We start from the raw sequence: 144,179 nt of genomic DNA, 5'->3' as shown, positions 1-144,179 counted from the left end.
ATGAATGCATGGAAATTATATGTCAAGAGGAAGTCTCGATAAAGCTTGCACCACGATATTTGTGAATAAAGATATCTTAACGAAGTCAGTTCCAACATAAAACGAAAAAAGAAATAAATAAATAGACGAATAAATAAAATTCGACGTCACCTTACTGTCATGCAGGAACCTTGTTAAGTGAATGTCCCATGTTAAAAGACACTATATGTCAAAAATTTTGACCAACCGACCAACAGACAGGGGGACAATAGAACTGCGCTTGCCGCTGCTAAAACAAGTTTCAACAGCAATTAGACTCAATTTAAAGTGTTTACGTTTTATTACCAGACAGGAGGTTATATATACGCAAAGTGTCCCCGTGCACTCCGCGCCATGACAACGTTTTGAAGTGACTCCGGCAGGCGAGGTAAATGGCAGGTGGCAAACTCGTGCGAGCTCGAGAAGTACAACACACATGCAATAACTTCTGAATTCATTCTGGTGAAAATGGGTTTTAGATAAAGTGCCAGACAAGAGATATGTGCCAAGTGCAAAATCACCTCATTTTATACTTAGCTATAGGCCTAGCCTTAGACTTCAGCCTTTGTTAAGTATTCTTTAGAAGCACACACTCGTATATATTTTTCAATGAATAGAACGTTAAGATATACCCACCCGGATTTAAAGACGAGAGAAGTAAGTATATATGCCTATAGTTCAGAGGAGCTCGTGTATGATCACTGAATTAATTACAACCTGCAGATAAAAGCTCCTATACATATAGTAAAAAAACAATACTTGAGTTTAATTATAAATTTTAACAACTTGTGGCACAGATATTCTAAAGCAAATGGTGAATTGCTACAATGTTTTTGTATATATTAAACAGATATTTTCTGCTTAAAGGAATATATACATGTATCTAAATGTTATAGAACGATAAATTAATTATAAATATTTATATATTTACATATATATATATTTTTTTTTTTCTGATCACTGTTTTCACGGTAATTTTCATCATGATATCTCCAGCTGGAGTTTTATTAATATCTATTTTGACAAATGTCACATATCAGCCTGAATTCCTTTTTTGAGACAGTTTTCCTATCTCCCGATATTTTACAACCACATAGTCATCGGTCTATATCAAATGTACACGTATGTAATTTACCTACGTCCATATAGAAAGTAACTTTAAAATACAGTTAGATCATAACATTTTATATACTTTTGTACTTTTGAAAAAATATTAACGGCATGTTTATCACGTTAGATTAAGTTTATCATAGGTTATATTCAAATGTGTTGTCGATAGTACATTGGGAATTAAGGACTGTCCTCAGCTAAAATTTCCTTGTGAAAATATAAATTCAACATCTATGGAATCAACAGAAAAATCTTTAATGGTGTTGAATTTAACCATAAAGGATATACCTGTGAGATAAGATCGTAAGCCACCACTACTGTCCTTTGCCAGAGTCAGAGTCACAACACCATTGATTGCAGATGAACATTCTAAACTACTGTAAATAATAAACGCATAATTTATATTATTTTTTTGTTGTCATATTTTATGATGTGAAGGTTGGTTAAGTGTATCGTTACCCACGAAATAACCAGCTTTCTGAAATATATGTCTTATCATATTTAACCATAACAGTCGGATTATTAACTCTGATAAACAGCGGATTATTACTCTCTGCAGATCTGTATATTTTTCAGGCAACTTACCTGTCCATGACGACGTTACCACTCAGTACAGCCTTGCCTTATTACACTCTCGGTACTATGGCATGCACGAACCGTACATATATGATGTGTGTGTATAGTACACGAACACTTCTCGTCTTGTCGTCCCCATCAAAGTGGTCTTCACGCGAAAAACCCCTAAATTCATTGTATGCTCTCACATATTCAGCGGGAGCAAATATTTCACGTGGAATATTTATACAAAGAAAGCTGGTCAGTGTTTTCAACTCGCTTCTATGTGTTTCATCGTAGTAGCGTCCATGCCTCAAACAATGAATGGAAGCCCTGAGTCCAAATATATACCTGCCAATACTAGTATGTGCACGTACATATACCGTACAGCCATAGAGTAGGATACACTCCCAGTGCTCATCTTGGCTGGGGTCGTATATTACAGAAGACACTGTCCCGCTCCTCCGGGCAAAGTCGTGGCGGTATAGTGCACTCAGCTACTTATATTTTGCTATAGTGTTATATAAGCAGTAAAATTTGATGATGTTCTACTGGCTCACGGTAACGTCCAGTTATCCCGCGTGACGAAGTCAACTTGTCCTTGTGCAATCGCACTGCCATTTCATTACAAAGTCACCTCCATTTCGCAAGAAAAGCCACGCCCACTTCATCTTCATCAAAGGGAAAAATCAGATGGAAGCAGACAAGATTGCAGCCATGACAAATGCTGCGAGAACCCTTATCATAATCATCGCACAAGACAATTTGTCAATCGTTGCGTTTTGATTGGTCGGTATAAGTGCCCTTGGTCACGTGCTCAGATAGACCAAGGGTTTCTCGTATTGGATGGAAATGACACGTATCTCACAGGCACGAGCTGCATGGATAACGGCAGGTTTTGGAACCAGAAAATCGTAGCAAGCTACACACTGTGAACTATATAAACCATCTTGAAGAAAAGAGAGGTTATATTTATTGATAAGAAGAGTAAACCTTTATATCAAACAAAATCTCGCATCTGATCTCCTACATGTAAGATCTGTAACACCAAGTTCTTATTTTCAACCTTGTTTTCCATATAGAATGACTTAAATTTGCCCATAGAGATCGGAGTTTAGCTTGGCCTGTAATGTGTAGGGTAATTGGAACGACGGGCTGGGCAGAATACTTGTGTATACCCTAGGGAATAGAGATTCGGAGAGGGTCGTTGCAAACCCTTCGGTGTTCAACACATTGGTATGATCCGACACGAATCGTCTTGGAAGAAAACCCCCTTTTCCTCGAACTCAGCAGTGGCTGTAGTTCTTAAAGTTATTTGCTCAAACTTCAACGGCAAATTTGAATATTGGTACAGAGCCATTTTGAATAATGCATTCTGGATGAAAAACAAACAGACTCCAACGATTGAATTCCCACCACATGTTTAACGTAAACGGGATAGGATCACACGGGTGACACGGTCAGGTTAATTCTTAATGCGTGTCATACTGATGCTGCTTGCGAAATATATACTACTCACTTATTCTTGAGCACGAGAATAAACTCCTCTACAAAACTCACATCTATTCAATTTATATTTAGAGCACAAATATACATATACACCACAAGTCTTAACGGTGGTTACAATGCGTTCTTCATTAACATTGCTTCACTGTTTTGCTTGCCATTGCCAGGGCAGGTTTAGATTTAAATATTTACACCAGCAATGGTTAACATTCTATAAAGTAATATAATCTAAAATTTCTTCAGTGAGCATAAAAACCTAAGCTTTCTTGTCAACATGACTATTTTATGTACCGGTATAAATCGCTTATCACAACAAAAGTTAAATACTTCGCATCAACTCAAAAGTGTAACAATTGATGCACCTGACGATTTTTGTACTTGGAAATATCCGTATTCTCTTATAATTGCGGTGCTGTACTCAGTCCTCGCAAATAAGGTCGGAATCCTTTCCTCAGACCTTGATGTAGAAGTATTTGGTGGAGGGAAGGGACGGGGAGTTGGGTTGTGCTGGAAAAATGCCTGTTTTCTTCAAAATGTGACAGCTTTGACATTTTTCGGAAAAAAAATATTCAATATATAGTCCACGATATGCAATTCCATTATTCGAATAGGATTAAAAAGAAGATATCTTAAATACAACTGGTGACGATATTTTTCTTGTTGTTGTTGTTGGTTTTTGCTTTAAACCAAAAGGTATATTTAGACTGTTGCGTAATCTATACGCTATATAATGGGAAAGCATTCCACCTACATAATCGTAGTAGCATAAAAAATCAGATAAATCATAATACAAGAATGTCTTTCAGAGTCCAAAATTCCCAGTTTTATTTGCTTGTCAGTGATTACAAAAGACTTTAACTGAGTGAAGTATCCGCTAATTAACCAACCTACAGAATGACTAACAATTCAAATGTGCCCAAGAATCAAGCATTTCTAAAGAATAATATAAAAATAATGCCGTCATATGACGCACTTGCTTTTCATATAGAACTGAAGATTAACAATGCCTTGTCAACTATCATGCATGCATGACGGTGTCAAAAAGCTATACTGGCCACCTCTACCCCTCAAGGTAGTCTAACATGAAGTTCGTACATGCATGAGAAATCCTTTTTCTTCCACCAATAAGTATTATGTTTCGCATAAGTATATATTTTGAGTTCAGTTAGCGGGTGGAAATGCAGGTTGAGTATGTCATTAAAACCTGGTAAAAAAATAAACAAACATATAACTCATAAGCTATTAATAAAAAGGTGCTCGCTCTACAGCTTTAATAATACAGGTGTAATACACAAACTGCATTACTACGTGTACGTACAGAATCAATGCTCGCCCCAGTGAAAGCATGCAACCTCAAACAAGGAAACTGCTATTCTTTGAGCATGACTGCAGTGAATAAGTATCATTTTGTTAGCTCTTTCTGATAGCTTAAATATCATTGTAAATTATGATTTGTTGTTAATGCATAGAGTCATTTTAAAAGAACTCTCAGAATGGCAAATAGATGCACATGGAATTCATCAGACCGCTTTCTAATCCACTTAAAATAGTTACTATAGTACAAAACTCTGGGTATGTTATATATTTTCCATAATATTCAGATAAACTTATTCAAGATATTTGTAATTTCCTTCAAAGCTAGCCAAGCGCAAAAATCAAATCATATCCACCATAGGTTAAGCACAGAAATCGTCGGGAGGACTAGAATCATTCATTCAAATCCTATTAACCCGTCACAAACTTCAAGTGCCTCTCACGTCTCTACCCAAGAGGTTTTTCTCGAGAAACCCTGGGGAAACTCACCTGTATTGTATGGTTGTCTGTTGGCTTGTACTCGATTGGAAACGGCGTAAATGACGATCCACAGATAAATCATATTCTTTGACATTCAAGAATCGACCTCTTCTACTGTATTTTTGCTGGACTATTGAAAACAACAAAGCCTTTTATCCAGTTTGAATTTTGAAAGCCTGGTCTGTGATGAGTTTCACGCTTAACAATAGCCTTTATATTATTATAGGCGTTAGACGTTTGAAAGCCCACTTCAATGTGCATTCAGAGTTGAGGACAAGGAGAGAAGAAATGAAACTATATTCCTTGTATAGCGAAATGAAACTATATTCCTTATATAGGGCTGTACACTTGCATGTTAATAAGTTACAGAAAGAGAAAGTCTGCGCGTTACTTTGGCAAAACCATAGAAATTCAACTTGAAACTGTAACCGTGTGATACTAAGGCAAAGTCAGAGAAAGTCAACGTGACACTGTACAAGTTTATTATTTAGGTAAAGACAGAGAAAGTCAACATGAAACTGTAACCCTGCCTAATTAAGGTAAATACAAAGAAAGACAACGTGAAACTGTAAACCTGTGTTACTACGGTAAAGAAAGAGAAAGTCAACATGGAACTGTAGGCTGTGTTACTAAGGTAAAGACATAGAAAGACAACGTGAAACCGTAACCTTTTGTTACTACGGTAAAAAACAGAGAAAGTCAGCGTGAATTTTTTCCCGTGTGTTACTAAGGTGGAGACAGAGAAAGTCAACGTGAAACCGTAAACCTGAGAAAAATAATGTAAAGACAGATAATGTCAGCGTAAACCTGTACCCGTGTGTTACTAAGGTGAAGACAGAGAAAGCCAACGTGAAACTGTCAACCTGTGAAACTAATGTAAAGACAAATAAAGTCAGCGTGAATCTTTTCCGTGTGTTACCAAGGTGGAGACCAGGACAGTCAAGCGAAACTGGACCTGAGTGTTTACTAAGTGTTTTTCCATTTTTCAGTCATATGATGACGAGTAGTCATTAGGTACGTGTGTGTACGTATATTGTATCTTCTTGTGACAGGGCGAGTCCCTGTTATCAAAGTGCTGCCCCCACTGAAATATCATGCCGAAGACACCAAGCATAACACCCGACCCAGTAACATTATACTGGCACCGGACCAAACAGTCCTCGTTCTAACCTCTAAGTCAGCGTGAAACGTGAAAGGTGGTGACAAAGAAAGTTAGCATGAAACTGGACAGGATAGGTGTCATTATAAGATAAACACAGAGAAAGTCAACGTGGATTTGCATCCGTGTTTTAATGAGGTAAAGACAGACAAAGTCAGCATGGAACAATATGCGTGTGTCATTATAAGATAAAGACAGAGAAAGTCACTGTGGAATTGCATCCGTGTTTTAATATTATATAAAGACAAAGTTAATGTGAAACTGTACCAGTGTGTTACTAAGGTGGAAAAAGAGAAATTCAGCGTGAGTATACATTTGTTAATATAAGGTAAATGTGGAACTGTACAAGAGTGTTAATAAGGAGAATCTAGGCGTCAAAAATTAGTATAACAGCCGTCGTTCAGAACAAACAACCAAAGAACAAAGAAAGTATATATAATAAGAAATTAGGACGGATTAATGCAAAGAGAAGCAGTTTTCAATGATGAAAGAAGGACGAAATGAGAAAGTCAGAATACTAGTAAGATAGAGATAAAAAGTCAACTTGATATACCGGAGTGTTGATAACATGGTAACATAGGAAGTCAACGTCGAACTGAACTGCATTACTAATGTTAAGACACAGAACGCTACCCTTCAAATATACCGGACTATTAATATACTCAACGAGAACGGTATGGAAAAGAGAAATGCAGGCATCATAATGTTGAAATGCAATGGGATTACACATGTATCGAGTGGAAACTCCATCCCCCTTCACACTTAAAGTGATCTATGTATAGTGTATTGTTCATCAATGTCTTTGCCATGGCGCATTGTAGGCAGCGTTGTATGCAATCTGGTAAAGTACTATACACGAATTCCAAGAGAACAATGCATCGGGGCTTCAGCATGGACAAGGGGCACAATTGCGGGGGATAAGACAGTTCAAAGTAATAATCTTGTTATTTACCACTTAAAAAGTGAACGGGGAAAGGCAGACACTACATATGTGTGGAACTGTTTAGTGTGTTCCGTTTTAAAGGCCATCGAGCAAATCTTTGAGGCCATGATGTACAAAGTTTACACAAATGTAATCCCTGTATATATATTACAGGCGAAAGTAAAAAAAAAACATTCCATTCCAGAAGGGCAAGAAATTCTTCCATAAGAAACGAATAGTTTTTGTCGGGATAAGTTGTTATTTTAAAGACTTCATTGAACAGCACTTTTTTCAATCAAGTGTTGCAGTACTGACCATATAATAAAAAGTGTATGAAAGCCCAGTGGATGTGATAAACTACAGATTTAGTAATTTCCGGTACCCATACTGGCAACATTCGGATGCATCAAAAATTCTTTCGGTATTCGTAGTTAATATCAGAACAAGATCAAAATTCAAGTTAGCAGAATTGTGCACTCCTGCAAAGGTAAAACAGTACACCATTTAAAATAGAATTGTGCACTAACTAAAGCAATATTGTATTCTGATCAAATAAAGCAATAGTCCACGTACCTGTTAAAGCCAGGAAAGTGTAGATCACAGGGTTCATATTACCGAATGTATACACCTCCTCTTGCCAACTTGTGTTGTTACTCCTTCGCAAGCAATTCGGACGAAGGCTACATTTACACTAATATGGGGACTAAAACGCTGCCTTGGTGTAGGGTCCACGATTTAACTGCAAAGTGCATGGTCCGTCTGTGGCATTCAGTTAATGTAAGAAAATACAGGAGAGGGTAAAGGCCGACCTACAGAAAATCCTCACAAGAAAAACGATCCACTCTCTTGACCGCGTTGTGTGCGGCTTTTTACACCGATCCAGAGCACGTATGGACTCCTGAATTTAAATTAACCGTCTAACACACTTTCAATGGCCTTCTTATGAACCAACACAGGGGCTTATGAGAAGTATATTTATTCAACGCTATTGAGAGTTCCTCGATGTCTTCCCCGGCCTGTCATTGTCAACCGTCCGTCTCTGACGCTCCTCACTTCACCCGACCCAGATCTCACTCACCATAGAGCTGACCTATCCATTACACAAGCGGGACCATCGCTTGGAGTGAGGGTGCACGGCGGGCTTAATCCAGGCAATGAGTGACGTCCGGGAATTGACCACATTCTTATACCTGTCCTAGCTTCATACAGATCACCACAGCAGCGTTAATTTGTAGATGTTTGTACCATGTACATCTTATATACACAGGTAATGTGCATGCGCTACAGAACCTGGATTTCGCCAAAGAATTTATATCAGACCATCATAAAGGAGTTTGATAGGCCTATATTAGAGGGTGTGGCTATGGAAGAAGCCTTTATTTCTACGAAGCAAGTTTTGTTTGATTCCTTTTTTTTCACCCGTCCTTAAAACACATTTTTTCACATCAGGTACTATACATTAAAGACCCGCTCTATAAAAAAGACCCTGACAATTCTTCTGAAGAGTTACTCAAGACTAAAAGAAGCCCACCCTGATTCGTTTCAATATTTGTCCACCTTTTGTTATATCTGGGGAAAATGTTTAACCGCGGGACTATGATTTTGACCTTTTCCTCTCAGCCGCAGCAGACGAGAATTTTACTGGGGCTGAAAGCTCCATTTCAAATCTGCACGCGGCCTGGTGAAAACTCATATAACAGAACCCATGAGCTGCGGGTATATTGAAAACTGATGAATCTTTAAAACCACGGAACTTAGTATAAGTCGGTACCAAAAAAAAAAAGAACAACAAAAAATTAGGTGAAAACAAAAAACTCAGGTGCATAGTGCATAAACATAAAACTCAAGAACTTAGTACGTAATTAAGTGTTAGCAACTCATCACACTATATATACTTCAACATGTCAATCTATCAATCTGTTCTATTACAATGCAATATTTTGGGCACCGACTTTTACTTCGTTACTAGAGAGTATTGTAGAAGGTTGAGTGTAGAATGGAAAAACAAGAATCAGACATTTGATCAGACATTAAGTTTATCTTATTAAATGCCATGTTTATTGTCAAATTTCTTAACTTACACTTATTGGGAGATGTTTTCAACCGAACTGCTCCTCGAAATAAAAGGTGACTATGACCATTCGAAAACCTGACATAATTAATGAAGAACACAATTTAAACTCTTTAACCTTAGTGACAAAGGTTTTCCTCATAACGTTTGAGAAATCCTTTCTATAAATATGGATAATGCATGGGATTGCAAATGGAACCAGGCCATTTTTCTTTTGCTTCTCTAAAGCCATTTGTTTCGTAATAAATCTGCATATTCCATATTATTCGTCATCTGCAGCTACTTGTTCAAAAGACTGAATGCTCGGGATTTTACGTAGTCGTTCAAAAGAGTAGTCATCATATATAATAACAGAATTAATCCTCAGTCACTATGCAGGAATACGTGAATAACAGAGGGATTTTCAACACGAAAAGGGAAATCAGTGATAAAATATATACAGGCTAGAGCATGGTGTTGCAATGCCGAATTGTGACAAACCCTGACGAACTGCCAAACTTAAAGAAACTTCGGTAGTTTAAAAACGGAACAGTGTTGAAACTCTTGATTGGAATATCGTTTTTTTTTTATATGTCAGTATCGAATATGCATGTCCGATCGCGTACACTTAATTTTGCTAGAGTGGTATCTTAGTTTAGTACCGATGGGACAGGAGAGCTCCTATACATTTAGGTTATAAGACGTCACGCTATATAGCTAACGTTGCAAAATGGCGAAACCAAATAAGTGGCTAGTTTGTGACGATCATTTCCTATTTAATCTCTTGATTAGCCTTCTAATATTAATTTGTGGCTGATATTATTTTTACTTTAATATTCGTATTCGTTTCAAATAGAAATTAGAAAATTCCATGAAAACATGCATGACCATGTTTAAACATGGTCATGCATGCATTAAAGCAGTTAAATTAAAGCAGTTATCAGAATAGAGAGAAACCAGCAATAAATCAGATACATGCAATTCAGTAGCTATGCAAAAATTAAGCACAAAATTAATCTCGGAATACATTTCGACCATGAACGGAGGGCTTGCATATACTCATCGCAACTTGTGACTTTCCCGATTCTCTTAAGTGTCGTTTCCGAGATATAAGCAAATTGTACCCAGAGACGCACCGAAAAAGCTATCTTTTCAAGACGGGGTAGTAACAATAATGGTATTTGAGAAAGTTACATGCACATGTATTTCTTATTATCATACGTAGATAACGCCATATAAACTTCATTATTTCTTCATTACTTCAAGCACTTTTCATAGATGGGTATGTTTCAGGCCTCTGTCTGCATGGCTATCTTCATAATGATAAAGAACGGTATATTTTGCCAAGTTCCTCTTTATAAATATATGTATATATTTCTGATTGACGTTGAACAGCATATGTCACCACTATCTCGTTTATCAGTATAGTGAAATTTAGGTAGCATGTGGAAACTGCTGTCTTCTTTAAGGCCTGCCTTACCAGCGGTCACAATTCGATTTATGCCGTAAGTAAATCTATGCCTATTTGAAAATGTAAAATGACTAGAAGCTAAGGCTTTCTACAGGATCAGCTTTCTTTTGTTGCGTCATATGATCTTCGGTCGCAGTATCCCTGTCTTAGATCAGGTTCGGTCAGGGGTTTGGTCCTTTGCATAACAACAGGGGTACAGCTTTCCGCTGTTGATTAGGCTAATGCTTACATGGATAAATCCTCATCCTACATCGTGGTCAAATTTGGTTGTATAAGTAAAATCTCTTGAGCATGGTGATAAACAACAAATGAATCTCCCTACTATAGTGCGAAATATTCTGACTTATGCGGCAGATAAAATGACAGGCCTAGCTTCATGATTCAGCAAGGTATCAGAAATGTTTCAAAATATACTGAACCGTAGTAAAATTCACAGTTGGTTGGATCCTAGTGTAACCTGTTCACATTACATACTGAGATATGACCTATACACAATTAAGTGTTATTTGATAAAGAAGTGCAGAAGTAAAACGGGAGGATATGTGCGCCGGTGCTGTTGTTGTGCTTTACAAACGTCACAATCAGAACAAACGCAAAACAAATTTCACCTACTCCCAAAAAAAGCCTGTCAGATGATGTTTTGGGATATCTCTTTTGATGCCTCTCTCAGTAACAACGACGACGCGCGCCTGTCAGATGATGTTTTGGGATATCTCTTTTGATGCCTCTCTCAGTAACAACGACGACGCGCGTACCCGCCAGTTTTACGTCTGTGTCGGCTTTAATAAATATAAAATATTTTTAAAAAATCCATCATGAAGATAAGCCTGTCATTTTATTTCGCTCAGATAATTGAATTACTAATTCAGTGGACCTAAACAGTGAAATTTTGCGAAGCCTGGTCTGGCAGCTGATCAGCAAGCTGCTGAAATTTGTGTTCACTGACGGATGTCTGTGTTATCACACCTTAAGTAGAAACTACCTTTCACTCATAAACAGTTGTAATCACCACCCTGTTAGTTGCTTTGACTTAAATTTAAAAGAAAACAAAGGGGAAGGGACGTTATAATTTAGTCCCACCGCTCAGCGTGTTAAACGTTGACAATCAGAGGTTGACTCATTTGGTCTCGTGAAATCAGATACATCGGTACCACAAGCATTTCTATGCTCACAAAGCTTGCCTCTGCTGCTCACGATTAATACGCGTAGATCACATCAGCATTTCTTCCAAAATGGACTTACGTAGCAATGTGGCAGAGATCACTGGCCCGTATTCGTTCGAAGCATATGTACGAAACTTAACGAACTTGAAGGCTCCAGTACATGCTATACGCTGGGTTCATTCGGAGGGTTCATCCGTCGTAGTGAAATTTGTCTCAAAAAAGTAGATTGGGCCGAAAGAGTGTTCCTTTATTAACAACAATTACGCGAAAATTGGAAAACAAATGTCAAGAAGGCTTCGTTACCTTATCTTTTTAGACAGTACTCCTAGAGTTATAAAACACCACAATTCGCAAATCCGAAAACGGAAGACGTATATAACGGTTAGTTACCGCCCATCACATCTGCTCAGGTTCAGATTCTAAAAAGTAAAGGCATTGGGCCTATACAGCTTATACAAGAATTCTTACAGGATTCCGTGAACTTACATAACGTTCATATTAAGAGTATTCACAAACTCGTGAATCAGAATGTCTGCAGGGAAATGAAAAACGCCTAAACTTGTTTTTGTTCATGTTAATATTTATTTACAGGACAGTGTAATAGTGAAGAACGTACATTGAACTACAAAATACAGCCAATATATAAATGCATAAAGTTATATTGTGATAAATTAACGTCACAGTTATCGTTCCATGTTTGATAAAGACAGTAGTCGTATAATTATTTACTTGATTGTTTAATATCATACTCAGTAACTATACGAAAGTCCTAAGGTAATAATAGGTAAAATATAAAAGTATAATAATATATTAATTTATCACAGGTATAAAAATACAGTTTGTGAAAATAAATCGTGTAATTATATATTAGTATTAAAATATCTGAAAAGACTGTGAAACAATAATAAAAAATGCCCATTAAAAAACTTCAGAAATATATACCATGTAATGACATATTGGTATCAGAAGAAAAAGAAGAAATATAAATCATACCAAGGACAGACTCTGTGAGACAATAAGAAATCTAATTTATGTAATGGTTTTTCAGCATTATAATGTCTCAAGACTGAAAAAATAGCAATATCAATTGTGTAATGTATATTAACATATTAATGTCTGAATAGACAATACCGTTTGTTACCATAATAATGATACGTAACTGTAATGTATACACATGTATAATGAAAATAAATGACTACGTTTACATTCTACGGCATAGAATAAATAAAAGAAAAGACATTTAGTACAGTCACTGTTTGTACCTATCCACCCAAAAGCCTGGAAAAGCGACAAAACTGAAAATGTAACTCAACTTGGTAACATTGTCTATCTATTTTTTGTCTTGTATTACAAAGGGTATTTTAAATTGGTAATGACAGCATCAGCTCTGTATCCCAGGGGTAGTCTATCTTAACAGATACATGTAGCCGTATGTGGGGGGCTTAATTCTAGAAACTCAGTTAATTTATGTACAGCAACTGTTTTTCGTACCACGAAGAGGCAAGTATCCGGTTTGTCACATGCTTTTACCTTATGCTACCATCTGTATTGGGAGACTTGGGATCAGTTGGGTGCTGTGCAGCTTAAAAGACTGAAATCCATTATTGCAAATTTCTATTCACTTAAATGGTGTGTCTTTTTGAGTAATTTGCATATCCTTTGACAAACTCCATGCAGTAGAGGGAAAAGATGCCTTTGTTTTTGCATCAGCTTTTGTACAGCCTGAAAACCATATTTTGAAATGATTTAACCTATGTATGTTTAACCTTATATTGCATTTCTTCTAACACTATTTACTTGGTAACGTGGCAGTACAGTCTAGAGGCAGTACAGTCTAGAAGTAGTGCGGTTTAGAGGCAGTGCGGTCAACAGCACGTTGGAAAGACCAACCAGAAACTACATCTACGGACATTGCCATCGTAAAGAAAAACGTGCTAAAAAAAGCAAATAATTTTCAGCCTCCTACCACAAGTGGGATCACTTCAACATAAGAATAATCTGATTCTTCAAATGAATCAGATGCAGATTTTGAACGCAAAATCGTTGACTTTGAACGGATGTTGGTGCTTACTTTAGTCTTCCGATGTGGTTTTGAATAACACTGTCATGGAAATGGGCATAGTAACATCTATAGCCAGTCACATAATTACAACACAATTCATTTATTCAAATATCATGAATGTAGGCCTCACAGTCATGGTAGGAAGATGTTCAATAAAAACATGATCCACAACCACAGAACTGTTATAGCAACTTAGCGTGATTGCTCTACAGACGCCTTCGTCTCCTGCACCAGTTTGTCTCTTGCCAACACTCAGTGTATACAAGTGTATATCATCCCAAGTGGCAATTCACAAGCTTTATAAAAAGTGTGCATGTGTGGAGAAATTCATGCTGTCTTGGTTGTTTCAACCAAATCTACAGAATTGAATGTTTTCAATTCTTTTTCAAACCGAGCTAGGTTTGCAGCATTTTGTTTGCATATAGTTTCCAGTAACATTTTCACATACCCATTCAGTTCAACTGGAGCTTGACCAATGTCAACAAGAAATGCAATACAACTGAACATGTGGAAGGTGTTGGAAAATATTATGGTTACTGTACTTACCGTGTCTTGATTGATGCTTTAACAATAAAATTTGTTTTGAAGTGTTGGAACAGACTACTTGGCTTGTAGCTCTGTAGTGTGTCTACACCTGTCTTATTCCTCAGCCATCAGTAGCACATATAATGAAGTTAAATGACGTCTTCGATAGTCCGTATAACTTGTATCGATATTTATTTACCGGGCCGGGTGTGAGGAGGGTTCTTTCGCCAAACTGTCACCAAATCCGGGACAGGTTGCGCGGTATCATATTGTGTCTAACTAGCGACGCTCATTAACACTGTTAGTTGATCAGTAATTGTAATGTTGTGTACTTAGAGCATTCGATAATTCAATGACATACAAATATTAGGAGCAAAATAGTGCACTTCGTAAACCTGACATAAGAATGGTAGTAAATTACTTTTTTAAAGATATTCCTATCATGCAGGCAATTACTGTAATAACCTTTATTGGCCGTGACGCAAATCAATCGATGCGTCAAAACAGACATTCCTGTATGAGCCGTCAACCAAAATGGACGTTACAGGTGAATAATCCCAAGGCCAATTTTCAAAAAGACGTTAACGCAAAACAACAAAGAACTAAGTCAGTATAAACTACGAAATTAGGATGGAGTCGAGCAGAGAGAGGCAGTGAACATGTTCGTGCCATTTCCTTACTTGTGATCTAGAAGTCTGAAAACTACAATGTCAGAGGCAAAAATGATCAGACTTTCCATCAATAACACTGGTAAATGAAAGTTCCGCTAAATACTATTCCGCAATGCTCTTTGGAAAGTGTAAATGTCTATTTTGAAGTTAGACAAATGAAAAAAAAACCTATAACAAAGTGTATGTCACATGAAATATTTTTTCTCAAATTTTGAAACCTAGTAAATTGCCTTCAAAACAATGGATACTTGAGTAACCTTTTCTGACCATATTGCGAACAGTGACGTCAAATAATGTTTTTGCCACTTGATAAATGCAGTCCGCTAAACTACTACATTAAAACACACAAACATACATGTATAGAGCCATAAATGCATTAACTGAATAGACCCTAAAGCAATAATTTTTTTCTTAATGGATACATCATTCATTCACGAAGACACTACTATGTAAATGGAGCAGAGACGCGTCATTCATTATTTTGATGACTGTGAATCCTTGATACTGAGAGAAGATTAGGTTCATGATCCATTCTAGAACTTCAGGCAATAAGGCTTGAACAGAGACAAATTTCAAAAATGTAACATGACTGCTAGTTCAGTAATATTTTAACAATGGTAAAGACTTGACTGTGTGTACTGTCCAAGGGTGCTTGTGATTAACCTCTAAGGAACACTTCTAGATTTCCTAGGGGTACGCCAACTACTTCCAGAGCGTCCCTACGAAAACGTTGTTTGATAGATCTCAAGATATTCGCTCTTTAGAAATGAAATTGTGCAGGTACTCTCTGCAAGCAGTAAAGCGCACAAAGATGTTTCAAGCATTGTCATGCAGATGCAGTTGTTCTCTAATGGTCGAAAACAAGCGAGCCTCCTATCCAGTTTGCATAGCTTAGTGCAGATGACAACAGCAGTCCAAAAACTTGACCAAAGAATCTTTGCCCTACACAAGACGGATATCGATGCTGCAGTCGTACATTAGAAGCTCTAGATTGTACACAAACATGAACGTTCTCCTTCCATATCGAAAGTGCTATCATATCAAAACATGAAGTAAAGACATGTACCAACTTAAAAATAGCAAGAAGATTTGGCCACCCTGGTTGGTACCAATATGTGAAATGTTGGGCCTTGGCCTAAGTATATACGTTGTCGACAATCAAAGTATGTATCATGAAGCAGAGCGCCATAGATTCTGGTCGCTACTAACAAGAGAATTCTATTGGTTGTAAAACTTGAGAAAATTAGAGGGAAGGCGTTTGATGGAATAAGCTTGACACACCAGTTCTGGTAATACAGGCAGCAAATATGCCAAAACAGAGGGAATATTCAAGTACACAAAAGTCTCGTTGCACAAAATTTTAATATGCACGCCTTCCATTCGGAGCCAGAGAGTGTCAGTCTCAATTACACGCGAATCCAAGACTGTGTATTGACATTCTAAGGTTTGTAAGGCGATGGAAATATAAACATAACTGATCATTTGTACATTTTCACCGGTAAAAAAAACACCGGTCAGTGACAGGAAGGCGTGGAAATTTTGAACCCACCATCTATACACCAGAATAAAATGAACGACAGGACCGTCTATCGACTAAATACTTCGGCATAGTATACGAAAGCTGCCAATTTACCATCACAATTCTCACCCGTGAAACCCCTCATGCTACCATATTTGATTTAATTATTCATCTCCCTCATGCATATTAATAAATGGTTGCATACACGCAATGGTAGATCCTACTCCTTATTAAACCGAATAGAACTGAGTGTAAATGCCGTAATTACAATGTCACTGCTTTGTAACTACTAAAAATACAAATATGGTTTATCTCATGTCTTTCATGGTTCAAAGAAACATTCACCTTTGCAGAGCTTTCCTTCTCTTTCTCTCTTAATGATATCCTAATATCCTAAGCAAGAATACATACATATTCGCGTGTATAACAAACAAGTACAAAACAAATGCACAAAAGCCTTGACAAGAATATAATAAACATAGGCCTGGAGCCCAGTCACTGTACATACTGTGTATAAATTTCTGATATAAAACCTGAATAAAATGATAACGGACCAAACAACAATTAATCAATAACAATGGTAATCCAAATTATAATTAAATATATAGTGATACTTTTTATGATGATATATATACATGTGTAGGGCTGCATGTATATTATTATTTAATATATATATATATTTCTTCATATAAATTGAAAAGTTGAAGTCTGTGGGAATCACTCATTTGCACATGTATATGAAGAATCAAAAATGTGAAACAAATCCCAGTATCAATAATGTCAAATACAGCACCAATAAGAAAAATCAAATTCAACATACCCAACAGTGTAAAAATTGCTCTTCTCCACACACAGCCCTCTACACACACATACCTAATTGACCTCAAAATCTGACCCCAAAAGAGCATTTTTGGAGGCAAATGAATGCCATGAGACATAACTCCTGGTGCTAAAATTTACATTTTTCCAGTAGGATATCATCCTACCTTCCAAATGCCTCTCAAAGCACTTTTCTAAAATCAGTAAAACCCACAGAATGTGGAAAAATGAGCGACTTAGTCATGGACGAAATTTTAGGTCGTTCAGGGTACATGTACATTTTGTAGATCTTGTATAAAATGCCAAAAAACATCACAAAGGTATCTGTGATCACTGCAGTCAAAGAGATGAATTCGTAATCAGACAGCTACAGAACATATCTGTCATAAGTGGGCACAAAGTCACTTGTGATGGACCATTCTGGACTTGTAAGGTATCTGCCATGAAGATAATGCCCCGAAAATGCCACATCCACAATAGACCAGCTTTTCTTATGCCCCTCAGGAACCTACACGAAAAATAAAATCAAATCTTAGTAGCTTTAACAACTTTACCCAAATGGATTTATTTCACTGATATTATATTCTTCACTTCAGAGGACTCCATTACTTGACAACTAATTTCCCACGGGACAAAATGTTAGCAGATTATACAATTTGCAAGTTGCAGTGGTTTCTGATTTTCTGAAAGAAAGTTCTTTCCCAATGATCTGCATAAAACTGACAACCATCATAAAAGTGAAAATTTCTTAACAAAACCTATAAATTCCACAAATACAGTAACCTTTTGCTCATCTCTCTTCAATAATGGGTAGTGGTTTAGTTGGTTCTTTCATTAAGTTCAAATAAAACAAGTTTTAAAGAAGTTCATGTATCACTAATAGACACATTCTTCAGTTTAACTCTTTTATCCTCTAATTAATTTTACAATTCTAAACAAAGAAGGAATTTATTGCTTATGACCAAAATCCTATTAAGTGTTTTTCATTGGTGTTCCACTAAATGCATAGTGTAAAACAACAGAATATTGTGCTCATGTATTTGTGGCGGAAACAGTGAAGGCCATACCAAAACAACAATGTACTTTTTATGCACAGAGGAAACTTTGAAGGGCCAAAATAACATTTAATTTACAATTACTGATATCAATAAATATTTATCAATATTGTTAATTCATTGAAACTATTTACCGATATAGATAAATGATTTATTGATATCAATAATTCTTGATTAAATGTTAATTTAACCCCTCCTAGGACACAGGTAGGAGTGTACAAAAACTGTAATGTAGTGTACATGTACATTTGGTGTGAAGAATGTCCAACAATAATGTTCTTAATGTATTTATAGTGAGAACAAGTACTAAAACAACTATGGGGTTTTCATATATTTTTGGTCTGAATAAGGAAGAGTGTAATGAAACATAGTGTTAATGTATCTGTGGTGTAAACAGGGAAGAGTCTACTGAAACAACAATAATGTGGTGTTAATGTATCTGTGATGTAAACAGGGAAGAATGTATTGAAACAACAATAATGTGGCATTAATCTATTTGTGGTGTAAACAGAGAACAGTGTACTGAAATAACAAAGATCTGGGGTGAATGTATATATGGTGTTAGCCAGGAAGAGTGAACTAAAAAAAACAATAATGTGGGGTAAATGCAATTACATTGTATGTGTGAGCAAGGAAGAGCAGGGTACAATAATAATGTGGTGTCAATGTACTTTTAGTGTAAACAGGGAAGAACTTTAATGTAGGATTCATGGAATTTTGGCGTAAACAAGGAAGAAAGTGTAACCATAATGTGGCGTTCATGGAATTTTGGTGTCAACAAAGAAAAATTTGTAACCATAATGTGGCGTTCATGGACTTTTGATGTAAACAAGGAAGAAAGTGTAACCATAATGTGGTGTTCATGGGCTTTTGGTGTAAACAAGGAAGAATGTGGAACCATAATGTGGTGTTCATGGGCTTTTGGTGTAAACAAGGAAGAATGTGTGACTATAATGTGGTGTTCTTGTACTTTTGGTGTAACAGGGAAGAATGTGCAACCATAATGTGGCGTTCATGGACTATCATTCCTAAGCTGACATGCAAAGAATTAAACAAGATAGAATATTTTGTTCAGAAGCTGTATTATACATCATCATCATACTGAAAGTATATCTTCACCATTTTTCAAAGTTTTTATTCCCTTCAATCATTCTGGATGGAACAGCCAATGTAATCCAAGACTGGCTTCCCGGGCTTACCTTGGGTCAATAAATGGGGCCAATGGGATATAGTAGGGCAGTGCACAATAAGGGCCTTCACACAGTACAGGCCTTCTAATTTTTATCTTGGGAACAAACTTCTCATTCATGAACCACAATGATAAAACAGCATATAAATAATACAAGAATCCGCCTTGGTGACTTCCTCTGTAGAATTATGGAATGCCCTCACAGTGTGCTGTGAAATGATAAATGATAAAACAGCGGTAAGGGCTACATGACCTCATTGGTCAAGGGCCCAATAGAGTGTCAGTGCTTTAACCACAAGTGTCAGTTTCGGAGAATTGAAATAACCAAATCATAATAGAAAGGTACAAATAATAGTAATCTGCGTTAACTGGACGTTTTGAACACCGGCACTCAAACCAAACATTAGGAATCAAGCATGAGGAAGAAAAAACTGTGCATGGGACCGGTAGGAATGTTGAACAGTGCATGAACCAGGTAGGAATGCTGTAACACATTGGAATGAACCAGGTAGGAATGTTGTACTATGCATGAGACAGGTAGAAATGTTGTACTGTGCAAGAGGCAGGTAGATTGGTTGTACTGTGCATGAGACAGGTAGAAATGTTGTACTGTGCATGAGACAGGTAAGAATGTTGTACTGTGCATGAGACAGGTAGATTGATTGTACTGTGCATGAGACAGGTAGAAATGTTGTACTGTGCATAAGACAGGTAAGAATGTTGTACTGTGCACAAGACAGGTAGAAATGTTGTACTGTGCATGAGACAGGTAGAAATGTTGTACTGTGCATGAGACAGACAGAAATGTTGTACTGTGCATAAGACAGGTAAGAATGTTGTACTGTGCACGAGACAGGTAGAAATGTTGTACTGTGCGTGAGACAGGTGCATAGGTTGTACTGTGCATGAGACAGACAGAAATGTTGTACTGTGCATGAGACAGGTAGAAATGTTATACTGTGCATGAGACAGGTAGATAGGTTGTACAATACACGAGACAGATAAGAATGCTTTACTGTGCATGAGACAGGTAAGAATGTAGTACTGTGCATGAGACAGGTAAGAATGTTATACTGTACATGAGACAGGTAGAAATATTGTACTGTACATGACATAGGTAAGAATGCTGTACTGTACATGAGACAGGTAAGAATGTTGTACTGTGCATGAGACAGGTAGGAATGTTATACTGTGCATGAGACAGGTTGAAATGTTGTACTGTGCATGAGACAGGTTGGAATACTATATTGTGCATGAGACAGATCAGATAACAACTCTGTACTGAGTATGGGCCTTGAAGGAGTACTAAGCTGTGCATGAGCCTGGTAGGAATGTTGTATTGTGCATGGGTCAGACAAAAATTTTCTAGTGTGTACGGGTCTAGGAGGAATAATGAACTGTACATGAGCCATGAAGAACCACCTATTATGGAAAAAAATATTTGCAATGGGATAATGGTGCTCAGTCTTATTGATGAACCGTGATAAAATTATATACTCACAACAAAAATATGCCTCTGGCAAGTTGGGTTCTCCTGAGAGTAATGGCATGGGAAACCACGAGGAGTTGCTATGATCATTACCATGCCGACACATATCAGAGCAGACAGGATTCTCAAAACTTTTTCCACACTAGCGGATACAGGAACAAGTTCATCCTGAAAATCAAATAGAAGTCAAATCAAACTCTTCCTCCAGAAAAAGACTGGGGTAGCAAATAAAATGTACAGCAGATATATCTGGGCAAGGTCAAAATGGCTTAGGTTTGTGCCAAGGGGGTATATAAGGTAACTGCAATGAATCATGAATTTTTTAATGTACTCCACCAATAAGTCTGACCGTCAGCCATCATTATGTAAAAAAATTATTGAGTATGGACTTAAAATAAATCAAATAAATAAATAAATACAAAAATCAAAAAAATGCCAAGAATGGATCTTATCACATATATACTTGTAGTTGATTAAGATGCTAAATTCCACAGATTATCTAAATTGCCTGGCCACAGAAGGGCCCATAGGGTGCTATCACAGACATGTAGCCTGTTTGTCAATCTCACTAGCAGGTGGAGCTAGAGTTACTAAATATACTTTTAATATGGAACGCCAGCACTGTATTGTGTATGGGAGGGGAAAAGAATCTGAAGATACATGTAGATGAACTATTATTTGACAAGCTTTGATTTATTTATTTATTCGTTTAATTAGAGTACTCAACAATGCTTCACATATATGACAGCGGCCAGCATAATGGTGGGAGGAAACTGGGTAGAGCCAAGACCAATGACCAATGTTCAAGGTTGTGATGAAGCATACTGCACATTTTGGCACATATTAAGTTATCAGATCTCCTCCATATTTTGGAACTTTGTACTTTAACTATCTGAAGAAATACATGATATGTAAATTGAAACATATTTACTGAGGATCATATTCAGCAAAGTGTAGGGGCCGAACAAACCCAGTCAAATAGAGGCAAGTGTTCAGGGGTTGCCTAGGTCCTGGAAGCTCTGAGATTCCTGACGTCTGGAGTCAGCTTCTAAATTTCATGATTGCTTTGCCCAAGATACCTAAAATTATCTGACCAATAAAATTACAGTGTGTTAATCTGACTAAAGAAATTACTAAAGACTAAAGAAATGTTTTACTAACATCCAATTCAAAACAGTGAAGAAAGGACTGAACATTCACTATGGTTTATTTTTTTATATATATTGTTGGGTGGAAAAGGGGAAGGAGGCCCCATAACATACATGTCTCTCGGTAATAAGGGTTGTAATGTGTACATATTTCTAACACCTAATTTGTACAGACCTTTTACAGCATGACAAACTGACATTTTTCATTAACTGTGTACCAAAATGCGAAAATGTTTCCGAAATAATGAAGAAATGATACCCATGTGATTACCACCATCAGATTTTTTCTTCATCACAATTCAATGAACAGGTGAGAAACACAATCTCAAGTGATGGATATTTTTCCAGTATCTATGGAGTTAGGAGGGCACGTGTCACCCAATAACAACACTTGTTATAAATAATGAACAAGTCAATAACTCCATGTCCTTGCCTCCATTTTCAAAAGAGTTCTATTGATTCAGGTGCTAACAACATGGGGAAAAACTTCTCCTAACACCTTTTTGAGACAATTATACATAGCAAATACTGGCAAATTGAATTGGAAATGACTGTTCTGGCAGTTCACAAAAGGCAATTATTTTTTCTCAACTCAGCCAATTTCCCAAGCTAGGCCCTGTACTCTTCTCTTCCTGTAGACGATTTCAGCCGAATAGTGTACGTTAGCTGAGGTACAGGTATTAATTCAGTGAACCAGTGAACATCATATCCTCCAGAATCAGAAAAATAATTTTAATTTACTGTTTCACATGAATACAATTTTTAAAAAAATCCCTTCAGTATTAGCATTTCTGATTGCAAAATGGCTGAAGTGATCAATGTATTCAGGGAAGATAATTTACAATTCACAGCAAAGTAGCCTCCCCTGCCAGAAATTGATTAAGGGAATAGTTATTTCGAATCTCCCTCTGTTTCCAGTAAAGCTTTGATTATAATCTGCAGTGGCTGTCAAAGTCATTCTACAATATTCCACTCCAATGTAGATTCAAAAGCAGTTTTAGCCTACATGCTTGATGTAAAATGGCTAGATCAAAGAAATTTTTGGTTTTGTAAACTGTCAGCTCTCAGTGTTTATTAGACATGAATTAGACAAGTCACAAAGTCACATATAAAGGGAGCATCAAAAAACTTTCTTATATATGTGTAAGATTAAAAATTTATTAAAATTGAATGCATACTGACATCAAAAACATAAAATAAAGAAATATTGGATCATTCCCTTCATAGAGTAAAAAAGGAAGTATTCATTGTTTTTGGAAGAGGCCGCGCCGAGTTCTAAAACAACAGACATTTTCTTTTTTACTGCAGTTATCACATACAAAGTGATTATGAAATAAACCATACTAACTTAACCAACAACCTTAGTTACTTCACACCTGATTTCCCTGTCAGGTATGCTGTGTCTATGTGCAGGTATCACAGTTCAGAATGTGACTGACAATGGTAAATGAAATTCCACTAAATTGTCTATGCACAGACAATATACCAGGAACATCTTACTTTTCTGATTCCAAAGCATGGAGACCAACCATGGTATGCATGACAGTGGTTAACAAATGTTGGAAGTTTAGGAACAGCTTAAATGTGACATTGTAGTTCAGTAAACCTGTTCTTACTTTTTCACTTCTCAACTTTCACTTCTCAACTTAAGTTACTAAACCCTGTTTGTTTTGTTTTCAATCTGTTTGAACTATTGCATAATATCTCCAAAATTGTTTTTGCATGGTAAATGCATAACAGATAAATTTATAGCAATTTATGGTGTAGTTTTAGATAATCTTCAACATGGTAGCCTTTCTGTCCCACCCCCATGCACACCTTGGTTGGCCCTTCGGTTCACAAAGATTGTCGTAAAGATAGTTATTCTCCATAAAACATTGTTAATGTGACATTAACCAAAAATTGTTATTTCATTGAACTTTAGAATGTAAAAGGGAGTTCATTGTTACCTGTCCTTTTTAGAACCACCTGGAGGAATTTTAATCTGGGAGTGTCATACTCTGTGTGGTACACAAAGCCATTTGAGGTATAAGCCAGAACAAGTCCTGCAAATATACACAACCATTTGAGATATAAGCCAGATTAAGTTTTGCAATTATACACATAGAAATCTGAGATACCTGAGTAAATCACTTCAAGTTGTGCAGTTTATACACAGTGTCTGTTTGAGATAGTGCATGTCAACATTTTAACCCACCCTGATCAGTAACTAGCAACAGAGAATCACAGATAATGTAGGCATAAAAAGACAGTAACATGCCTACAAATGCCAGAGAAAGAAAATGCCTGATGATCTTTCTTTACGTTGCTAGATTTATTTATTTGTGTATTTCACTGGCATTTTAGGGCCTTGCTCAAGAATATTTCATTCATACGACGGTGGCCAGCATTATGGTAGGAGGAAATCCGGCAGAGCAACGACTATCCGCAGCATAAACAGTAAATTACTGTACTGGTGAGAGGCTGGTTGACCGTGTCAAGCCAGCGTGCGAATCACCTTGGCCATGGAGGCCCCTGTTGCTAAATTTAAATTTAAACAATGTATCAAAGTTTTTCATATCATTTCATCAGGAGCATACATGCAAGCCTTACTGGGGCCCAGTGTAGCATGGGCCCCAGTAACGCTGTTGGATAACAGCTTTAACAGTATTGGTAGTCCTACCCAATGTGGTAGTCTAAGGCAACTATATGAGTCAATAAAATTCCTATTTATGTAAGTCATAAATTCGTTGCAATAAACTGTTTATGAAGTCAGACTTGAGTCTAGAGTGTTCCTGGTCTTGGATTTTGTTTAGGACATATTTTAGGCACCTATCAGTCAATTACAAACCTACCACTTAAAATGGAAAAAAGAGTGTCAACAAGTGTTTATGACAATAACTTACCTGATTGGAACAAAAGCTCCCTTTCTCCTGACCCTGCAGATTATAGGTTAAGAAAAACTTCAATTCCCTTTGCCCATTCATGTTGTGTAATACATCCATAGCTGGATAAAGCAAGGAAACAAGCATTCTTGAAGTATTACAAAAGAATACATGTGCTCTACCAGTTTGATCCATCAGAATAACAGCTATTTCATAGTTTTCAAAAAATCCATAACACTTTGCTACAGATCAACTCTCATACACAGTCCACTAAGTCAAGGATTCAATAATTTACGGTATTTAATATGCACATATCCAATCAATGATGGAATATCTCTCTCATGTTACTGTGCTCTACATGTGTGCAAACTCTGAGCTCTACACCTGCAGTACTTTTTAAGATACTGTGTAGCCCTAACATTTCTGCAAATGAAGATTGGCATATTATGGTGGGCTGTTTGGGCAATGCAAAATATTATGTTTAAAACAAAGTAATGACCTTTTTATCGAGCAAATATTTCTCTCTGGTTGCTCCAATTGTACATAAATCAGAGATATTTATGTGAAACTAAAGTTTAGCAGCTAAAAAAAGTACTATGATATCAATGTGTTTACCATGTTCAATATGGTCCATAAAACTAGGAATTCCGAGATCTACTTAATTCCCTTTAAATCAAAAAATCATGACTAATATTCTTAGAATCGGCACAAAATGATCTTTAAGTTTGCATATACATGTACTTAAACTGAAGGTAGAAGTAAAAATCAATGATGCATCAAAAGAAGTGCATTCAAAACTGTTGTTTCATAAGGGTTATTATGTAAATAATGATCAATAAAATTGAGCATCCACAAGTTGATATAATAGGGAATTCTAACTTTTATGGAAATCAGTGCAGTACTTTAAGAGGAGTTGCATACACACTGCATTTCATAAATCTGAAAGCATTGAGAAGCAGTATTATGATAAGTCCCTTGTCATTAAACTAAGGCATGCATAAGTTTAGATGACGGACAAGATGTATGATTTTCATCAAAATCAGTTAGTACTTAGGGAGGAGTAGCAGTCTACAGACAGACACATTATACTCTACCCCCAAACACTTTGTTACTGGGAGTATAAAAACCCTACCAAATTGATGTTCCACCATGTATTACTTGAAAAGGTGATCAATTTGTCCTCCATCTTCTTGGTAGTTATTTTTTTCCAGCAGTCCTTGGTGCGTGTCACAAAGGTGCAGCGCGCACTCTACTCACGACACCTGACAGGTGATTCAATCTGGTTCACCGGAACGTGCATTTTTGAGGCAATGTTTTCATTTTAACCCTGTGTACAGACTACTCAAGCTATGACCTTGAAAATTGGTCAGCGTATTAACAAAACCATGCCATTTGGATGTCTAAAGTCTGAAACGGTTTGAACAAAGGATAATGGCGCAATGCAGCACCAAAGTACGGCCCATTTTTTTATGATGAAGACCTAATTACTAGTAGGCCAACCTGAAAGAAGCTCTCTTCTCCACCTTTGAAAATGAAAATGATGTTTCATTTGAAAGTAGCTGAGGAGCGAGATAAACCTCTGAAGGTTTCGAGCATTACACAACAGCTGACTGCATCATCACTGGCTCCTGTAACAATCAACAAACCATAATTACTGTCATAAATGTACTCTTAGCATAAACCAGATGTATTTTATGGCGGGTCTGTCATCATCACCTCAGCAAAAAATATTTACATTTAGTATTTATATAATGGTGAAATATCAAGATTTCCTTAACTGACAAAAGTGACATTTCGCAGAAAATGTACATAGCTCACTCCACTCATAGTAGGCCCCCGCCCCGACCCCCACCCACGTTAGAGTAAAAAGCCTAAATATCAATAACTAGAATTCCTTTCATTCTTAAGAGTACTCTGTTCTTGCTCAAGTAAGCTGAATGTAGTGGACACATTTCAAGAAACACATCTCCACATGTTTGCAAATTTAACTGCTTTTTTCATGCTATTCTCATGAGTAGACAATATATAACATAAAAACCTCAACTAACATAAAGTATGACTGATTCCCTGGATTCCCTACATTAGTACATATCTGGGGCCATCAGGTTAACAGGTGGCTTAGTGCTGCAATCTATACAATTCCGTCTGGTATCATATGTGTCACAAATATAAATATAGCCTACTATGCATGCTGACAGGCGACTGTAAAGTGCAAATCATCATAGCAAGCCAGGTCATATAAGAGAAATATGAATTTGAATTTCCATACCTAAATTATGTCGTCTTTCTGCACATACAGTGCACATATGTGATATAGTAGTATGGAAGAGCCTGGTTGATCGACACGAGGGAATGTGCTTCCTACTACAAACCTGCACTGCGAATAGTTGTGTCATAGTGACAGTTCACCAACAAACAGTGGTTCGCACCAACTGCTGCGCAGAAACTTCACCACGACATTTCTGATGTTGTCGTAATTAAGCCTGCCCCATACCGTTCCAGTAGCAAATGTCCCACTGACATTTATATGTGCTTGAATTTCTCTGGCTTTATCAAGAATCAATGCCTTGGACAGGTTCTAAGTGCTGTGACTTCCGACTACACGATTCCCCCCCCCCCCCCCCCCCCCCCAGATCCAGTGAATTACGAGCCTTAGCTTCTGCGAATTCAGTCAGTGGAGTAGAATGTTTTTTGGCTGCCGGAAACAAAGTTGATCCACGCAAAACACAGAGGTAGGCCCTACAAGGCGGTGAAACCGTGAAATACCAGTATAACAAGCCACAGCGGCGCTGCCGGTAGATCTGGCACTTTACTGTACTCGTCGTCAGAGTAAATAGAGGGCATTTGTCTTCTCTGATTCAGCAATGAACTTACGGTTGTGTGTGGTCATCGTTTGTCGTGAGGGTGCATCAGGCGCCTAACTGCAGGTCGAAAACAGAATCCTTGTATGAGATAAGCAAGTGTCTTTACCAGGTAGGCGTAGTTAAGGCAACTAAATGGCAACTCTTATACGAAAATGAGTCTTGGACGCCAGATTTGCAAGACTTTAAAAAATGAACCTATTGAATAATGCACACATCGTATACCTCCAGGTATGCGCCCGCTAGGGTGTGACGCTCGAGTTGACAGGTGGGCCTAGCTTTAGCTTATATACATTACAAACGAATGTTGACGAGTGTTTCTCCTAGTTCTGGCCTAGTCCGAGACCTGGGTCTAAGAGTGGCTTATATAGACTGATACGCGAGGGACCCCTATAGCCACCCTTACGCCTAACCCCATATTAAAAGATTATAGCCGAGATCCTTGGCTAGTTCTGGCCGAGCTGTGACAGCTGAGACTGTGAACAGGCAAACCGATCCGATAATATCAGTGTTAGACTATTACGCATTGTATGTATCTCCCACCACTCAGAAGACAGCCCTGGAATCTATTTATAAGATGGCGGTCAGCATACTAGTACGGCAGCAGAGCTTTATAGCTGGGACCCGTACAACGTACGATAACGTTATAGATCTATCGTACATAGTGTCCCAGTCAGCTCTGTAGGGCTGTGATTACGTATGCTATCACATCCCATGCTTTATTCAGTAAGCTTACGTGTACCTTGAAAACCTAACTATAGCTCTGTGGCCTGCTGTCATCAGATTTCTGTACAAACTATGCGTAGCGGTAAAGATGTCAGTCATGTAAAGTTAGCTAGACTAGAAACTTTGTTATCTCCCTTGCATGCGTTGTGCGGAGTTTGCTTCAGACATAACGGTTGGAGCTGGAATTCGTCAAATTTCCACCAGTTTCATGCTTCTGTTCATTTACTTGTGATGGGTGACACTTAGGGGCTATACCTACCTCGAACTAATAGCTGAGACATTTTTTTTGCGGCCAGCATTATAGCGTATTGAAGATAACTCGGGGAGTACAGAGGCGTTAAAGGTAAACTTATGGAAGAAGACGGGGTTGTGCTAGTAGCTAGGCCCTATACGTAGTCGTACGGCGATCAAATTTTGACGGCGATCAAATCTCTTTTACGTCACCAAAAAGATACCAGATTTATAGGAAATGATCTGTTCAACCAGCTAGACCTTAAGTCTCCATAACGACAACGTCATTCAGACCCTGGACATTACGTCCCAATTTTCTGACGTGTTCACCTGTTCGGGCAACTAAACATGCATAACTATTGACCTGTCTGTTCGACCTGTGTCACGGAAACTGAGACGACATCCCTTGACTGTGCTTCCAGAGGTTTCAGCAGAACTCAAACGTTTAGAGTACTCCGGAATCATGGAGAAGATTGATTCATCGCCCTAGATTTCCAAGCTGACACGTCCAAAAAAACAAGATTACGACTAATTGTTGACCAATCAACTGTCTGTAAAGCTCTAATACTATACAAATACCCATTACCGACCATAGAGACACTCTGCAAATTCCCTTGGCTAAGGATAGTAGACACCTGACAGGATTTAGCTCGCATGACACTATATTTCCAGAAGATTTTGTGGTCTATTCTGTCGGCGTGTAACGGAGGTATGCATCTATTGTCAATGATGATGTCAAAGATCATGGAAAGGATCATGCGGATAATGACGAAAAAATGGAAAAATTCTTGAAGCGTATTTTGGACAACGACTTGGCATTGAACTTCGAAAAGTGCGTGTCTTCACAGGACTCTATTGAATTTGCCAGTTACAAAATTTCAGCCAAAGGAGTCGTGTTCCTTGAATAAATTGTGAAAGCTATTCATAATCGCCCACAAACACAATGGAACTTCAATCAGTCCTTGGTACAACAAATTTTTACCTCAAATTTGCACCAAACTACGTAATTGCAGAACAGTACTGTAGCAAATTTTGGATGGCGATGAACACCCTGCGGCTTTTGCTTCCAATACTCTCTCACCTACAGAGCAGAAATATTCCACTATATAATGAACGGGAGGCTCTTGCGTGCATATGTGCGTGTCAGTACTGGCATATGTATCTCTACGGTCGAAAATTTACGTTCGCAAATAATGAAGCGCTGAGAGCATTACTGTCAACATCTGGTTTAGGACACAAACCTTTGAGAAGCGACAGATGGGTTGATAGATTATTTTAGAATATTTCATTGGTAACAAGAATGAAGTAACATATGCATGCTCAGTAGACTCATTCCTGAAGAAACGGCTTGGGTGACAGAGGATGCTGACATTCTTGGTATTGATCTCAAGCAACTGCGAGCCAGTTCCCAGACAGGTCCACAAATATTTTTAAATGGATGGCCTCATCATGTTTTAACAGAACTGAGAGCCTCCAATATGAGTTATCGGTTTGAACTGATTCATATATTATTGCCCGTAGTTCTTGATCAGTAATACGGGACAGTTTTCAAGAAAGTGTTCTCAACATGACTTATACTGCCCATCCAGGTATCGTTCGCATGAAGCAGAGATGTCGCGAAGCCATCTGGTTCCATGAACATAAATATAGATGATTTCGTGAAAAACTGAATCAGGATAAACGATTTCTTTTGGTTGTACATATCTCCACTCCAGGTGGACTGAAGATGCCCCGACCAACAGAATAACTTCAGATGTAGTTATTTGTATCTTGGAAGCTCTCTTCGCTCGTTGGGGATTAGCTGATTTGTTATTTCGAATAGAGGCGCCCAGTTCGATCCAGACACGGAATCCAACACCGTCCGACATTGCTCTACAATCCTCAAAGCAATAGTCCACTTAAGAGATTCAACACACTTTTGTAGGAAGGACTGAGATCCAACCTCCGATAGAGGAAAAGCTTTGCACAAAGTATCCGCCTTCTTCTGGAAAACTACCGTGTAACGCCTTAGGCACTTAATAAGAAATCATAAGCAGAACTGATGATCAACCGGAACTTAGATTGCTGTTGGACATGCTTAAGCCACCGAATAAGGACATATCTGAGTCATCATCTGACCTAAAGCAAATCGCAAAGCATTTTGCAAAGATACAAGACAAGGTTATATGCTACATAGATGTAAAGCGAAATGCAAAACAGTTACGGTTTAAATCTGTTGACTGGATTCAGTTCACAACAAGGCCACAAATTGAAAACAAATTTGTCTAGACTTCCCCACATATGGAAGAGTACTGGTCTGACATCTTTCCAGTTAGATGATGGATCAACATGGAATGGCAGACGTTGCATCCTGTCTCGTCAAAAGCACAACCCAGAGAACAATATTTACAAGTGGAAAATCTAACTTAGAATCCACAAGGAACTATGCCCCAAATCCACAAAATAACCCTGTCGTAACTACTAGACGCTCGATCCCTTGAAATCGTTGAAACCAGGCAAAACACTAATTATGATAGTTATTTATTTGATTTGTGTCATACGCCATACTCTAGAATATTTCACTAATACAAGGGCGGTCAGCATTATGGTGAGAGGAAACCGGGCACAGCCCAAGGAAAACCAACGACCATCCGCAGGTTGCTTAATTATGATAGTGTAAGTGCCTTGGTGAATGCACCTGGAGGCCTTGATCAGGTAAGGCCTGTATGTGTAGGCTATCTGTATTTCTACCACCAGGGCCGCTTGAAGAAACAGACTGTAGCTATAGCCGATTGTGTACCTTAAAACTGAATTTATAACTGATTGCAAAAATAAGTTGTACCGCTTGCACAAAGAAATTGAAAGGCGATTGTAAAGGTAGTCTATAAAAATTAATGCACAACCTGCCGATTAATAAATTTTCTTGCCTTTATTTTTAAAGGAGTTCTACATCATAACGATTCAGCAACTAACAACCACAACATGTGAAAAATTGCTCGTAACATCTTTTTAAGACAATTACATTGCACATATTTGCAAAGGGAGTTGAAAAGTACTAACTCACAGAATACCTGAGGCAAGTATTTCCAGAAACCTAATCATTTCATGCAGTGAATCTAACAAACACTGCACTGTCATTTAGATGTGCACGACATATACAGGTCCTTTTGCTACATTGGTATGCAAGTATAAGAATGGTTAATGTCAAAACAGAAACTATCCTTATCGTAAAGTCGGCGGGAGATGAAAACATCCATCCGACACACACGTGCTCCTCCAAGATAGACCATTCCCATCTATCGACCCCAATGGCTTTCTTATACGAGTGGAAAGTGTCGTAATCCGCATTAGCCAATGAACGCTTACGTTTTACGATGTTACGATCGTTTCCACTTGTCATCATGGATTGTGGTAATTAGCCTTTTGTTGTCTAAATAGGTTTGATTTGTACGTGCAGTATTACTGAATGAACAGCATGGTATATCTACAGGGATGACTTTCACAGTGCGGCGTACGACATTTTTTATCGTACATTTGCCGTACGATATTTTGTACGTTACTGGTGTAACGTACGGTTGTCCTATATGCGCGATATCATACGACATCTTTGTGAAAGTGAACCCAGGAACCTTTGTTTGTCAAAATGTCCTTTTTTGTCTCTTGGATATAGTGAAGTGATGTATTAGAAAGGCATGCAATTTTAAACTTCATGCGAGGAAGATGGTTTGATTGTTGATGGGCTTTATTCCCCAAATCATACTTTTCACGGGGGTTGGGTAACTCTTGTATGATACAAGCAAGTTCATCACTAACTTGTCTAAGGCCTGTGGTTTAGTTTGGGCACTCCAGTTTCCACAATCATAAATCTAACCGCCATCGTAAACAGACACATTCTTGATCGTGATATTAAATAACAATCAGAGACTCATGAACACATTAAGCACATGTCTGTGAATACGCAGTGGCTGCGGGATTAGTCTTAGGGTTTCGTGTGAATTATCTACAAGCTAGTTGTCTACATGCATATGCCACTAGCTTTGCCTTCAGATATTTATATGTTTAATTTAATAAACACTTGAATTTAACATAATTATTCGATTGTATAATATGTTTCGATAGACATTTACAAATTTCGAAGATAAATTGGTTTTCTATTCAATATGGTGTATACTATATGCCACCGATGTAAATGAACTAATCAAGTACGCATCTAACCATGAACTAAATTGCTAAATATGTACATCCATTTGTTGTCGTTCGACTTTGTACGAGTCACTGGTGGCCTGAATAAGTATGCATTTATCAAATGTAGCGGAAGAACAAGCCCTCCCAAGAATAATATGTACATATGTGTTTATGAGATGTGTAATAATTTGGATTACAAGAGGAATCTAATTTAGAACAACCTTTCGTGGTGCTCTTGTAATATTCGGAAGGTTATGACAAGTGAGTTATGTTTAAACACCGACCTGTTCATATCATTTTCATCAAGCTACTTCATTTAAACTTACACGAACAGAGAAATCTTACAGAGGTCAGAGTCTTATAACTCGGCAGAAGTGCCATAGGTCACGAATACAGCATCACTGCACCCTCTGCAGCATCACAAGTGGTCTATAACAAAATGTGTTTTCTTTCCTGCACAATACTTCGACAATTTACGACATCCTATTAGCCTATTTTGTACAGACAACACACGTAAGTTCATGGCCGTCCCTATAGGGTGGACAAGGCAGAGAGCCGCACGCCACTTCGGTGAAATACAATAGGGCTCCATTCATATTGGCAGAACCGTTCTCCAGGACTTCTGGCGCAGGATCCACGCACACCCATTCCGTCCGCTTGTGTTCGTAGTGAGATGACATGAGGTAGCCGAAATACTCTCGGACCCAACCGTAAGGACACTCGGTTTTTGCTGGAATCATCACGTGACTTGTTCGGCCAGTTGACTGGCAAACTGCACATGGGACGTCTTGTTCGTAAATTGAACTTGTGTCGGCATTTTCATTGGAGAAAAGATGGTCATTCTCGGCACAGGATTGGTACTCAGCTCCGAACATCAGACCCACGCAATCTTGACGACCGTCAATGGTTTTTGCCCACTGAGGGTCCTTGGGAAGGCACATATAATTGGCTCCTCCGCCTCCATATGTTACAAAAGAACCTCCTGCAAACCCTGTTGCAAACAAATTGATTGATGGATTAGTGAATTGGTTTCATAGTCGGTATACCTGTGTTTGGCGTATTCCTGGAGCAGAACAAGTGGACATAATAGAAAATAAGGAAGTGTTCAGTAATTCATTGCAAGAAATTTTAGCAGCCTTCGTTTGTGGAAGTGTAACAGACAAATTTAATGAACTGAAGCAAAGGCAGAAAAAGCGATAGTTCAATTAGAAATCGAATCGTTTGGTCAAGGCGAAGGACCTGCCGTCTAGAGCGATAAAGGAGATCTGGACTTCTGCACTATTCCTCTGACTGACTTAGTAGCTGTCAGACACCGTTATACTGGATTAGTAGCGTATCAACCACCTTTGTAATGGGTTGGTAGCCTCCACAATTTATATGTAGCCAACGATCTAACATAAGGCTCGGTTTTCTAAATCCATAAACATGACTGCCGTCATGAAAAAGAAACATAAGAGAACAGCGTTGAACATCAATGAAATAAATAAAAAAATATCAAACAGAGAGAAGTATATTAAAGCGAATGTTCAGGCTATAGAAAATCCTTATTCGGTTGGTTAATACAATATAGGAATTGATTAACTGTTTTTTTCTAGTCAGACAGTACGCGAGTCAAATTGGGAATACCAATAAGAAAACTTTTCCTAAACCCCTATGGTGCATATTTTCGCAATGTTTGTACTGGGACAACTATGAACTTGTGTTCTGTTATACTGATTGGACAGAAAAACTTTTTAGAAGTAACAAGTTTTGACACGGTGGCTATTTGTCACTAAAACAATATTTTGATTTCACGATAAACACGGTTTGAATAATATAATATATACTGTATTAACATAATACCATCATATAGAAGGAAGCTGTCCCGAGGACACCGCGTCCTGCCCCACCGGGTGTACACTGCACCAGAACTCCTAGGCCCACTTCCTACAAAACATGAAACAATATTATGTAGACACTTTGTAAACTTTTGTAAACACGTCAGTGGTATATAAGAAGAAGAGTAGACTGAACTTCATCCTATTTATCTCAGAAGTACACACAAGGCGTCACCATGCATTGATACACTTTTATAGAATCTCAGTTAAAAGTATACATATGCTAACTTAATAGGCGTTTTCTGTTCCTGTAGCGTTATTTCCAGGTAAATTTGGAAAGGAGAAAATTGATACGTATTGTGATCACTTACATACAAACCTGCGTACACGTATAAATATTTATATTTTCTGCGAAATGGGCTTGTTAACTTAATGTCAGTTCATTGCGAGCGACAAATCCGACCGCCCAGAACACGTCAAGCTGTAATCAGGTGCACCCTTGCTGGAGAAAATCTTGCAACAGATAATCGACATTTTTGCTTTGTTTGCTCGTTTCTTTCTTGCATGTATGCTTGGCTTTAACGTCGTACTTAACAATTTTTCAGTCATATTACGAGGAGGAGTCATTAGGTGTGTGTACACATAGTGTGTCTTTTGTGGCAGGGCGAGTCCATGTCGCCAAAATGCTACCTCCACTGAAGATTCATGGAAAATACACCAGACATGACACCCCATCCAGTCATATTATACTGACACCGGCTGAAACAGTCATGCTTCCTTGCTCTAACCTCTTTGTGCTTAGCGCCAAACGAGGCAGCAGCAAGTACCATTTTAAAAGTCTTTGGTATTACCCTACCCGACTCATTTAATCGTTCATTCAACAACTGCATTCTAAATCTCACATACAGAATGTACATGTTATATTGCTGCATGCGTATTGTCTTTGAACTGTTGATCTCTCAGAACTGGTTTGAAATGGTCCCCATTCACGCACTGGCCAATTTAATTGACAATGATATATATTCTCCGTCAGAAGTTGACATCGATTTATTTTTGGTATATTTTTTGTACCTATACATGTCAACTATTATACATGGTTGATTAAATGTATAGTGGATGATACGACTTTATCTAATCTAGCAATTGTTTAATCTAAACCCCATACACATGTAGGTCATACAACTCGTCATAAACTACATTTGTACGCAAGCCCAAATATGCCATGCCAAGAATTTTGGTATAAAGGAAGGAGATTATTCTCATATCCGCATTTCTATTCACAATAAATAATTTGAGAAAACAAAAGGAAAGTACTGTTAAGAAAAATGTCAGATGTGTGTCATTGCTAGCCTACACATTTAATATACCCGTACCTAAAAGCTTTAAGCTGTATATAGTGAGTACGTATTTTGTTTTCTGTCATAGAACGTCCACGCATGTGTAGTTCACCTCCACGCACGTCCACGCATGTAATACCCAGCTATGTTCGCCCCATAATTGAATCGTACATACGTTGCATCAAAATTAATGTAACATGCAGTCATACATGTTTATTAAACCTTGTAACCAACCTAGGCTTAAGACAGACCAGCACATGGCGCAAGTTCTGGTTTATATCTTTTCCTTCCATTTATGGCCAGGAATGTATATTGTGTTCAATACATATGTATTAAAGCGCGGAACCTTCAGCTGGACAAAACAGCTTCGCTACAAAGACGATGAATCAAAAACAGTGCCAAAATCTAAATATTTGTGTCACAAATTTCTGTTTCAGTTTTGTTTAATTCTGAAATTAATAGATGCATGGAAATATATGCTATTTGTATATGTCCCCTGGGTGGCTGGGTAAATTCGCCGTGATGCCATATTGCGTATCAGGGAGTGGTTTGGTTTGAAAAGTGTATACTATTGACTCTGGATGTGGCATGCATACCGACAAAATTTGCCCAATGCAGTTTTCCTTGGATGAATTACCATGCATTTTTTATATCAATTTTTGAAATGTAATCATTGATTCTTTTAAAAACGCCTTTTGGATCGGGCAAAATGACGTATAATTTAATATATCACTTCCGACGCTGGGTGTCTGGACGCTGGATACATATTATTTTAATAAAATCTGGGCTGATGAGACCCTCATTGGATGTTTCTTGCCTCGTGGATCGTCGAGTTGAGCTTTCACAGCTTTCATATCAGAATCCACTTTGTTCGTCTTCACCTCCAAATCCTTCAGTCGTCCGAGAACATCTACAAACAGGATAGTATAGCTTCAAAGGACCAAAAAAAAAAGAATAAGAACTTTTAACTGGAATAGGCACAATGGTCACAAATGAGGACAAGTTGTTACAGCATAATTAACTATCCGCGCTAGATAATTGCAGCTAGTTCCTCTACAAATTCTTTGGAAAGTCAACTCCGAAAAGATGATATCACAAGTAGATTGCTATAGTTTTGAAACATATGATTTTGGTCGAGTGTTTCACGATTGTTTCGAATTCAAGAATTTTTCACTTGTATGAACTGGTTCATATTTTTAGGTCAAGGAAACCGGAGATCGTTAGGTACTTGAGTGAGGCTTTATGCCGCGGCTGGGCTAGGACAACCTGGATTCCAAACTCATGGCTGTGTACTCTCGGTAGAAGCCATCAGTCATGTCCGTATGCTCTGCCAGTGAGGGCCGTTCTACATTGATAAAATTTTTCTGTGAATTACCAATTAACATACACGACTGTGGCTACTGAAGACTATAGAGAAAGGTTAATTATGCTAATTATTAGTTGCCCTATCACTGCTTTTTAAGTTTTTGGCAAATGGCGTAGGCCTATGCCAGACAGTTTGATACATGACGCCATAACGTCATAAAGTAAGGGAAAAGAATGTATATTTTACCTTTGCGTCGACGCAGCTGATCTTGTAGGGCTTGAATCTGGCGCTTCAGGAACTGGACTTCTGCACTTTTGTCTTCCAGGGCTTTTATTACTGAGCAGGTGTCGCCCTGATTGACATAGTCAACAGCGTGAAGCCCTCGCCATAGCAGGCATCCGATGACTGTGGCGGTGGTTATCATCATCCTGGCTTAGTATCGGCGGTCACTGTCACGCTATCGTCATATACACCACACTGTGACCGCTGAACAACCTTTTGTTGTATTCCAGTCCACGTGACTGTTATCAGTGTTAGTCAGCGATGCAGTATGTATGTCTAACATTTAAAGCAGAGTGTAGGCCAACAGCGAGCACAGATTAACCGTATACTGTGTAGATACCAAATCGTCAATGGGTTGGCTCTTATCAGATCAGAACAGTGGGATTTTTAGGCTTCAGATATGTAATGACTTTGTTGAGAAACGAAGCGAAATAAGTCTGGAGAGTGGTCAGGTACTCTAATACATACATAGCAAGCCGTTTCAGTCCATTGGTGATATCTTTAAAAAAAAAACAATTCAGATACACATTTCAAAATCATTTTCAGATCTCCAAAATAATAACACGTATTTGATGATAAGTGAACCATATTTTTTACATATTTAAAAGTCATTTCCGAAAACAAATCTTGAAAAAACGATTTACGGTACTATAATAATAAAGGAGCTATTCATATCTATTACTGTTCCTTGTGAAAGTATTTGTACTCGTTGGCCCTATGCCTGAAAACCACGATCCACAAAACAGGTAACATCTGTAGGAAGTATACATACATCTACGTGGAGAGCAGTAATTTTATATGGCCTTCGTGGCTAGGCCTTCATTTGGCATGTGAATAGCTGACTCTTCTTTTTTACTTATGTACAGTATTCATGTGACCAACAACTCAAAACTCAAGAATATACCTCACTTAGTTTAAATTTATGTATATTTACCTTTGCGTCGACGCAGCGGTGGAGGAAAGCGGGTAGAGTTCAAGAAAACCACTGCACTTCTCCACGTGCCTTACAAACCTCTATACTTAAAGCAATAGTTTTAAGTATGTAAAGCGAGAGCTAGAGATGAACTTGAGAGATTTGTTATATAACAAATCTCTCAAGTTCATCTCCAGCTATCGGAGTAGTCGCCGGGATTCCACCAGACATTGATATAAATATATGGCTGGTGGACTCCGATGGGCAGTTTAGCCCAAAGCTAAGCTTCGGCCATATGGACTTCACTAAAAAACCGACTCGAATCCTACCTTATTTTTGCTATCCACAATACTGAAACGCCCGTAATGTCAAAACCAGCATTGGTAAACCATCTTCAACGGTAATCGAGCCGTTTAAACTTTAGAATCAGCCAACTCAAATCAACGTCTATCATGTTTGGACTTTTTCTTTTTTCAACTTCGGTCAAGGTGATAGGCCGCGAAACTTTTATCCTACCCAACGTTCTATACATACAACATTCAACTATACATGGAAGAATGGCCACCTTTCCATTTAGCCGAAATTGTCAGATACGGTGGAAAAAACTGTAGAACAGATCACTCCGGAGATGCACCATATCCGTGGTGCTTCACCTGAAAAGGGTGTAAGTTCAGATATTGATGTTACAGGTTATCAGAAAAGAAGTATGACTCAAAGTCTCACTTATATTCGTGGCTTTCCTAGCCTGTCCTCATCCTGTGGATATCCGGTTGTTGTTGTTTTTTTTTTTGTTTTTTTTTTCGGCATCACTGTGAAAGATAAAGGACTAATTTCCTCGGGAGAGGAAAGAGTACGCATGTCTGTGAAGACTATGGCATTCACAATGACATCTCATTTCTATTTGCACAGACAGTTAAAGATATACTTAGTAAGGCTAAATAATGAGTGAGTGACTGCTTGGGGTTTAACGCCATACTTAACATTTTTTTCAGTCATATGACTACGAAGGAATCTCTAGAGTGCATGTAATGTGCTTCTTTGTTGCAGGACAGATTTCCACCGCTCTTTTATCTAATGCTTCTTCACTAAGACGCCTTACCGAAGGCAAGTAAGGCGCCCCGCCCGAGTCATTATACTGACAAGGGTAAAACAGTCATTGCACTATCCCCTTCATGCTGAACGCCCGTCGAGGAAGTTACAACTTCCTCTTTTAAGGTCTTAGGTGTGACTCGAACCACTATTGACCTAGGGCTCTACCAACTGTGCTATCGGGGTCGGTAAGCTGAATAATGTTTTCAACCATATTTCCCCCTATCACAATACATACCACACAATTTTGAATTGTTATAGGCCTATCAAATAACACTTTCATTAAGGAAAATTGGCAGAAGAATCATTTGCTGACATAATAGATACACATACATTTTCTGAAATCTCTCTAGTTCATAAACGCATAAACAACCTATGTGCTAATTTTCTGGTGAACCTCCTGTTTATCAAATCATATGAGAAGGTGTGGAGAAAGGCCGAGTAGCTGTGCTTTCCTGGATAAGAAAGTACCAGGCGCGAAGCGATTGTATTAGTATTACATAATAAACGATTTCTGTGTTTAGCGGTGGGAGTAGTGATACAAAGTGCGTAGATAGTACGGGGGCTATGTTTTAGCTCTGGTTCTTTTATGTATGGCGACATGGCCAAAACTTTTCCTTGACCGCTAGGTCAATACAAGTGACCTGGTCGATCATGTGTTTGCCAAAGCTTGTATCATGTATGATTCGGAGAGTAATAGTATCTTTATAACCCAGTTCAGAATAGTTGAAAGGCCTTCAGATGAAGACGGTTCGGATTCGAGTCATTTGGAAGAATTCAAGGTACAAATGGACGAGTCTGCGAATACACAGTCAGACGAGGAAATTTCTCAAGCCGCTAGTTTTATGGAAGCCGCTACTTGACCCACGTTTCCGTTTTCCCAAAAGCGATTCGAATATGGTGGAGTACAGTACCCGCAGGTATATAATATACTATACACTGTACGATAAAATTCAACTCCCTGATGACTACAGTGTTGCTTCGATGTTTTGAAACCAAGTTACCTCTCTACTATACTTAGCTATGAAAATTTATGTGCAACTTTAAATCTGCAAGTACAACTTTGGCTGGGGAAAATAAAGAAGTCCGTCCTATCTGTTTTGATGTAGGGAATGCTGAAAGTATTTTCATATAATTCTGTTTCCCATCTGTTCCGTGTTATGATAAAATCCGTCCAGGTTCAATCCGGGATTGGCTGGTCGTCTGTAGATAAGACGAAATGAATTCTTGGATTTCTGAATTGTGACGAAATGTAAGGTCCATATCGTCCTCAGTTGGCCGATATTCTTATGATCGCACTAATAGAACGCACTTTGAACTCGGGTATTCTAACCTGGGTTATAGTTATAGAACTAGTGCCACTGGTCCATTTTCATTTCTAATAAAAAATATGGTACATATTTGGTCTCTAACGAGGGAGGTGTTCCCAACTGTGTTTAGCAGGCCTACCTCGGTCCCAAGTCCCGAGTTAAAGTCCCAGCCGAGTTACGTTGATACGGTTTTGTGAAGTTTCAAATATATTACTGTCACGTTAGAAGTATATAACACACAAGTATATCGTATATCACGGCTGTTTTTGTTTACTCGACATGAACCAAGTCCCACAAAAGGATGGTATTACAATCCACGTCAATGACACTTGGCTATTAATGCACGAATGGTTTTGTGTAAGAGATAATCTGTTTTTTCTCTTCAGTTTAGCTTCTTTATTTAACCTTATCGCCAGAATGGGCAGAACAATCGGCATTATACACCCCATACTGAGCGAATGACAAAAGATGAAATTTGCAAAATTTGTTTAAAGGCAAATAAAGAATCGAAATGAAATTTCATTCTTAATATTAAACTTTATTACCTGTCACATCAACTAGAACAGATACATGTACATGGAGGTCAGATAAATGTATTCCCTCATTTTGCAATAGCATGTTGTCTTCACACAGCACAGTTTTTCAAAAACACTAAAATACTCAAGATATTAAAGTTTGAGTATACAATTGCAGTGGTAGTGGCAAATGTGAATTTGAGCTGTCTTCCTGGTCGAACTGTTGTTAGCCCTACCCTGCATGGCCGACACTCATGCAAGTGTATCACATGTTGAGATCACCTTGACTAGGATCAAGGCTTACACTTTAAGCCTCTACGAATCAGGAAGTTTCTTCGTAGCATAAAGATTAACAGTGCTTCCTGTGAGACAGAGTTGAATCCCAACGAGGGAGTGCGCGGCTGTGTTGGATCCTCATAAGACTTGTCTTAGCTGTCGTGTTTTACATTACCAGTGTTATCAGGTAAGTCAACGGGGATGTATATATCCTCGCCAGAAACAAAACCAGTCTCTCCAACAAGATGGATGTGAATTAACCGGTAATATTTTATTATTTTTTTTGTTTGATTTGTGTTTAACACACTACAGAAGAACCTGTGCATATTAACTGGGGGGAGACTTATGCGGTGTGCTCATGGCAAATCGTAAACTGCATTTCAACCATGCCGATATACGTGGCCCTTCACTCAGAAGGGCCAACTCAGAGCCGTTGCAATTTAACAAGAATGAAAATGCATAATTATCCGCTGGTTGCTGACAGACCTTCCCACGTACGGTCGGAGAGGATGCCAGCATGAGCTGCACTTGGTCAGAGGCCCCTGGGTCTTTGCGTATGCCTTTTAAATAACAAATGGTGTAATTTTTCAGTAAAATTTTCCATCTGTTTAGCATACATTGCTTTTCTGTACACAAACTGCTCCCTTCTGAACGTAAATTCACATAATTCACATATTTGTATATAACAAATTCTTCGGGTGGACATTTTCCCAGGCGTAGGCGTTTTCATATATGTGAGTGATAAATATATACCATCTAAAACTGATCAATGTTTTCAAAACTGCATTATTAACTTTAAACCACACATTTGAAATGCTCAGGCACAAGAAAATTACAATATACATTCAGTAGACCTAATTTAGTGCCCAAATAGCAAACTGTCCAAATAATCCTTCTTTTACAGTATAAGTGCTAACAAAACATTGATCAATTTTAAATAAATATAGAATAACTTACGAAAATGTTCACCTGGGAAACTGTTTGCCCGGGGCAGTTTCCCTGCGATAATGGCCCCGGGTTATAGTCGTTCCCCACTATCACCTGTCGAGGGTTTTCTAGATCTCAGTAAATATTTCTTTACTTCCTGGTTAGGTCTAGATTGCTGGTAAACATCTCTTAAAGGAGTTTTAAGAGACATACACGCGGACATAAATACATATACTGGGCTTATATCAGCCATGAAATGCTATTTTTAGTGGTAAATTAGTTTCCATTTAACCTATTTAGAAGAAGTTATCGAGCTTTTTCTGTGTGGGCTTTCTGTCATTTAAGCATAGAGGTGTGATCTTTGAGATAAAAAACACATATTAAGTTTTTGTAAATTGAAGCAAGACTCAAGACCTGACGACAGATGAAGGCAATCATCTTGTCAAGGAATATTTCGGTAATTGGATTATTTAATAAAAGAAATCTACATCGAATCGGACAAAATGGGTTAATGAAATAATTTTAGATCCAACACAAGGGGCTTACATTCATTTGCATATGCCAGTTTTTCTACCGTTGACGTTAACTCAGTAACCATTCGTATTTACAGACAAAAAAAATGACTGTTTACGGTCTTGCTGGGTTGCTCTTTATAATCGGATGTTTGGCGGCCATGGACCCTTCCGCCGCTACCAACGCCACTGAGGGTAAGACTTAATTAGGCTTCCAAGTTTGGAAAACTATTGTTCTTGCTCAGATTATTTTTCTTCTCTGACAACTTTTCTCTCTCGTTTCTCTGCGTATCACAGGTGTTAACTTTCTATACACATGTTTATTACCAAATCGCTTGGGCTACCTGCTGGAGTATGAAACTTTACCCACCTGTGACCCACTATTCGGCCATATTGGAGCAGTGTGGAAATTTAAAATAAAATCTTCTTCTCCAGAACCGCAGATCCGATTACTTTGGGAACTGATAAGCATGTACAAGATTACTGGGGTTATCAGGATTGACAATTTTATGCAAATCGCTCCAGAAATGTAGTATCTTGATATTGTTCGTTTTAGTCAGTTGATGAACTGTGGATGAATTTTGAAAAAACAAGGAAGCAATTAGATGTAGTTTGCCCTGCTGAATACAGCCTTGGTTCTATTTTTTTCCTACGATGTATTGTTTTTCTTTAAATTGCTATTATAGCTCATTTCAGTGTCATTTTTCAAATGTCACGTGACCGGACACCGTGATAGCTATGGAGCTGAAAATTGGTCAGTAGATAGATCAACCACAGATCTTCATTTTAGGACCGCACAGCTACTGATAGTTCTGTCATTAAAATGCGTTTAAAAATTGTTATTTTTGTTCTCAGTCAACTCGTAAAATTGCATTACCTCCAAAACCGGTAGGCCCCTATATGTAGAAAAAACAAACTTGGAATTTTTAATAGCCGACATATGAAGCAACTTTTGACGTTTTGTGCTGTTTGGCCAATCACGTGATATAGCAGCCATTTTGAATTTTATTGATTAGGTTAAACCATGTTTTTCTGTAAATCGGCTAATGATCATGGATAAAATTTCACTTTTAGTTGGATTGCCGAACCTATATTGACAAAAAATTTTTGTTTGGTATGCAAGTTGTGCTATAACTGACCAATGAAGTTAGCTTAAAAGTAGGTCAAATCTAAAATCACTGTCTAGTACCGCTTGACGTCCGGATTATAAATCTGTAATAATCTGTATTTTGTATAGTTTTCAGGTTATGACAACAAAACCCCCCCCCCCAAAAATACAGCTGCAGTGAGGCCGGGGTATTGCCGGCCTATGCAGTGTCACTTTGCAGTGGCAGCTTTACAGCCACAACAGTTTTCTGTCACGTGACCTCTAAATATGGTGGAAATTCCTTATTTTCGCAATCTGATCGCAATTTGCGGCAAAACTATGCGTCACAGGAAAGAAATAAGTCTAGATTCATGATCAGAACGCCAAACTACGTCGGGTCCTGCTGTAATTTGGTCAAGCCGGGGAAAATTTAGCCGGCACACCCATCACTCTCTCTCTCTATATATAAATATATCATTAAGTCCGAAAGGTAGTCGCAATTTTCACTTGAAATTTCCTAACACATTTTCATTGGTCGAAAATCAGTACATAACCATATACATGTACATGCTTTGAATCTTTCCATGCCACCTTACACTGTTCATCACTGAGGCCGTTGGCCGGTCATTTGCATTCTGGCGAACAGATCGGTGAGCTTGATGCGGCTGCGATATGCTCAGTGAGAAACAGCGATCCCTTCTCAGATTTCGCATGCCTTTATTACGAAATAATGCCAAAAACTTGGCCCGTGTGACAGCAAGTTTATACTTCCACGACCTAATCCACGACCGGCCATGCACAGACTGACTGCTTTACGAATAGCTCATCCGTCAAAAAGCGAACACTTGCACCAGGTCACATGATCTGTCAATCTCCGGGGCCTGCTTAGCGTCTAGTAAAGAAGACAAAGGTTTGCGCAAAACATGGCTTACTTTTAGAAATACATGCACAACACTGGGGCGCAATGGCACTGGGTGACCCAATCGCAACTGCAGTGCAAACCAGATAATTAAGAGAACATATACGTGATACATATTCTTCGTAGCCACCCATACACTGTATTACACTATATAGAATGTTAAATGTAAATGTGCCAAATGTGGTAAATCTGCCCTTGTATATTATTCAAAGCGTTCATGTTCTGTGTTTTTTGACACAGGTCAGCGATTTTCACTCTACATACGGTACATGTATAGCCCTTTATATACATCGATTTTCAGGTTTGCAGCTGCAACAGTTTTCTATCACCTGACATGCACAAATGGGGGGGGGGGGGGACATTTGAACGATCTGTGGTGGAGAAAGCGGAAAGGTTTAGAGAGTAGACGCTAAAAGATGTGTGTACAGACCTCTTGGAAGCCGTCTAACCGTTATACAGTTCTAGTTAAGTCCTACTTAAGAAATTGTTAACTGTGATTTTAAAATATATAACTCTTGTGCTGTCGTTACATTGGACCAATGCCATCGGACCCAAGCAACAAAAAGACAGAGGCAAAACAGCCTTAAAGGACGTAAGAGCCAGTACACATATAATATTTCTTATTTGTGCAAACGCATATTTAATTAAATATTATTAATGTAGAAGTGTGTTATTTTTCATAAAAATGTAACCTAAATAACCACTGAGACATCACATTACTGGGAAAAGCACAAACATTGTAAGCAAGTTATAGGCGGAGGACGACTTAATGACTGAACTGATGACTTTTCCTAGGAACAGTGCATGTTGAGGTGAAAGAGAACAATTACTAGTGAAAGGAAACTCTGTCAAAGACAAAGACGTTTATCTTTTCATCTGCCTTCACTCAAGCCTTTATATAAATGAAATGGATACAGTTTAAAACATGAATACCAAGTAAATACAGCTATACCGCTAAATATTACCTGTTGAATCATAAGTAATATACACGTCTAACTTAAATATATTTATTGTGCGTTTTTCATGTATAGTCTGTCCATGTGTGAAAAAGATTTCCTTCAAGATTTAAAGATGTTAAATATCAATATCTCGCAAACCATGCAATCAGTATTTTTTATGAGAAAAAGTCAGTTTACTCACAATTTTGTGCTTTTTTTTTTATCACGTAGTGGCAGGTGTGGCAGCTCTATACGCCCACCACATACAAACGAAATACACATTATATACTATAGTATATAGAGTAATAATTAACAGAAAAATATTTTCCGTCTTCATAAAATAGTTTGTATTCTTACTTGTGACATTTAATTAAACTGAAATACACTGTATTCTGCATGTAGGTGGCGATAACTCCACGGCTACCGATAGCGGATCCGGTGCAGTAAACGTCGAGAGAATATTCGTCTTGGCATTAACAGCGGCTACTGGGATGTACCAGATGCTGCTGTAGTAGTCTTCAATACCTGAGCAGTACATGGACGACCAACGGCTACTTTTCTGACGTCTCTATTGCTTTCTTTCTGATGTTACAGGATAAATTGCTTCTAAAATACTGTATGCCCATATCAATATATAGTTAGGCGATGAGTTAATAAAGCTCTGCCAAATAACGTCTGGAGAATATTTGTAAAACAATAAGTTCAGATAATTTTTCCCTTACACGGAAGCCTTGAAAATCCTCGAAAAGAAACATTATGGTTTAAGGAAAATGAAGAAAGTTATACATGTAAAATATCTCTTCCAATCTCTTTTGATTTTGTAGGGCAAATTATATATATATATATATATATATACCCATGTATCTATTTTCAGATGACGTTAAACGTATGTTGAGGTTAGCATTGGTCAATACTACCTTAAACTGCTGAAGAGGTACTCATTTAAAATATCTGTACCTGGTACCGCAAGGCAATTAACCTGAAGTATTTCACGCAGGCCTATATATATGTATATAGTTAAGCGGTTAAGTTCTGTGAAAATGATGACGTGTACATACATGAAAGCTTACACATATGTATATACACCGAGTTACTATCATAACTGACAGACATACATGATTTTCTTGTTAAGTTTCTAATTGAATTTCTAATAATCTTAGTGAGTCTGTGAAACAATGAGCAAGAGTTGATTTTCATATTATATTTTCTTCAGGCTGCATGTATCAACCGATTTATTAAAATTAAAATTATCATGGACTGCAATCAGCTGTACAGAGAGAGATCGTGTTGATTAAATACATGGACACATCTACCAATAAAACAGGTCACATATACAAGAACGTTATTTTTTTTTATTCTTATTAATAAATTAGTAAGTCTCAAATTAAATAGAGGCTCATTTTCACAAATTACACAAATCACCGCACTTTGACCTAAAACCATTATGGTTTCATTATCGGGTACATAATGTGTGGAGTTTTTCAGGGTCTTAAAATCAGAGCAATATATGCCTTGGTTTCTCCGTGCATGGTCAATGGAAAGGCCCGTATAGCTGCGAAGTTACATATCGCAGCTGCTGCTTCAGGTCTAAGTCAGAATAGCCTTTAGGTGCCCATACCGGAGAAAGTACGGTATCGTATAGATTAACTGGATGACAACACTCAAGTGTTTAGATACTATGTCAGTCAATCTATTATGAACTTTTAAGTTACACTTAGTCACCTTTGAAGAAATCACCGGTACCGTGTATACTTTTCGGGGAAAACAAGATGGCCGTGTGCTGAATGTTTGGGTCTCGATCAGTTTAAAGGAAGGCATCATACTTGTGGAAGCATGTGTGTCTGTGCGTGTGTCTGTGCGTGCGTGCGTGTATGTAAAAGTAAGATTTTTCTGATCTGGAGAAATGATAGAATAAAAAACCAAAATGAGCCTTCTCCACTTTCTACATCTTTGTATACAGCATTTTTCGAACGTCTTGTTCTTATCAAGGAACATATATTGTTCTTTACTCATCCACACATCAAGATGCTTATATTTCTGCCTCGGTCTAGAGCAATTTTCCGGAACAGTAGGTTAGCCTTGTAAAGGCAAAGAAAACACTAAAATCTTCGATGAAACATCACTTAACAGAGCCAATGGTTCGTTTCCAGGTCCATTAGGTGAATGCATTTATAGCTCTACTTGAAACTATTAGGAGGCAATTAATTTCTGCTACCACACTGCTATAACCAAAAACCTCTGCAAAATGAAATAAAAATAAAAAACAAAAACATCCGAAAAAAAAACAAAAAAAACAATAATCATTCGGTGATTATTTTTATTTTTAGTTTTACCTCAGAAATGCTTTCATATGACTATGTTCATTTCGCTTCCACACCCCAAATATAATAAACCAAACTAGTACTTCCGTTGATCTCATCTTCTTCCTGTATTATTATTGCAAAGAAGGAAAGCTTACACCCAATCTGACACCCAATCTGTATGTCAGAAGGTGTCCAGAATAGTACTGTTTTGCACATTTGGGCAACTTAAATCTTGGTCCTTCTTAATAGGCTTTTGTTCATTATTTCTCTCCAGCATTATTGTTCTCATTTGCTGTGCATGTTTCTCTAGGAACAGCTGGTTGTGAAAACATCCACTGTTCTTCAGTGAGATATTTGATGCCTTTCGGATCGTTTTCAGGCTTTGTACACATGTATCAATCTGAACGTCAATGTAAGTCTTCTCCTATGTCAGATTTGCAGCACCTCTGATGTATTCCTTGGCCTTCTCATAGTCAGTGTGGTTACGCAATTTCCAGCATAGCTCATTGGACTCCTCTGGTCAAATGTTCAGACCAATGCAGTACTTAAATTATTACGACCAATGCAGTATTTAAATCACACAACTAATGTTAAGAATTTCATATAATTTCTTACAAAAATTAAGAATTTAGACCAGTATACATGTATCTTGGCCTTTTGCAAATGTTAAAACAATTTTCTGGTAAAAATGTGCCGGTAACTATGATGATGGTTCATACTATGGCAAGTATTTGGCCGTTTGCTGTCGACTCCTTATCTGGATTTCTTGACGAGGTATCCATCCAATGCTTACAAACCTGGATATGGTCAATCCCCTCTGATCCCAGGTGTATGAAAGGTTAATGACATGGAATGAGCCATAGGATGGTGGTGCTGAGGCCATGTAAAGACTCTCACCTATCGCTTGTTCTGGGCAAGGCAGCCCTTTGAAGGAGTTCAACCGGACATCAATTTCTCCCTCTTCTAACTGCAATGAAAATAAAAGAAAACTTTACAATAGTTAGAGCTATTCCTATATCAAAACTTTATGTGAATAAAATGAGTAATTGTCTCTGTGTGAGTGGGTTATCATCTTCCAGGTAACTCAAACAGGACACAGCCAACATTAGTTCTGGACGATACATTTGATATGTTTATCAGATTGGAGTTTTACGTCATACTCACGAATATTTCTATTTTACATGTATATGAAATCAGCCAGCATTTTGGAGGGAAGAGACGGGCAGTCCACAGGTTCCTTGCCGGCCTATGTACAACCGCAGAAAAAGCCAACATGGGCTGGACTTGAACTCACAGTGATCACATTAGTGAGAAGGCTCCTGTATTATTCTTCTGCACTCACACACTAACCTGCAGGCCATGCAGGTCCCAGGATAACTGATTTGTTTTTAATGCTGACTGCTGACTGTAAACCAATGACCTTTGACAGCTCATGAATGCAAAAGGTTTTTTACTTAAATCTTTACTTTAACAAGGATTCTACTGCATAAAAGAGATGTGAAGTCATTAATTGCACACAAGCAGATTTCAATGCTGGAACATCTCAGGCACGCTTTACATGTATGAAAAACCTGAGCTCAGTACATCTAGTATTTTTTAAGATACCAGCATTATCGAATATTTACCTTAGCATTGCTTTTATAGCTATTGTATGCTGATGTTAACAAGGCATTCAGAAAATGCCAGTAGCGTGCCATATGGATCAGTTCGTAAAACAGCATAACAGTCCGGTGATATGTTCAAACACTGACCTCTAAACCAAAATAAAGTAGAATGACATGTCATACACATATATGTTAGATATTATTCCCAGATATTATCCATGTGAAATATAGAACTTTGAGTACAATATCTCAACAGTGAAATGTGTTCAGCTGGCCCATTTGACTATGCATGACAAGCATTGTTATGTTACAAGTATGTACCTGAATGGTGGTAACTTTGAAACTAAAAATAAATATAGCTGCTGAAGCAGCAATGCTGGGGTTCAAGCCAGTATGCCGGCTTATCCGGTGTCACTTTCGGTTACCTTAATGGTGTCCACGTATAGATACATAACCAACTTAAGTAGAAAACCTACATTCTTTGTAGTTGTAAGTGCACTGTAAGTGCACTGTATATCATACTTATGTAGATGTGCCAATCGAAGTAGATGTGCCAATCGAAGTAAATTGACCTTTCAGCAATATTTGAAGGCGTTCACATCTCCTCTCTTTTCACACAGTTCAACAATTTTCAGCATAGAAAGAGTACATATATAGCACTTTGCACTCAGGGATTTTCAGCTTTACAGCTTCAATGAAACCTCCAAATTTTGTGGAAAATGTGCTTTTTCATAATTTGATTGCAATTTGCAATAAAACTGTGTGACGCAGGAAAGAAATAAAACCAGATTCATGATCAAGACGTCAAACTACGTCGGAAAGCATGCTTACAATATTCGTAGGTTCATCATCGACATAAATGCATTTAAAATGCATCAAATAACACAGGGACGCCAAAGTGCCAATTTATAGTAATTCGGCCTTTGGATAATTTTTCAACCACTGGAACTCTCGCATTCAATACGCAAATTCAACGATTTTTCCGTACACTAGCAGTACACATATAGCCCTTTGCACACACTTGCCATTTTCAGCTTTACAACTATAGTGGTTTTGTGTTAAGGGACCTCCAAATATGGGGGAAAATTGCACTTTAATGGCAATTCGTGACAAAACTGTGCATCTGAGAAAAGTAAGAAGACCAGATTAGTAATCAGAACATCAAACTATGCCAAGCAGCATACTTAAAACATTTAAATTCAGAAACATCAGACTAACCTTTTTCGCTAGAAACTCGGCACAGTTTTGCCGCAAATAATAATAATAATAATACCAAATAATCCTCACAGATACAATAGAGACTCAAGCCTGAACTGTCATTATTATTAAGCAATTAGATGCTCACATGATATAAAAGATGTACACAAAGTTTCAGAGAAATTGGCGCAATACATTAGCAGGAGTTGAATGGACAAAATCTGTGTACATGAAAATCCATTACTGCACCATCTATGTATCTGAATGGGAGTAATGATGAAAATAATTACCCAATTGTATTTAAATGTATGCATGCACAAGTTTAGGGTTGGAGTACAAATATTAAAACAATGTCATTTCTATTGCTGTAAAAAAAAAACCAAAAAAACTTCACCTTCAACCTATGTATGAAAGCCCAATATACAGAAAATAAAAAAAGGCCTAACCCAAGTATACACATTTACACACCATTCCTTAGATTAGGGAGCTAAAAAAAAAACAACTTAACCTTCAATCCAGGAATGAAAGCCAAATATACAAGAGCTCAACCTTCCATCCAAGTATGTACACCATACCTTAGACTTCGGAGCGAAAAAAAAAAAAAGCTTAACCTTCAATCCATATCAGAACCCAATATACAGGAGCTAAAGTACATTTGCACATCATACCTTAGACTAAGAAGCTAAACCAAAAAAAAGCTCAACCTGCAACCTATGAATGAGAGCTCATTATACAAAAGGAGGTAAGAAAAAAAAGCGTAACTGGACACCAACACCGACACTATGCTAAAAATGGGGCAATTTGATTGATCAACCTAAGCCGTCAGTAGATACATGGTCAAATCTTTCAAATCTGTATAAAGTTGTTATTTCCCAAAATATTGTGACAGATCATATGTACGTATATGTCTCTCTTTTCAAAGCGGATAATTTACAACATAAAAGTGGAATGTGTGAAGCAACATTTTAAGAAATTTTGATGGAAAGTTAATATTTTAAATTAACAAACAGATACAGGTGTATTTATTACATTTACATTACCAGCAAATTCAAGGGAACATAACCGAATGTGAATCAAAACACAAGGGTTGTCTCTCCCTGAGTGTTCACAAAGACTTTCCTGTTCTCTACCAAGATAAGACACCTGCTTCCAAATAAATCAAAACAGCACAGAGGGACTATGTATGAAACCTGCATCATGAATGATTTATGTTTCATTCCTGATTGCCAGCCAACAACTAAAGAGCTGATATCAAAACTGATATCATTGGAACAAAGTGCCGAAAAGTCAGAACCAGAAAGCCATCTTAAGAGACAAGGCAAGAGACGGTCCAATCCCAGGATTGACAGATGAAGCATCAATACAAATGACAAAGGCAATGGGAGCAAATGCATTTTTGTTATGCTCTATTCAAAAACAATATTTGATATGTCTGTGGGAAATTGGGGTTTCTTATGACCAATGATAAAGTTATAATCAATTTCTCTCCTTTTTTGTCTTTTTGAGGTAATTAATTTATCCAAATTTGAGACACCTCTTTAGATGGTAATGGTTCAAATGATGTATTATTTTCCGCTATATTATATCACCAACGATCTTTTCTCATCCATCATACAGATCAAATTCACTAATTCTTGTCCTAAGTATGTGTGCAGATCAAAGACATTTTATTTACCAGAAATCTTTGAAAGATCCAGTCAATTTGATCAGTAACATATCTTTTTCAATACCTGATTGCTGATTACATACTTTCCCCACAAAATAAATATAATAGTGCTGATCTCTTTTGTCAGTTGGTGATATATGTTTGTCTGATCTTGTAAACTTCAGGCTATTTTTTGCTCCATTCAGGTGCATGCTGAAGTAAATATGCATTCTAATTAATATTTATCTGTTTTTTTTTTGTTTTGTTTTTTTTGTCTTCAAAGCAAAATGCACAACTCTTTTTATATATACATGTATATACAAAAAATGCACAGATATATGTCCAGTACTAAAGATACCGTGGCTATCTTTAGCCCTTGTAATTCATTTAGAAATGCCATCTCACCTCATCTTGACCATACAGCTGTTGATAGCAGGTCTCGGACATACACTGGCGGACACACTTTGTGTGCTGCAGACCACTCAGCCCCTTACAGACATCTAATGTCTCATCACACTTCACCCGTCTACTCCTGTACAGTTTATCCTGAAGGAAACAACAATCCTCTTAATTCCAACGGACGTTGTATAAGATGTGTTTGCATTAGCTACACTCATTCACTTGAAACAAGTGAAAATCAAAAAATGACAAGTTGATCAAGGGATGTGCAAAGCTGTATGTCCTTCTAGGGAATCTAGTGAAAATCATTTTGTTCCTTACAAAATGAGTATGACAGGATAACCATGAAAGATGGATTAATAAACATGACCCTTTGTTGTTCACACTTGACCTAACTATTTCATACTTCTATTGTGTTTTTCCCAAAACAAAACCAAAGCTAACTTCCCAGATGTTTCTCAGCTTCATATGCCCACCCAAACTTTCCAGGTAAAACATTCTAAGCACAGGCCACATTCAAATATTAAAATGTTTTCCTGCAGTTACATGCACTTAATGCTAAAGGCTTTTGGTGACACCCATATGAGTGTTGTCAACTGTTGATTGCAATAATGGTACTGAGAACTATGGTGTAGGAAGGAGGATCTTGAAAATTCTCATTGAGGCTGGTATTTAACAGCATCTCACGAGTCCTTAATTCATGTTGAGGATAGAATTCAGAACATTATCAGACAGAAATACTAGTCTAAGAGTAATACACATGCCATTCTAATCAATGAATGATCACAGAGTCTCGTAACTACATCAGACCTGGTCACTACAGAATGTAGAGACACCCCAGTTATATGGTCTGGTCAGGGGTTTAGCTTTTCCAATACTGAAAATCTTACATCCTTTTTCTTTCTGAATGGATATCTTTTGTATTGATACTGTGTAGCCTCTGTATTCAGCACTTCCATGATGAGTAACATAGACAACCACACAGCAAGTCTGGCAACTAAGCGTGGCACTGGTCTATTATCCTCTCCCATCCTGAAGGGACTGGATAAATCTGAAACCATACAAAGTATGTTTGTATTTATTTATTTATTTATTTGATTGGTGTTTTTACGCCGTACTCAAGAATATTTCACTTATACGACGGCGGCCAGCATTATGGTGGGTGGAAACCGGAAACCGGGCACAGCCCGGGGGAAACCCACAACCATCCGCAGGTTGCTGTCAGACCTTCCAACTTACGGCCGGAGAGGAAGCCAGCATGAGCTGGACTTGAACTCACAGCGACCGAGTATGTCTGTAAGCTTTAGGTCTATACTACAGAAGGTAGAAATCCAAAACTTGTTTGTTTGGGTAACTGTACCCACTCACTAAAGAAAAAAACTCCAAAAAAAAAAAATAATAATAAATAAATAAAACATTATGATACAATCATCATTTTGTTGGGATATTTTTTTTTCTTTCTCATTTAAAACTTTCTGCCGCTGGGACAATATTCAACAAATGTGAAATGCTAAATCCAGGGAGGAAATCATTCATAATAATTTGTAGAATATAAATTTTCACATGTATACTTGTATAATCCAAATAAGGACTCCAGGTTAAAATAAAATAAATAATAATCAGACCTACCTACTGAGTACCCAGAATTCACACATTAACCATGTTACCCTAAACAGACCACTTTTTATTCCTGGTACATCATAGCATATAAGTGCAAATTATTTTCAATAATTCCTGATATTTACCTGCCTCAACTTTTAATTATTGAATTCAAAAACATGGTAGGTCCACTCTGCAAGGCCCTTTGCAGAATGAAGTGTGCTGGTAAATCCACTCTAAAACAGCAGCACACGCCAATTTCTGTGGAGGATAGGGGAGAATAAGTGGTAATAAAGTTCCTATACTCTATAATGCACACCAGAAATTGGAGGGTGCCGTCATTTTGAATTGGATCTTACGGCCCACTTCATTTTGCAAAGTACCTTGTTGAATTCAACAATTAAAGCTTAAATTAACAGGTAAATATCAGACACTGTTGAAAATACATCTCAACATTTAATTTAATTGAACTAATCCAATGTGTTGATCCTAGAAGAGCTAGGAGAACATATTCATAGTTTCGAGCCCTGGGGTTCCTCGCAAGGGTCAGGAGATGATAAATAACATGAAGCTTAACCGGTTCGAAATGCGGATTTTTGTAGATTCCTTAAGTTTAAGGTACTACTGGACACTATCTGGACACTGAATCTATCATATCTGAAGGCTAGGCACCATCTAATTATTTTTCCACACGGAATTTCTTACCTAAAAGCTATATTTCAAAAATAATATTTATGGTAAAATGTGACCGAAGAGTGTCCTGGTAATTGGGTGAGATCAGCTATGACATCACTTCAAAACTATGAATATGATGAAAAAAACAAGTGTCAAATGTTGTTGTTGTTGTTGTACACAAACTCAAGGCCAGCCGATGTTTCCTTGCCTTGCACTGCCCGAAAATACTTGCTTTTGTTAATGGTCCATTATGCGCCTTAAAAAATGTCACATCATTTCTCTCATTATGAAAGTAATGGATGTTACTCAGTGCAACTGTAAGTATATAAATATTTGTCGTTGCCCTGCTTCCTTTTTCGAAGAAAATTGCGAAATTAACCATGTGCGCAGAAGAGGTTTAGTACAAGGGGAATAACTTGTTTTTCCAATGTTTGTGAAAATGATGTATCTTGTCAATGCATTTTACATCACTGTTTAAGTATTTTAAAGTAAAGGTGTTTTTTCAACGAAATAATAAAAGAAGACATACATTTAAAATGAGATTTATTTAAACTGAATCACTCCAAAGCACCAGTAAATGACATACTTGTGCATATTTTTGATTCAAATTGTAAATTCCACACGTTGTAGAACTGGGGAACAATTCAATGGGGGCTGTGACAGAACAAATCAGTAACTTCAGAAGGTCTACTTAAGCAACTCTTCAATAAGGTATAGAATCTGAAGGAAATATGTCTAGGTCACATTTCACATTTGTGAAACCACCGAATCACATGAATTAATAATATTTTAACACTGTTATAAAATTGAACCATATGACAACTGATTTGTAATCCTACTATTCCTACTACCCCAAACCCCTAACCATTTAGAGCACCATTCCTTAACAAAATAACATCTGGTAATGTCTCCTATGCTTATCCGTCTAAAAACAAAATAATTATGTAAATAAATACATAAAACTTGGACAGGATTTTATATTTGGCATACCATTGTTGTCTTCCCCCCTACAAAATTTTTTTGTAGGCCTACACCTTTATTTAGGAATCGATGAAGTACCGGTAGTTTTAAACCGGATTACAGGAATACTGTTGGCCAACAAGTTGATCAGCATCAACAATCTTTTCAGCTATGGCAAAATCAATCAATCAGTGTGACTGTGTAGGGCCTTAAATTGTAAACCCTATTGCCCGAAATGCTAAGTGGAAATTCTTGCCTTCCCAACATCTAGATTTTAGGCACAAAAATTAGCTGCGCAGGTACATGGTTTTTACAAGGCAGGCCTAAGCAGTGTTACGTATATGACTAAATTTGATCTATTGATAAATTAGGTCTCAATGTCAGTGTTTTGAATGCAGTACTGGTATATGAATTCTCATAAACCATGCTTGTAGGGTTCCTGTCAGATCACCATATAAATGTGGAAATAACAAACATTCACATTTAAAGAAAGCAAAAGATAGGAATATGGATAATAAAAAAGGTCAAGACAAATACAACTGCATACACAGTTTATACCAGCTTCCTATCATTATAAGTTTCTCAAGCTATCTGAAAGGCCAAAGCTTCCAGAGTCTTAGTCCTTGTAGCTGTTCTCTTTTGATCACTTCAAAGCTTACAGTGTTTGCACACTTGAAAGCACAAAAACTGAATCTGATTTAAGGCATTGTTAGATTTGAATTAGTATAAAAAAACCTGTGCTTAAATCCTTAAAAATCGTGGAGATGGCAAATAGGAGACACAGAGGGAAGTAGATATAGGTCTGTGCTGGTTTCCACCAGGTGGTGAAAATATTTTATCTTCTTTTTTTTTTTCATGGTCAGAAATGGTTTTGTGGACTGAACCTGGACCATGTGTTGCATATCCTCTGAGCTTTTGTCCTTCACGTTTGTCTCTTTATGGGCCTTTTTCATGAATCCACTATCTGCTGCTCATAATGAATTTTCAATAATGAATTTTGTTAGCCTTGTCTGCGTCTCCAAGAACTGATCATCTGTTCTTTGGCACATGATGCAAGTTTCTGTCAACATTCAGCAAAATATTTTTTGTCTGTTAATTGCAGACAATGGATTGTGGGATAAAGAAAGTGAAAACAAGACCCCATTGGGAGCAATAATTAACAACAAAAAGGCAAGGTAAATTGTTTCTCATTTCAAGGAAAATATGTTTATTGATCATTATATAATGAGAATCACATATAGATGTCATGAAGAGAAGTCAATGGGATCTTCCATATATTTGCATCATAATTAAATATTACTAGATCTTTTTAAGTTATGAAATGTGGGGTTTGGCATGGAAATACAACAGTGACAGATAAAACACTCAAGTTTTCAACAACATGTAGCACAAGAGCACAAACTTGCACACGAAGACAACATTACACGTGTATACTTATACAAGGTACCAGTCAAATGGTTTCCCCTGCTGACTTGTACACAGCACTAAGCCTCACTCATGGACTTTTATGCATAAAGTTACTGAAGGTAATAAATATAAAGTCACATAAAACTTTAATCAGTGTGATCTTGTTTCAGATATCCATATTATTTAGTTTGTCTGGGTACAAAGAACCCAGAGAATATGCCTTCACACAATTCTTCAGTAATCTATTGCACTTCATTATTCCAGCATTTCGAGAGCTGGGTGTATTATACAATTGTGACAGTAGTCATTTTATAATGGGCTTGATCATGCAACCTGGTGACATCAATGAGTGAGGTACAACAGCACTAAATTAATACCAATTACCTGAAATAAAACAACAAATTAGTTGATGAATCTGGTAACAACATTAGAAAGAAAAAAACCCCAAAAAACAACAACTCCATAGATCAGTAGCCTATGCCTTAGTACTTTCCAACTGTATGATACATTTCTGAAATGATATACCTTACGCAGCTTTGTTTCCATCTGATAAGATTCCCAACACCAGACTCCATAAAACTGTAATATACAGGTACTTCAAACCTTTTCACAAAAACACATTCCACATCTGTTTACACAAAGAGTTGGTTTTAAATTATATAGGACATGTACTTTGTGTGTAATACAGAGTAGTTCAGCTAATTGACGGGTACTGACGATGTCCTGACAAAATTGGTCTAGTTTACAACCAGTGGTCAGAGGTCAAAAAGATCACACCAATTAACTAAAGCCTCAGATATTGTTTATTGGACGAAATTGGAGGTTTTTTTTACATAAGCAAACATTCATTGAGGTAGTTATGTTGGTTGAATGCATTTGGAAAACAATGTTATTATATGGTATGCCGTTTTTAAGACAATCTAGATACTCCAGTATCTCAGCCTGGAAGAGAGACGGTTAACCACAGATAGTATATTTCTTGGTTATTTACTGTTATGGGGTATTGTTTGGGTGGGGTTGGGTAAAAATGATGGGGATGGGTGGAGTGTTTTGCATGCGCAACTGGATGCATGAACTTCAATAAATTCTATCTGACAAAAGATTGAATACAAATCTGGAAATTTTAAGATTTCTTTTTTGACATCTTGAGAAAACAAACGAGGTATTATAAATTGTAAAAATAAGTTCTAATCAGGAAATGTAAAAAAAAAAGCATAAAATCTAGATATCAAAAAAGCTAAAGTACTGCTCAAAACTGACTCCTTGTTCAATTCCAGCAGAAACATAGCTGTGAACAAAATAACTAGCACAGCCTAAACAAAATTTTAAGATGTGAAACTGTGGACTCTTGCCAAGGAAAACAACTGGTGTGTAAGGTGGTGACTTTCATTTGGCTAATCAACCATTTTTTAACACCTTGGCATATAATAACATCAAGGCTCCATCAATTTACAATGGTATAAAGCTGCTGTTGCTATAACTTATTTTATGATTTTATCTTCACAATTACGATTACATGTTCCTTATTCATTAACTTGATTTTATTGCTCACACTTAGCGTCTAAAATTTGCACATCTAACTCCACAGATGAAATGTGGAAAGCACAGTTGCTTCCATTGGCAAGATCCTGTTCAATATAGCCCTGAAAAATGTTGGTCCAACAACAGACACGTTATGATGTAAGCTACTGCCTAGTCCGTAGTGTGGCCAGTCTTAAGAGACAGACTTGAAAGGAATAAAACATACAACAAAAAAAAAAAAAACAGACAGAAAAAAAAACACACACACACACACAACAAAATGCTAAACCAGTCACTACTAGGATTCTGTTGCTTTCCGATAATTCCTATTCCTCACATGAAACACACAATACATTCATACACATGTATCAACAGAATCCATATACAGCTATTAACAGCATCAACCCACACAGGTGTTGGATGGTGTGTAATGTTAACTAAGCCTTTATACCCAGAAAAGCTGCAAATGTAGCATGGAGGTCATGAATAAATCTACCATCACTTACATCTAAAAGCTCCTAATACTGTAATGTGTAGGCCTCCACCAAAACTACACATCTGTCAGTATATCAGTGGTGCACAGTTTTTACCATACCTTTGGTTACATTTACTTGTGAATGCCCAGTTTAGACAGACAATATTCGAGTGATCACTTTATAAACTATTGCTGTTTTCCTCTAAATATTTGGCTGAATACTGTACCTGTGTAACGATAAAAGATCTCCAACTGCACTTTCCGTAGGTGAATACTACTTGAATACTATGTTTTGCCAAAAAGACATCCTGAAATTTATTCTTGTTTTAGTTATGATGGTCCTCAGTTTTAAATAAGGATTGATCAATGACAACACATTACAGTGGACAATCAGTGGTCTACCTTCAGATGCTCACATTAAGTCAGATACCCACATTTAGCCAGTTTTACCTCCAGTCAAGTGTAGAATGGGTCTGGATCTTATGCTGCGCGTCATTCCTTCTTTGATCAAACATCTCAGTTTCATCATTTATTCAAGTGGACACTGATCTTTCAATACAACAGACCTTAACACCTTAAGGAAATAAATGTTTGATGCTATAAGGGGAGGATCACACAATTTTTCACCGAGTGACACCACTAGGGTAGCCAAACAATACTGCCAAATCACAAACACCAATGTATATTTAACACTAATGACACTGCTAGTTACGAGCAAGTATAAATTATACTGGGCTTACCAAAATCTGCTACTCTAGCTCCCTAAGCCAATCCAACAATCACAATTCCTTTCCAAATCCCAACATCAGTGTGCCTCCCATTTAAATCCATGATAAAAGCAAAAAAATAATCAAAATGATGAAATCAACTTCATAAATAAAAGAGGAGTAAAGAAAAAAAAAATTAATAAAATTAAATGAACATGAGCTCTAAAAGACCATCTGACATGCACTAATACGGAACAGGTTAAAGAAGTGAAAGTTGTCATCAAGTGAAAAACAGGCGCTATGATACACTTCCGCTACGATAAACATAAACAGGACTTAAATACTACACCAATAACACTAATTTTGTCTACAAGTATATATATATGTATATATAAATCACCTACATGTAAAACCATATAGAAACAATATCTGACAGAATCATGCGTCACATTCATGCTCTATTATTGGCGCACCTTAGGCAGCCAACTGAAAATTCACTATTCCAACTAATTCCTTTCTGTCAGGCTGTCAATATCTCATATATGTAAACTTTATACATATAAAGATACCATGTACGTGTAGAGTACATCTACATGTATAAATTTACCCGCATTCCTAATGGATTGCTTCTGAAGTACACTAATCCGTACAAATTACACAAGGAGAGTTAACTCCTTTGAAGAACATTAGTGATAATGCATGTCACATGCCACATTTCAAACTCACAGATTCATACCAGTTGCATGTAGCATTCATTCAACAAACTTTCCACCTTAATCTATCAGTCTTTTGCAAATTTCCCTAGATCTCCTGTTGTCAAAGACCAAATCTTTCTTTTATTAGGTGCATTAGTTTCTTCTTCCCCTTGTAGACCAGTTTCATATTTTCTATGAGCTGAGAGAACTGAATGTGGCCGTCATGAGCCAAAAGGAAGGTTTCTCTTGCCTTGCTCAAAAAGTCAATGAAATCCCCGTAATGTCGGGGGCTAATATGTGTGAGGCGCGAATGCGTCGTGTTGATGTAAGCACAAATGGCCGCCTCCATAAGCTGTCTTAAGGGCTGTTTGTCATATGACAACAATTTCATAGTCCGTCGTTTTCCATCTGGGGGACTGGCCATGCCTGGTGCCGTAAGTGTGCAACGGCGAAGGATGTCTGACAACACTGTAGCACACAGGACATTTTTCACCACAAGGGGAACAATGTTGGCCAGTTCAACCTTGCCTAAGGAATGACTAAGGGCACATGCCCAGTGGATGTCGTTGATGGCCGGGTGGGTGTCCTGGTTATAGGCCAAATGCAGGGTTTTCATGGCCAGCAAGGCTAACTTGTAGGCGCGGTGAGGGTAGCCCCGATGCTCCATGTATCGGGCTATGGTGAATAGCTGGGTGGAGTTCATGATGTGTGCAGCAGCATCCACCACGATTTGGTAAGCAGTCTCAAAGGCAATAGCGTCCTTCTCGCAAAGATGAAGCGCGCACAAGGCACAGTTTGGGGGGTCTTTGGTGGCACACTGGAGAGCAAGGGTCCGAGCACAACTGGCCAATTCTTCCTGCTGGTGGTAGTTCAGGTTCAACTGGATCATGGTGGCTGGGGACATGATAGTGCTGGCCACAGTACCTGATTACAACAACAGCAAAATCATACACTTACTTCATCTCATCACAGGTAAACAGGTGAAGTTATCTGCTGATTAAGATGACATTTAATGACAATAAGCATTCTGAAGGTATTGTCCAATGTCCGATATAGATTTCTCCCATCTGAATAATAATTACAGATATCTTAAGTCTGAAGCCATGTTTCAAGTTTCTAATCACACTACTGAGCCATGTTAAAATCAAAAACTATCGGTGTATAAACAAAAGACAACAAAAACTGCAATAATTTTATCCAAAATAGACAGCCCAACACTCCATCTGTAACTTGTCAACGTAAAGAATTTTGACCAAAATGGACGCAGATCTTGATTCTAAAACGTGATCTTAACTTGTCTTGGTGAAGACATGTGTCAAGTTTCCATCCCAAAGCAATTTGGCAAAGTAAAACACTGAGGACAGGACAGAAGGCTGAATAATTACACAGTAGATCTTATAAAATTATATTTGTACCTGTGGCCTCTATAGGAGCAAACAGTGTATACCAGTTCTGCATGATTGAGAGCAGGGCTTGTATGCCCACTTCTGTAGCACAGGTCACTAGCCATCTCACCATCTCACGACGGCGCCAATTCAGAGTCGAAAGAGTCATTCGCATAACCTAAAACATGACAAAAGTAAATTGTGACAGATATTACTGAGGGTGTGGATCACAATCATTGTTTCAACATTGCACTAGCAATTTTGCCTAAGTGGTTCACATTGTTTACTTAGATTTCTTTAATAATAATGTAATTGATAGGCTTAAATTTGAAGCAGTATTGAACTGTGACCTCTTCAATTTAGTCACAAAAATTGTGGCATAATTAATATTAATATATAATGCATCACATATTGCAAAAAAACCTGGTTTTAAATAAATACAATACTATTTTGCAAAACTGTCCAATTTAAGTTGCTAAGTATCATTTCCACACTAACCTGCAGACCCAGTTCAAAAGCTGCATTAAGAGCAGGAATTTGGCGAGGGACATCAGGTGGTGTTGCTATTTTAAAAGCATCCTGGGATAGCTTGAAGAGTTGTGAGGAGCTGCGTATATGCCTCTGTGCAGATTCCAACACTGTCTTCAGTCTCCGGATATCATCTGTAACCAAAGAGAGCAACCTCCAGTCACAAACAGCTCATGAACATAACTAAGACTCAATCATATACACCTCCCAAAGTCAATTCTTTTAGGGCAATGGTGTCATTAAGCTCATGTAGATGCTTAGTAGCTTTAACGTTTAATGAAGGCCACTTGTCTTCCACCAACACAGCCTGAAAATCTAGGAACCCACAGCTGGTAGGTGGTTTGCAGGTAGGTTTGCCTCAGGCACTCTGGATTCATCCACCCATGGAAATGATATGATTTCAGTATTTCAACCACATCATGGCAATGGAAATGGTATATGTCGTTCAACAACAATCAAATAAGTAGATTAATAATGTAAAAAATATTTGCTTAAATTTATCATACAATGAATATCTATTAATGTAAAACATATAGAGACATATTCCGAATCAATTTATTCATACAACTACAGAACCACCATTTAATGACACCAAGCACAATCTGGCCAAGGGGATGCTTTTTGCAAATTTGTTCAACCATCACTATATCTAATATTTCAACTTCCACCTCGCACATCACGTAAAGGTTGCAGAAATACAGTATACCAAAACAGCAGGACAGTCCGAATGTCATTAGTTCTAACTGAAAAAAAGGGATGATTTGTCATACAGTTAAACACACATCCTTTAATAGTCAAGCTAGAGGTGTATATAGTAACAATGACTGATACCAACAACCTGGCATGTTGAGATTAGCCATTTAAACTAAGTCTTACTTTTAGCTGCAGCAAGCATAGTGGAAGCCAGTTCACATTGCTGAGATTCGATGTGTCCAAGAACAAACCACCGTGGAAAGCGACTAAGAACCACAGAGCCAACGTTGTTGACAATATCCTCCGTCTCCTCTGTGTTCTCCAGAACAGGCAGTCTGAAAGAGGGTGGCAAAGAAAATCTATACAACAATTAGGAGGTAGAACTGTGCACATCCATTCATAATTAGTGATCAAGTTCTGAATTTATACCTCTCTTGTGAATTCTAAAGAGTAAGGTATGACCTTATCCAATATCCAACCCTGGCTACCTGCTTGTGAAACAGTTACTCTAACTTCAATTTGCAAGTGCAAGAACCGCCCCTCCCCACCTAAACACACGCACACATTCCTAACATACCACAATTAGAGCCTAACTGTAAAAATTTTAAAACTTATGCTGCTTTCAAATAGTAAAAGAATACGATTTCCACACTTCTTTTAGAAAGATAATCTTTCTAGTTGTCCCATTTTTCTTCAAATTATGCATTCCATGATACCGTATATATATGCTGTTTCTTCAGATATGTAAACATTACACCATACTAGTTGAGAAGAGAGTATCTTGGCTTGTGGCCAATACCAATCGAGGCAGTCCCTAAAACAAGGATCTTTTCACCAGATTATTCTGTCACTAAGGTGCCTTACCTCATCGCCCTGAGCCCCACCCTGTAGGCCAGGTCCTGGTCATAGGGCAGGAGACTAGTGAACAGGTAGCGTGCAAATGTATGCATTGGGTAGCTCTCCATGTGGATGCCAGCCCCCAGCCCACTGGACGGGCCACCTGCAAATACACATATATAAGCAATGTGACATACAGAAACTTCAAACTACATGTACTATTGTACAACATCTCTTGCATCACAAATAGAAAGTTTTAGCTTTTTAGATAATCACATTCATAGAAAACTTTAGATGATACTGACAGTTACAAGTGTCCTTTTCCTCACCTTCTATCAGCAAGGTGACCTGCTTTCTCAAGACATTGACCAGAGTGGAATCCAACTCGATCTCCTGTAATTTATTGATCAACTTCTCTTCCTGCTTACAGGTTTTGTCTTGAGCATAGAGGCCTGATGGCATCAACCGTTGCTGCCCTAAACCTACAACGCCCAGAAAAGAATGTCTTAGTATGAAAAATCAAATAAATATCATTCAAAAAACAATTCCATGTTTATATGCACCTAAAACAAATAGCTACATGGAATTGGATATGTAAGTTACATCCACCTTAAAGTAAACACCAGAGGATAATTGTGACAATATTTTGCAACTTTTTTAGCAGATGTAATAGTTGCAATTTGTATAATGCTCTACCTTATAGAATATTTCCAGTTCCAAGGCATATGTGTTTAAAAGTAGGGCTACCCTAATTCCTCAACCTTTTCACAAATGAATGAATGAATGATTATGGCTTAACGCCACATCGGCAGTATTTCAGCCATATCGTGGCGATTTTCACAAATGAAAGAGCCACTTTCAGCACAATTTATGCACATTTATAATTTGATTTTGAAGAAAAAACTACATTGGTTGGATCGGCCAATTTAAGGGCTTTACGAAAATATGTTTATCAGTCTACATGGAATCATGCCTTCAAAATATGCCTTGCCAACATGCGAAATGGTTGAAGAATTACAGTAAAATGACAAGCATCAAGATAATCATCTACAAGTGATGTATAGTAACTATGTGGTAATAATGCTTTTTACATCATAACTACCTGATTCAAAGTCAAATCAGGAATTTCTTAACATCCCAATCACTCACTCACTCACTCTTAACATCCCATAAGGCAAAGTTTACAGAAGTTTTTAGACTTTTTTTTCAGAAATGCTTCATTTATTCCTTATGAACTGCTGTTATACATGTACATCACAGATCTTTCATATAATTTTAATGATCTCTTGGCAGTGGAGTAGCTCCGAATGTACTTATCTCCATTTGACTTAACACTGGTGTGGCCTTTTGCATATGTTATTTTAATTCCCATGCATTTGCCCAAATATCCCAAATTGTCAGTGTTAATTTACCTATTAAAGCTACTTCTAGTGCTAAAGTGAGGTAGGAATCATGCTGTTCAGGGACAGGGACATGACGGTAACGGGGAGGTGTCATGTGATTAGTGTTGTCTCTGTGGTCCCGATCACGGTCTCTATGATCACGGTCCCGATCACGATCTCTGTGCTCTCGATCACGGTCTCGCTGGGAGGATCTGCTGCTTGATGCCTCTGGGAAAATCAGAGAAGAACAGTCGTATATAAATATATTGCACAATTTTTTGTGTTTTTTTTTTTCTTAATATATGGAAAAAATATAAATGTTACATCGAATTACTGTCAACATTACTGTCAATCTTTTCTTGGTAATTCTCAATAAAGAACACCATATTTCAAAATTTAGAAATTATGTTTGACCATGAACTCAAGACTTACATCACAGTCTTCATGTATTTACATGTACTATTAGTTTTATGACAACCTTCGCTGGGTATACGGGTAGATATTTGGCTGAGGTCGATAATATTAGAGGATGAAGCCAAATATCTATCCATATAACTCGGTGTTAACTACGCCAGGCTGACTGCTTACCCAGAGTTGTCTCCCTTTGCATTTTTTTTGTAGGAAATAAAACAAAATCTTTAAATCTTTCCATTCCATGTCGATATCGAAGTTCAGACCCTTCCAACGTAGACAGAAGGTTATAATCGATGTCATTTTCTGTTAATATTACTGTTCACTGAAAATATCTATTACAGTACACTATAGACAGTATCACTAACTATTAAACGTCGGAGCTGTCATATGTTTCTGTCAGTGGCAGCAGAGCTACGTCATCACAGTCACTAATCAGCTGATTTAGGTCAGTCAAGGTCAATATTAGTGCTAATCAACTGAAATACGCCAAGAAGATGAGGTCACAGAATATTGTGACGAATGTGATTCTGGCAATTTTAATTTTGAGAGAGACGATGTTGATTTGGGAAAAAAAAATGAACGGTAAAGTACTCAGTAGGGGAAGTCAATGATCAAAGGAGACAGCAAAAAGTTATTTTTGTTCAAGCAAAGTTGACTCCCGTTTGGTTTTCTTTCTGCATCTGTGCATCTCGCCTTGACTATATATCTATGTATGAGGCCTTCACTCCGGGAATATATGGAAAATGACCTAGCCCAAGGAGACCCTTCATATTCGGTCTTGTCTGTTTGACATTTCAATCAATCAAATCAATAAAATTTTCTCTCAATGGTGATCAATATATAAATATACTCATATATTTTTATGTGTGTGCTTAAACAGCAAAATCCATTCAAAGCTTTTGAGAACAAAATTCATATCATCAAATACCCTTACCAGAAGCTCTATGGGATGAGTTGTCTTCGGGACTTAAAGATGCCTCAGCCAGGGTGTCAAAGAGACAGCCTATTGGGTCAAAGGGATGTCCCACCCAGCCATCTGTCAGAGAGGCATGGCTGGACAGTCCAAGGTGCGTAATACCACTGCTTGTACTTGGCATGCACTCCCCTGCTGTAACATGGAAATGTATTTATTTATCTTTGTCATTAGTGTTTAACATTAAACTCAAGGGAGTATTTCATTTATTATAAGCCTAAGAACACAACATTTTTTTCTCACAACAGACAGGTCCCGCTAGCACAGTTGGTACAGCATCCGCTTCGGACTCAATCCTGGATCAAGTCACACCTAAGACTTTAAACGAGGAAGTTGCAGCTTCCTTGCTTGGCGTTCAGCATGAAGGGGTAACTACTGGTTGACCCGTATCAGTTTAATCGCATGGCAGCTTATTTGGCTTCGGTAAGTCTTCTAAGTGAATCTTGTTGCTACAGTGTGGGCCAGGTGAAATGTACACAGGTACTTCATGGTTTCTTCAGGCCAACTCAGCACCCCTTCCGTGCCACTACACCTGCACCCCCATTTGGCTGTCCCCCACAGAGTTCTTTTTAAACAGGGATCATCTTTAACATCATTGCTGCAAGCTACTTAATTTTTGGGCTTAAGAAAACTGTACTACGAAGCCATTTTTACCCCCCCAAAGTGAAAGCTGAAAAATTTGTTAGTTATGTTATATGTTATTACACATGATAATCTGCACATTAAGAAATAAAACTAAACCGTTTCATGTATCCTTTAAACAAATGGTCAAAGTTAGTAGCAGATAAAAATAAGGTGATTAGTATTTGAAGACAGAATGAATAAGACAAAGACAAAACTTCTATCACAGAAGCCAATCAACATTCACAAACTACATTATATGACAAACATTACTAAAACCCATTTTCAGTATAAAATTACCTGCTTCAAATCTATCCAATTTATATTTATCCTGATTTTTCCTCTGTAGCCTCTTCAAAGTTCTGACAATAGCCACAGCCAGACGCAGGGACTCTTTTAAGTAACCGTGTGAACGTAAAGCATCCACTCGTGCACAAGCAGTGGCCAAATGTTCTGAAAACACAACACAGTTGGAAGTGACAGACGAGAATGAACAGTAATTTATTCCAAATATTTTTATTAAGAAGAGTTGTAAAAAAGTATAAATCAAAAATAAATCATATCGCATAAAAGTTAACCTTAAATGTAATATTTTACAGAGATCACATTACATACATAAACTAGTTATTTCAGCATTTAATAAACTATTTCCAGAAATTGCATATTAAAATAGCTTTGGATTTAAACTTTCTCCAAAAATTGGACATGAAAACTATACCGTCAGTGTAATAACTGTTGATGAAGTGCAGTATTGACAGTCTTCTTGCACTATCTGCAAAACTTATTTCACTCTAATACCTGAACCCAATGTTTTGAGTCTGAAAACTACTGACACTTAATACTCATTAAATGTGGCAACATTACCCAATAAAATACAATTTTATCTGGAATGATTTCATATGTAAATAAAATTTACATGTTCCTGAACTCATATTCATCTTGAATTCTTTATCAAGTATGACATTATTATTCCTCAAGAATTTCTTGGCCATTGATTGTGATGTAAAATGAGAAAATGAATGCATTTGTAACATTGTTGTTTAATCAATACTATAGAAAAGCTAATATCTCATAAAAATTGGTAAAGTTCATGTTCCTATAGACATAAATGGTTAGTGACTCAAAATTTTACTGGAGAGGGAACAATACATTATTACACATCTGATGATTTGCAGACATCAATGTTTATTTACCACAAATATCTGTTTAGTTGTCTAATATCTGCTTTAAAGCACATTTTGGACAATTTAAATTAGCATTAATGTATGCAAAAAGACAGGAGTTATCTCGTTCTTTATTTTCCTGTAGAGCACCATGCAATAGTAATAGAGATGTAAACCTTATTTGACCAGTGACATGCAAAGTGTTGAAGAAATTTTAAAACACCTACAACTTCAATTTCCTTCAATTAGCCTAACATATGCACCAATCTTTCTATCTACACAAAGGTTTGATATGAAACTAGTGGAAGACTGGTGCACGCAAATTAGGCTTTGAGGAATAAGGCTTGATTTTTCACAAGCTGATGTTGATTGCTACCATTGACAAATCATCTTGGTATAAAGCTGCAGCTTAGACATATATAATGTGCCATGATGATGAAATAGTGATGCATTTAAATGACCTAATTCTTCAACCTTTTCAACCAGCTCTGTAACCAATATTTTGAAACATTCTGAGAGAACTATGGAGTGTAGAGAAATAATTTGCAGTGTTTCATGAATTTCACATCTTTACACACACAAACAAATCATTTTGTTGTCATTTTCATAACACATGTATTCATAAATTCCACTGAAAGAAGTGCTTTAGTGGTTGAAAAAGAAACTCATACCATGCCACAGCGGGAAGCCCTGAGAGTCATAAACATCAGACATGGAGTGTGTTTTGCAGCGGCGCCCATCCTCATGTAAAATGCGTTGTAGATGACGATCCTCCCAAGTCAGATGACCCGCCTCCAATGCTCTCTGGAATATTGTCCTGGGTTTCTGTCTCTGAGGCCACAATGATGAACCTGATGAACAAAACCAAATTCACAACCATGAGATGAGGGTTTTTCATATCATTACCAGTGTCAAAATTCAAATAATTTTCAGGTCCATTTTATCAGAAATATCTGAAGTTCATTTTGAACCTTTTCATGTACCGTAACAGTTCCATTTATACATTTACATAGTCATATTGGTGTTTTCAATAAATCATGGTTGTCGAATATATAATTTCAGGAGACCTCACCTGGTACTGGACAATATTCAAGATTGAACAAATTATATCACTGGTCAAGGACTAGTGGTATGACCTTTGGCAATCGACCACTCAGACAGCAAGGGCTCCAACACCAGTTACAGCTTGGTAAATCAGAACCCTAAGCTGGACAAATACCACAAGCTAAGACTTGAACACAAACATCCTCACACAGTCAAATGCGACCTCAAATCTGAAATATCAAAGTTACATGTAGGTAAAAACCTTAACCTTAAAACCTTAAAAAATGAGCCAGCCTCGAAGCCTCACCTGGAATCTGGCCTAGGAAGTTGTTGTTGCCAAGAGCAACATGAAGGTGATGGTCAGTGGAGTGTCTGCTATCCGCATCCTCCAGAGGACACACAGGGTTGTTTGACCACTCCTCAAGAGAACTGTGCCACTGCTGCTTCTCTGCCAATGAGCAGTTTGGGTTCAGCACAACACATACCCATAAGGCCCCTGTAACACACACCAAATTGTCATGATTGATAAGGTCATACTAACACCACTAACATCAAAGGGAGAAAAACGTTTCCACATATATGTACGGCAACCTATCAGCATTCCAACAGGCAAAAGCATACATGGGTAGCATGGCAGACATTTGATCACATATATATTTCAATTCCAAGTATATCGTTACCAAGAATGTCATTTTGTAATTCATGTGCATGACATTAAATATGTTTAAAAAATAATGTTTTGCATGTCTACCTTAATTACAGTGTAGGCATCATTTACTATTAAATGATATAAATAACACCAACAGGTTAATTGAAAAATTAATCAGCTAAACACAGCATATCTGACCACAACTTCCAATGTTTATGAAGAGAAAAGGGCTAAAAATTTCAGGGGGAAAAATTCTATGCACATTTTAACAAAATGTTTTGATTTAACTATAATGGCAATAATTGAGGCTGCATAGGCAAATGTATGATCTCACAAAAAAAACCTGCGGACAATCCACGTGTAGCTGTTTACAAATAAAAATAATAATTAGAGAATAATGTACACTGGTACATACAAGAGTTCTTACCTAATTCGTCCCAGAGAAGTCGACACTTATCAGTCATTGGTGTTCCCTGCGATTTCCATAGAAACAGCCGCGGGTCGGCAAGAAACTGTTCTGTGATCAAGGTCAACATTCTAGCACCATTAGAGTCCCGAGCTCGCAGCATCTCTCGCACCTGGTTAACATGAATAGGAGAAACATTAGCTTAAATGTACTTATAAGAATTAGAATATGGCAAGTATTTATCATCATTTTATTGGGGGGGGGGGGGCGTATCAGAAATGTCACATCAAATTATCACGCAGATTGAAATCAAGTGAAGAAATCAACTTGATAAAACTTAATTTGTGCCACATGAACCTGATATCAATAATAAGAACGGACAAAGGGAAAGAATACAATTCTTAGATACTTTTATACTTTTCAATTAAAATCATGTAGACAAACCAATAAGGACAGTGTGCTCGAAATTTGTGAACGGCTCAAGTCAAATGAACAAACATTTTACGACAACATTTTAACAATAGTAGTCCCTAAACATATTTTAATAAAAGATCGTTTCACTTTTCAATCTAAATTGGCATATAGCATTGTCAAATATTCTCACTGAACCTATACACAATGCTGTACTTGAATGTGGAACAGGGTTATACAGCTGTGTGCAATACTGACCTTGGCAAACATTGCATTCAGCTGATTGGAAGTGTTGTAGTAGCCTCCCTGAGATAGGTAAGATTTCACCTGTTCCTGAACCTGATCCTCATCAAGATGCCAGCTGTTGTCGTCCCCGATAGACGCACCCGCTGTTGGGTCAGGAGCACCTAACAACGAAAAAAAAAACTATTACTGAAAACGCACTTCTCCAAAGAACTTTTCCAAGTTTGGTGTTAACTGGCTTGGCACATGTGTAACATTTATAGGATTTAGAAATTAGTTGATGATTTTGCCATAAGATTTAGACTGGTGTCATGCGTCATATGTATATATGCCATATATATATATATATGTATATATATATATGGGTGAAGGGAACAGATGAATTATTGAAACCCCTGCAGTTAGGTAGATGACAAATCTCTAGATCTACAAAACAAGCACCTACATGTACCTAATTATCCACAGGTTACTAGCTTGAACTATGAGTGTCTTTACCAATAATCATGCAAGGGCCTTTAAAGACTTTAAAGATGTTATTAAGTTATAGGTTTCAGAAACTAGGTTGAATTTTTGTGTATAGCTTGTGTTACGATGCACACACTGTACCCTTTGTCCACTGAAACTAAGTGAAAGCTAAATAACTTTATACAACTTTCGGTATACCCTAATTCCTCTAAGTTTTGAGACAAATGGTCTGCTCTTTTTATCCAAAAATCATGTAATTGTGACAGGAATACTTATTTGCTTTTTTTTCCCCATGTGGTTAGTCTATCTCATGCACAACATTCATATCTTTACTTTTCCAAAAACTTGGAGAGATATGTAATTCTTTGTTCTCAGCCCCACTACAATCTGTCCTAAAACTTCAAAATATTAGGGTATTAAGACTTCAAATACATAAGAATTTCAAATGTGACAAAAGAAAATAACACTATTCATGAAAACTGGTCTTAAATGATGTGTAAAACGTTGAGGCAAATCTTTGTTTATGTTTAGATATGCCAAAAACATACACACATCAAATAAAGATGGCAGTTTACTTTCATAAAATACAAGCCCATGCATACAAGTTATGACTTAAGAAAAACAATGATAAAAAGATTGATGTCTCCAGCTAACAAATATAAGTTTGTTATAAGCGTGGTATAAGTCCAATTAATAAACAAAATGAAAAGCTTAAAAAAAAAAAAATGCTGTCAATTGTAAACGTAAGCTGTCAAGCTGAGCTCACAGGCTTACACTGTTACTTCCGTTTTAACTCTTATCCTCCTGGCAAATTCATCTGTCACCTATCACATTCATGAAACCATTTAAGCTACCCTATCTGTGTCTTCACCGCCACATATACACAGTGTAGGATTTAGTTTATACCCAAACAGCAGGGTTTTAAACCACATGAAAGTGACAAATCCATAGGTATGAAGTCTGTCTGTGAGCTCATTGCAACTGACGTCAGCAGGTGACAAAAACTCATTGTCACCTAGCATTTCCTTGTAAGGACACATAATTTTTCTAGCACACATTGTCATTAATTTCAAAAATTCACTGTCATCAAGTCAGGCTTTTCACTGAATAAAGATGAGTTTTTTCCAGTAAAATCCTAATTTAAAATTATTCTATGGTTGAAAATAATTTAGCATACATATCTAAAACAAGCTATCTTAAAATATCTTTTTACTCTAGTATGTGGTCCTACAAAGATGGACTCCTTTGCATCTTTTCCAAACCCATGGTATGGACTGCTAGGACAAGATAGGCAGATTGATGGATGTTAACAATACACAACTACCAGGTTTCTTGGCCTTTAAGGCCAGAAAAAAGATGTACATGCACATACCTGGTAAGAGGTTGATTTGAGATTTTGCCTGAACAATTTCATCAGCTATTCTCTGTGCAGTTGGCAAGACATCAGTATGGTGTTCAGCAATTAAATACTGGGCAAATTTCTGTAGCTGTTCTCTGCTCATTTGTAACAAAGTTTCTGAAAGAGACAAAAGATCTTCACATTCTGACAGTGATAATTAAAATTGTCCTATAGTATTAATACTACCTTGATCCAACATGCTACAGTTCATGTAGAAAGTCCTGAGCAGAATCTATTGCTTCAATAACCTTTTTCTTTTTTCTTTCCAATACCTTGATCAATTTAGTTACTAACATCAAATCTTGTAATATTCATACTCAAGGCTACACATGATCAAGGTAAATGTTTCAATGTAGAACCATAGGTTATCTATTGTAAAAACTTACCTGATATTGGCACACGTAGTTGAACATGGTCAGCTTTTCTAATACGATAAAGGGACAGAGCGACTACATGCTGGCACCAAAATATATCCTTGTTTCCACAGCCGCACTTCACTGCTGTTATCTTACACCTGAAACACAAAGAGTTAGAATGTACAAGTATATAACTGGCTACAATCATATAACTATATATCTATTAAGTTAATGACACTGGTGGCTCCAATGTATAAAAGCTAGGGGTAGGAATTTGGGCAAGTATGACCTATCATGTAACATGTTGTTTGTAGTATTGAGCAGGGGGTTGATGTTGTGACTTTCAGTACCATCTCAGTTGGTGACCCTTCCCATAGTTTAGAGCAAAGTCCTAGAAGAGTCTTCATGAAAAGCCAATGGCCTCTGGCCACTAAGAAGCCAACTCCTTCAAGGACGATCTGCAATTTGCAGCTGGCACTAATCAGGCTCAGACACCAAAGCCAACGGCCAAAAGGCTACAGTTGTGTCAGTTCAGCTACTTGGTCACCACACTCCTTTCATGTACACAGAACTGTAGTCTCGCCACACATTGGCATCGTGACAGCTCGGCAAGTAATAAAGGCAGGCTACTTGCCCAGCCTTGCACATGTAAAATTCACTGATTTGTCTGAAGATATTTAGCCTATAGAGCATAGCTAATCAAATCATTCAGTGCACAAGAGAGTCGTGGATGAAATTTTCTGCTTTTCTGAGTTCCACGTTTCTACATTTCACACATGAGTACTTCCATTTCCCCCATGTGAAGCTCCCACAATCTATGCCTGCCTGGAAAAGGTTAATGAAATTTTGCTTGACCTATGGCATGGAAGTTCTCTGGGTATTTTCTAGCTGGCCATCAGTCAAAGTGCCCAGACGCAGACAATTAGTCACATGACCCAGGCAGATAGAAGTACATGTAAAATGGTTAATGTATCACTACAATGACCAGACTTATTTCAATTGCTATGTTACAATATAAAGCCAAACCTGAACATTTACCACATGAGGAATGCCATCCTTCAAATAGCCCTGTGTAGCCTAACCCTGTCTGAAACATTCTTCCACAAAGTAATGTTACCTGTTAGCTTTGCTAAATAAGAAAATGTAAAGATGTTCCTTTTCCATGAACTCCCAATATTGTCAGATTTTCAGAGTGATTCTTCCTCCCAAACTTGAGTTCACTACAGCATATATTCCTATGGACGTAGAGACGTAATTAATGATGAGGCAAGAGCGTGTCAACAAATACATGTAGCATAAAAAAAAAAAAAAACTCACTGTTCATTTTTAATGGCAATCACAAAGGCACATTGGTTAAACCACAATGATCCACTTTTACACATCACTACCCATCACCAAAGATATTTGCTTTTGAAAGGGGCCAACCACACTTATGGGTGGAGGCAGCCATTGTCTTTGAATCAGTAAGGTTTCAAAGGGGGAATGTCAACCCTTTTCAACCCAGCCAACGTTATAACCCCCCCCCCCCCCCCACCCCCAAAACAATATGGGTTCTTGGCTCCATTAGCCAAAGGTGAATGAATCAGCAGGTATAAAAGGACGCGTTTTTATTTCAATGTAAAACTGATCCTGTAATGATAGCTGTGTCCAGCAGAATGAAGGCTACAGGCATTGCAAGAGGCTCATGGGAGATTTCCATCAGTGACTCGCCTTCAGGTACTACACTTCATCTTAGCATTTCTCACAGAGCTTCTTTTGGCCACAGCTAACAAGATTAATTCTATTTGAGAGAACACAAAGCTGCCCTGGTCCTACAAAAGAAGCCTGTGAGAAGGTAAAGTGACATGCCCTGGGGTGCAGTACATGTATGCATGTGTATCTAAGGCCTGTGTGCCCAGCATCTCTTCTTTCATCTTTTCCAATCTCAAATCCCTGGGTATGAAACACACCTGAAACATGTCTAAGCAGCCCCATATTTTGGACTTAAGACTGTTGTTCACACTTGAAAAATTGCCATTGAAAACTATTTTGTAGTACATTATCTTCATCCATGAAAATTTGTAGACAATAACACAACAGAGTGCTAACATAGTAAACTCTTCACAAATTTTATCCTTACATGTATGTATAAAGAGCCACTGTCAGCCTGTCACTGCAACCTTAAAAGTAATTGAATGTTAATATTTGGTCCTTGTATGTTCGAGGTATTTGCCAACTGGGGAAAGACGATGTACAGCTACGTGATGTGCATCATGGGGAAAAGATGAGACCCCAGTTAATTATCCATTGGGAAAAGATGATGTCCAAGGCACAAAGCTGACTACCCATGACAAAAAGATGAGTTCCAAGGATCCAAGTTAACTATCCATGGGGGAAAGATGAGGTCCAAGGATCCAAGTTAACTATCCATAATCCACTGGGGAAAGATGAGGTCCAAGACTCCAAATTAACTACCCATGACAGAAAGAAGAGGCCCAAGGCTCCAAGTTAACAAACCATGGGGGAAAGATGAGGTACAAGGATAAAAAGTAACTGCCCATGGAGGAAAGATGAGGTTACAGGCTCCAAGCAAAAACGAAAGTTCAAGTCCTGAGATTCAGGCGTCCAACTTAGGTCTATACTACATGTATGTGATCTTATAAATTGTGTACGTTCAAAAAGACACGAGACATAAATTTGAACTGGTGGGATGGTTTACATTTTTGTCAGCTGTTTTTCTTCCCTTATACAACTTGGTAGAAGAGTTAAGGAATAAAACACAAAGAAAATATTTCTCAACAGGTGCACACATCTGCATGTATCTGATAACATAATTTCATCAGACTATAGAAAAGATCTTTTAAAAAGCATGATAAAGCATCTCGAGTCACAATTATCAGCAATGAAGTGTGCAGAGATTGGTTTCAGAAACACTTCACATCTGCGAACAACATATCTCTTTGTTTCCCATAGTCCTTCATTGATAAACTAATTTTCTGGCCTGGCATGATCTCAGTCAACTTTAATTTCCAGAAGTTTCAATGTTTTTTTAGACATTTTCCTAACACAGCCGTGTTATGCCAGGAAACCTCTAAAGCTGTGCAGATTTGTCTGTCTGCAAAGAGAAATGTCATTTGTCTTTCTGACAACTGCTGCAGCATTCTACAAACAGGTTTTCATGCCCACAGCTCTGAATTGTTCTTAACCCTTGTTTAAAGAGTGGCTTTAGACCCCCAGAAGTACATTTACTTAGTGCCTGTATGCACTGTCAAGTTCAGCTTGTCACCTAGAGAACATCAATCACGTTACAGCTTTCCCCCCCTTTCTTCCTTCCTGAACCCAGTCAGGGACCAAGCCAGTGATGGTGTGTCTAATCTGAACTGTCACCCTCTCAATATGGCACAGTTGAAAATGTTCAGCATACCAGATGTCTGTGGCTGTGTACTTGCCCTTGTCGGGAAGCTCTTTGGTGTTGGGGGGTGTGAATACAATCAGCAAAAGAAAGAGGAAGGCACCCTCATCACAGAAATATTTCACAAATTCTTTTCAAATGCACAAACTTGACACTCATGTCATGTCCAAAAAAAGGGCAATTCTGTCATTGATAACTCCATAGAGTAATCATAAATTACAAAGATACCTATATTAAAATGGTTGAACGCATCAACTTGAGTGGAGCATGTATGCCATTTAGTGTCTCCCAAACAGTGGGTGTTTTTTTATTTTTGTTTTAATCCGAATAGAATATTGAGGCATGTGGGGTATGTAGTGACAAAGGTCTGGCTTATATGAGCTGAAATGTTGACGAAAGAGACAGCAGCTCCTCGGGAAATTGTATTCATGAGCCAACTACATATACAAAAAGATCACTCAGGAAAAGTATATAGGCCTACATACTACTGTTGTCTGGAAAGGAGAGAAAATCAGCAAAATGAATACCAGATTCAGAAGAGAGTAAACTATTTATCTAGTGAAAGATCAACATGTCTGCAACAATGTAGAGCAGGAATAGCTGATCTAAATATAAACTACATTTACTATGTTGCCAGTCACTTCATTACAAAAAACACATACAAAAAACTAGGTCAATGGGGCATGACATATTTGTACGCAAAGTGTATGCATAATGTTGGTATATGCATTTAAGATATGAACCCATTCTTAGTCTAATAGGCGTAAGCAAAAATAACACTTGTATAGCTGTAGTTTCTTTCTGCTCAACTTTTTTAGCTTTTACCCCGTGTCTTCTCCAGCTGTAAGATGCAGAGTGGATTGCAGATCTGTTAAAATGAAGACTGTATAATACTACACAACAGACGATGGTGATAACATCAGAAAGCAGACCACAACAGTTACCATGACGGTGAAATACAAGGATGAAGATACACAACTGTGCCTTCTCAAGCATATGCAACCAACATACAAATCAAGAAAATACACTATAATCTATTGTTTGGTTTCTTATGTTGTCATGTATACATGTATATGTATGTATGCATACATGTCATTGCACATACATGGGGATTATCTTGCTGGCTAAGTCAACTATAGCTTTCATCTTTAACACTAACCCATGACCAATGTTAAGACTTGAAACAATATCTTGCTACAATAGTTCAATTGAAAATTTAAATTTGGTGGATTGCCAGGAGCCTGATGAAGGGCAGTGGTGTACTTCACCTATATGGCTGACCATCCTCATGTATGTGAAATATTCTAGAGTAGAATTTATTTATTTATTTGACTGGAGTTTCTGATCTCTCGAGTATTTCATTTATACGATCAGTGGCCAGCATTATGTGAAACACCAAAATACGCACGTGTATTCAGCTAAAGTAGAACAATAGTAGGGCCAAGACTTTATTTGATTGGGGTTTTATGCCGTACTCAAGAATATTTCACTTATACAATGGCATTATGGTGGTAAGAAACCAAGCAGAGCAAGGGGGGAAACTCATGACCATCTCCAGGTTGCTGACAGACATTCCCATATACGACCAGAGAGAAAGTAGTACCATACAAATACGTTGTAATTGTACACATTGCTGAGGACTGCAAGATAGGAATGTAGGTCACATAATTTGGCACAGCACATCAATAATTATGACTGGTTCAGATTCACAAAATGAACTTGATTAATTTTGACTTCAAGCTCAGCTGTTAGCTTCAAAGCTACCTCAAGAGTCGGGACTCTCTTCAAGAATGCCTTAAATCTAACTAAATCAGATGTAACATGTATGACGCTAAGTTGACTCACCTATCAAAACTGATTGACACCTTATAGTCTCTTTCGGGTTCGGAATATAGTGGATTGGCTGGTTCAGTGACTGTTCCGCTAAGGTGGAAACCTAAAATCAAAAAATTGGAATTGGTTAATACTGGTGCTAACAACTTCACAGTGGAGTGGCTGTCTTTACTTATTTTATCAGAATGACATTAAACAATGAACTCAAGAATTACTTGTCAATTTCACATTGCTGGCTGTCATGTTTTACAGTACATGTACATTTCACTGAACTCTATAAAGCTCTGTCATACATGTACATTACTTGTGGGCCTAACACATTAGATGAAAATAAATGTACATGTACTGTAGTATGACATGAACCAGCAATGCTCAACACATACATGTACATAAATATTCTCACAAATTTATATAGATTTTTAATACCTGTACATTCTACATCATCAAGCTCCTCACACCTTTTGCAACAGCAAGAGGTCTGCTAGACCCAAATAAGGTGGGCAACATACTATATACACACATGTACATTTTTACTTCACACATTTTAAATGATTCCTTATCATAATGGCTGAATATTATTTTAAAGTGTACTTTGGGCTTTTCATGGCCAATGGGAAAACTAGGAAACTCTCATTCACAGAGTTTGTTGGATAACCTGACATACATGTAATGTATGAACAGCCTATTAAGCACTATCATCTTCACATGGTTCCAAAAACTGCAGCAGTCACATGGCTTGAATCAAGTCATGAAGTCACTTTTGATAACCTCGAAAGAGTTAATTGGTAAGATTACAAGCACAAAAAAATATCAAAAGCTGAATTCTAAATTGGATTGTTTATCTACGAAAAAAGTTATTGAAACAGCCATATCAGTCCCAGGTACATGCACATGTATTATGTGCTGCCTAGAGCCCATCTGGTATGTCCAAATGAGCATATGAAAGACAATGGTCCAAGCTACATGTAAATGTATGTGAGGTTAGAGGGATACAGAGACACAAAGATGCAATAGTAGCCAGGAATATAAAGACTATGATAAAGGGAGTAGGAGGATCCCAATGAACAAACTATTTCACATAACCTGGAGAGCTGACAGGGAGGGGGTACAAGTACATGTACAAGAGAGACAGCCTCATTTGACATGAACAACATCAGCTGTGCAGGAAATCAATCTGACAATGCCATAAAACTGTATATGGAGCCTGAGAGGGTAGGAAAACAGTGGGAGGGTGAGAGGAATGGGAGGAAGAGGGAGGGACAGTGCTTAGCAGTGTTCATGTCCTTCCTCCAGCCGCCTAAGCCAAACCACCATGGAAGCTATGTCCTGTTCTGCCTGTCTATGGAGGCAGAGGTGTTGTCAGTCAAGGGTTTGCTGTACACTGAGTCTCCCCTCCCCAACTCTGTCAGGGTCGTTTGTCATCCCCAGTCCCCATTACACACCCCAGTAGTCCTCCCTGCAGGTTTCCCTAGCTCTATCTGGTACATGTGTCTGCAGAGCTTGGCTGAAGTCCCTTTACTGTCTCATCCCCAGGCCACATGGTTGTGCCAAGCCAGCTTTTGTCAGAAGCCCTCATTAATACTGATCGTTATTATAGACATGCTCCTGTGTATGGGAGGACAACAGGACAAATATCCATCTGTAATACATGTACGTATGCAGTGTGAATGCTTCTTTATATTTACCCAACTATGCTGTGGGCAGATACATATGTTCTGTAGCCTTTTTTTTTTCTTTTTCTATTTTCACCATTTTTCAGCTTCTACAATACGTAAAGAAAGATAAAAGAGAGGGAAAAAAACTTTAATATCACACCAACACAGTCGTGATTATATAGATCAATAGCTAGCAATTAAAAGAAAGAAAGAAAGACCCACTGGAGTGTTCAAATGTGAAATGTTCTATATTTAAAGCAATTTAAGCACCAAAGAAGAAATCTAGTCAAATGCACTGGGCATGTAGGCTTATAGGTTACAAAGAAAACTAGTTTTAAAGTCCAAACATATTTTACTTTGTTTTTTTTCTCTCCTTTTATCACTCTTATTTGCTGTTCAAAAATGTGTCATTTATGTGTGGAGGTACAATGCTCCTGTATGTAAACATATATTCTCATTACTTTAGCATCAACACAATTTAACAAAACTGATCTACATGTACATGTATATATGTAATCATAAGGTACAAAACAGCGTTTTGATATCATTCTTTATAGTGGCAAACAGTCCATGTAAGCATAAATATTTAGAAATTTTTATTCAAATTCCACAGACTGCAAATGGTTAGCACATGTGCATGTACAAGCACAAGCACTGTTTCAAGCCCTTCTGGAGATACATGTACAAGCACACCTATATGGATGATTTTGCTACTATGTTGCCACCTGCAAGTGCCTTTGTCTGCAGAGCAACAGCAGCAAGTGTGGGCATTGCTGTGTGAGGTATATCAAGGGAACATGTATCTTTATGTTTACAGGTCTACCCTGCATCTCACTGTTTTGTTTGCTCCAGATTTGGCAGCAATATGGAAAACAAAGCATCTTTGGCATGCATGTTAACATATCCCTGCCACCACAGCAGTGAATGTGGAGCTGGGGAATAAGAGGGAGACGAGTCCTAGGGCCTCAACATGTATCAGCGCGTGCCCTTGGTATTCTAACACTGTGTGCTCGCAAGTTGCCATACATTTTTGTTTGTTAAGCAGTCAACTATCAAACAGAAAACATTCCAGGAGATGATCAGAGACAAACTTGCCTACACTTCGCCATTCATCAGCTGGCTGCACCGTCCCAGCTACGCACGGTTGAGATCGAATGCGCTAAAAAGCCACCAACTGTTCAATTTGTCCGGTAATATGCGTCAGTTATGCTCTTAATGTGAAGAATTTGAGGAATTCTGGCTTCCCTTGAGCACATAAACATAGACACCATTAGGAGCTGGTGTCTACATATACATGTGCTACAGGCTTATGTACATGTACGTAACCTTAGCCAAGGATACCTGTACATAATTATAAGTTCAGGTAGATAATGACATGGAGCAAATTGAAAACTTATCATCAGCATAAAACTTCAAAAAGAATGAAGACAAAATACTGAAACATCAAGAACTATGTTACATTCCAAACTTATTCAGGTGTCAATGTTATTGCATTATGCTGATACTTCCTTTTAGAAGTACAAGTACAGTACTTTACATGGCAATTCATTTTACAATTTTTCTGAGAGTGCAAATGCAATTTGATTTAAGAATTTGGGAGTATTCTAAAGTCATGTCATCTTGATTTCTAGAGAGACTATTTGTAACACTAAAATCTGAACATAACTTTACAATAATCAGAGGTACAGGTAACTTGCTCATCACCGAGAGTGGGAAATTTCCTGGAAACTTTTCCATGCAAGTTTTATGATGATACATCTGGCCAAAATTAAAATATTGTTTGTTTGATGTTACAAGCCCTTCATAACAAAAGAGGGTAGGTAGGTCAATTTTTGTGTTTTTTTGAAGGGAAGGACAATCGTAAAATTCTGTTCAAATGAATAATCACAATTAAACTTCTTCCACATTGATCAGATCACAATACTAAATTATATATCACCAAATATTAGCCAATCCTCAAAATAAATATTCTTAGATCTTTACAATAAAACTAACAGTTAAACATCTGTCAAACATTTTTATGAGTACTATGGCATAATTCATGTCAAAAGTTTGTACAAGCATTTTCAGGTCCTATAAAGAGGCGGCAAGCATGTGAAAATATAACCAACAACAACTACAAAAACAGGTACGATTATACGACAGTTAGCATTGCTGGCATCAGGGCCGTTATCCTTTAGGATGAAGAGATGTCCCGTCAAAGCTAGCTTGAAATCAAATGCTGACCACCTTGACAGTCAAAATCAGAGCAATTGCATTTCAAACATCTCAAAAAGAGCAGGATAGAAGGATTTTCCTCAGGCAATATTCATATTTTCAATTTCTCAAAAAACATCTAAAGGGCTGATTTAATATGTATGATTGAAACTTGCGGCTATACCACCATTTTTTTTTTAGATTTCTCAGAGCTTTGCAGAACAAAAACAAACCACCCAGACCATTGGGGCACACATGTATATCAACAGGTTTGTCAATGCTGCTCATTATTTTTAACCCCCTCCTTTCTAAAATACTAGCATTTCAATTTATCCAAGTTTGCATAGTTTTGCACTTGAAACTGTGAACATGTAGCTTTATAACATCAACTCTAGATTAAACACATGTATACATGTAACTAGGGTCAACATGTACCAGTGTTCACATGTATATACACTGTATATGCCAAATCACATTTACTTTCAGGTGTTACCATATCCAACTGTTCAAAGTACATGAACATGTACAGCAGGATTCTATCTACAATTTGTTATTTATAGAATAAGATTCCAACATCAATGATCTGTTCTTAGCTGCTGGGAACCTGAATCTTATTACAGAGGCTGTAATCTGGTCTGAGCACTGTGTATACCTGATACAGGCTTGTCTGCGAGTTCTAATCCTGGAGGAGCCAACGCAGCTGAGTCTCACATTGATTTGTCTAGACAAGCTGCCAAAGAGCTGCATGACGCTGCATATAGACGACCTGATAGCATCCTGCCTGATTACACTACACCCAACTTCCCAATCTTTCTCTGTTGCACATGGTTGGATTACACTGTCTTTACTGGTTAGTGAAAAGCATAGCCGTTAGCTGTTCTGGTTTTCGATTTGTTTCTCTGCCAATGAGACAGTTGTTACACAGGACATCAAGGTTGGTTTACGATCAAAACAGTGCCATAGCCATAGGCAAGTCAGAAAACACCACTACACATGTGTATGTATGCAGGGGGAGGTATGAACAGATGATAAAGGAACGGCATATTACAGCAAACAGTACGACAAGGATATATAACAGGGATAGACACTAGAGATGTGTAAAAACAGGGCTTGGGGTTTGGGATTTAGAGATTAAAGATGGTTATATTTATAACACGGTTATATATTACTGATGGACATACAGTATAACTGAGTTAAAGACTGAGGAAAGGTCCAGGCTAAAGTCAGGGAACTTCCGACATTCGGGTATCTTCAAAGATATTATGTAAAAGCTGAAATCCCCATCAATAAGACAGGCCCTGTCCAAATGTCACAGGTACATCAGGCATCTTGTGTTCCAAGACAGCTGAAGGGAGAATTCTGGAAATATTATCTGCCTCTGGACTTGTATGTGCTATTGAGAAGAAAACGTTTTTACATACGTTTTTTTTTAAAAAAAAAAAATAACAAAGCGTCCAAATGTAACAGACATACATGCATGTCTGAAATTCCCAGACAGTGATAGCCTGGACTTTTCTCAACCAATAAATGAAGCCTATTGCACATGCTTTAGTCTATGTTAAATTTTTCCACTATTCTGTAGATTTCAGCTGAGAATATGGATTAAAAATGGGTATGAGACAGCAAATATTATAACAGAAGACGTTCTATCAAGTAAGATTAACCTTCTCAGACTGCACTGTAAAGAGGCATGACTACTAGAAGGATTTCAGATGCGAGTAACATTACAGAGATCCATGGTAGCAATATAACATAGAATCTGAAGAGGTACAGAAATTGGACTGCTGATGCCTAATCTGACTATTCACATGTGCACTGACAACATTTCAGAATATGAGATGTCAGTAAAGCATGGCCAGGCAGTGCAAAAAAAAAATTGAGTGTGGGTCAATGGAAAAATGACACCAAGCAGAATTTATCAAAGCACCAGTTTGCATCCTGCCTCAATAAAATGAGGGTGAAATAAAAAAAAATTGTTGAGCTTTTCAAACAGTCAGAGATGAACACCTAGACATACTGTGTAAGGCCCAGCACCAGGAGAGGAAGTGATTACAACCCAATGCATGGTTAAACATTCTGTTGTTAATGTCTGGACTGAAGCAATGGCAAATATAGGCCTGGCTCCTTGACCAAGTTAAACCTGAATTACACTCGACTTTGAGCTTCACAATAGAAGGGTCATTAGAAGCCCATAATGATTGTAAAACTACCCTTTCCATACAGGCTCTTTGAGTTGAATATGGGTGTAGAAGAGTGGGTCACCTTTGGCCACACCTTGGTTACAATACCCCTGCTGTGGTCATCCACTGCTCTGTTAGGGCAGCTAGTTAACGGTCTAATTCAGTCATCTGGCCACTCCTAGAACAACAACAGCTAGGTGCTTAATGGTTGCCCTTTGACAATGGTCAACAGCCTCTCTGGCTTTGTGCATCCTGCACCAACTGCCCCCAAGGGTTTAAGAGAAACCTTTCACTCTTCTACAATGCCCCCTCCAATTTACCAACACTGAATCACAGAATTCAATAATCTTATGCACATATTTTCAGATTACTTTGAACTGCAGGAAATGTACGCTGTAAAAGACTTTAATAGGGCAGTTTTGATTTCAAACTCTTTTTTCTTTGAAAGTCCTCGTGTATCATGTGACCTGTGAACTTTTTTTTGGCAAATTTTTTTTTCAGCTGCCCACGTAACAGTAAATGTGATCCTGTAATAGTTACCTAACATTTTCGACAGGTCACATGAGTTCGAACTGGAAACTACCATATTCCCTGAAACTTGTCCCCAAAATTTTATTACATCAGTCAATAAACCTCAGTTAGAAAAAAGGATGAGCAAACACAATTTTGCAGTTTGATCATTCCTACTCCGCGTTTTTTGTTTTTTTTTTAATGCGCAGGGGGTTGTATTTTACTTTCTCACAGTTGATGCTCACAATAACTAAAGATAACAGTATTACACCTTTTAATTTGTCTAAATAATATGTTTTTTATCACCTTTGTAAACATTCATAATAATTTATACACATTTATGTTTTCCATAAATCTTTGATTCACATCACAAGACAGGAAGTCATAATCTCACCCAGAATAAATAAATTATAACATTTCCATCTCCTACTTAGCATTTTCATTGTGGACAATCCTTGCAAGGATAAGGAATGGATGTATAGACATTTATATGTAGTTCTATAAACTACATAAATCTACATCTTTATTCACTGAAGTAAAACAAGATTAATATATGTTGTCCATGTACATGTATTTTGCAATATTAACATACACATGAATTAAAGTCTTGATTATACTGAATAATTCAATCACTGCACAACTGACAGGATACATACATGTATCTACCTTATTAATCTTACCAACCCTCCGGCATGCACTAGGTGCCCCATAAACTGGGTGGTGTAAACTGTGTGATCACAAGAGAACTGTGTTTACACTGTAGGTGAAAATGTCTAACCTTCTCAAATGCTGAATGCTCCAGGTCATACAAATATAAACATTTCCCTATTAAAAGTGACTGTCTTATCCTAAATGCTTCATTTCAAATCCACCCCCACCCCCCCTCCAACCTGACTGACACTTGACTCCCATTCTGTGAACAGATTTGTAGTATAACTATACCTAAATGTACAGTGTTTGCAACATGTTGAAATTCAACTTTGCCATTTATGTATGAAGGATTCTGGTGTTTACTCTGAACTATTTTACCTACAAACAATTACTTGTAGCTCCTTCATTTTCAAGCAGGCATTTTTTATCAAAGTCTGTCAAAGTCTATATCACTTCAAAGCACATAGTTTTGAACAAGAAAACAATGTACACCAAAAACTGCTGAGAGCCCGATACTTTAAAAGCTTGTCTACATGACTGACATGTTTTAAGCTTAAAAATTCACACAGTGAACAATGCTGCAGGGAAGAGCTGTTTCATTTTGCTCTGCATACTCTGGCGATAACGTGAAATATTTTGTGACCATCAGCAGCTTGCTGGGATCTCACTGGAGCACAAGCTTTACTAGATCTTGTCACTTGCTATATCTACATGTACCATCTATTAACCTGGCTGGCTTTTACCTCAATGCATCCTGTATACACTTTCCTCTGAATTTCTCTTCCATCACCCTGACAAAGACCCTTTGGCTTTCATTGACAAAACTTTTCTTATTTCCTACTACACTAAATTTCATGGAAAATAGTTACGATATTTATGTTTTTGTCATTGTGATAGATACAGTATACATTCCAGCTAATACGTACATGCACCAACATGTATTTTCCCACAGTCTAAGTGCTTGTGAGGATCTTATGAAATCTTCAACATTACATGAAACTTGCAAACTGCTGATTTGAAAGTATAAAATTTTATACATCATATATCTACAATTTGTACCATTAAAATAAACCATTGCATTGAATGTTGAACAAAGTATAAATCACTGTAATATTTCACCTAAAATTTGGCCTCTTTTAAGTATTAAAAGTATGCAATGGTTGTTTGTTTTGAAGTTCTAGACCACTATACATAATCACTGCTCAGCTATGGCTTTAAATGAGAAAAGGCTAAATTTGCATGAAACTGTATCTAAATCCAGATAAATGTGTATGCAAAATCTTTATTGATTTTATCTGTTGTAAAACTTGCATGTAGATTTGATCAATACAAAAAAAATCTAAAATTTTAATTCAAGGATGATCAACACAAATGAGAAAAGGTACTCCAATACGAAGCCAAACTCACTTTTTCGGAAAAACGCACACCTTATGTCTTCATTTCTCATGTAATCTACATGTACAGTAAATCTAATCAGTAATAGGGGTAGATTTATCCAGAGTTTTATGATGGACTTCGGTCATCTTAAATGATAAATACACATAAAAATGTAACTAAACCAAGGTCTTATTCACATATTTACATGTGCTATTCACAGGAATATGGAGTTAAACAAAGACAACAATAGCTGGGGTCATTAAAGACTCACACCATTAATACATGCACAGCTAGGAGGACTTCATTACATCCCAGTTCTTGTTTTCCATGTGAATATTGTGATAATAACAACAGATATACATGTATCTGAAGGTCTGGTTAATTTTGCCTGTTAGCCCTATGTACATTTATGTAGATAATGCAAACAGTGTACTCTTTTAATGTTTCAAATTCTAAGACTACAACTATATTTCTTTATTACATCTCAAGTACAGGGGTTCACTGTAAACCACAGTGTAACAATTTTTGTTTCAACTCAAAAGAAGTAGCTGAAATACAAGTCAAGAGAAGCTGCTCTACTATAAAAAGAAAACAAGGCCATTTTGCGGGGGGGGGGGGGGGGGGGGTCATCACTTGATCTGTGTCTCCTATCATAAAAGATACACTATTCTTGGCAGGGTATACGCAGACGAAGCAGTCAAGCATGTGAAAGAAAATAACCATGTTACTGATGTAGAGGAGTATATCAAGCCACTAGCTAATATCTACAGCATAAGCCATGCTCTAGTCTATAAAGTCAAACCCTGTAGACCGATACCCTGTGTTTCGTGAAACACAGGGTATAGGTCAAAAGAAATCAATTATTGCTCAATAACCTAAATTTTATAAGCCCTCATCTTAGAAAAATACAATATTGTTATGCACACTCAGTCCATTCACCTAAACATGATCAATAAGGTGAAAAAGTAATGACTAAGTACTGATGAACAAATACACCTGTACATGAATTTACATATTTCATTGCGGCACAGGAATTTTCTTCTTCCGACAGAAACCAAAGTGCCTGGTTTAAGTCATTACCCTTTACCAGGTACCCGGGAAATAGCTTAAAGCTACAGGTACATGTAGTACAGCAAAATCAGAGGCAGTAAGTGGCCAAAATTACATACATGTATCATGTCCACATATATGAACACACTGAATTTGATGCATGTTTACATGCGAGGAGCAGAAATATTACTGTTAACATTAAATATTCCCAGTTCTGAAAAAATGACAAATGAAATTTGAAAAGATGTTTATGATATCAAAAACACTTTAAATCTAGAGCCGAAGCTAACTATTATAATTATTTTGCTTATCAACCGCTTCCACTGAGTACCACTAGGCTAAATTGTTAAACAATTCAAAACATTGCTAAGAGCAATCAAGCAATTCAGAAATTGTATTATGATTTTTAAGTTCAATATTAACCTACTAGTACATGACAATATATATATCATGGAACAAAAAGTTAAAAGTTGGATAAACAGATTGAAAAGTGTCCATTATGCAAAACCATGAACACAAAGGGCTATGTTTCATCTCTTTTAGAGTTCACAATTGACAGCCAGAAAAAACAACATCGCCATATATTAGATTGCGTTCATCCCAGTGCACAAGCTCAAGCTCCAGGGAAATTAGACAGCTAGGATTACAGCTGCACAGGCATAACAAGGCAAAAAGTGAAAAACACATTTATTAATTTATGAGAAACACATGTAATTTCTGCTGCATGTATTTTGAGAAATAATTAACTTCTCTAGAGTTGTGCATTGTAACTGTATGCAAGGCATAAATACTATGACATAATGAGTGTCATTCAAGGTACATAAATATGAATAACAGAAAGGATCTAAACTGATGCATCAAAAAAAGCCTTTTTCATGCCTTAATTCTTCAGTCTTGGCATGGTATACAATGAGACAAGGGCCCAAATTCATATGGAACCTGCCAATATGAAAGATCCTGTTCAAATTTATCTCTTCAAGACATCACCATCTATGTACATGTGGTACCTGTACATTTCCTATAAATGCAGACATATGGAAGTATCAGTACATGCACATACAACAACAGAGAAGGAAGGAATGTGACAGTGATTTAGATACTGTGAGTGGAAAAAAAAAACTTCATGTAAGACAATGAAGAACAAGGCATAGTTAGTCTTGATAACCACTGCAAAAAAAGATGGCGTTTTTATGTCAGATGACAGCAGACGGGGAAAAAATAGCACAAAGACAACTGATACGAGTAGAGATTACCATAATCTTCACTCTCTCATTTCTCAGTGCTTCTAATTATCAATTAGACAATTAACATTATTAATTACCTGTACAGGTTCTCACAGCTACTAGAGTGATGTCTTCATTGTTGTATTTATCGACAGTAATGACGTGAAAAGGGTTTATTTTCATGCAACTTACGAACTTAGAAGACAACATACTAGCTTACAAAGATGACATTATACAAAAGATATACATGTAGTACCTTCCCTTATACCGGCAAAAATAGTACAAATGTGTAACGAGTAGAACTTCTTGATATGCATTATCAAATTTATTTATTTACATATTTGATTGGTGTTTTACGCCGTACTCAAGAATATTTCACTTATACGACGGCGGCCAGCATTATGGTGGGAGGCAACCGGGCAGAGCCCGGGTGAAACCCACGACCATCCGCTGGTTGCTGGCAGACCTTCCCACTTACGGCCGCAGAGGAAGCCAGCATGAGCTGGACTTGAACTCACAGAAAACCGCATTGGTTGCATTATCAAATGTTACATACGCAGTTTCCTTTTAGCTTTTATAATAAGTACATAATATTCCATCTCCAAAAAATTAATGACTTCATAGCACTCATGTACATGAAAAAAAATTTGAATTTTGATCTTGTTAGTTGGTGAATATTTATTTCATTAATGTTTACTGCCATACGTTTTCCAATTATGCAACTGGGTTCAATTTTAAGGGTGAAAGGAAAGTGGAATGCCCACAGCTAATTACCAGCCTTAAGTTAATGTGAAACTTTCCCAAGGAATATTCCACATTGGTGGAAGCTAAGTGGTCTTCAACAAACCTAAGACTGTGCAACAAAACCAACACGCACAAGCAGCATTTAACGTTTACTGTCACCAAAGTCCCCATCAACAATGAAAGCAGTGACACTGGACATGTTCAATACATATACTTGAAGATTGGTAAAGTATAGCATGATTCACAATGCAGATATATTTGTTGCATTTTTACCTTAGTATTGTCTGAGGAATTTTTCAGCAAACAAAGAGTATTTCCATTCATAAATTGTAATCAAATTTGCAGCTTGACATGCAAAGGTTTACAAAACCTTCCACTGTTTGAGTGATTGCTTGACTAAAGTTCGCAACAGTTACTTAATATGTTTTCAAAACTAACCCTAATATTTTTCTGTGGGTGCTGAGAAAAGGTCAATGCTGAAAGTATAGTGATAGAGCTTGATCCATCTCTCAGTAGACCTCCTAAGGTGTCATCAGGCTGTGCACCATTATCATGGCTATCCGTCTCCTAACAGGGGACATTTGTCCGTGTTTAGTTAGACCGGCTGATCAATAGGGCCAATGATGGATTGGATGCAGGAAGTCTCTTTGTTCTGTTGTATAGTGCAGAGAATGCTGCAATCCTAATAAAGTATCAAATGACATGGGACAACAGGAAAACTGCTGCTGGTTTGCAGCTTTAACTCTCTGTTTATAATTACTAATATTCATGTTGCTTCAGCTTCTGACTACATGTACATGTATGCATATCTTGGTGGTCTTCCATCTGCGTCCTAAATGCTAATCCCAGATGTGCCAAAAATTCAGTTTCAGTTATCATAGATAAAATGCAAAGTATATTTTCTTTGTGCAAGAAGGTTCGACAATGACTCTTTTAGTTCTTGAGAAAGAAAAAAAAAGCAATGTACATTTGGTGCATGTTTTCTGAACTCCTCTGGCTAGATCCTTGCTGCATATCATTTCTCTCCAGGTTTACATGTACATATGCCCAAACACTTCAATCAAGTTTGTATCAGACATCTGGAAAACACTGACAGTTACAATGTATTACATGGAATAATACTGTGTCACCATTTCCGTCAGTCAATTAGTCAATCAATTCTCATCAGCACAAATCGACATTTACTTTTCTCTTTGTTCACTTACTGGACATAAATATTCAATAAAGGTATCACTATTGTAAATAGTGATAAATACAGCGCAGTCTAGCAGTGGGACACTACTCTTTTGTAAGATCAATCTCCATTGTTTTTCTACAATGACCAAGCATTATAATTACATTTGCATGAATCTCTATCTGTGGGGGGAGTGGCCATCTCTTTGACAGGGTCATGGAACTTGAAAACTTGCACTCATTTCTCCCTCTCCTGAGGCATGTCAATTTCAAGCAGCTAAGCCAGTGGCCTGCAAGGCACTTGGAAAGGCTGCCTAGGCAGGGCAAATCAGAAAGCGAATGGAGGTTCAACTGCAGTAATCCAGAGAGAGGGGGAAGTTTTATACCAGAGCTGTCACTAGAGCTCCGTGTACCCAGGCTGAATTTCCTGCTAGCCTCAGGACACCCATTCTTCTTCATTAGCATGGACAATTTCTGACAGATTTGCCGCTGAATTCCATTTCTGCCGGTCTCTCTGATAAGCCTACTGCCAGTAAAAATTGCCTTCTAATTATGTTTTTCTATCACACAACAGCAAATCTCTTTGAGGCCTAGGATCCTTCGGAAATATGGCCGCCATGGGAGAAGGGCGGCCCAAGAGCTATTGTAATCCACGACAACTTAATGCGCTAAGATTCAGTCACCAGTGTAGGCCTCAAAGAGACTAAATGAGTAACAAGTAACCAACCTATACAATTTGAGTGTTGGACAAGTAAATCCATTATTAGAGGCCCTAAGTTTCCAGGTAGCCCACAAGTCACATAAACTGCCATAATCAGTAATGAACAATGACAACTTCAGTGTATCCAGGACAAACTAACAGTCTCGTCTGCTCCTCCTACTCACCACACCCACTTCTCTTTCCCAGGATAGAAGTGGGTCTGAAACAGATGTACAGCCCTAGGGCATAACAATTTCCACAATATAAAGGGTTCCACTCTACCTTGCAAGCTGTTTTTGCCCTAAAGAGAGGTGTACATAAATTTTCATCCTTTTGGTGTGTCAAAGACAGTAACAAACCTAAAAAATCTAGCTGAATAAAGCCCTGATTTTATAAAAAAAGGGTTTGCATTTAAGTTACTTGTGTATAATAGCTAAATGCAAACTGTACATGTACATGATGCTTCCAGTATTGTAACAAAAACAATTCTTTGTTGAACTTTCTGTAATATTATACAAGCATAAAGCTTAACAAAAGGAGTAATGCAGACTGGCTAACTTCCAAGACAATTCAGTTTATGAAAAGGAATTCTGGTCAAATCTGTACCAAATTCATTACAACACAACATCAACTAAGCATAGTACTGAGAAGTATAATTCTGATAATCACTTTCTCAATTCATACGACATAAATGTGTACAAATCATACCTAGCAATGTGGAGATAAACTACTTTTCAATTATATCACTTTGCTGTCACAACAAGAGAACAGCAATGGGATTTATAGGTTAGAAAATGTATGTATACTGTTCAAAAGATAAAATGTTTGATCAGGACTGGTTGACAATATTCTCAGGGTTTCTGAACAACAAAAAGATAGAAAGTAGGCCAGGAAGGGGCTCTTCTCAGCCTGATCTACTAACTCTGCAGAGAGAGCTCACAAATCAGATACAGATGGCTAATTAATATACTGCAAAATGGAAACCAATGGAAACGACTAAACCATTATAAGCTGTAACAAGTTGTTGTTGTTGTAAAGTTACTGTGAACGAACTGAGAACGTAAATATGGCGTAAATTTCAGCAAATTCAATGACTAATTATGGTTCGCCTCCACTTCAACCAATGGAAATTTGTAACTGCACTTTTATAAAGACATTTTCCTTGTTGAACAGAATCTGAAATCGATAGATCTGAATGGTTTGTCATAGAGAGAGTAGGCCAGCCATGAATGCCTATCCTGATATTATTGATATTAATATTTCTCAAATTCTATCTATGTATGCTAGTTTCAAAATTTACAGCTGACATTACATGCACATCAGCTAACATGCACATCAGCTAACAGGCCACTGGGCCTATATGACATGTACCTACGTACACAGTTTACAGCATACCAGCAACATACACAAATATGTATGTATACATCTAGCCTGACCAGCTCAGAAACAAGTCAGTAGGTAATTGGGTCAAAGGTTGAAAGCACAGCTTGACTCACAGTATTCTAAGGATGCCCTATTATTATGTTATATATTGCACTGTCCATAATATATTGCCTTTTCGGTATCTTAAACAGCCACATGTTTTCAAGAAAAGGCCCTTGTGCATCTTAACATCCACATGCTACTACATGAATGTATGAACATGTAAGGCTACTTGTGCATATACATGCAAGTTAGGATTGTACACTGTAAGCTGGACATCTGAACACTACTGTACTTTCCCTAATCTTCCAAAAACAATTCAAGTTCATCCTTTTTCCTGCTCATTAAAGGATAGAAGTTGTTGGTGTACAAGGATTATACACATGTAATATACATGTAATGCTGTGGGCTATTGTGTTGTGCATGATATTAAGCTCTAGAAACAAAGAAAGGTATTCCTTGCTTTTAGATGCTGCATCATGCCTGCATACAGATAAGGGCAAGGTCTTGAATTTATACGTTACTTAGAGGTCACAAAGAGATATGACAGGACGATAGGCTGTAAAGGATCCTGAACCCATACATAAACATGTGCTAACATCAGACTTCAACATTACCCAGCTTGGAGATTAGATATAAAACATTGATTTATTCAATTCATTAATATTAATATTTTACAAAATATAAAAATTGATTTGCTCCAATGCATAGTATGGATGTAGATTGGCAATCAATAACTTCTCAGCTACGAAGTCACACACCTTTGGTGAGTTCAAACAAGATAATCAATAAAACACATGTGTTTGTAGTTTCCATTCTTTTTTCCCCCCTCTATGGGGCACAGATGGTGGGCTGAAGCTGGAAGGTCATATCAGTCATATTTATTACTTCTTTTAAGTGAAAGCAAATAATCATTTTGAGAGCAAAAGGAATGGTGGATCATTTATCATTGTCACACCACTTAGTCTAACATATCAGCATTGAAGTAAGACATTCAAAATGAAATTATGGATATAATCTTAATATGCACATGTTCACCTTAACATTTCAACACCGTTCTGAGCAAATGTACAATACAACATTTGCAATTTTGTAATTTGTGATCACAAAATGTCATGCACGGCCATATGAATATGTACAACAGCCTGTTGACCACCTTTGAATGACGAACCACAGTGTCAGGAGTAAACCACCATATTTCACCAGGTACATGTACCTGACAAACCTCTTTTGTACCTGACAAGCTGCAGCCAAATTATCTAGAGCTGAATTTGCATTTAGTACTATCCACTGTGTTAGAGGTCTCCTTGGTTCACATATGGCAATAATGTTCCACAAACCATGCCAAAGAGAATTCGTTTCTCAGAATACCATCAAAGATACATGTGTGATAATTATTAATCTACAATACATTTAAGCTCACTGACAGTACAATTCAGAAATCATTTCCAAAATATGAAGCATTCACTTTACATGTACAAGGGTCTAGGGTTTTTTTGTTTTTTTTTTGTTTTTTTTTTGGGGGGGGGGGGGGGGGAAGGTACATGTAACTTATAATAACTAAATTGTATAAATACATTATTTCAAGATTTTTAAATATTCTCATGTAGTGTTTTTTTCCAAAATCTATTTCTAAACAAAAACAATGTGTATCAGATAACCCTGTTCTTAATATATAAATTATAAGTTCTCCAAACCACATCTTATGCCACCAATAGGGTATGTGACACCTGTACAGGTTTACATATAAACAGGTTTGTATCTAATTTCACACAACGTCATGAAAAACACAGGCTTTGTATCAGAGCCACATACATTTTATTTTATCCACTATAAGACCACCAGTGCAAGTTACTGAGTTACTGAGGGCTTACTGAAGATACGCACCACTACCTAATCCTTTACACTGTACCAGCCTTCAGGGTATGCACCCTGACTCTGGTGACCAGAATACCTTATACACTAACAATACTATTTCTACTGTCTGCTATCAACACACCTCTGGTTCAGTCCATCAGAAGGTCAAGGCCATATAACAAGGATAACCCAGCTGCAAGGAAATCCTACTGTGTACCACATGACCACTTTATCTGCCTCACATATAGATATCTACTTTGTGCACGCCCTATGCATGCAGTTGGCTAATAGCATATGCATTATATTCTAATTAGACCATACAAGTGACACATTACTGTGCATACACATGTATGATACTGCAATTAACACATTTTCCATAAATATTTAGCCAGCTCATGCAGATGACAAATTTTCTTTGTTCAGCCCTCATCTTGTGAAAGTGTATTTGGGAGAATGTTATCATTTTGTAAACTTAATAGAAAGGTCTCCACAGCCACCCCTGCCATCATTAACTACCCATAAACTTTACCTAAATGTACACCAGTTTCATATTCATGCACATACCAAATACAAGGCTTCTAGCCAGTAATGAAAAAAATATACTTATGTGGTATTTTGACAAAAGTGGTGCGGTATCCAGCATTTGTTTGGGGTTGCATATATTATCCTTATTTTATGCAAACAATATTTGTCTACTTTCTCTATTCTATTAAACTCAAAACATGTATTTCGAACACTGAATGAAGTTATATGAACATGTTACTGTACACTAAGGTTCGACAGAATATTAATCACATCCAAAGAGCCAGTGAAATGCTTAAGCTCATTAAATAAACATGTACAGGACTGCAGTACAGATGTATGCAGCCACTGAGCTGAATAGGAAATGACTGGAATGGAACTGTTCAAGTGGAGCACCTCTTGCTTTACAGAATAAACTTCAGGCATTCAGTTTTACTTGCCTATGGGTGAGTGTGTGCATGAACCTAAATTAAGTCTTTCCTAAAATCGAAGGATCTTGCATAAATTGACCATTCCATCATGAAAATGGATTTTGTGCAGTTTTCTGAAGAAAATACATATATTTATACAAGTAAGAAGTTTATAAAATTAATTTTGCTGAACTTGGATTCATAATATTTAAATGTCTTAGTTTTACAAAATTGCAGGATCAAACATCATACACATATTGAAATACAAACCAATGCAATTTACGGAAGAAAGGTTTTTTTTGATACATGTACATGCGTATGTAACAGCAAAAATTCTGAATATAACTCTTAAATGTCTTTGAATTTGACATTTCCAAATTATCTTTGAATTAATTATGGTGAAAAAATATAAACATTTTTACTGTCAAAACCTATGATAAGTGAGAAAAAGATGATGTTCAGCCAAAAAATATCAACCATGCAGGCAATCTCCTGATGATCTTCATAAACTGATCCATATCATAACACTGTGATCCTGTAACATTTAAATCACCAAACCTGTATAAAATGAAGACATCATTAGGAGAATAATAGACAGAAACTCCAGAATAAGATATTTAATTAAATTTTCCACAGGCATGTAAATCAATTTTATATCTTAATTCAAAGATGAGCTGAACAACAAGAAAAGCATGTATGCCACATGTATCTTTACTAAAATAATGAGAAGAAACTTTTGTTTTTCAATTTTTGAAACACTGCTGATTAGTATTCAAACATGCATACCTTGATCTTTGTAAAATAAAACCACTGATTTTCCCATGATAGACTTCCTGTGAAAACACTTTAGCCTGAACTGTTTGTATTGAAATTTCACAGGAAAAAAAAAAACTATACACATATATATATTTATCTACATGAGCTATTAAAATTCATGACCTTTAAGAATAAAGTTACCCCTAATCAGAAACAGGAAATAATGTACATCTACCCACAGGATACGAAAATCATTTTTCAAGATGGTCGAGATCCATCATAACATATAAAAACAAAAAAAGAACGTGTGTAAATTGACAAACACACAATATATTTAGAGTATAAGACCTAAAGTCTCATCCTTGACAAAGTTGCTCTGCTTGATTCTTTCAGTTCTGTTGACCTAAGTGTGTTCCAAAAGTAGGATGATATCATACTAGAAAAGTTCCAAAAGTAGGATGATATCATACTAGAAAAGTGGTAAGTTTCAGCATCGAAATATATTTTACGAGATTTATTTGCACTCTTTCTTGTGAAACAAATTGAGCAGGCACACAAAAGAATTATTCAGAAAAAAAATGTTCTGATTAAAACAGAAAATAGACTATTGCAGCTTAATACTGTGCACTGGTGTTGAGGCTGTGTACACTGGGTCTTCAGACAATGCAGGTGTTTGACTTTATTGTATTCAGGAAACTGTCTAGTCCATACATGTATTCAGGCGGTTTAGGTAGTTGGCATTTGGCACTGTTGGTGATTGATACATGTACATGTCTCACTGGGGTTGACTGTATTTGGTCACTGTGCCTATAGTATTCAGAAAACGTGGGTGACTGGTATTCAGACACTGTGGGTGAATGCACTCAGACACGGCTGGTGAATGTATTTAGGCAATGAGGGCAATTGTATCCAGATATTGAGGACAACTGCATTCAGACGCTGTTGGTGACTGTTACATGTATTCAAACAGTGGGGATGATCATATGCAGACACTGTGCCTGATCGATATTCAGACACCGTGGCTGATCAATATTAGGACACCATGGGTATTTGGTGTTCAGGCACCGTGGATATAAATTGGAAATAAAATATTGTTGGTGGCTATTTTTAAGACACTGTGAACATTTGGTATCAGACATCGGTATTTGGCATTCAGAAACTTTGAGAAACTGTTCATAAACCGTATTCTGACAAAGTAACAGTCAGCGTTTTGTATTCAGACATTGTAGGTGTTTGGTATTCTTCACACACCATTGGTCTTTGATATCCAGACAGCCACTGTTGGTGTATTCATACATGGTGAGTATTTGGTATCCAGGCACAGTTGGTGATTGGTATTCTGGCAAAATGGGTATTCAGTATTCATATACTGTGGTTATTTGGTATCCATACATACAGTCTTGTGGTATTTTATCCATATACTATGGGGTATTTTGGTATCCATATATTTATGTGGCAGGTATTTGGTATTCTGTAATTCAGTCCCCATGGGGGATAGGTATTCCGATTCTCTTGGTGATTGGTATTCAGATTCTGTTGATGACTGGTATTCAGACACTTTTGGTGGTTGGTTTTCACACAATTGTGGATGGACGGTGGGTAAATGACATTCAAGTACTGAAGTACTGTTCACAGTCGATAGTAAAGAAGGCAGTATATGTCCCGAGTGGTATTGAGATAATGTTTTGCTTAGTGCGGATTTCTTTTCACGAAAGTTTTCAAGCAGTATTTACATGTGTTTGTAGTTTCTGCCCACAACTTATCAACATTAGGCCAAAATAATGCACAACAATGAGTTCTACGCGTACAGAACACAAGAAGTTGTTGGGGAGGAGAAGGGGGTGGTAAAAGAGCCCTGCCAAAGATGGGGCAACCAGAAAATCAAAACTGTAGGGAATTACCAGCAGTCCAGCATATACTATTGGTAATTGCTGACAGATGTCAAGTCACAGTAAATGTAATTCTAGAGTAATGGCCATGTAGTCTAGAGGAGAACCCAGAAAACAGGAATGAGAAAGAGAGCTCTTCAGCCTGAATTGGTATAAAATCAATAATAAATATGATACACAAAATAATGGGGCCTTGAATTTATTTCACACTTATTACACCATTCAATCAAACAATTCAGTTATGAAGCTTACAAAAAATAATATCTCCTAAATGTGAATCAGATATTTACATCATAATGAAAACTTCATATTTGACAGTTAGAGCCTGTGCCACAGAACCAGTCATTTTTCAAGATCCTTAGAGATATATAGTACATTTAACTATCCCAGAAAGTACAAGAAAAGGAAGTTCCTCAAACACATTGCCATATGATATGTGGTGTCAACAGTAAGAATGGACATACATGTACATGTAGTGGAATAAAAAATCAGCACTCTGAAATGTGAAATTACCAGAAAAAAGATATCAACAACCACTTAAATATATTGCACTGAAAGGACTCCCTGCTTGCATTGGCATGGCGAATTGTATATGCATGAAAACAGTGGTATCTAGAAAATTTCTTGTTTGAGAATGGTATTGAACACAAGTTTCTTGTGACCTAAAAATTGCACAATGTCCTATGATTCTGAAGGATGGTGGGTGGAGGTGAGAAGGTGAGCTACACTGGATATAGAGTATTGCTATGCTGTCAAATTTATGTTGCCTTGACTCAAGGAATGTGAAAAAAATAATGCACAAAGCTCCATTTAAGTAATAGTTTAGTTCCTTGATATTAAAAGGTTTATTGTTAGATAACTAGGTTTGTTCAGCCAGAATAGGGCAGTTACCCAAGTTACAGAGGACAAAGGCACTTAACCAAGCTACCAACCATACTCCTCATAATAATCATGAGGCTTTCCTATAGACTATTAAGGGATAAATATACATGCACCAAAGCAACCTAGCACTGAGCCTGACCAACCCCAAGTTTAATCCTGTACCCTGCTGTTGCTTCCATACATGGTGAATGTTATAATTTGACACAAAGCCACTCTGTAATTTACTTACTTCTACCCTATAGGGGCTACCCTCCTGTTGACAAGGCATGCAGAGGGCAAGTTTGACATGAACAATGAGGTGGATTTAAGAGAAAACAGCTGGTATATTACTCAATGTTTCAGACCTAAAAGACATGTACTGTAGCCAAGGTGATCCTTTAAAGTTAATTTAGTATCAGTTAACAGAACAGAGAGCCACTGATACACAATGCTGAAAGTCAAAAGCCACACCCACCGCTGGCCACACCCCCTTCCAATCTAACAACTGTGAGCACCTAATACATAGTGCATTAATCAACAACCAACCTACATTACATATACATGTACAGCTAGACTGTTGACCAGTTTCCTTCTAGCCCACTTAATCCTTAGACTCAGCTAGGTCAGTGTTATCGGATAGTAAATATTAAAATGCTTCGTCGATCTGAAAACCCCCTAACAAAGGCAACAACAACAGGGAAAGATTAAACCACTTGGGATGGCTGCACCTACTCTTAGTAACACCCTTATTTGCTGTTGCTCTTTAGTTATTCACCAGCATTCAGGGGCAACATAATGTGCTTCTTAACAGTGCACCCATGTGTAAAGAATGTGTAAAGGTCTCACCAAATTGGTGCCAAGAGCTTTGAAACTAAACAAGACTGCTCCTCACTCTGCAAAGTTTTCAGTTCCAGTTTCGAGTCTAAGCAGAACTGACTATCAACAATGGGTCCATAAGTACATGGTAGCTGCTTGGGATTGTAGACAGGAAGGAGAAACCCTCACATTTGCAATGATCCCTAAAGATTTATAGCCTCTAATATTGATTTACAACATAGCTCATCTGGGGCACACAACCTTCTGCTGTGAAACAATGTTCAACACCACAAACGAACAACCCTATCAGAAGTACAGCTCAGCAGGATGTAACAGTCCTTCCGTAAGTCAACAGTCCACACTACACTACCATATAGCTAACAATAATAAGGTCGTTATTTCCCTGTTTCAACGCTGTATGAAATGTAAAACAGACAAAGATGATATGCTAATCAGCAACCAACAGTTGTGTTAACGATACTGCTTTACAACTGAGCAATGTTTCCCTTTTTGTCTTAACACAGGTAAATGTTTAAATTCATGAGCAGTAAAATATTATAACTGTTATGCATACCTTCCTGTATTTTAAGAGTTTAATTTTTCTTTTCAAAGGTGCAGAAGTTCACAACTCAACATAGCTCTTGACAGACAGCAAATCCCTTTCCTGGTTATATTTCCCTACCACCTTACTCATCTATTTTACTTGTGAACTCTGGTTAAATATTCACAAACGGCAGGGACAAAGCAGCCAGGTTGAAGCTTACACCAGTGTAAATTTGATTTGACTTCAGAAAAGAGAGCTTCACATGCACACAATGTAAGCCATGGGTTAAACAAGCCTTTCTCACTGTCCTTTGACGTGTCCCTCCCTCAGTTCAATACACAAAAACACCCTACACCCCAACGCCATGTTCAGGACCGATAGCTAGTTGGCTGACTGGTTAATAATCCGAATACAGAGTGCACACTCGCCAAGTTTCATGTATGAAGAACAACTGTACCAGGGTCTGCCTTCGTCGTTAGTTACACTAGTCTATAAAGAAGTGGGAAGTCTGACAAGCTCGTCTGAGTCTGTAGGTCACAGGCTTACAACAGTACGGTTGGGAGTTCAGTGAGCGACGGCCCAGGCGACTGCAGTCAGTCGGGGCCGTGCTGCCCGGCCACATACCGTAAACACCGCATTCTCTCCGGTGATAGAAAAATACCAAGGCTATAAATTTATACATACCGATTTGGAGGACATCGTGTACTGCGGAGTTTTCCAGCAGCTTAACTCCTTGGTGAAAAGGTAGTTTTTGGGTCTCAGCACCTTCTTTGGTGTTGAAGTTCGTGAAAGACGAGTACATACAAATATCGTCCTCATTTCGAGGGAAAGACCAATACACAATCCGTCCCTGAACTGGTTCGGGAATCCGATCGAACCTTTGTTCCACTTGCTGAAATGGTATATTTTCCGCCACAACTTTGGCACAGATGTCTAGTAATGAATCTGGACTACCATATACAACACTTTTCTTCTCCTTTTCCGAAGATCCTGCAAGACTTACGTTCCCTGAAGCTCTAGAATTAGAGCTACACAGCCGCTTAGCGGTCGCCATCAGGCCTCGTCTAACTCGCATAATACGAGAAATGCTTCTGATTCACACCACCAGGGGACCTTTAACACGCATGCGCACTGAAAGCCCAATAAACAAGTGCGCATGCTCAGTAACCAAATATTTGGAATATTCATGTTGCCGAGCCTGGGGATTCCCTTTGGGATATCCCTTCAGCTGAATGAAAGGTCACCTGTGCCCTGCAAACAGGCTACATAAATTTCATTCATTGCTTTTTTACATCCACATACAGGTCCTGTTGAGTTGCAGAAGAAGGAAAATATTCTTCCCTCGAGCCAAAATGAATGTTTAAGGTGTGCTCGTTTAGAGAACTATTGGGGCATTTGTTGTCTGACACAAAGCTCAGCTATTTCTGCCACAGTGGTGCTGAATTATAAGTCTGTTTGTTCTGTCACTACCCGGACGCGGAGCCGAGAGACACAGATGCTTCGGTAATGGGTCAAAACAGGCTAGAGGAACGACCCATTGTAATCTGATCTATCGATCAAAGCAAGGAGAACATGCTGCTCATATGTGCCTATCAATAAGTCAAGGCCAGTGACAAGTGACTTTTCGTATATTGAAAAGTATACGCGCGTATCTACAATATGAACACTTCCCGAGGGGGAAAAAGGAGAAAGGGAGGAATAAGAAATACCCAAAAAAAATAAAAATAAATAAAATAAAATAAAAAAAAGTATAATCAGCTAGGCACTCCTCAGTCATATCTGTCTACATCTCGGTTTTTAAAATAAACTAGTAAACTTCACTTCGTACAGTGAGGGATCTATATGTAAAATAGAAAGCACCCCGAGAGCGCCAACCTCAGCCACCGCTAAATACAAACTAATTTGACAATGTCGAAGAATCGTGTAAAAAATTAGCGTATTTGTGTGCACGTGCATGGGCGAAGAGGGGGGGGGGGGGCGAAGAGGGGGGGGGGGGGCGTAGTAAATGTTTTCATTTTTTAGACGATGATGGTGTCCAACAATGTCCATATACCTGTGCCGTTTCGTACTCTATTTGCAAGGGCAAACATGGCATATATTGTTCTAACATATTTGTTCACACGTCTTTGTTTCAAATGCATTTTATTTTTAGCTGCTTTTTTTCTGTACCGGTACATTATATGTCTCAGTCACCTATATAAGCCGTGCTCTTGCCACAGCCTATCGTCCCCATAGACCACAGGCTCGAATCCGACCCTGGTAGATTCAACTCCCAGGAGGTTTGGCAGGTACCTAGGCCAACAAGCTGAGTGCGGCGTTAAACATCAATCATATTAATAAATGAATGTGTATATCAACACAGATGAGACGGGTATATCCCATTGTATATACTTATTCGTGAGAGGTCTTACCCACTCTCCTTTTACACCATGTTATATTACAGAATGGGTATATATACACCCGTGATGTTACGTAGTTTTGGAAATCTCTACTATTGGCAGATAAAAGATGGATTGACGGATGAAAACATATGTGTGATATATGCATGCATTGACGGGTATAATTATACTGCCCAAGGACTTTAGGTTCAATTTATGTTCAGTACATAAGTATAGTGATTCATATCACAAGGCGACACGCGACTTTTAAATGTTTATCATGAATAATATTTAAGAAACAAAGCGGTTAGATGCCGTTAATAGTGGGGACGTTCCGAACGTCAATTCAGATGTGTCACAGCGCATACATATATTCATGGTGTGATTGGGTTGACACAATAGCTGCTGATCCAAATCTGGATAGTCCTCCCCGGGAGAGTTTAAATTCGCATTTTCATAATTACTCTAGATATAATAGATGTACATAAGTTAGTATGGCTGTCAAAAATAATATCAAAAACCAATATTCATATATACATATATAGTCAGAGCTTCACAGATCATACAGTGACCATGCAGCATGCATGTCCAACGGGCCTTCGTCTATATAGAACAATTTGACATTTGATTCGTTCCGTCTATATAATTTCCCAAACGTTTACACACCTAAGCCTGGCATGGAGGATATACTTATACAGATATACAGAGAGCCTCTATCAGAAGAGACAGCAAAATACACCAGAAACATGCATTTAATTCACATGGCAATGACAGTAGCCAGAATCACTCTGCATGGTGTGGCCGCTATAAGATTGAAAGAAATGTTAAAATATCCAAAGAAAATCAGAAAAGCAAACGCATCACATGGATAATCCCATATGCTAATATTTCAAAATATGTTGACTGTTCTTAAATATACCAGAAATCCTATCTATAAACTGATATTCAATGGTGTACGTTTATCGCCGGGCTCAAGAAAGAAAGGAGTGGACCAACGACCTTCACCATGTACGTGAGTGTATCCTCTCGACTTAAAGCACCATCCGAAACAGAGAGTTAGATTCGAACATTAGGAGTCTCCATCAAGGGTTTGATGATCACAACGTGCCAGCTTTTAAGCATCGAACCCTATCGAGGCACCTTTAAATATGAGAAATCCAACGCAGTGTTTTCTTAAATGTATAAAACATCCAAAGTGGGTGATTTCAGAAGTCTAAAGGTGTTTTTATTTGTGCAGGCATAGATATACATATATATGAGAGTTTTGCCGTGCACTTCACCCTTGTACGTACATTCGACTTCTCTTTACATATTGGATGAGATTTTTAAATGCCGAGATTCCACAAAACCTCAGACTTTTACATTCCGCTTTTAACACACAATGCTCAAAACTAAGCCGAAGGTAGAGAGATCTAGATTTCATATACCAAACTTATATAGCATTTTCATACTTTTGCCATCTGGCCGGTTAGATTTGCACTGTGAGCAAATCGGTTTGCGTTTGGTCTTTTGCCTTTCCCAGTAAGCTATAACAGTGGAAGTCAAAAATACAAAAGGATCAGGTTTGATGGAATTTCATGTGGACTGCGAGATAAAAGTGCATGCAAGGAAATAGTTAAAAGTACGTAAGGAAGAGGCGAAATAATAGAGACGAGATTTTGCCACCTGGTCGATTCGTACCCTTTCGCATCACTCTTTGGTAATGTTGTCTCGGACGCCGTTCGTACATTTAACCCACCCCTCAACCCCTTCCGCTTTCCTCTCCCCTCGGCCTCTTCTCCTTTCACATGCTCTCTGAAATACTTTCCAAAAATATCGTGTAATACACTTAAACCCCTCACCCTTGACACGTGTACAATGTAATAAATAGATCCAACTTAACGGTGGTTTATGAAAGTGTGTAGATTTTCTTAGAGTGAATAAAGCAGGAGAATAACTTTTTTAAGATAACAACTTTTTTGTTTATTTAAGGCTGCCGTTACATCCTCTTATACAAAATTTAACTTAAATGACCCGTATAACCTTGAACAAAAGGTCAAGGTCGCTGAAAATCAATAGGGTTGTTACGAGTTGTAGACAATATTCAGACTAAAATGCACATATTTTATTTTTAATGTTAAATGTGCACAAATTATATACAACTGATACACATATCATTCCGGATGTGCAAATTTGTACATTGTTTCTTTAGGGTATAGTATGTAAAAATTAATGAAAACACCCATGCATATATATCTCCGGAACGAGTTATCGATAGCAACTACACATTGCATTTGCATATATAAATATATTCATTATTTAACGGATATTTTGTCAAGTGTATAAAGATAGTATCAGTCCCTATGTCCACATGTGGGCAGTAATAAAAACGCACGTGAGATGTGAATGAATCTGAGGTTGTTCGTGGTGCTCTCATTATAGATCCTGGTCCGCGGACAGACCTTGTATATGCCTTGGTCTATAACTTCTTGTGATGAAATACAGTATGTGGTCAAAGTATATAGGTTGGACCGGCAGAGAAGAGAGTGCTTGACACTGAAAGTATACATTATATACATATAGGCAAAAAAAAAAAAAAAAGTAAATGTGAAAAATATAGCTTCACTCAAAACAACCTTTATTTCTATTTTGATTATTTTGTTACGACTAAAATGGATTACATGAAGTCTACTGTTTGAATTTATGGTGGGAACGTTTATTTTTTGTTCATACAAAACCTTGTACTGAACTCTCGATCCAATGTGCCATATAACTCAATAGCTCATAGAACGAGTGCTTTGAGACACATACAAAGAATCACATTGTATCTGACTTAAATCCTTATATTTTAGGCATTAAAATTGGGAACATGATAACAAAGAGTTTTATGAGCGACGACAAAAATATACTGTTCTGTATAAACGTGCTGAATCAGCTTATATAAATTAGCAGGTGTAGGAGAAAATGAAGCCAAAAATTAGTTCGTGGAGGGGGTAAAGTGCATGGGAAAACACTTTAGGGTGCATAATATATAATACACCTATACCACCTATATGCTGCATAAGCCATGCTTTTAATTACTTCAAACTAATATAGAATCACGTATGAAACACAAGAGGACATCAGCAGCGGTAATATTTTGGAATGCGAACAAAACCAAAGTATTTCAATACAAGTGCCCCAATTGCATGCATTTTGCCCACGATATACTATTTTCTCAATGTGGAATACACTGGTATTGTATGTTAATCGTGTTTATTAAATAAATGTGCCTTATTAAGCCAAGAACAACACCAAACAAATTAGTAAACACACCAATTAGGCCATAATAATCTTATTACTTATGTACATTTGTATAGTTTTATCTCGGATAAAAGGAATTAAGGCAGTATTTGGTCAGTGTTATATTGAGGCGGCGAAGAATCGGATGGGTGTGCGTTAAGCTATGCGCACAGTATGGCGTCTCAACCCATCTTTCGGAACTTTAAAAGGAGAGGACATGATTCAAATGAACATGAAAAGTTCTTTAAAATATTATATAGGACGCTTTGAAGAAAGTAGGATTACTAAATTTGTTCCACTAAAAGGGAACAGACAATATTTTGCTCACATCTTTATTAAAGGATTCAAACTCAATCGTCGAAACAGACATTCGTATATATTTCTGCCTGCACCGATAGATCAGTTTTCAAAAGAACGTTCAACGCAAACCACCAAAGAACTAAGAAAGTATATGAAGTACCGTATAGTATATATAACGAAAATTGGATGATTTTTTGCGAAGAGAAGCAGTCAACAGTTTTCACTGATGAAGGAAAGGCGCAAGGAATGTTCTCTCGGAAAATGAATTACATTTATTCAAATCATGTAAAACGCTAGATTATAAGTTGTTGTCAATCAAAATTTATATCCCATGCAGCTGTGTTTTGATTTCAGTTATTCATGTACATGTATTCTAAGTGGCGATTTGTGTTCAACAGTGGAATATGCAACCCTATAAAGTCAGGTGTTAAGCCGAATTATAGACACAAATATGAAGTGAGTGCCAAAGATTCTGGACGCTCCGCCCATACAGTATGTACATGTAGTTACAAGAGAACTCAACTCCTTGAAAATTTTTATGAAAAATTGACTGAAGGCGTTTGATGGAATACTTTTGACACACTAGATTTTAAAGTAGGAACTTGTGACGTTAATTGCATGGTTGAAATCGTCTCACAACTCAAAGGATCTAACAAATGCCACGAGGAGAGATATTAATAATATCCAAGTAATAATATAGTTTCACGTGCGGTGTCAAAATTCTATACAAAGGCATTCTAACATATCTCGACAACCTTACAGTCAATTCAGAAACAAGGGAAAATGCTCAAAATGCGGTCTCAATTCTATAAAATGTAGCCTGAACTATATACACTGAATACATCCACTACCTGTCCTATATATATATATATATATATATATATATATATATATATATATATATATATATATATATATATATATATATAGGACAGGTAGTGGATGTATTCAGTGTATATAGTTCAGGCTATATATATATATATATATATATATATATATATATATATATATATATATATATATATATATATATATATATATATATATATATATATATAGGACAGGTAGTGGATGTATTCAGTGTATATAGTTCAGGCTACATTTTATAGAATATATATATATATATATATGAAAAAAAAAAATAAAACGCCTTCTCAACTTTCTAAGGAAATTTTAAACGAATTGATGAACAAGAAAAACAAGGATCACTTACCCTGGAAATTGATGGGCGCAAGTCAAGAGATAAAACTGAAATAGCTAAGGGTTTCAACGAATATTTTAGCTCTTTGGCCTCAAATCTTCAGTCTAATATACCTTCAGTTGAGAAAATCCTGAGATTATCTTGGAAATCCTAATGACAGTAATTTTTCCTTTCCATACATTTCACCAACAGACATCTTTAATGCCCTAACATCTTTGAAATCTAATGCTGCTACTGGGCTAGATGGTATCCATATGTCTGTTGTGAAACTTGTTTTTGACTATATATCGGCTCCTCTAGCCCACATTATTAATCTGTCGTTCTCATCAAGCGTCGTTCCCGATATTCTAAAAAGAGCAAACGTGTTCCCGGTTTACAAAGCTGGTAGACATGACCTATTAGAAACCTATAGATCAATATCTATTCTTCCATGTCTAAGCAAAATATTAGAAAAACTTGCTACCAATTCTATCATTGATTATCTCGAGACATATAACATAATATTGATATAAACCAGTATGGTTTCAGAAGGAACCATTCCACTCAGTACGCCGCCTGCTCATTATATGACAAACTTATAACCGCTAGGGAGAACAAGCATTATACTGTGGCTAACTTCTTTGACTTATCAAAGGCTTTTGACACTGTCAATCATAACTTTCTTCTTTCAAAACTAGATCACTATGGCTTCCGGGACCTGTCAAATGTCAGGCTGGGTCAAACCGTACACAGTGTACATCCTTCAGCAATGTCTTGTCTGAATCCACAGACGTTACCTGTGGTGTGCCTCAAGGGTCGATTCTGGGACCAATCCTATTCCTATTATATATAAATGACATATCGAAAATAACAGACGTCCTAAATATCATACTCTTTGCAGACGATACTAGCACAACTTATTCCTGTGAAAATGTCGATGAGGCCATCACGACTTCATCTTACGAGCTAGGAAAGCTGAACAGTTGGTTATGTGCAAACCACCTTCACTAAATGTTAACAAAACAAAGTATATCTTAATCTCGCCCGCGAGTAGACATATACCACAAATTAATGTACCCTTGACTGCTTCTGGGACAGAGGTTAAACGAGTCAGCGAGTTCAAATTTCTGGGTTTTAAGTTTAACGAAAAGCTAAATTTGACGTCACACAGATTGTATTCGTAAAAAGGTCTCGAGGAATCTAAGCATTTTAAACAGCATTAAGGATTCGATGAATTAAAAAACACTTTTTATCCTTAATTATTCTTTGATGTACCCTTATTTTTCATACGAGAATATTTTATGGGCAAACACGTACAAGTCTTAATTGCAACCACTGCAAATATTGCATAAACGCACTATTCGAATTGTGACTATGTCTAGGTCATATGATATTGCATAGATTTTTTTATCACCCCGAAGTATTACCACCTAGCTTTGATAACTACATTATTAAAATCATTTACGTACGTCACTATGGCACAACACGCCGGCCATTAGATTTGTATCGAACCCCCTGTAAAAGTAGTCTGTCCTATCATTCACTTAAAGTAGCTGGCCCTCTGGAATGGAACAAACTCCCTTCATACTTACGCAATATTCAGTCAATTTCCTTATTCAAATCTAAACTGAAATCGTACATGCTGCAGCACTTATTCTCCGTTTAGTCTAACACACAATAATATACTTGATAGTCGTTACTATAAGCACCTGTATATATTATTTATTTATTTCCTTTTTTTTTCCAAAAAATCTGTTTTTTTGATACTTTTGAAAGTCTGTCTGAGTGATGCTAGAATGTAATTTGGTAATTGCAGCTGAATCTTCTGTTAAATATAGCACACATCTTCTATTAATTCAACAAAAAGAGTATTATGCTGAATATGACAGAATGTTGTGTTACAATAACAGAATACTTCATTGAATCATTCATACAACAGACTTTCTGTTAAAATTTTAAAAAAATTTTGGAGTGTATGTGAATAGTTCGACAAACAGGCCTACGTTCTTAACAAGAAACTTTCTAACGAAGGTCTTCTTTCCTTTACATATAAAATGCAACCACTAGATGTCGGGTTTATGAAGCCATTATCAACACACCGTGGCGACGAAATGGAGAATAGGCAGCAATCCTGGTCGAGCATGCAGTTACTGTATCTGTTTCTGAATTCTTTGGTCGTGTTTATCTGAAGCAAAGACCGAGGCACATGGATTCAGGAAGGCGGGGTGTATCATAGCCGAAACTTTTGTCCGATGCGGAACCCTTATAGATAAATCACCCTTTAATTTCAGGGAGGAAAAAAAATATATGAATATATGCCGATTCTTCTACCATGCTTGTTTGATGATAGTATTCCTGTACTATCAATCTACTTATCGCTATTGGATATTTCTAAGTGTCCGTTGTGGTAAGGCGGCCATTTTGACTGGTAGTCTGATGAGGCTGAGCTTCTCAAATAAAGGTCTGCATGGAGGCCGGGATGAAGTCCTTTGCAATTAGCAGGTATAAAAACACAGCACAAGGCAATCTTCGCGCAAAATGTCATCTACTTCTATAAAGAATTTGAAATCCATGTGATAATGTTGATAATTTCCCTTACAGTTCTTGTAAGCCTATAGTTGCTGATGCCAATAAACCTGAACATCTTTTGTTTTGCATTTTTTGCCACTTGTCCAGTGGTGGGCAAATAGAATGGGTTAGTCTAGGCCGGGGATACCTTAATTTAGTTTTCAAAAATGGTGTACATATGGTCTCAGTTACAAACTTTTAATAAATACAAATAAAAGTTATATCTATTTATCCCCGCAAAAAAGAAAACATGTACCAACATGTTTCAATGCAAATTTACGTGCGAATACAAAACATTCCGCACCGCTTTCCCCTATACAATATGCCTGAAGCTATAGTATATTGTTTAAAGCTCACTTCGTTGACGTTAACAATTTTCGTTCAAGACCTCATATCAAAAACTAAGCATATAAAGTGTATAATTTATTCAACCATGGATTTCTCTTGTACAGAATGCTAGCATACATGTGCGTATTGTGTTTCGCTAGATCTGGCACCAGAAGTCATATGGGTCTTATATAGTTAGGTATTATATCGGTGTTCTCCACGCTTAAGCATACATACATATTCGAACAATAATATATATATATATATATATATATATATATATATATATTATATATATATACAGTTTTACAGCTGCGGTTTGTGTATATATAATTGTTGAACGAAAGTTACGAACTCCATGCATGCACGCGTGTGAAATCCATGCATTCCATGCAATACAATCATGAGCGCGTCAACGAGGACAGCGTAAAATAATTGCAGCTTTGTCATTAAGGTGGAAAGATCATTATCAGACAAAATCGGATTGGGTAGTACCAAGACGACGGAAACCGAACTCTGTTGATCTAAATCTGCTCCGTAAAGCCAATCATTTGTACAGCCGGACTCGTTATGTGTTAAGCTCAGTTGGGAAGCCCGGGCTCTGTCCTATACGTTTACAAGCCGGGAATGGCACGGCACGCCAGTGACGCTACGAGTCTTTAATTTCTAGCTGTGGAGACAAACGATTTCGCTGTGCGACAACTGGAAGCTGCAGCGACGTGTATGTCCTCATTTTAGAGAAGATTACCGGATACCCCAACAGAAAGCCGTGACAGGCTAAACGACGGCCAAGAGCGCAATCGAACAAATGGGCAGACCGTGGCTGACCCGTTATTTGCCGACCTCATACGGAGCACGGGCTGTAGGGGCTCCAACCAGAAAACCTGGTGACTATGTCGTTGATCATTACTGCAGAATAAGTGTGCATGCATGTATGGCTGCATCTAGAACTTCTGCAACAGCACAATAAAGGCATACCATTTTTTGCCAGATGTCGCCTTGCGGTCTTCATTATAGTTTAAAACCCTCCCCCTATATAACTATACTTGAATTCGGACAATACTATTTCTTCCTTATTGATGGTTTGCGCCAAACATGTCACACTTCAGCTTATACCAAGTACAGAGTTCTTTACACTATCTACTTTTCATTTCTCGGTCGCCCCTTGCTCGAATGTCGAAGTCCCGTACGCGTTTGGTGTTTCTCTCTGTTCCCCTTTGTCTTTCACGTCCCTGAATTCTATAGCTGTACAAGGGAATTACCCCGAGCCTGATTGATGGCATACTGGTTTAATTCGCGGACTCCGCTCATGCCTTCTGTGACAAAACAGGCCGTGGGACCATGCCGAGAAAATTGCCGAAGGATCGCCGTGGTCCCGTTTGTCCTACGATCGTGTCGACACAGGCTATGGGCTAAAGTGATGTATTGAGTTGCAGCAAGGACACTGCACATAGAAATCCCACGAGTTATCTACCGCGGACAACCCATTTGCCACCACATGTGGTGCAAGGCTCAACCTTAGCATCGATTTTCCCTAGTCCTCTGTCACATTCAGGCCCGCAGCCTGTACAAGACGACGTGTCCCCACCCCCATAGCCCTTCCACCCTACGCCCGCGGGGGGCGTGGGAGCTACTCTGACACGCGCCTCCATAATCCACCCAGCAAACAAACTATCATCATCAACTGCAGATGAAATGAGGGAATTAGACAATATGCAACACACACAAAGCACAGGTCATTGTTAGGATTATAAATCCTGACAGCAAGGCAGCTTGTACATGAAAATCTTCAGAGGATTTTAGAACATCTCGATGAAGTAAATCCAGGACACTTGCAAGGAGACCCAGTTGATATAACCGTTGTACATGAATTGGAACATATTACAAAGTGTTTTCAATCGTGGTTTTACTGGTTTTTGGCACGCGACAGCGTGGCACAAAAGGAACATCACCTGGCAAAGTGAAAATGTAGCCATGTCGCATGCCGAAATGTGTATGGACGAAAGGTGGAGTGTCCAACGAGTAGATTATATACAATATTTATGTATGTGCTATATAGAGCGATGAATACAAAGTTCAAATTTCGGTCATTTTGACACTAAATTTCCCAACAAATTTCCCCATATTGTGTGATGTATAGGTCGACGTAACTTTTTTCGCCTGCCGAAAACTCAATTGCTGCATTCCATAGTTTTCCCAACGACCAATGGCGCCTAAATTTCAGAGATTCTCTAGTACCGGTACCGATAAGAAAAAGATGAAACGCGGAAAATGTCCATTATATTAGCATCGCTTCAAAGCAGAAATAACTAAGTTTGTTCTCTGTGTACATAGCAAGTCTTTCTGACATTTTGTCTACTCTTTATCCCACTTAACATATCATGTGGTGCTTTTCAAGAAAATGACGTCATTTAAGAAGCAAAACGGGGAACTTAGATTCTGCAAGTATTACCAAACAAATGACTTCCAGTTAACATATTTTCGAGTTATAAGCATTAAAAAAAACATTAACTATTACAAGTATAGTTCACCACGCAAATCGTGTCTGAAATGTGAGCATTGTCAAAGTGGACATCAACATAACGATTAAAGTCAAAACTTTCCGACTAATCAGCTCAAAAACACTGATATGATGTTGCTATAAAGTAGCATTATTTTAACATGACACGAACATTTTTCACGAACATTCAATATACATGTAGGCGAATATATATTTTCTAAAATGTAATTGTCTAGTGTACCGCCGTGGTGCGTGTTATTCATGCGTGTAGTTATGCTTTAAAGTAGGCACCCACAAAAAAAACCCTGCTAAAAATGGAGCGCTAATGTATACTGGTGGAGAAAACCACACTACCCGGCTCGAGTAAATCACTACACTTCATCAACTGTATATTAGGCCGCAGCGGAACAAGACAAGAGCCAGATTCGAGCCTGCGACATCATTGGTCATATGTTGATCAAGTAAAACAAGGAAAGACGTAGTCGGCGATGTACTTGTCGTTCTTACAAGTGTCAAAATGTCATCAGCCTATGGAATGCAAAAGCAGAGGACTTCATTTTCCTGCCCACAAGTAGTTTTATATTTTGTCCAATATTTACACTTTAATCCAAGGTTGACTTTAGGTCAAAGGTTTTTAGCTGTGACAAGCAGATACCCGTACACAGATATAGCGATATGGCGCTGTCTGTACTTAACGTGGGCCCCGATTAACTGCAAAGAAGCAGTAATTTGCAGCATGTTGCGGTTATTGTAATGTTTTTTTTTGTGCAAGACTTTTCAACACTTTTCAATATATTAAAAACCACGTAGTTACCGGAATACCTATGGAAATGAAGATCCTGTCACAGTTCATTGATCTGATGCCAATATTGATTGTATTCTCAACCTAGGCTCCAGTACTATTCTATTGGTAGAATACCTCTTTCACATCACGTAATACGATGCAGTACAAGGTTTTGTGGAACTAAACACACCGAAGTAGAAATAATATAGACGTCACCAATCAAGCACATCAGGAAAAAAAACATACACAATAATATCTAGGATGAAAAGAAAATGTCATTTGCAGATAGCATTTATATATTAGGAGGAATTTATATATTTGTTCAATTAACTTGAATAAACAGCTTTTAAAGTCGATGTTTTAATTATGGATGCCTTTCAGTTGACAAGGACAAGACCTGGCAAAAGAACTTCTTTTGATAAACAATACTGTATTTCATTACATACATAAATATGATACAAAAATCTGCACCAGGTAATATGAAACAAAGAAAAAATTACCCATTTTAAGTTGAGAATGAGTTGAACATAAATGAAATGAATGCATTACAAGCTTTCTAAATGTGGCCAGTGTTTTACTATATACATATGGCCCCTGTTCTGACAGTTTGTTATTCTAAGCCTATTTATTTCTTCATTTGACATGTTAAACACTGTGTGCACTCAAAATTTTTCACATATATAAGAGCATATTAGGATTCTCGATGGGTAGAACCAGCCTGTCCAGTGTAAACAACCATCCTTTTCCAGGTACCTGAGAAATCTGACAGCCACAGATGAATTTTAGATCAACACTTTTTTATGTGAGAACTAGTTTATGAGATAGTCACATACGCAATCAATTTCAAACAACCAATCTGTAACTGACATATCTTCCTGCTGTTTCACTGGGCCTGATGATTTTGACTACCTGGAAAAAAAAAGAAAACAGTTAGATCAACATTTCATGATCTGCATTAGTTATCTCCACAAATGCTCCAAGTTCTTGTTCACTTTGAGCACCAGTGACTCACAACGAAGTATTAGCAAATGTTCTTCAAACCTCTTTATCAGGTAGGGAATGCTCCATTTTTTGACTTACTTGGTACTTGTAGGTATATAATATAGTACTCAGGAATTGATGTTAAAGGCATCATTTACATTTAGATAAAATATTATAAATTTCAGTATATCATATAATGTTACAAGAACACAGTGGCGTCCCTCTGCTATGTACTGCAGGGTCAATCTGCTGATCATTAGATTTGGTCGTATATAGAATAAAGAAAACGGAATGCAAAAGCAGATAAATAATTTATTTATTTGATTTAAATGATTTATTTATTTATTTATTTGATTGGTGTTTTACGCAGTACTCAAGAATATTTCACTTATATGACGGTGGCCAGCATTATGGAGGAAGGAAACCGGGCAGAGCCCAGGTGAAACCCACGACCATTCGCAGGTTGCTAGCAGACCATCCTACGTACGGCCGGAGAGGACGCCAGGATGAGGTGGACCTGAACTCACAGCGACCGCATTGGTGAGAGACTCCAGGGTCATTACGGTGTGCTAGCGCGCTAACCGGCTGAGAGAAAACCAATGAAACAGGAAATGAAGCAATTATCCTTAAACTGATACTGTTGATGCAAACACATAAGTTTTATAAGAAATTAATCCAACTTAATAATAAACTCTTCAGTGGCACTATAAGGTGGGTGAATCAGTCAGAATCAACAAAATGTGTCACTTTTGACACAAAAAGCACTATACTTTAGGTGAAATACAGTATTGCCATTTTAAAAGATAGGCAAAGCAGCTCTAAAACTTAAACTGGTGGCAACTATTTTAGCTCTGAGAACAGTTGGTCATGTTCCCAGCTTAACTTCCGCATTAACCGCTCTGAATCGTTACAGTTACTAACCTGGAACTCAGCCTTGTCGCTTGCGCTGTCCTCAAATGCCAAAGTTGTACACCACAAAAACATGTGCCCCATGATCTTTAAGTAATTCTGAATTCATATCACCTCATTATGCCGTAATAACAAAGTGAGTGAGTGAGTGAGTGCTTGGGGTTTAATGTCGTACTCAACAATTTTTCAGTCATATGACGACGAAGGAATCCTTAGAGTGCATGTACGTGTAATGTGCCTCCTTGTTGCAGGACTGATTTCTACCGCTATTTTATTTAGTGCTGCTTCACTGAGACGACTTACCGAAGACAAGTAAGCCGCCCCGCCCTAGCCATTATACTGATACGGGTCAACCAGTCGTTGCACTATCCCCTTCATGCTGAACGCCAAGCGAGGAAGTTACAACTTCCTCTTTTAAAGTCTTAGGTGTGACTCGATCAAGGATTGATCCTGGATCTACCGGTCCCGAAGCAGACGCTCTACCAACTGTGCTATCCGAGCCGGTCCGTAATAACAAAGAATGTAATGTAACAATTAACACAAATGTAAAACAGCATCAGAACTTCGCAATCTGTCATTTCGAATCATGTGACTACATCTCTAAGGTGAACTCTGCTCATTTTCCCAAAATTAGGGTTATTTCCTTTTTTTGACAATAGTTGATTATTATTCCTTCTGCTCATTATACACACACATTTTAAAGTTCAGAATCACAAACAAGTTGTCAGTCGCCAATCTAATGGTGTAAATATTCTTGGTTTTAATCTAAGAATTCCACAAGTTTATTTTTTCCTGGACAATGCCGAGTGTGTCTAATTCATGGTGAAAATGGCAGTTAGTGAAATCTGGTTTGCTGCCAATGCATCAGGTGCATATGAGATAATTGTAACAATATGGTCTTTATTATTCACAAAACTCGGTGACATGAAGACAAAATTACTGCAAGATTAAAGGAATCATATTTTTATAGCAAACTTCCTTGACATAATGAGGGTAGCACACTGGAAAGGACTGAATTCCAGCTTAACGAATGGAAGAGTAATGATCTGTTCCTCAGAAAGCTAAGCCAGGAAGAATACCGTGCGAATCACATCGCACGAAAAAATTAACAGCAAATCCAGATAGCCTTGTGGTAGGAAAAATACGCTTCAAAGACAGGGTCAAGGTCAGAGAAAATCAATCAGGCAATTTTATACCGGTAGGTGTATCTGTGACATGAATATGGCCACCCTGGCTTTAAATGTTTTGAGACCGTAAGATCAATGACCTTGGAAAAATAGGTGAAGATCAAAGAAAACTATAGGGTACTTCTCTAGTGTATGATGTGACATCAGTTCTACTGACATTGTTCAGAGCCTTTAAAAGATATCATATTTATAAGCACCACATGCCATTGCGCTTTAGCAAACTCAATCACCTTGAAAACACCTTGATCACAAATAATCCACAGCGCTCTTCTCCAAGGCTAGATGCATCTATTCTAAACCTCATATACATACGATAAAACTTCCAGGAGTACACGACATGTATCTGAGTTGAAGTGGACAATGGAATGCTAAGTTTTATGTGGTGATTCTTTTCGACCATCAACTCACTCAAGTTGCAATATTTAAGAAACATGGCCCAAGACTGACCTTTTTCTCCCCTTGAATGGGAAGACGACCTCAAACATCAGAAACGGTGTTGTTTGTAATCATGGATCCTACCATGTAACATCACTTCTGCGGTACAGGTTGTTGGGAATTATGAATACTTCACAATACATAATCGATAGAAACGCTGAAATAATGGGAATCTTTGTGCTGCCTAATTTGCATGTTATCTTGTTGTGTGGACAGTTTAAATCAGTGACGGATTTCATCTTCTAATTTTCTTAACTGAGAACATATAGGCCCAAGGAGTCAAATGCGACACAATTTTATGTTTAGCTGAACCAACTCAAAACTTCTGAATTCCTTTTGGCAGCATTTCCCTTTATTTTAACTATTTACAACATAATGTGTTTAGACTCAATCATGAGGTATACGTAACAAATGTTTCATGATTTTTGTTCCATACCTTTAAAAGACATTATGTTTACAAGAATCACAAGCCATTTCACTTCAGTAACCTTGTTCACCTTCTAAAAAACATAGGTTAATTAATGGGGCTCATTTCCAGGTTTTGTACATCTAGTACACATATTTGGTAAATTAGAATTTAAGTGTTACATACAGAGCGTTTACATGAAAGTGGATGGATGGATGGACAGTCAGGTGCCTGCCGCAACGACAATACCCCATGGCCAATGCTTGGCTGAGGGGTAAAAACTGCACATGACAGAACATAGCGTTTCTCTTTTCATACTCGTACACTTATCTACTCACCTGTCCTCTTTTGAGTCCAAAATACCTGGCAACGGGATCGCCTTGCTGAATTCTGGGTAGTTGTGATTCTTTCAATTTGCTGAGCTTAAGTTAAGGGAAAGTTATATGGCAAAGTGGAGTGCATAAAAACATGTCTTACACAAGGCATTGTTCAACACTTTTTCTTGGTAAATGTAGACAAAGCTCTGTTTTTAATTCAGTTAATAAGCCATTTCATGCATATTTTCAACTATAATTTGAGGGCTGGGTCAGACATGAATACTTAGTAATAATATTATTTTGTCTGCCATTTTGTGACTAAGAAAGCAATTTAGTCGACCCAAGGCTGGGTACATTTCTTACAACACCTTTAATTTACCATAATTAATATGCATGTAAGACATCAACGAAGGAACACTCCTTCCCCCCATCTCTTGTGTTATTTTACATACATGCAAAACATGAGCTCAATACATGCAACAATTTTTAAGATCAAACACCTAACATTTACTTTAACACTACTTTCACTGTTGTTTTGAATACCAAAGCTTTGGGTATCACATTAGCCATGTCTGTATTTTGTACAAATGAGCTAAACATTCTGATTTTTTCGATAGTTCAAGATTTTTATTTTCCTTTAAGTATGTACGAAGGTAGACAACTCTTCATCATTTAAATAGAAGGAATTGTCTCCCTTGAAATGACAGCTTGACGAGTGATATTTATATATTAAGGTAGACAACTCTTTGTCATTTACATAGAAGGAATTGTCTCCCTTGAAAGGACAGAGAACAGATATGTGATGTTTGCACAAAGCCTGAGATTAATTCTATCAGAAAAAAATCCCCAATACAATTTTAATTAAAATCCTCCTTAGCATAGTTAATATGGGTCAATTATGTTGAACTGAAGGAAGATGGTCCCTTCCTTACATAATTTGTATACATGATTGAGTTTGACAATCATTGCTGAGTATCTAGATTAGAATAAACATAACCATAACAAAAGGGTCAATCAGACACAAGGACGGATACGAAAGATGACCTATCCCTTCCACCTACTACATTGATCAGGGGATGACAAAACAAGGCAGACAGAAGGTCTTGATAGTTATAAATATGCAAGCTCTTCAAAGGATACTACCTTGACAATAACTCTGTCTTCTCATCTGCTGTCATTACTACATGCTCTGGAACAAGCTGAGAAAAAAAGAACAAGTACTGTAAATGCTCTGTTAAGTGTTCACAAAGAACTTCTCTATGCATCTATAAAGTTGTATGCTACAATACTTATGACCTCTTTCCAGGTGACAACCTCTATCTCTGTTTAACATGATAGTCTGATGAAAAAATTAGTAATTTCAAACATTGCTAGCCTTGGCAGTGATGTAAAGTAATGCCTGCGCGCATGCCCAATGCAGGCAAAAATCACTGTGGGCATGTTATAGCCTGCCCGATTGAGCAGTCACTATTTCTTGATTCCCATTTTCTCCTTTATAAATAAATTCAATGTCCGATGGATATCACGCGCAAACCTTTTACTGTTCTGTTGTTGTTGACGACAAACGTGCCTCTGCCACACAACAGTTCAACCAATGAGTGAGGAAGTTTTCGGTGTTCTCCATGATTCGGTTTCTTGTGGTACAGTAACCACAATGTATACGTCCAGTAGGAGAAGCCGGGCACAGGGTGGGGGAAGTTTGTATTTTTAACGTCAAATGCGTTGCGAACGAGAACAGCTCCAATTTTGTGGCCTGCACCATTTTCTAATTCATGATGTGGCCATTAAATCCACTTTATTCAGTGTTTCTCTTCTTCTGTTTTCCATCACAACATTGTTTTCACAGGTATTACACAGGTATGTAAAATTTACCAGTCATAAAAAAAATAAATAAACACCTAAAATATAGCTCTAAGTCGTACTTGAGTTGTGTTTACTAGAATATTATTTATTTTGTTTTATTGTTGTTTAATGCAGTCTTCAACAATTTTCACCTGCATGGTTTTAGTTTTATTGGAGGAGGTAACTAAAGCACCTGAAGTAAGCCACCAATATTTGGTGAGCTCCTTACAAACTTTCACTGACAATCTACTCCATTAAAATCGAGCGGCCGTATTCTTAAATAAGGCGTAAAACACCAATCAAATAAATAAATAAATAAATCTATGTGCACAACACAGACCTCAGGAGACAATTGCTATACTTTTACAACTAATTTCGATATTATTCCATCTCCAAGTGTGGTTTTCAACTGCAACGCACAATGCAGGAAACAAATGGCCTAAAAAAACACAAATTGCAAAAATATGGACTATATCTCATTAAAAATACTATTTGATTATGGAGAACGAACTCAATGGTAGTCATATAAGACTTGCTAATTCAATCAGGCCTAGTTAAAAAAACATTAGTAAATGCTGAAGGACAAGGTTTATCTCAAATAAAGCAAAACAAAAAAGAAGGCAAGAGTTTCACTCCAGGTAGGATGAAATTGTTACTAGCTTGTTTGAAACAGCAGGCTGGGAAATTTCAATGGGAAATTTCATTTCTCAGGAGATTTAGATTTTCTATAAGTTTTAAAAAGGTAACACTGGAACTGGGCGGGGTGTCAATCATGTCTGTTGCCCTTACTGTAGGGCACAGTGTTCCAATAAGGCAGCATGATAAATATGATGACTGAAGTGAAGTTTATCTCACCATGTGCTCTGTTATATTAATCAGCAATTCCGCCTCCAAAAACTGTTCAAGAATGTATTTGGGTGCCATGTCCACCAGTGCCTGAAACAAAAAATACAAAAAAATGAGGCTGCTGGGTTTGACTTCTGTCCATATTCACATCTGTTACATACAGATGACATCTAAACAAGGCATACACAATGTAAACCAGATCAAAGTTTCAGCCAACCAAGTTAAAAACATAGGGTCAGTACTTCTGTGTGGGGGAGTTTGATGGATGAGCCTTGAACCTAAGACTCTGACTTGACGTTTACCCCCAAACTACACTCAGCTGTGACATTTGTATTCTCCATGGTTAACTAGGTGACATGTTCAGCATATCATTCCCAACTCATGAGAAAGTCAAGGAAATCCCACAACTGCATAACACTCTCTTACACCAGCAGTATATCTGAGATAATTATTGTCTATTTGCAGGTATTCATCTGGTAGTCTTGTTTATAGGCAGAGGAAACGGGAGGGTCATACACTCTAACATAAAACTGCAGCCAAACCAGAGTCAGGATTTCCATCCTGTCAAGAGTTGATTGGCCATAGTTGGAATAAACCCAGTCAAGGCCCTGGGCATCACTGTAATTTAGATTGATCATTCAAAACAAAATTGTGCATAAACTCAAAAATGTAGATTTTAGGACAAAAAGTTCTTAAAAAACAGAGCACCTGTTTAGCTGAAGGTGTCATTCCTTGTTGAACAACAATGATAGCTCGTGTGATGTTTTCCTCTTGCATTCTCTGGCAGTATGTTTTTATTGTTTTGATTCCAACTTTTGGTTCTTCAGGGAAAAATACAAACATCTGATCTAAAACAGCAAAACACACAACAAATGTATGACTGTGTAGCGGATAATCTAAGACATGTGTGGGCATCAGCGATACCCATTTTATATTGAAATAAACAAGTTGATAAAATTACATGTCACTAAAAAAATTTGAAACAAATGTTTCTAGAGTTCTTTGGTTTCACAGAAAAAATCTGATAAACACAGGTATATCATCTACACGTAGGCTTAAGGCAATGTAGTTTTCCCAGAAAGTCAAAATACTGTCTTTCTTCCACTAGTAGTTTGTTTACTTTGTGTACAATCAATAATATTTTGGCTGGACATTCGTCTATCCACTATGATAAAGTTTCCAAGTTTCAAAATGGCTACTCAGCCTAGGTAGTCTTGAAAACTAACCTGTTGGGTCATCATTGTGAGCTACCAGGACAATGAGGTCACTTCTTCCAGGCTTCCGTTCACTGCACATAACAAACATCTCTTTTACTAGAATTTACCAACAAACTAAACAACAAATTAAAATAGAAAATGCAAACATTAATATCTCTGCTTCTTGAGATTCACAAGAACTCATTTATATATACTTATATTTGTCATCGCGTTTAGTTGGGCAGTCATGAAATAATATTGTCTGTAAGCAACATGTGGCTGGTTGTGTTTCCTCACACCATATTGCTGCCTGCTGTTCTATAAGTGAAATATTCTTGAGCTAGGTTTGAGACACCAATCAAAAAAACATAAGCATAAAATAGTAGTAGTAAGTAGCCTTATCTTTCCAAACAGAATATTATTGATTGGTATTAAAATCAAAACTAAACAATTATTCATTAATATATTGTACGTCATCATGTTTATGGGTTGAAGAGATGGAGTCATCAATGAACCAAGCAAGGTATTTGAAAAGCCTCCTGATGAAAAACTTTGTTCAATCAATTACACATGAACTGAAATAGAAGAACTTGAGATATTTAACAAGGAAATCAATCACTACTATATTATGTGTTTTTTTTTTTTTTTTTTGTTGACATATCTAACCTTGGTTTATCTCCAAACTGTTCTTTGAACTCTTCCAGGGTTTGGTCCAATTCATCCTGTGTCACTAAGTAACCTCTGTCATGACACAGCTGTAAATCAAACAAAAATCAATTAGAAATTATACTATTATTACAACTGCAATTGCAAGGTCTACGAATTTCCGCTTTTTTATGGTGTATGAAGTTGGATGCAAACATGTGGCATGATTCCAGTTGGCTGTTACAGCCAAATTGTAGGGTAGCTATCAGAGGTCTGGCAGTTCACAAAAACTGTGATATTTCTAATAAGCTGGTGTGAATAATGAGTTAAGTAGTTAGTTTTCAACTCAATCCACATTCTGCATGGGAATGACTTTTAAAGGTCAGCAGGGGTGCCATTGGTGTGCATCCAGTTGGAGTTAGGACATGTGCAGTACAATAAGTTCATCTTGATGGTTAATCCGAATATGTGTGGTCTCGAATTTCTTTCTAAATAATCAACCTATATTTTCCAAAATTAACAATTAAGTTTTAATCTTCAGTGGTTTGCGCTTTCTTAATGTAGTTCTCACAATTCAGGTGAGAGCTACACCACTGAGTTTAATTTGGTTGTATTTTGTCTTTGTACTTTTCAAAAAGATGGACAAAGACTGATATTTTCAATTCTGATACTAGTATTTTAGTTAGATGTATTTAGTTCATGGCACGGAGATTTGTACTGCAGATCATATATCCGTCATTACGCTGAACACTGTGAGTACAATAAACAGCACATTGGTCCCATGTTGTATTCTTGATGGGATAGTGACAAGAGTAGTGTACATTTCAACTTTCATCTCTCGCAGTGACATGTTGTTGTTGTATCGCAGAGCTAACATTGATAATTTAATTAAGTGTGAACACTTGCTTGATATTTCTTATTCCGAGTATACCTGCATGATCGTTTTTCTGATCCTCCATAATCGATATGTTTCTTGTTCGTCGTCCATTTAACTCCGATATCACTTTAAGATCAGCCGCCACTCTTACGGCCACACACACACACACAATTACACGTGCGAAAACCTCTAAAAACAAGAAAGAGTCGTGTAAAGGGACTTCACTCATGCATTCACCCCCACTGAACCGTCCTTGATGGGTTGCACGATGGTTGCACAATCGAAGGACAAGTGCTCGTAAATGTAAGTTTGCGTCCATTATGGCTGAAATGATGATATCCTTTATGTGTATTGTTCACTTGGCCAGTAACTATATGGTAGTGTTATCATATTTTTGAGTTCTGTTTTACAGAGCTAAATATTATCTTCATAGTGGAAACAAACAGTCTGTGTAAGGGAGGTAACTATTGATTGTGTTTTTTTTGTCCAGCAGGTGGCGCTGTTCACCACTATGTACACGCCTGCCCACGGTGTCCTCAAAAAGTCGATTGATCTCATTTACTGCACAGCGGCACGCTATATCAGCATGGTGAGTATCTTCTGTCACGATTGCACTGTGCATAAATATATGACTGATTATGCCTTCGCTGTAATTAGCGACTTGTGTAATAAATAATGTGTTGTATAATACTGTAAATACGTTTGGTCTTATGTACGTAGTCTATAAGTAAGTTTTATTCAGTACTGTAGCCAATACCACTACTACCAGTACAAGCCAGTTTCATAACTACGAACTGGCGAAAGGTTAATTAATTGCCCAAATCTGTGCATAATAACAACCGAAATGACTTGAATAAAAACTGTGTTATGTGGTTTTACACTGCAAAGTGATATAAGCAGTCACACATAGAGATAGGCCACGGGCACACAGATGTTCTGCCCTAAGTGGCAGCTAAATGGTAAGATTTTAGGGTACTTGGTAGACTACAGATCTCGCATAGCTGGGTCTGTCGGGCCAAATGCGCCGTTAGCAATTGCTGTAAAATCACAATGACTTTTAGCTGCATTAGTTAGCCCCAACCCTGCATGTCTTGGTGAAATGCTGACCTGGCTAATTGCCATAATTTTTGATTAACATGTGATATTTTGATATACATATCATGTGACGTTTGTTTCTGAGTTGCAGTTCTTGACACTTCTATGATTTTAAGGGAACAGGCTTACTGAATATACTGGAATTGATTGTGTTTAAAATCTCTACTCTTGCTGTTGACCATCAGAATTTGTCATGTTAAATAGTTCTTGTATTCTTCTGAAAATTTGAGTGACTTGGATAGAGATATGAACTTTCAAACATGTTCTGAGAAGAGCAAGCTTTATTTACAGTACAACTGAACGTGCAACTAGGCGTTACATCTTTCTTAGTATAATTTAGGATGAAGCTTTGATCATTAGTCACTTATATCAGCAAGGCATACCGGTATGTGATTTACAGATAGCAACTTCATTTGTGATATGGTGTCTAATCATCCATAAGCCATGAGCTTGGAGTGGACAAACCTATGTTACCTGTATAAATAGGTAAGCGTCATAATATTGGTTTAACTAGTTTTGAAACTTCAGGATAAGTAAAGAAATTTCATAAAATGTCAGACCTTGATATCAAGATGTGATTGTTTGGTTACTTATATACTCGTTATGAAAGATTGATGTGTCAAATGTTTGAGTAAAATAAACTGTCGGAACTTTGGGAACTTTATACTAAAGCCTCTGCCCTGATAAAGTATGATAATGGTTTGGCATGATCATACTCGGTATGAAGTTTCATGCAAAATGTTACCATTACAGTAGTGGTCCAAGTAGTGTTATGATGTGAAGATCCAGGTCACTGAAGTAGGTGAAATGGAGTGGAAGTGCATTCTAGAGATCAGTTTATGATGTTGTAATTGACCTAGTTTTTGACTTTTGGGTATTAATACCGTGGCATGGAATAGAACATTTGAATTTATGTGAAGCAGGACTTTGGACAGGTTGCCTGAGGGTATTCACTGTGTGTATGGTTTTGGCTTGCTCTAGGTTTACCCACAGAATAAACTTGTTTAGCTAGGGAGAACCGGGAGTGAAGACTCAGGAATAAAAGTGCATAGTCACTAGATTAAGCTGAACATTGGTGAATAAGGTGGGTCAACATACCTTTTAAAACCATGAATGTGTGCACAGGCAGACGATCTAGGTTGACCTACTTCATGAAACATTTTGGATGTAAGGTATTGGAATTCCAAGATGAAGACACTATAATATAGGCGTTTAGCATGCCCGTGCGGCACAATAACCCAGGAGCCTCCCGCCAATTCGGTAGCTCATGCTGGCTAGCTTCCTCTCCGGCCATACATGGGAAGGTCTGCAACCAGCAGATGGTCGTGGGTATCGCTCGGGTTCTGTCCAGTTTTCTCTGACCGTAATGATGGCCACTGTTGTATAAGTGAAATATTCTTGAGTACGGTGTAAAACACCTATCAAATAAATAAATATATATAATATAGGTTAATAATATATATATATATATATGTATATGTATATTAAATTCATATTGAATATTTCTACATGTAAGTATTAAGAATAATTTATTAAGAAGCACATTTATCAAAAAAAAATATCCAAAAATTTATCAAAGCTATGACACTTGTAAAAAAAAATTTCATTTACAATATGCTAATCATTATTATGATACGTTGTAGCCTCAAGTCACCACTTAATTTTGTTGTGGCAGAATATTTGTGTGCCTGTATCTGTGTGAGTGACTGTTTATGTGTGTCACTCTACAGCGTAAAAACATATTGTCACTACATCATGCATGATTCTCGATTGCCATTGGCTGATCAGATGTGTCATAATGTTGACATACACTTGTCACAACTACAGGACATGCCCACACATGGTATATGAATCACAGCGAGGGTTTAAATGTCATATACCCGGCGAAGTAGAATTCCCGCTTAGGATTATAATAAGGGGGATAACTCATTTCGGCCTACTGTCATCTGCTGGAGCTGTCTGTTGCTAATAATGGAGGATAACGCTGATTTGTCTACAGGCGGCGAAAAATGATTTGCATCTAATAGCAGCCAAGAATTGGTAGAGCCAAAGGTATTCCAGAGTGAAAAAAAAAAGTGTAATTCAACTGCAGTGAGAATAATTCGTGAATAACTCCTTGAAAAACAACAAGATGTGGATTTTGAGGCATGCGACCAGGTGAGTCTTAGTGAAGCTTTTTTGCACTTTTACATTGACTGTTGTAAAGAAGTTGGCGCTCACTACAAAACAAGTTCCCTAGAAAATTTCTGGCATGGATTAAATCACTATCTGAAAGCTCTGCCACACGGTAAGAAATTTGACATCATCAGAGACCTGGCATTTAATGATGCAAATGAAATGATTAAAACAACCTTTAATGAATTGAAACAACTTGGCCATGGTACAACAACCCATTACCCTGCCATTGTGAAGCTGACAGGAAGAAGATTTATTCCTCATTCACCTCTGTCCCAAAACCCCCTTATGGGCTATTAAATAAAGTTACATTTGACGTGAGACTGTACTTTTGTCGGCAAGGACATAAAACATGGAAAAGATTACTAAGGCCACATTTGCATTGAAAGTGGACAGTAACATTGGACTGAAATACATATATAAGGCTAACTGAACAGAAAATAATAGAGCTTGTGACAAAGATAATGTTTCTGGTTTCATGCCAGAAGAACCAGACTCAGCCATGTGTCCAGTGGCTTCATTTCAAACGTACATAGCTAAACTGCATCCCGATGTGGACAGGCCCTGGCAGTGCCAAAAAGGATTCGTTCGTGGAAGAAGAAAGCAGCTGGTTTAGAAGGAAACCACTGGGGAAGGACACAATACCACACTTTATGTCCAAACTGAGCAAACGCTGTAATCTGTCCCAAATATATACCAATAACAGCATCCGTGCCACAGGGGCCATGATACTTTCACAGTTCAACTTCAGTGCGCCACAAATTATGGAGGTCATGGGTCACAAAAGTGTATTGAGCCTTGCTGTGTATCAGTGTATATCCGAAGGTGAAAAGTTGGTAATGGGGAAAGCCATGACTACTGATATATCGTCAGCAAAACCTAGTGTACCTACATGTACCTCTGCAATACAACGTCCTGCAATACTTCCGCTACTGTAACTGCCAGTTCATCATCAACAAAGCCACAATTATTTAGCTCTGTCATGTCACCTCCAGTCATACTTCCCACTACTGTAACTGCCGGGTCATCGGCATCCAATCTACAGTCAGCATTTACTAGGCCAAGTGACGTCGTCTCTGGTGATGCACTAGTTCATCCCTCAATGGTAACCTTGATCAATGGAGAAGATATGTATGGAGATTTTGATTTTGACCTGGAGTGCATGCTTAAGATTATGAAGATTTGGGTGAAATGCAACCACAGAACAATAGGGTTCTAAACTTGTCTCAGGCCAATTTCTGATCCAGTTAATTTTTTCATTAAGAAATAGACATAATTACAAATTCAGCTAGCTGTTCATTTTCTTGACGAAGGCCCAAGATAAAGGCTACTTGTATATAGGCACCCTACATATTAGTATATATGTTGTCTGCTAAGTTACTGTTCGTCCTTGTCTTCTATACAGGAAAGGCCTACATATACCTACATGTACATTTCCGAGTACTGGTGTACATAGTAAACATAAATGTTTACAAAGATGAATAGATCTGGGAGTTTCTTATTAAGTTCATTTACACGATTCATCTTCTAGCCGAGATTTTGCTTTAGCATTTTTCACTCATTAAATGTCTGGTTGACATTTCATGCGTTATATATAGATTGTGGATTATATTTCATGTGATTGGTTAATAGAATGATTGCCATTCTGATAAAAGCGTGCTTACACGGTAGATGTTGACACACGTTATAGCTGGTTTCGAATAAAGCCCGCTGGTAATGAAGCCCAAGGGTATATAGATAGACTATATAAAAATAAAGTTCCCTTTATATTAGTATTTGGAGACAGAATCGCTGTCCAGTGGATATAAAGGTCTTTTAGCATAACTGAAGTCATTTTTCTTTGTTACGCGGCATTCCATGGAGCATCATTGTGATGTCACGCCACCATACAGCGCTGTCTGTATGCGATATGGCCTGCATTATTTTTCTTAGCTCAGATTTACATATACTCAAGAATGGCTTTCTTTTTGATAAATGTTGTAGGGACAAAATTATTATGCACATGTTGAAAAGGGTATATGATGAGTTAAACTCTGGGTGTGAAATTTTATCCCTGAGCCGCAATTTTCACACCCAGGGTTTAAGTCTCCGTATGGCCTTCTCAATACAAGGATAACTTATATAATACAGTTTTCTACATGTACTTTCTAATGTCTCGCGATTAACCTGAAGCTGCTAGGGGGCAAGACATGATTAGTTTACATCTCGAAATTGTACAGGAGGTATTGTATGTATCAACAGATATTAGGTAGGTTGTAAAGGTCTGTTTTATCAGTTATTACTAGAAAATCAACTTACAGTACTTTGCATGTGCAATAATGGGACCACAGTGTTGCAAGAAATACAGAGCTGTATGCATTAATGATGGTAGAAACTGGCCAAAGCTTTTATGGAGACCACTGCCCTTGAGAGGTACATGAAAAACAAAAGGCAACCTTTTTGTTTAATAGAGGATCTGTCATCTGTAGGATGGCAGTTTTTTACTAAAGTAGTGTGTAATGGATGACATGATATCATGGACTGACTGACTAGTGGTTCTCAAGGTTATTCTTTATCAGTACAGGTCATGGATAAGTCAACACTCAACAGCAAATTTATATGTAATAGCCTAAATAATGCAGGAAAATACATGTACTTGTATATTCTGAAATGTTTAATACTATAGAGGGCCACACATGTCAAATGCCTAGATACTTTAGGTCTGAGAGAATTCATGAAATCCTACATGTACATCGTTTATTGATGTTTCTTGACTTCATCAGACACTAAATCTAGATGTAAATGGCAATTATGGCCATTTTGTAAATGTACAGAAAGGGCATTTTATTGCCTTCAGTTTGGACCATATTATGTTAATATAATACCTGCTCAGTGTCAAGAGAACACCTCTCTGAATAGATTTTGGAGGGCCAGCGACTGATGTATACACTCTAAATTAACCTGGTTTGACCTTAGACATGGAAATAATGATAAACAGACAGTATGAAATGTAGCATGTGTTGGATTTATGTCTGATAGCTCATAAAAGATATTGTATATTTTAAATGATGTTAAGGAAATAGTATATATATCAAGGAAGTGACAAAACACCTGCATGTGCAAATTTGTGTACATACCATGTATGATACTAAAATAAGTAGAAATTACATCATAATTAAGCATGTACCCTAATTCTTCAACTTCATCAATCACTCTGCAACCAGTATTTTCAAACATTCTGAGAAAACTATGGCGTGCAGAGTTTTATGAAGCTTGCATCTTTAGTGAGACAAAAGAATCATTTTAGTATCATTTTCACAATAATTGTACATGCATAAATTCCACTTAAAAAGTGCTTTAGAGGTTGCAAAGGTTGAAGATTTATAGTGGACCTAAAGGTATTTTTAATGTGCTCAAATTTGAAAATGAGAAATTTAGGGGTAAGTGAAAAATGGATTGATATTAAGATCTTGCCAATACAATTATATGGACAGAATTATACCTGTATATCATGGCTTCTACCTGAACCAGTTTATTCCATTCCCCAGTGACCATACATGGTATGTATAAACCCGGGTCTCTATAATGTACAGAATGTGTATGCATGTACGTGTACTTTGTAAATGGACCAGGTCCCAATAGTGTGTGTTTGTATACATGTAGGCTCAAGCCCAGGACAAAGACTGGTGGAAGAGAGCCACTTCTATCTATGAATTCACCGTGAAAGATATTGATGGCAACGATGTTTCCCTGGAAAAATACAAGTATGTATAAAGCCTTCAGTATGACCTTCAGTGAAACAGAAGGCACACCAATTAGAACTAGAGCTACATGTACCTTATTACCAGGGTAAGGATGCTTGGGGTTCAGTAGCTCAGACCACAGGCTCTTCAATCCAGTCCATAAACCCTATATAATATGACATATACCAGCCTCCTACATATATATAATAAGTACAGGTCTTAAACAACTTTCCACCGGCACCACACAATGTGTCCAAAATTCAAAAAGTAAAGCCTTCAACCTTCAACTTCTCCACTCACATCCCTATCTGGAACTATTATCTGCTTGAATCGACTATTAGTGGTTCCAAATCAATTGTATTTTGTTCCAGTGACAGTTATGTGTGTTATTTGACATTGCAAGGTACCGATGGACAGTCGTTTCATATGCGAACCATTTGCCATCCATCATGCCCACCCATATGGCATGTTTTACACATACATCATGTTTATGATTTACATGTATTGTGCAAAAGACAGCTTGTTTTCTCCGGGCACATGGGTCTGAAGACCTCCATTGCCAAGTGGTAAGTGTGCTAGCTAGTGCAGCACTAGGATCAAGGAACCTCTCGCCAATGCGCTCTCTGTCGTCCTCTCCAGTTGTATGTGAGAAGGTCTACCATTAACCTATGGATGGACGTGGGTTTCCAGCCCAGTTTTCTGCCGTCATGATGCTATCCGCCAATTTATAAGTGAAATATTTTTCAGTACAGCCTAAAAAACCAATCAAATAAATAAACCCTTAAGTAACAGTACAAACAAATTTTTAAACTTTCACTTTGGGGGATAAAAATGGCTTCAAAGTACTGTTTTCTTAATGCCCCAGCGCTCAACCCGGAAATTAAGTAGCGTGCAGTGTTGATGTCAACGATGATGTCTGTTTAAAATGAACTCTGTGAGGGACAGACAGAACACGTCTGAATGAATGGGGCCCGGGATGTGTGGAACAAACTGAATGGGAGCGAGTGTAAGGGCGCAGAGCGTGCGCTAAGGTGGCATTAAGAAGCGATGCAGTATCTGTGTACATGTCACCTTGCACACACTGTAGTGACATGATTCACTGAGCTCTGGGCGCTGCGGGGATGTTCACTAAGTTCCAAGCAGGATCAACAATGGTGTAATTTCTGAAAAAATTTGACCTTTGACGGAAACTATGGGTAATATAGAGGAGTAATTAACGGGTATAAAAATACTCCCAAAATGCAATGTTTTGACCAAAAATTCTGGGGCATAATTTTCTTCATTTGGCATAGAAACATAATCTTTATTTTATAGTTCCTTTTCATATATCCTTTAACTGAAATGCCACCCAATGCAAAATTGAAATGCACTCTAGTAAGGCATTCAAGCTGATCATGCAGTCATGTCAAACAGTTAACCCCTAGCTAACTTTGGCTATTTACTTGAATTATGTTTAAACATAACAATGCTACATTATTCTCAGCATTATTATCAGCACTACATACCCTAAATGGCAAATATGTCACGAAATATTATTTTGGTGCTGAAACTTACAATTTTTCAGTAGAATATCATCCCATGATTCAACCAAACCTCAAAGCACATTTCTAAAATCAATAGAACTCTCAGAATCTGGAAAAATTTAGTCATGGACGGAATTTGTTGTCATTTTGGGTATTTAATATTCAGTACATTATAATGTTCAAAAAGAATAGTATTCGCAACTGGTTGTGTAAACTGACACATTGAGCACTCCTTTGTCATCCCAATTTATCAGTAAATGTATGATTATTACGCAAGAATTTGTCACATACCAAATGGCAGATTATAATGCCATTTGCTGATGTAATTCATGTAGTGTAAAGTTCAGTACTGACCAGCATAAGTAAAATTAAGATTTATTACTAGTACTTGAATGGTTTTCTCATACATATATATGAAGCGGCAACTTACAGCAGATTATTTTGGTTATTGACAGTTATAAGACTGTACAGATAAAAGCTGTATCATTTATTTTATACATGTAATGAAGTCCTGTAAAGTTGAGGGTGAAAAACTGAACATCAAAAGTTGTTGGACCAAAACACAAAAACATGTACTACATTTTTATTTACAACATTGAATTTGTCATAGGATAACAGTACATGTGGAAGTGTGGGCATTACATGTATAGGTTGTATATATACATTATATATATATATATATATATATATATATATATATATATATATATATATATGGTCCATTACCAGAGATGTGTTTATCAAGCCCATGTTGAAGCCCATTGTCTTTGTAAGTTAATATTATTTTGTGTGATTTTATATAACCAGGGTTTGTATTTGATGTTTTTACAGAGGTCATGTTTGTCTTATTGTGAATGTGGCCAGTAAATGAGGCCTCACCAACAAAAACTACACTCAGCTACAACAGTTGCACGCCAAGTATGCTGAGTCTAAGGGATTGAGGATCTTGGGGTTTCCTTGTAACCAATTTGGGGATCAGGTTAGTAGAGATTACCACATTACTTGGATCAGTATCTCACAGATTAGCCGTTGTTCAAACCTTACAGTTTACATGCAGCTTTAGTGTAAGTCCATAATTTACAGTTCACAGCTTTTTTGGGGTTAAAATTTGTCAGGAGGCTACTAATGCATGATAGGGCAACAGGTAAAGAAGAGAACAATATGTCTTTTTTTTTTTTACAAGATATATGAAAAAAAAAAGAACAGGACCTGAGATTTTAGTGGAACAGTGTAAGGGATTCAATGCAGATTTGGTTCTTATGCTGGATGGGGAGCAAATACAGAGAAAACGATTTTACTATTTAATTCAGATATAACCTTTTTTTGCCAGGGAGATATTTTTGTCACATATGCATCAATAGGTGTATGTACCTTGCATGTCTTTTGGTCTGCCCATTTCAAAACATTCTATCCACTAATTGAAATGTGGGGCATCTCTAGCATTGAAGCTGATTATTACCTCTCAAGGAGGAAAAAATTTATATATTTCTGTTTATTTTTTAAACAGAAGGTTTAATTAATCTCAGTTACAGAAGAGGAAATTATTGGAATGTATATGTTGTGGAATAGGCCATAGGTTGCATGGAAGACATATTTTCCAAATGTCAAACTCACACTGATTTGTTTTAAGAAAGGCCAGTACCCTCTTACTATATTTAAACAGTTTATGAAATGATATTTACAACTGAGGCTTTATAAACTTTGTCTTGTGTTAGAGGTGGGGTAGTCTGTGACATTAGTACATCACTTGAAAACTGGACATGTGTCACTTGAACACCTGATGTGCATCACATGAACATCCAGTACACATCACTTTGAACACCTGGTACACATCAGTTGAACATCCAGTGCACATCACTTGAACATCTGGTACACATCACCTGAACACCTGGTACACATCACCAGAACACTTGGTACACATCACTTAAACACTGGTGGTTATATAGTTTGGAGGATGTGTAAGATGAATGACTCTCAGTAAATAATGGAGGCGGTATATAACGTCAGATTTCCCCAATGGATAAACTTAACTGCCATCAAGTAAATGAAAAAGGTTTAGCATTATACACCAATCAACTCAATAAATCAATGTATAAGAGCATTATGTCTCGAGGCTGATAATTATTTATGCATACATTTGTCCACAATCGTTTTATGATGTGAACTAAACTGTTGTGGTTTTTCGTCTTCTGAAAACCTTTATCTGTATTTTTTCTTTTTGTTTCTTTATTTTATGCAGGAACCTGGATCAGAAGCAGACATCAAAGAGTTTGTGAAGAAGTTTGACGTTAAGTTTGACCTGTTCGCCAAAATTAATGTAAATGGGAGTGATGCTCATCCGCTCTTCAACTATCTCAAGCATGTGCAAAAGGGATTGTTGGGAAAGTAAGCAGGCACAATTAGCAAAAACTTATAATGGCTTAATATTTTATTTTCATTTATTTATTTGATTGGTGTTTTACGCCTTACTCAAGAATATTTCACTTGTACAACGGCGACCAGCATTATGGTGGGAGGAATCCAGGCAGAGCTGGAGGGAAACCCACGACCATCCGCATGTTGCTGATTGACCTTCCCACGTATGGCAGCCAGGAAGGAAGCCAGCCTTGAACTCACAGCGACCGCATTGGTGAGAGGCTCCTGGATTATTACGCTGCACTAGCACGCTAACCAATTTAGCCACGGAGGCCCCGCTGCACATTTTATTATTGTGTGCTAATTATTTGAGGTTGGGTATGATGTGTGACCTTAATCCTTATGTTAAAGTAGATTCCCAGTACTGGAACTGTCAAACTGCAGATAGATAGATTAATGCCCCCTGAATTGATTCAGACCACTTAAAATGTCAAAATCCAAAGAAAAATGGTAAAATTTTGGTGATCAAACATTAGAATATCTACTCCACTACACCTGAGCTGTTGACCTTGTGACATCACGGCGGTACATCGTCTGTAGGTATGTGGGGCCCCTCTGTGTGTACAACACAGACCACAGCAGACAATTGCTATACTTTTACAACTAATTTTGGGATTATTCCATCCTAATGTGTGGATCAACACAGCACAAGATACTGTAGAAATTACACACATGGACTGAAAAAAAAATACAGATTGAAAAATATCTCACATCTCACTAGCTCTCATTGAAAACACCCTTTGATTACAGAGAACTTGATTGTAGTTGTAGGAGACTTGCTAATTCAATCAGGCCTAGTTGCTATAAGCAGATGCTGAAGGCCGAGCTAAATTAAAAAGCAAGTCCAGAATTTCGCTCAGCTCCTGGTATGCCGAAGTTGTTACTTGCTTGTTCATAGCAACACGCTGGGACACAAACTGTAGGAAGCCGCTAGCCTACAACGGCCATTAGGAGTATGGGCGGTTGGTCACCATACATGTCAGTTTTTTGCCTATAGGCCTATAGGCTGCCATGCAGATGCCTCCAAACTGCATGCAATACCCTGAAACCATTTACGAAGTTAAAATTGGCATTTCTCTGAGTTACTGATTGCTCTTTCCATTCAAGTCTTACTTATTTTTACCGATGATACTTATTTTTTTTATAAATAACATTAGCTTGATTGTAACTTTCACCAGTCTTGAGCGACCAACTGTTCTCACCACAGCAACTCTCAAACCATGCCAAATTCTCCACATGTACTACCGTTATTCCATGAATGTCCATATATATCATGTACAGTGACCTGCATGTGTGAAAATCAGTCATTGTATTGCCCAGTTGCAGTGCTGTGCATGCTTTTCAAGGATCTAATGCAACTTCTTTATTTGTCAAAATATTTGTTGTAGAACTGTTTTACTTAAATGACTTTCATGGTTCTAATTAAGAAGTGTACATGTAGGGATCATTATAGATTACTGTAGGTCATACCACAGCTTATGGAAAAGCACACAGTGAGCAGGTCTAATGCATGGATTTGTCAATGCTTCCCAGGGCTTTTCAATACATAGAGTGTGCTTCCTGCAGATCTTCGTGGCACCTACCCAGGGCTCCACAGCCAACAAGATAGGCAGACTGTCCAGCTTTAGTGGGGTTATTTAAGTGGCACAAGCTAAAATAATATTTTTTACATACTAACATAACATAAATAATGTGTCTAGGGAAAATTTTTATTGTGAAAATAAAGGCATTGGGGATATCATTAAATTAATTTTTACATGCCTGTCAATGTAGAATCTATGGACAGTCACAATCATTTTGTGTGATGCTAAGTGGTTTGATCTGCTACATGTACGTGTAAATTACTGCTTACAACACCTTACTGCTATGTTTGGAAGGTTAGTACTTGTGCCTCACAATCAAGAGAAAATCAACCTGTGACAAAACCTGTGCCAGTAAAACTGGGAAGCCAGAAATTGTGGTGCTTCTCAGCATAGGGCTTAGTATATAAATGTGAAAACGTGAAAGGCAGTTACTGAATGCAATATTCTGGGTATAATGTCCATCTTTGCCAGTGGCGTTCCAGTGAGGTGGCACTACTGATATGTTAGCGTGGTGAAGGGCAAGATACAATCAGACTTGTAAATTGGCTGAAACAATGAAGGAATGGAGCAAACTGTTGAATGAGAGAAGCACAACATGTAGAATTTTAGTGTAGTGCATAGTGATGAAGTGGAGTTAAAGGATACATAAAAGGGGTGTATCTCGTAGGTGTATTTTAGATCTCTCAATAACCCCAATATTTTATGCTGTTTTGCAGATCCTCCGTTAATTCCCTAAATCTTATTAGAGCTTGAGCATGCTATGAAGGTAAAATTGTAAATGTCACACTTGGCGTAGTTGTCAGCAACTTATCAAATGTTATAATTTACTCTAGGTTTCTTGGTTTTCTCCGTTTATGAAATTAGGACACCATTGTACAAATGCCAATCAAATAAATAAGTAAATAAATGCCCTGTGTCCATGAAGCTTTATTAAACTATGACCCTGGTGTGGTAGTCAGTATATTACGCCTATTTGAACTGGTTTCCATCGAACAATTGTGAAATATTCTTGGTAAGGGTTTGAATCGCAAAAAACATTGATGTCTTTAATGTATCATTTCAGTTTTATCAAGTGGAACTTCAGCAAATTCTTAATCAATCAGGAAGGCATCCCTATCAAGCGTTATGCTCCCACCACAGATCCACTTGTAAGTATTAGCAGGGTTTTGCTGAAATCATTGAGGCTGCACCAATTTAAACATTTGTTTTACAGGCAGAATGAATGTTTTTTTCCAACATCATTTCCAATAAAACTGAAAAGTCATCTAATTTGTGGGAAATGTGGACTGTCACAATAATTGTTCCTATTAAAGACATATTTATGTGATCAAAGAGCCTTGAAAAAGAGGAAAATCATCTGAAACATTAGGATCAGACAAAATATGTATTTTTAATTCGGTTTTTGGATTTTTTTTTGTTGGCTTGCCTGTAAAACACAGATATGTAATCTTCCAATATTAACATGGAACTCGGCCCTTTTACGTGTGCTGTCCTCAACATTTTGAAGCTGTACGTTGCAAGAACATGTTTCCTTTAATCCTTCAGTAATTTTTACATCATATATAACCTAGTTACATTTGCAGCAAGCCAAACTTTGCTGACCGCCATTTTCATTTTGAGTCGTCCGCACTCAGCATTGTCTGGAATGATTTAATTGAAACAAATGGGATGTACACAATCTAAAGAGTGATTGACAAATTGTTTGGGAATCTTAACCTTATTTTGTGTGTTAATGATGTACAGGAAGGAACTATAATCAACTAATGTCGAAAAAGTAGATGATCTTAATTTTGGGAAGAGCAGCAGAGTCCATCATAGAAATGGAATTACATGTTTCGAAAATGTTGGTGAAGTTTTAATGCTGTCAGAGTGGTTCTATTTGTTACATTTGTGTTCATGGTTATTATTATTCCCGCAAAATGAGGTGATATGAAAGAATTACTTTAAGGGACACATCTTCTTGTGGCATACAATGTTGGGACTTCGACGACAGCAAAAAACAGAACCAAGTCTCCGGTAATTGAATGTAACGACTGAGAGTGGTTAATGTGGAAACTTTGATGGGAACATGGCCAAGCCATTTCAGAGCTATCTCATGAAAAGCTACAGAGGCGAGGGGTTTTAGTTGATGCAGCTTCTTGCATTCAAGGTGTGGCACAGTGCATCTTTCAGACACTTGCTTCTGAAAATCGTGTATGAAGACGGTTACAGCTTTTTAGCCCTAGAACTAAAAGCAACATTGAAAGCACAGGATTTTTGATGAAGATGTAGTTGAAGATGAGCAAGCTCTTCTTTATTTATTTATTTACATGTATATAGGCTTGTATGTCATGCTCACCGTTCACCTTGAAACATCATGGAAATTCCTTTGGTGTGCAACATAGCAGATGACTGTACAAATGGAATTTAGTTGTGTAAATTCAATCAGTTGCATTGTAACTGTACATCCTAGCATAACGGAAAGATCTAAAAAGGCCTTCAGAGATATTTCTCGAGGGTGACTTGCCTGTACCTGGTTTATAACCCGATACATTTATTTCTTTGCTGTGGAAAGGTTCTGTTCACAGTTACGAATGTATTAAACAATAATATTTATGGTACTTGTTGCCACAACAGGGTAACTTGTATCTATATATATTTTCTTGTCTTTTCCTCCTCAGAGTATAGAGAAGGACTTCCCCTGGTAGTAAGATGGAGTGATGTAACCCACTAGTGTTTCCTGGTGAATCCTGACTGCAGTGGCCAGCAGACAGGGGGTGTGGCTGTGTGTGCAGATGGTTGTGGTGGACCGTATGATGGTGCATCCCAAAACCGTGTAGGGTGGGGTGGGCCGGAGCCATAATGGCGTGCAACCTGTCCTTACCCGCAATCATCTCCGCTAAGAGCTTCACTCCTTGCCACTGGTAATTGATCCTGTGGGAAGTTCAGGATCATGGAACACTTTCATAGTACCATTATTGTAGAGTTCTGTATCACAGAATTTGTAAATCAAATCCAGTGCAGTTTAATTACATTTGTTTATTTATTAGACCTCTCAGAATCTAACACTAATAAACATTGATGTTAAGTTTAAATAATGAGAATTCAAAACATGGGTATTATCCCAACACGTGATCCCTTTAAGTGACTGCAATTATTGTACCTGTAGTTGTACAGATTTCTTCTAATGTTTGGGGCACGTGGCCTGTTCATTTTAGCCAATATATATGTAATTGTAGCAGGAATATAGAGTTTTTTTTTTTCTTACGTGTTTAGACCATCTAATGAACAACGTACTCATATCTTTACTTTTTCAAGAGGCTGGTAAAGAAATGTAATATTCTACTTTCAACACTAGAGATACCACTCCCAATAATTAGAAGAATTAGGGGTTTTTATTTCAATAAGGATGAAATTATCTTACTGGTTTACAGACTGTGTAGGCCTATCACATCGATGTTATCTGTGCTAAAAATAGAAAAGTATTTCATTATCAGCTCATTGCAACTAGTTTCACCAATGTAGGATGTGCAGGGGATATAGTGTCTGCCTGATTAACTTTTTTGTTTAGGTTCAGTTTCACTTCAATCTGCAGGCTGATGCACTGTGCGCATAACATCCGAAGATGGGAATTTATCAGTCAACCTTTTTGTGAAGTCTACTTCTTCTCCAAGCTACTTGCAGAGCTACCATTAAACTGTAATGTTCAATCAACAAATAGCCTCAAAAGAGGTGAATATTTTAAAGTGAGCAGATTTGATATATATCAGCATGATGAGAAATTTAATTAAGATTGTTTTAAGTAACTCACCCAACACTTGAGAGAGAGACCATAAATTCTGCAGATTATATGCATGTTAATGTTTGATTCAGGGTTATTTGTAAATTTGATCAATTCAGTCAAATATTAAGGTCTATTTTAACGTGAAATGTCACACAATACATGCTCAACATGTAGAGTCACTAACAACCAATGAGTGGATTTCTGTCGTTTGCCAATGCCTTCATGCTTTTTTTTTTTAGTGGAAGGACCATCTTGTATTTATCTTAACTAATGTGCCTTGAGATTCATATCTTTTTGGAAATTAGAAATTCCTACCAGTGATGATGTAAAAACGAAAGCCTCCTTATCTGAATCAGGTTGGAAAAACATTTGTCATCAATTGCTGGTCGTTTCAATTTGACGTTGTGTATTTCACCATTCTTGACACAATTTGCTTGATTCTGATTATTTCATAAACCCTATAAGGCCACTTTAGAGATTATTGTGACCTTTGATTAATTATGATCAGAAAGTATTGGCATCAAAAGTATCAATTTAAGACCTTTGTGAGCTAAGGAACTAAATAATTTATAATCTTAGATTGTCCAACCAACATTCAGGGAGAGTTAACCCATATGTCAATATCTTTATGAAAGCTATAGCATATTTTCAGAAGACTCCCTTTATTGTTTGTACATTTAGAGATATTTGTCACATAAGTTGGTGCATCGCATATATATTTATAAATACTATTAAATCCCACCTTCTTGTATCCTACTCTAAATGTATATTCTCAAGGCTACAGAATTGAAATATACATCCGTATCCAGAGATTTGTGTTTGTGTTTGCTTCTTTCTAGTATAAAACCAATCCGTTTTAATATATGGTGTCTTTCATTCTATTTAATATTAGCTGTTGTTTGGTGTATTGATCATGGGATTTGCTCAATATACAATTGTTGGGTGTAATGGCGAAATACATAGTGAAATAGAGAACCATAACTGCTTCCATTACACACCTTCCACAGGTATGACCAGTTGCAAGCTTGAATCGCTGATCTTGCTGGTTTGCAGCTTTAAAGGATACATGAAAAGCTTTGGTTTTATTTCTTAATGTGCAGATTATCATCTGTAATAACATATAACATAACTAACAATTTTTTTAACTTTCACTTTGGGGATTAAAATGGCTTCAAAGTACAGTTTTCTTAAGGTCCCAGAGGTCAGTCTGGAATTAAAGCAGCTTGCACCGGTGATGTCAACGATGATCCCTGTTTAAAAAGAACTCTGTGGGGGACAGACCGTCGGGTGTGTTCAGGGGACGCTAAGCTGGCCCGAAGAAGCCATGCAGTATCTGTGTACGTCACACTGTAGCGACACGGTTCAGTGAGTTCAGGGCATTTCAGGGGTGTTCACGCAGTTCCGAGCAAGATCAACCATGACATAATTTCTGAAAAATTCCAACCATTGACAGAAAATATGCATAATATAGAGGGGTAATTCATAGGTATGAAATACCCCCAAAATGAGCTTTTTTTTTAAAACAAAATTCAAGGCATATTTTTATTCATTTGGCATAGCAACAAATTCTTTATTTTATCGTTCCTTTTGATGTATCCTATAAGTCATATGACCTGCAAGTGAAAAGTTTGGTTGTAAACAGGAATCAAATAAATGCATCCAGGGCAAAAGCAGGATGACCAGGAAAACTGGTATTTAATATTACATTTGAATGCACTTTTCTAAGACACATGACCTGTTCACCCCTTCGTTGAACTACGATTGGTGAAATGGGTTGTCTTCATCTTTCCTTGAGATACTTAAATATTGAAAAAAAAGTTTGAAACATCTGGTTTACCTATTAGAGACCAACCACTGGTCAAAAAGGTTTGACACCTTGATCTCTGTTAAAGCGGGATAAATCTTGGGCTCCCTGCGAAGAACAGTCTTCGACAAATCATTTGTGTTCACCTAAATCTAGCCTGGATTCATTTCCTTATCAAAATAATCAGGTAAATGTAGATATACCTGCCATGGAACCATCGCTTCCTTGGGCTATACACAGTTTTATCCACCCATAAGACTGACTTCAATCAAGTCAAATGTGACGTCCAAAGTATATTCCTCGCAAACTCTATCCATTGTTCATGTATTGTATCCATCCAGTGTATTATAGCAATGAATTCCACCAGGCCTTCTGTAGTCTTCAACCAACAACATGAACAACGTCCTGTCTTCAAATCCAGCTCTTACAGATTCATCTCTCTGACATTGATTCAGAAGGTTTGTCAGTTACCTGACCGAAGGCAAAGAGCTCCGGCTGATTTCAGTAACAACAGACATCACAGTTGTCTGAAAAATTCTTACTTTTTTTTCTATTCTATCTCTCGTGTTTCTCACTTCGGTATGTTGCTGACTTAGTGTCAAGCTATAATCAATCATTAATTCCTCTCATCTGATTGTGAGCTGACTGTATGCCTCCCTATTATGTGCAGAGACTTCCCCTTGTAACCCTTCTCTCTTGAAAGAAAAAATAAAACCAAAAAAAAAAAAAGGCTGCTGTGGCAGTTAAAAAACTTATACCATGCTGCATAAAGAATCAAACAAAATATGTTTAAAATGAACCCCTCTAAACTGGATTATGTCACCACTGAGTTTATTTCTTTACAAAAAACTTAAAGAATTGGACAAGTTTGTTGACTTCAACCAGCTTCGAAAAGCAATAATTCCTTTGTCTTGCACATCTTTTCTTCCTGTGGGTGTGATGACT

General features: G+C 37.5%; 6 protein-coding genes and 1 long non-coding RNA gene across 10 annotated transcripts in view; 2 read left to right on the top strand and 5 right to left on the bottom strand.

Moving 5' to 3' along the window:
• Positions 1–31,988: 31,988 nt before the first annotated feature.
• On the bottom strand, positions 31,989–37,958 carry LOC135470856 (short-chain collagen C4-like). Its single transcript, XM_064749903.1, has 4 exons — positions 37,778–37,958; positions 37,023–37,135; positions 34,914–35,037; positions 31,989–34,062 (listed from the first exon to the last, which is right to left on the bottom strand). Exons 1-4 carry the CDS (start codon positions 37,956–37,958, stop codon positions 33,563–33,565), a joined length of 918 nt encoding a protein of 305 aa, XP_064605973.1. The 3' UTR covers positions 31,989–33,562.
• Positions 37,959–41,960: 4,002 nt separating this feature from the next.
• Positions 41,961–47,093, top strand: LOC135470501 (uncharacterized). The gene is made up of 3 exons (XR_010444395.1): positions 41,961–42,103; positions 43,454–43,550; positions 46,702–47,093. It is a non-coding gene; the product is annotated as an uncharacterized LOC135470501 (long non-coding RNA).
• A 143-nt stretch (positions 47,094–47,236) lies between these two features.
• LOC135470500 (uncharacterized) lies at positions 47,237–56,090 on the bottom strand. Of its 3 annotated transcripts, none has more exons than XM_064749479.1 (4): positions 55,954–56,090; positions 54,338–54,498; positions 53,454–53,594; positions 47,237–49,569 (listed from the first exon to the last, which is right to left on the bottom strand). In XM_064749479.1, the coding sequence occupies exons 2-4, from the start codon at positions 54,476–54,478 to the stop codon at positions 49,321–49,323; spliced, it is 531 nt and encodes a 176-aa protein (XP_064605549.1). In that variant the 5' UTR covers positions 54,479–54,498; positions 55,954–56,090; the 3' UTR covers positions 47,237–49,320. The 3 variants fall into 3 exon arrangements, with proteins under 3 accessions (XP_064605549.1, XP_064605551.1, XP_064605552.1); XM_064749481.1 differs by having other exon boundaries at positions 55,930–56,081; XM_064749482.1 differs by lacking the exon at positions 55,954–56,090 and adding an exon at positions 55,752–55,900.
• A 3,787-nt stretch (positions 56,091–59,877) lies between these two features.
• LOC135470177 (zinc finger SWIM domain-containing protein 5-like) lies at positions 59,878–103,180 on the bottom strand. Its single transcript, XM_064748973.1, has 17 exons — positions 102,900–103,180; positions 79,692–79,782; positions 74,486–74,613; positions 74,073–74,216; positions 72,251–72,399; positions 71,603–71,753; positions 70,834–71,022; positions 70,154–70,333; positions 68,620–68,772; positions 67,660–67,833; positions 66,342–66,539; positions 65,259–65,411; positions 64,957–65,092; positions 64,276–64,427; positions 63,370–63,533; positions 62,902–63,049; positions 59,878–62,410 (listed from the first exon to the last, which is right to left on the bottom strand). The coding sequence occupies exons 1-17, from the start codon at positions 103,015–103,017 to the stop codon at positions 61,608–61,610; spliced, it is 3,231 nt and encodes a 1,076-aa protein (XP_064605043.1). The 5' UTR covers positions 103,018–103,180; the 3' UTR covers positions 59,878–61,607.
• Positions 103,181–115,897: 12,717 nt separating this feature from the next.
• On the bottom strand, positions 115,898–125,345 carry LOC135471300 (DNA-directed RNA polymerases I, II, and III subunit RPABC1). Its single transcript, XM_064750475.1, has 8 exons — positions 125,209–125,345; positions 124,299–124,387; positions 123,663–123,724; positions 123,145–123,284; positions 122,446–122,526; positions 120,889–120,947; positions 119,770–119,848; positions 115,898–116,422 (listed from the first exon to the last, which is right to left on the bottom strand). Exons 1-8 carry the CDS (start codon positions 125,263–125,265, stop codon positions 116,357–116,359), a joined length of 633 nt encoding a protein of 210 aa, XP_064606545.1. The 5' UTR covers positions 125,266–125,345; the 3' UTR covers positions 115,898–116,356.
• Positions 125,346–125,406: 61 nt separating this feature from the next.
• Positions 125,407–142,400, top strand: LOC135469897 (glutathione peroxidase-like). 2 transcript variants are annotated; one of them, XM_064748534.1, is made up of 7 exons: positions 125,407–125,457; positions 125,648–125,743; positions 132,067–132,167; positions 134,501–134,648; positions 135,909–136,054; positions 138,731–138,815; positions 140,328–142,400. In XM_064748534.1, the coding sequence occupies exons 2-7, from the start codon at positions 125,666–125,668 to the stop codon at positions 140,352–140,354; spliced, it is 585 nt and encodes a 194-aa protein (XP_064604604.1). In that variant the 5' UTR covers positions 125,407–125,457; positions 125,648–125,665; the 3' UTR covers positions 140,355–142,400. The 2 variants fall into 2 exon arrangements, with proteins under 2 accessions (XP_064604604.1, XP_064604603.1); XM_064748533.1 differs by having other exon boundaries at positions 125,420–125,457; positions 125,645–125,743; positions 140,328–142,399.
• Positions 142,401–142,779: 379 nt separating this feature from the next.
• Positions 142,780–144,179, bottom strand: part of LOC135471797 (nucleoredoxin-like protein 2) — a 5,168-nt gene continuing 3,768 nt past the window's right edge. The window contains exon 3 of the mRNA XM_064751147.1: positions 142,780–144,179. This exon is cut by the window's right edge and continues 66 nt beyond it. Within this exon, the coding sequence (XP_064607217.1) occupies positions 144,074–144,179 (106 nt within the window). The 3' untranslated portion in view covers positions 142,780–144,073.

This window comes from Liolophura sinensis, chromosome 7 (assembly GCF_032854445.1).
Source record: "Liolophura sinensis isolate JHLJ2023 chromosome 7, CUHK_Ljap_v2, whole genome shotgun sequence".
NCBI lineage: Eukaryota > Metazoa > Mollusca > Polyplacophora > Chitonida > Chitonidae > Liolophura > Liolophura sinensis.
The sequence above is the reverse complement of the archived record's forward strand: the minus strand, read 5'-3'. Positions and strand labels throughout refer to the sequence as shown.

Bases quoted from the DNA above. Each gene is read 5' to 3' on its own strand.
- LOC135470500 (XM_064749479.1), bottom strand. From the start codon at position 54,478: ATGGGAGAGGATAATAGACCAGTGCCACGCTTAGTTGCCAGACTTGCT. The intron at 53,595-54,337 runs GTAAGATTTTCA...TGTTTCCTTCAG, and splicing joins CATTCAGAAAGAAAAAGGAT to GATAAACTGTACAGGAGTAG. The intron at 49,570-53,453 runs GTGAGATGGCAT...TTTTCATTGCAG, and splicing joins AGCTGTATGGTCAAGATGAG to TTAGAAGAGGGAGAAATTGA.
- LOC135470856 (XM_064749903.1), bottom strand. From the start codon at position 37,958: ATGATGATAACCACCGCCACAGTCATCGGATGCCTGCTATGGCGAGGG. The intron at 35,038-37,022 runs GTCTCATCAGCC...TGTTTACAAAAG, and splicing joins GCAAGAAACATCCAATGAGG to TTTACAAAGTGTCTACATAA. The intron at 34,063-34,913 runs GTATTATGTTAA...TGTTTGCAACAG, and splicing joins CAGCTTCCTTCTATATGATG to GGTTTGCAGGAGGTTCTTTT.
- LOC135470177 (XM_064748973.1), bottom strand. From the start codon at position 103,017: ATGTACTCGTCTTTCACGAACTTCAACACCAAAGAAGGTGCTGAGACC. The intron at 71,023-71,602 runs GTAAGAACTCTT...TGTGTGTTACAG, and splicing joins ACTTCTCTGGGACGAATTAG to GGGCCTTATGGGTATGTGTT. The intron at 63,534-64,275 runs GTAAGACTTAGT...CTTTGGTTACAG, and splicing joins TATGCTTGCTGCAGCTAAAA to ATGATATCCGGAGACTGAAG.
- LOC135471300 (XM_064750475.1), bottom strand. From the start codon at position 125,265: ATGGACGACGAACAAGAAACATATCGATTATGGAGGATCAGAAAAACG. The intron at 123,285-123,662 runs GTTAGTTTTCAA...TTGCTGTTTTAG, and splicing joins TCACAATGATGACCCAACAG to ATCAGATGTTTGTATTTTTC. The intron at 122,527-123,144 runs GTGCTCTGTTTT...TTTTTGTTTCAG, and splicing joins TGACACCTTCAGCTAAACAG to GCACTGGTGGACATGGCACC.